The 144,179-nt window shown below is 36.7% G+C and overlaps 7 protein-coding genes and 2 pseudogenes across 10 annotated transcripts; 5 read left to right on the top strand and 4 right to left on the bottom strand.

The window, feature by feature from the left end:
* The first annotated feature begins 14,676 nt into the window (after positions 1 to 14,676).
* Positions 14,677 to 23,798, top strand: LOC117919229 (annotated as a pseudogene).
* Positions 23,799 to 26,661: 2,863 nt separating this feature from the next.
* On the top strand, positions 26,662 to 28,728 carry LOC117919228 (UDP-glycosyltransferase 74E2-like). Its single transcript, XM_034836361.1, has 2 exons — positions 26,662 to 27,446; positions 27,871 to 28,728. The coding sequence occupies exons 1-2, from the start codon at positions 26,799 to 26,801 to the stop codon at positions 28,591 to 28,593; spliced, it is 1,371 nt and encodes a 456-aa protein (XP_034692252.1). The 5' UTR covers positions 26,662 to 26,798; the 3' UTR covers positions 28,594 to 28,728.
* Positions 28,729 to 31,715: 2,987 nt separating this feature from the next.
* On the top strand, positions 31,716 to 43,825 carry LOC117917864 (annotated as a pseudogene).
* Positions 43,826 to 58,045: 14,220 nt separating this feature from the next.
* Positions 58,046 to 64,762, top strand: LOC117918364 (UDP-glycosyltransferase 74G1-like). Its single transcript, XM_034834955.1, has 3 exons — positions 58,046 to 58,121; positions 62,705 to 63,456; positions 63,768 to 64,762. Exons 2-3 carry the CDS (start codon positions 62,809 to 62,811, stop codon positions 64,488 to 64,490), a joined length of 1,371 nt encoding a protein of 456 aa, XP_034690846.1. The 5' UTR covers positions 58,046 to 58,121; positions 62,705 to 62,808; the 3' UTR covers positions 64,491 to 64,762.
* A 201-nt stretch (positions 64,763 to 64,963) lies between these two features.
* On the bottom strand, positions 64,964 to 65,776 carry LOC117918365 (calmodulin-like protein 3). The gene has a single exon (XM_034834956.1). The coding sequence runs from the start codon at positions 65,545 to 65,547 to the stop codon at positions 65,083 to 65,085; it is 465 nt and encodes a 154-aa protein (XP_034690847.1). The 5' UTR covers positions 65,548 to 65,776; the 3' UTR covers positions 64,964 to 65,082.
* A 7,702-nt stretch (positions 65,777 to 73,478) lies between these two features.
* On the bottom strand, positions 73,479 to 74,236 carry LOC117917556 (putidaredoxin). Its single transcript, XM_034833871.1, has one exon. It carries the CDS (start codon positions 74,155 to 74,157, stop codon positions 73,666 to 73,668), a length of 492 nt encoding a protein of 163 aa, XP_034689762.1. The 5' UTR covers positions 74,158 to 74,236; the 3' UTR covers positions 73,479 to 73,665.
* Positions 74,237 to 79,145: 4,909 nt separating this feature from the next.
* On the bottom strand, positions 79,146 to 124,147 carry LOC117917727 (glycine oxidase). Of its 4 annotated transcripts, none has more exons than XR_004651749.1 (11): positions 123,468 to 124,147; positions 110,955 to 111,104; positions 97,407 to 97,621; positions 97,225 to 97,295; positions 96,945 to 97,107; positions 96,039 to 96,222; positions 89,079 to 89,237; positions 88,848 to 88,936; positions 88,389 to 88,591; positions 80,462 to 80,618; positions 79,146 to 79,530 (listed from the first exon to the last, which is right to left on the bottom strand). XR_004651749.1 is itself a non-coding variant. In XM_034834096.1 (9 exons), exons 1-9 carry the CDS (start codon positions 123,814 to 123,816, stop codon positions 88,496 to 88,498), a joined length of 1,476 nt encoding a protein of 491 aa, XP_034689987.1. In that variant the 5' UTR covers positions 123,817 to 124,147; the 3' UTR covers positions 88,202 to 88,495. The 4 variants fall into 4 exon arrangements, 1 of the variants encoding a protein (XP_034689987.1); XR_004651750.1 differs by having other exon boundaries at positions 79,146 to 79,375; XR_004651748.1 differs by lacking the exon at positions 79,146 to 79,530 and having other exon boundaries at positions 80,147 to 80,618.
* LOC117917725 (linoleate 9S-lipoxygenase 6-like) lies at positions 79,300 to 88,201 on the top strand. Its single transcript, XM_034834094.1, has 9 exons — positions 79,300 to 79,493; positions 80,427 to 80,707; positions 80,791 to 81,031; positions 82,049 to 82,390; positions 82,485 to 82,570; positions 84,286 to 84,375; positions 84,830 to 85,128; positions 85,463 to 85,726; positions 87,205 to 88,201. Exons 1-9 carry the CDS (start codon positions 79,319 to 79,321, stop codon positions 87,971 to 87,973), a joined length of 2,547 nt encoding a protein of 848 aa, XP_034689985.1. The 5' UTR covers positions 79,300 to 79,318; the 3' UTR covers positions 87,974 to 88,201.
* A 421-nt stretch (positions 124,148 to 124,568) lies between the features above and the next one.
* Positions 124,569 to 139,361, bottom strand: LOC117917726 (poly(A)-specific ribonuclease PARN-like). The gene is made up of 8 exons (XM_034834095.1): positions 139,050 to 139,361; positions 129,556 to 129,686; positions 127,424 to 127,612; positions 127,229 to 127,341; positions 126,434 to 126,550; positions 126,239 to 126,353; positions 125,892 to 126,107; positions 124,569 to 125,528 (listed from the first exon to the last, which is right to left on the bottom strand). Exons 1-8 carry the CDS (start codon positions 139,343 to 139,345, stop codon positions 124,873 to 124,875), a joined length of 1,833 nt encoding a protein of 610 aa, XP_034689986.1. The 5' UTR covers positions 139,346 to 139,361; the 3' UTR covers positions 124,569 to 124,872.
* Between the last annotated feature and the right edge of the window lie 4,818 nt (positions 139,362 to 144,179).

The raw sequence follows: 144,179 nt of genomic DNA, 5'->3' as shown, positions 1-144,179 counted from the left end.
TTGTAGACCCCCGGTTTGCTGGCCACCTTGAAGGAGCTGTCACCATATGGAGAAGTGGGGGGACCTATTTTCTTCAAGCTAGCTACATGAAACACGTGTTGGAGCAGCTGACCGGGGCCATGGCGTTAGTTGGGATGGTGACCAGCTGAGTAAGGCAGAGGACAGAGCAGAGGCTGGTTTTTGGACGACAGAGTGAGGGTTTTTGAAAAGGAGAGCATTTTCTGGAAAGAGAAAATCAGAGAGAAGGGAAAGAGAGACATTAGAGGGAGGGCGTTTTTTTTAGAGAGATAACCAGAGAGAAGCTAAGAGGAAACAGAAGAGATTCCAGGAGCTAAAGAAAAAAAACTACAGGAGGAGCTTTTCATCAGAGAGAAAGAGAGGAAGGCTTTTCATGGTTGTTTTGGTAGAAACATTGGAGGTTTGAGGAGAGCATTGTGGGCAGCAGCTGGGAGCTGAGAGATAGGTTTTTTTTGGGAAAGGAAAAAGAGAGAGACAGAGAGCAGCTGAGGAGAAAAATCTGAGGAAGAGGGGGGAACACGCGGGAGAAAAGGATTTATTTTTAGAGTGGTTGGCAAAAAAAAAAAATAAAAAAATAAAATCTGGAGAGTTGAAGTGAAAACGGGCAGCAGCTGGGCGGTATTTTGGAAGCGGATCGGTTCATGTTGGAAGGAGCATTTCCGGAAGAATCAATCTCCTGAAGCATTTGCCTCCAACAAAGATCTGGTTTGTTTTTTTTTTTTTCTTCACTTAATCTTTTAGGGCTTTGATATCTTTGGGCATCAGAAAACATTTGTGCTGCCTAGTTCTTATTTGTGCTTTGCATAGTGGTGATTTTTCATGATATTGATGTTGGGTTTTTGTCTTGTTTCTCCATGAATGGTTTGGTTTGGATTTGCTGAATGAAATATTACCCTTCAGTGCATTTTATGTGGCCACGTGCCATCTTTTTTTATTTTATTTTTATTATTTTATTATTTTAATGTTAAAAGTTTTGTTTCTTTGATTATTTTATTTATTCTTTTTTTACATATATATTCTCCAATAACTCTTTAAAATTTCCTAAAATTTCAAAGTTTCAAATTTATTTATTTTAAAAATACCATTCTCGAAATAGTTTTCTAAAATTCGATTTTAAATTTAGTTTTCAAAACTTTAATTCTCGAAATCCACTCTTCCAAAACTCTATTTTTTAAAAGATTTAATCCTTTAAAATTCAATTCTCGAAATAATTTTCTAAAATTCTAATTTTAAATTTAATTCCTCAATATTCAAATTTTTAAAATTTAATTTTTTGAAAATTCCACAACTCCGAAAATTCCAAAATCCAGAATTTAATTTTAATTTTAATTTTTTACTTTATTTTATTTTATTTTATTTTATTATTATTATTATTTTTTTCTTTTTTTTTTTATGCCACCTTCAAATAAATCTTTGAAACTCCAATTCCTTTCTATTCATTTACTTATTAATTTTTTTTTTAAAAAAAAATTCCATTTTTTAGATAATTCTTCAAATTTTCGATTTTCGAATTTAATTCTCAATTTCTGAAATTCCAATTTTCTAATTTCCGAACGTAATTTCTAATTTTTAAAATTCCAAATTCTCAAATAATTTTTAAAGTTCCGATTTCTTTCAAAATTTAATTTCCAAAGTCCCAATTTTCATGATTTGTTTTTTTTTATAAATTAACTTTCATAGTTTCTACTTCCCAAATAATTTCAAAATTATGTTTTCTTTCGAATTCAATCCACTAAAAATCCCAATTCTTAAATTAAAATTTTCGAAATTCTAATTCCCAAATAATTTGCTAATCTCTATCAAATTTAATTTCCAAGATTCCAATTCTTAAATTTAATTCCCAAGACTCCAATTTTCAAACAAGTTCCAAGAATCCAGTTTTCACTCAAATAATTTTAATTCCACTCCGATTTTTAAATAATGTTCTATTTCTTTTAATTTTTACACAAGCAAGAATGATGAATCTTCATAATTCCGAAATAATGGGATTCGTGAGATTAATTCATGCAATATAAATCGGGTTTTGGTGGAGGCCCTACATACGTGACTTCACGACTGATTGATTGTTTGACTGATTTATTTGTCATGTATGATTGATTTATTATGTTCCTTGATATGCGCATAATTATATCTATCCATTGTTCACTAACCTCGCTTCTTGATAGCGCTTTATGGATCACTGCCCAGGTACGCATCCACACCCGCTCGGGTCATTTTCTGTATGCATGTTTCGATTCTCACATGTGCATAATCACTCCGAGTATTCATTGATTCCCTCATCAATTGCCATGATTGCTTCATTTTATTAGTAGAGACCCAACTTTAGGGACTTAGAGGGGTGCTACGGTTTTTACCGTACCTTCCCGATAAGTAACCTGACCCCCGAACCCGATCCGGTTTTTCACAGACCGCCTTTTCCAAATAAGGAGTCACACTTAGGGTTTTTCTTTCTTATTTTGTTTACCCTTTTTAAAAAAAAAAAAAAAATAAGTGGCGACTCCAAGTCATTTTCTTAATCAATAAAAATCATTTTTTGAAATAAAAATCGAGCTCGCCATCGAGTGGGGAAACGCATGAGCCGAAATGCGGGGTCCACAGCTTGTTTTCTTGATTGGCATAAAAAATGACATTTGGCCCGAGTGTCCTACAATACAAACTATGGTTCAGACTTCAAACCTCAGCTGGGACATTCTTTTGATCTCATTAGTCTGCACTCACTCTATTTAATGGATTTCACTTGTTATTTGATAAATCAACTTAATTTAATTAAGTAGATTAAACATGTTTGATAAAATAATTTTAAGTTTAAAGTTAAAAATAATTTTTAATAAAAAATCTCTTTTACACTGTTTGTTCGAGATTTATTTTTATAGTAAATATTTTGTAGTTATTTTATGTGTTGATAATATTTTTAAAATGGATGTTTAATAATTAAATTTATTGCTTAAGTTTTTTTGTAGTTATTTTATGTGTTGATAATATTTTTAAAATGGATGTTTAGCAATTAAATTTATTGCTTAAGTTTAATAAAGATAAATACTAATTTAAAATTAATGAGGATAACTATTTTAACTTGATAATTTTAAAAAATATTTCAGTAATTTAGCTGTTTGATAATAGAAAGAGGTAATGATTGAAAATGATTTATTTTACAAAATTAAATTTATGCTCGAAATTTTAAATATAAATTCCAAAATCTATATAACTAATATATTAATCATTAAAAAAATAATCGTTTGACATAAAGTACCATATGCATTATTTCCTAAAAGTAACTAAACAGATAGATAATAATAAAAAATCCTAAATAATTAAATAGAAAGTTTAAACTCGACTACTAAGTGCCCATTTGAATACGCTTTTTTAACAACTCCTAATCATATGGATATTATTCGTTTTGAATCCAAACAACCCTTACAACTTTAGAACGTTTCCATAAGATAAAAGAGAGTTTTCATATATAGTGTTAAGAACTTTTTCCCTTAGTAGGATAATACAATTATCTTCCATATAGATATGACGTCCTTATCAGTTTCTCCTAGATCTTTGCACTTGAAAATGATGAAATTCTCTCTTAGGGATACAGGCTAGAGATCCCTCTCTAAAGCACATAATAATTGAAACATCTAACCTTAACTCCTAAGGGGATTCATATAGACCTTCTCATGGGCTTAAATGACTTAAATCATTTTAGGTTTGGATAATTTAATTTAAATCATTGGGTCATAATTAATTAATTAATAAGCCTTATTAGACTTTGATTAATTAATTAGCTTAATCCAAAAAGACCGTTCATAAGCTTTTGTGTAACTATGCATATTTACCAAAATGTCCTTATCTACATATGAATAAAAAACCTAAATATCCCTTAAATAATGTGCTACTAAGGAATATGAGTTTGAGTGGAGACAACTAGAATTTATAGTAAAATATTAACTATCTTAGAATCCAATTTTGAAATTAACTTAATATTCCATTACAAAAAATCAAATACACTTCAGTATCCTATGATATTAAATTGACAAATAAAACTTGAGTCTTTGACCTACTAATAACTATATTGAAACTCCCTATGAATCACTATCTATAATCCAATGAGCTATATGTTATCAACTTCTCAAGATTATCTTTATCATTCTTGAGTTTTAACTTTTTTTTTTTTTTTTAATGTAATCAACAGACATAATCTAACTCTTTAAGAGCATATGTTAAATTCTACTTAAGGAACTATTGTGACCATAGATTTCACGATCACATGTCTTTACTATCACCTAAGGGAATACTTTTTCTCAAACTTATGAGACATTATGGTGCTTATATTGAGAATTCCTATTGTTGTATGCCTTAATCAATAATCATCTAATTTATAGAGAATATATGACCACCTAAAGGTCTCACCCATAGATCAAAGATGTTATAGATCTAAGCCTTAACTTAATATTCTCTTGAGGTTAAGAGCTCATGTGATATAAAAGTTTGATGATATTATGACTACTTGAATAACCAATGTCATGACTCACTGTAGGTCTTATCTAATATTAAGCATATACACTAGTGTACTTACTATGGAAAACCTATCTAGATGATCAAGGAATGTAATTCCTTCATTTAGGAGGTATTGCACTACAATGTAATTCATTACAAGAAATCTATAATTTGGATTTTTTGTGCAACTCCTACTGCCCAAATCATGTACAATAATCATACCCCTCCTCACCATTATAGTTTTCAATAAAGTAAATTGATTGGAATAGCAACACATAAAACACCAAATATCTGCAAATGATAAGTCTAGTTAATTAAACAATGTAACAAGTCTTGGAATTGGAAGACCATTGTGTTTGTTGCCTACTAGTTCCAAGGCCACCATTTTCTATCATTTAAGCATTATAGAGATTGATAACACAGTTTCTTATTAAGAAGACATGAATCATCAAGTAAACTAAGATACTCTCTTGCCAAATAAAGACCTAGACAGTTCTTTAGATGGAACTAAGTTGCATGTTCTTAATACAAAATAATATTAGGTGCATACCAATAAAAGCCACCAAAGGAAATTAAAACACACACACAACAAAGGAGGAGCATGGGCTTGATATTTCAATTAATAACCTCATTGAAGCTCCTATTAGGATTGGTAAAGCACACAATCAGAATGCTCTTTAGGATCCACCCTTGTCTACAATCCAACCTTGAAATAGAGATCCAATTGAGAAGACCATCACAAAAATTTCCTTCAATAAGGTACTCCTAGAGACCCTAAAGAAATATTTTCTTGATTCTTATTGACTACTTTGCATAAGCAAGCCAAAAAAAGTAAAGCAGAGTAGTTGCAGAGAAGTTGTATGATCAAGATTACTAGTTAGGACCCGCATGAAAGCTCAATCACTAATGAAGAAAGACAATTTTGATGATTTCCATGTCACCATCTTTGAACATTGTCACCAAAAGCAATATGCACAAATTGAATATTGAAGATGGGGCCTCCACCATTGAACTCTGATTAATGCCTCATCCAATCACGACTTCACCAGTCATTTCCAAGGTTCAACCATGACATCATCAGAGAATGATTTTGATTATAACATTAAAATATCGGAAAATATAAAAAATGTCGATAACTTTTTTTTTTTATTTTAAATATCATAACATTAAAATTAGATTATGTTTGTTTTTTTTTTTTTTTACTTTTTATTAAAAATAATTTGTTTCAGAATTTATGTTGTTTGTTTTTTTACTTTTTAATGATTTATTATAATTTTTTTATTAAATAGAAAAAATCAAAACATGAAGGTTTTTTTTAAATAGAAAAAATAACACATTGATATTTTTTTAATTTTTTAATAATTAATAGAAATAAAATATTATAAAAACAAATAACCTAATATTCAACACTATTAAGCATTAAAATTCTATTTAGAATTAAATAAAAAAATAAACACCACCTTAATCAAAAGTTATAGAAATATTATAAAAATTAATAACATATATATATATATATATATATATATATATATATATATATATATATATATATATATATATATATATATATAATTTTTATTAGAAAAAATTAGATGAATATATTTGATATAAATAAAATTATTTATGTAATTATTTTTTTATAAAAATGTTTATGACTTATTTATTAATTTATATTTATATACATTTTAGATGAATAGGGTCTCGAATTTTTGTATGTGTGGAGTGGTGATGTCTCTAAGGTCTACATACCATGGGACTGGCTGAAGTTACTATTTTAATGTTTGTGTCTTCTTCCATTTATTATGTTTTAGCCTCTCCATAATCCTAAAATTTTTTTGGAAGACACTTAAGTTTCTTCTCTATTTCTTACAACTCCAAGGTGTACAACACCAAGGAGATAGACAACTATCTTTTTAGCCAACACTTCATTATAGGACAGGTTGTTGGGATCTAGCATTTTAGGTTTGAATAGCGTTGATGGTCTATAGCCTGTGGGTTATCGGGGCTTAGCCTTTAGGGTTCACAACACTAATAATCTCCTTCCCCTTAGCTTTTTCTCCCCACTTTTTTTTTTTCAAGTTTTCATCCTCTATTCATCTCTAAAATCATCTTCAATGTCTTCCCCAATATTTTCATGATAAAAAATTAATGAAAATAACATAAATAATAAGCTTAAATATATTCATGTGGATAGAATATAATATTATTTGTTGATTCCAAATATAAAACATAAATGATGTGAAAATTTTGGCATCAACTCTAAACTTACCTCGATACCTTACTCTTTGTGTCCAAGAAGCTTTAAGAAGATTTTTAACTTAATGCTTTCTTGGGAAGAAGAAGGATGATGAAAGAAGGTAAAATATGGAAGAGGAGATGGTAGTGCAGGTATATTTGGTTTAGTTAGGTGAGGGAATTAATAGGATTTGCTCTTCGTTGGGTGAGTGTATTAATAGGATAGGGTTGTAGAGATTTTAGGCCTGTGTATTTATAAACTATCAAGAAAAAAGGTGACTTTTTTAATTTAGACAAAAGTAAAAGAATTAAGGTGGTATTTTTTTTTTTACTTAATTCTAAATAGAACTTTAATGCTTAATAGTGATAAATATTAGATTGTTTGTTTTTATAGTATTTTATTTCTATTAAGTATTAAAAAGTAAAAAAAATCAATATATTATTTTTTCTATTTAGAAAAAGTTACATATTTTGACTTTTTTTATTTAGTAAAAAGTTTATAATAAGTCATGAAAAAGTAGAAAAATAAACAACCTAAATTCTAAAATTCAATTGTTTTCAGCAAAAAGTAAAAAAAAAACAAACACAACCTAACTTTTTTTTTTCATTAACAAATTACCTTAAAAAGTGATGAGTGAGGAAAACAAACACTTATTTAAGAAAAAAATAAAATAAAATGAAGCTGGTTACTAGTTTCAATAGTGTTAAAGCAATGCTAAATCACCTTAAATCAAATATCATTTATAAAAAAATTGGTTAATCTTTGGATATAAGTAAAGACTTAACAATTTTAACGGTATTCATCTTAATACTTTACATAATAAAAGAATTACTAAAATAAATATCTATTAAATTATAGCTCAAGAATCATTTGAAGTGAGTTTTTAAATTTTAAAAATGATTTTTAGAATTTATAAGAAATTTTTTTCAAATATTAGAAATATTCCCAACCTCATGTAACCACTCCCAAAAACTCCCAAATCATACCCTTGGTCTAATAATAGCTTTCCAATATATGCCCAACTTGCAAAAGCACAAAATGTTAATTAGCCAAAGTACTAGTCATTATACATATCATATAAAGAAAAAGTAACTGGAAAAAGAAGGTATTTAAATGCAAACAACTCAAAAATATGTTTATTCTTATCTTAGGGGGGAAAAAATATAAAGAATATATCCCTCTGAAAATAGTCTACATCTTATATTTTGGGGAAGAATATCCTGTTAGATTAATTTTTTTGTAATTAATCTATAATTTGGGCCACACATGTAAATAATTAAAATGTGTGTGCTATCATTTAATTAAGCCTAAATATAGTGATCTAATTAATAATTGATTAATTGGCTTAAGGGTATAATTGTCATGAGATTATTGTGTAGATACCATTAGATAATTTTTATTTCTATGAGGGGCAGAAATATAATTGTGATAAAATTAAAACTGCCCTAGCAGTTTATAAATAGGGTTATGGTCCCATTCTACCACTACGCATTCCAATTTTCCGAAAATCCTCTCAGAGAGAAATTGACACAAAATCTAGTGGCCAGAATTGGAAGACCATCTCAAAGGGTTTTCTTCCTATAAGGTTTCTCCTTCAATGGATTCAGGTATGTTTCCGCTATTATTTTTCTACTCATTTTTTAATCAGGAGATTCTAGTATATATGAAATTAGGGTATTCATCTTGGTTGATTTTAACAAGACTATTCCAGTATATATGAAATTAGGATATTCATCTTGGTTGAGTTATAACAAGTGGTATCAGAGCCAACTCCTTGATTAATTCTTTGAGTTATTATTTTAATATATATACATATACATATATATATATATATATATGAAATATTGAGTTGATAAATTTTTTTTATTACTATTATTATTATTATTATTATTATTTAATAGCATTTTATGATATTAATATTTAAGTTATTGATCTAGCATTTTAAATAGGCTAATTAAAGCGGAAAATCACCAAAGTGACATCTTTCGTGTAGATTAGTCTGTTCGGGGTGTTAGATATTTGTGTGTATGTGATTCATGCGGGTATTGACTGGCCCAAAGGAAAGTTAATATTTGGTCAAATTGCATACATACCTGTGGTGATAAATATGTGACGATTATAAAGGTAATTTAATGTGAATAATAAATCAATCCAAAGATAGATTTATTATTTGACATAACTTATCATCAATGTTTGATCACTACAACAAGAGTACCACTTACAGTTAATATTACTGTCCAAAGACTTGATATTAATGTTGTGCTAGGTATCTTGAAATGTCATAATTTGCTTTTAAATTTAAAGATTATGTGTTTAATTGCTTATTTTATGTGAGCATGATGGTTTATTTGATTCATTTTATTTTGTTCTCAATTCAGCTTTTATATCAACTACTTCTATATCTGCCAACATCAATAATGTCCTATGTTAAATGAGACTAATTTTAAGGATTGGAAGAGAATATGATGATTCTCTTAGGCTGCATGGATATAGACTTAGCCTTGAGAATGCCCAACCCGATGAACTCAATGAGCAAAGTACTCAAGAGGATGAGGTTTATTGGGGTAAGTGGGAACGTTCAAATAGGCTAAGTCTTATGATCATGAAACTCGAAATTCCAGAAGCTTTCAGGGGTACGGTAACCGATGAGGTTACTAATGCTAGTGACTTCCTTGCGGAAATTCAGAAACGTTTTGCCAAAACGATAAGGCTGAAACGAGCACGCTTTAGCAAGCTTGATTTCAATGAAGTATAAAGGCAGGGTAATATTCGGAGTACATCATGGAGATGTCTCATCTTGCTTCAAACTTAAGGTTTTGAAACTTGAGTTATCTGATGATTACTCGTGCATTTGTTCTCATCTTCTTCCTGCACATTTAATCAATTCAAGGTCAGCTATAACTGTCAAAAGGATAAATGGACTCTTAATGAGCTCATTTCATTCTGTGTGCAAGAGGAAGAGAGATTGAAGCAAGACAAGACTGAAAGTGCTCATCTGGCTAGCCTTCCAAGGATAAGGGCAAACAAAAGAATAAGGATAATAAGGTTGCTGCTTCTAATGGCCTAGAACAAAAGAAACAGAAAGTTGAGTAACATGTTTCTTCTATAATAAGCCTGGACATACTAAGAAGGAATGTACCAAGTATGCTGCTTGGTGTGTTAAGAAAGGTATATTTCTTACTTTGGTCTGTTCTGAAGTTAATTTAGCCTTCAGTATCTAGAAACACATGGTGGTTAGATTCTGGTGCTACTACTCACATTTGTGTTTCTATGCAGGGTTGCCTGAGTTACCGAAAACCAAGTGATGCTGAAAGATGCATCTATGTCGGAGACGGTCAGTCGGTAGAAGTAGAGGTAATAGGGCACTTTAGATTATTATTGAAATCTGGTTATTTTTTGGATTTAATGGATACTTTTGTTGTACCGTCTTTCAGACAGAATTTAATTTCAGTTTCTGTTTGGACAAATCAGGTTATTGTTGTTCATTTGGAAACAATAGATTTGCATTATCTATTAATTCAAATGTTGTAGGAACCGGTTTACTTAATGTTTATGATAATCTATATTGTTGGAAACTGTTCCGTCCTATAATAAAACCTTGCATGTGGAATCACGAGGTACAAAACGTAAATTGAATAAAGATAATTCGGCCTCATTGTGGCACAAACGCCTAGGTCATATCTCTAAATCTAGAGTTGAGCGACTTGTGTCCGGTGGGATTTTAGATTCACTTGACTTTACAGATTTTATATTGTGTTGAGTGTATTAAAGGAAAACAGACCAAAACAAAGAAATTAGGTGCAAATAGAGCTACAGACGTCTTAGAATTAATTCATACAGATATCTGTGGACATACCCTACGACATCTTGGAATGGTCAAAGTACTTTATAACATTCATAGATGACTATTCAAGATATGGCTACCTATTTCTTATACATGAGAAATTACAATCATTGGACGTGTTCAAAACATTTAAAGCAGAAGTTGAGTTACAACTCAACAAAGAATAAAGAGCGTCAGATCTGACCGTGGTGGTGAATATTATGGTAGATATGACGGATCAGGTGAACAATGTCCAAGACCATTTGCTAAATACCTAAAGAATGTGGGATCGTCCCTCAATACACCATGCCAGGATCACCTAGCATGAATGGTGTAGCAGAAAGACGAAACCGAACCCTTAAGGACATGGTAAGGGAGTATGATTAGTCATTCTACTTTACCCGAAAAACTCTGGGGTGAAGCACTCAAAACGGCAGCTTATATCCTAAATCGGGGTGCCAACTAAAGCGGCTGCTAAAACGCTTATGAGCTTTGGACGGGTTGAAAGCCCAGTTTAAAGCATTTTCATATTTGGGGATGTCCAGCTGAAGCGAGACCTTATAAGCCTCATGAAAGAAATTGGACTCTAAAACAGTTAGCAACTATTTTATTGGCTATGCAGAACGATCAAGGGGTTTAAATTTTATGATCCTGCTATTAGGTCAATTTTTGAGACGGGAACTGCAACATTTTTTGAGGATGTTGAGTTTGGGGGGAGAAATCAGGCTAGGAATATTGTCTTTGAGAGGAAGAGGGATCTACTATTGCTTTTGATAATGTACAGGTTCACTACCTATCATTGATCAAGAAGTAATTTGGATCCTCAACCAACAGACAATATTGTTCAACCCTTAATTGCAAATGAGGACTTTGCTCCTGAAGAACAAACTCAACAACCTCAAGAAAATATGCCATTAAGGAGATCCACTAGAGAGAGGAGAAATGCAATTTCGGACGATTATATCGTATATCTCCAGGAACGTGAGGTAGAAAGTGGAATGATGGAAGATGATCCAATCAACTTCCAGCAAGCCATGAAAAGTTCCAACTCTCAAAATGGATTGAAGCCATGAATGAAGAGTACAATCTATGCAAGACAATAAAGTTTGGGAACTTGTCCCATTACCAGTTGGTATGAAGCCCATTGGTTGTAAATGGATATTTAAAACCAAGCGGGATTCAAATGGTAATGTAGAAAGGTATAAAACACGTCTTGTAGCTAAAGGCTTTACTCAAAAAGAAGGAATTGACTTCAAAGAGACCTTATCTCCAGTTTCTACGAAGGACTCTTTCAGGATAATCATGGCACTAGTTGCACATTATGATCTTGAGTTACATCAAATGGATGTTAAAACAGCGTTTCTCGATGGTGACATTGATGAAACAATTTATATGGTACAAACCAGAAATTTTGTGTCCGAAGACTCAAAGAATATGGTTTGTAAATTAACTAAATCCATTTATGGGCTCAAGCAAGCTTCTCGTCAATGGTACTTCAAGTTTCATCAAATTATTGTCTCATATGGTTTTGAGGAAAATCTTATGGATGAATGTGTGTATCACAAATTCAGTGGGAGTAAGTATATTTTCCTGGTTTTATATGTCGATGACATAATGCTAGCCACAAATGATATTAGGATATTGCACGACACCAAGAGATTTTATCCAAAACATTTTGAGATGAAAGATCTTGGTGATGCCTCCTTTGTCTTAGGAATCCAGATACACCGAGATCGTTTTAGGGGTATTTTAGGATTGTCACAAAGGACCTATATTGATAAAGTCCTCCAAAGGTATGACATGCAAAATAGCAAACCAGGTGATACCCCTGTCGCTAAAGGAGACAAATTCAGTCTTAATCAATGCCATAAAAATAGTTTAGAAAGTCAAGAAATGCAGAAGATTCCTTACGCTTCGGCTGTGGGGAGTCTAATGTATGCTCAGGTATGTACACGTCCGGATATTGCGTACATTGTTGGCATGTTAGGCAGATATCTAAGTAACCCTGGAATGGATCATTGGGAGAGCAGCCAAGAGGATTATGAGATATTTACAGAGAACAAAAGAGTACATGCTTACATATGGAGATTGGATCAGTTAGAGTTCATTGGGTATTCCGACTCCGACTTTGCTGGATGCCAAGATAGCAGAAGATCCACATCAGGCTATATATATATCTATTGGTTGGTGGAACAATTTCATGGAGGTCTGCCAAACAGACACTCGTAACTTCATCCACCATGGAAGCAGAGTTTGTAGCATGTTATGAGGCATCCAATCAAGGAATATGGCTACGAAATTTTGTCACTAGGCTGCGTGTTCTGGATGGTATTGAAAGACCACTGAAGATATTTTGTGACAATAAATCAGCAGTTTTATATTCCAATAACAACAGGAGTTCTACAAAATCAAAATACATTGATATCAAGTTCCTAGTTGTAAAAGAAAAAGTACAGAGTGGACAGATATCCATAGAGCATATTGGAACAAACTCCATGATAGCGGATCCGCTTACAAAGGGATTACCACCCAAGGTCTTTCATGAGCACACTGCTCATATGGGTGTTGTCTCATTTGAGGATATCCAAATTTAGTGGGAGTTTATATTATTCATTGTATATTGCTCTATGTTATATTTAGACTTTATCTATAAATTTGGATTGTGTTCTGCAGAAATAAAGTATTCATTTATTGCACTCTGTTAAATTATGCTAAAGATTTGATCTCAATAAAGTTAAGTAGGACCAGTTGGAAATAGGCATGAATAGATCACATTGCATGTAATTTCCATGCTATGCACTCATGATTGATCTATGTCATTTAGCTGTGTAGATATATCTGACCATTGATTGGTCTAGTAATGATTGATGTAACAAAGGCCACCTTGATCCTATGTCAGTATAGTTAATGGACAAGATTGTTCGGATATACCCTAAGGACATGATAGCAAATTTTGAGCTCATAAGGTTAAGCACATTTATTTGATTACATATGCATGTGGCCCAGTGGGAGATTGTTAGATTAATTTTTTTTGTAATTAATCTATAATTTGGGCCACACATGTAAATAATTAAAAATGTGTGTGCTATCATTTAATTAAGCCTAAATATAGTGATCTAATTAATAATTGATTAATTGCTTAAGGGTATAATTGTCATGAGATTATTGTGTAGATACCATTAGATAATTATTATTTCTATGAGGGGCAGGAATATAATTGTGATAAAATTAAAACTGCCCTAGCAGTTTATAAATAGGGTTATGGTCCCCATTCTACCACTACGCATTCCAATTTTCCGAAAATCCTCTCAGAGAGAAATTGACACAGAATCTAGTGGCCAGAATTGGAAGACCATCTCAAAGGGTTTTCTTCCTATAAGGTTTCTCCTTCAATGGATTCAGGTATGTTTCCGCTATTATTTTTCTACTCATTTTTTAATCAGGAGATTCCAGTATATATGAAATTAGGGTATTCATCTTGGTTGATTTTAACAAGACTATTCCAGTATATATGAAATTAGGGTATTCATCTTGGTTGAGTTATAACATATCCCTCTCAAAATAGTATGCATACAAAGGTTGGACATCTTGGAGGATAGAAGCAATGTGCAATCTCACCCTCATATGTCCACTTCTCTACCCACATCATGGATGACAACAATTGCACGTAATGCCTACAACCTATCCATATACTCCAAACTTGTTAATTAATAAAATTGGTAACAAAGTAACAAACATTCTACAACCAGTAACCACAAGTCCCTCCCTCTCACAAGCCACTCGCCATCTCCATATTTGTGTAACAAAGAAGATCTCTTGTCAAAAAAGTTGTCACAAGGTAGTGTTCGTATTGAGAAGGAACACTTTAAATTACATACTTGGAATATAAAATTAGTATACTAAAGATTTATATGTTGTATTTTATGGAGGAGTTATATATATAAAAATTAATAATAACTCAATTAGTGTGGATCTCATTCTATTGTATGCTTATCTTTGATCTTGCATTTTTAACTCTTCTAAGTAGAAAATGAGATTCAAATCTTTTATTAGGGAAAAAAAAACCCTATGGTTGGTGGGATGATTTTCCATTCATAAGTGAAAACAGGAAGAGAGCAAGAGCTCAAGAGTGTGTGAAGATTTGAAGGAATATGGAGAAGGAAAAGAGAGCCCACCAAACTCACTGCATACTCCTCCCATATCCAAGCCAAGGCCACATAAACCCTATGCTCCAATTCTCCAAGCGTTTGGTGCACAAGGGGGCCGAAGTCACACTAGCTGCTACACGCTTCATCTCTAAGTCCCTCTTCGGAGATTCTAGTCCCATCGCAGTCGAGACAATCTCCGATGGCTATGATGAAGGCGACTATCCCAAGTGGAGAGTGAGGGCGCCTCCTTGGAGTAGTTTCGGGTGGTTGGCTTAGAAACCCTAGGCAACCTCATTGAGAAGCTCAAAAGCTCTGGGTGTTCGGTTGATTGTGTTGTGTATGATGCATTCTTGCCTTGGGCTCTTGATGTTGCCAAGAAGTTAGGGCTTGTGGGGGCTGTGTTTTTCACTCAGTCTTGTACAGTTAACAACATATACTACCATGTCCACCAGGGTATGCTCAAGCTCCTTCTTTCAGAGCTTGAAGTTGTGGTTCCTGGATTATTCCCTCTTCAAGCTTGCGACCTGCCATCTTTTGTTTATCTTCACGGCTCCTACCCGACTTTCTTCGACTTGGTTGTGAATCAGTTCTCCAATATTGAGAAGGTAGACTGGGTGTTCTGCAACACCTTCTACAAGTTAGAGGAAAAGGTAAGGTACTTTACCCTAAGTTGGCTCGATATACATTCTCGAGGACTTATTATCTAATAACTTAACCTTTCAGTTAGAAAAGACATAACACTATGTTAGAAAGAAAAAGTCCTACTTGAGTGGGAGCTTTTTAGGTTGAGATATTGATTGATTCATCACTTAATAGTTTCTCTTTTGGGTCAAATAAAATGTTTATCAGGGTTACAAAGTGCCATTTTCCAAGGATAAATCCTAATTGAGTTGACCTGATAGCTAATAACTTAGAACTTGTTTGATACTAATTCTAAGGAGCTTTTTCAATCTTTTTAGCATTTGAAAGTAATCTTTTGATAACAAATTTTAAGTGCTAAAAAAGTTACAAATACTTCATAAAATTACTATCAAATGGATTCTTAATCTTTTGGGTCAAATTAAGCGTATGGTACTCTTTTGTTAATCTAAGTTTGTCATTGAATTCCCAGGTGGTGGATTGGATGATGAAGATCTGTCTGCTCAGGACAATCGACCCAACCCTTCCTTCTGCTTACTTAGATAAACGGCTTGGAGATGACAAAGACTATGGCCTTAACATTCTTAAGCCAGTCACTGGTGCCTGCATGGAATGGCTGGACAACAAGCCTATTGGATCCGTTGTTTACGCCTCTGTGGACTCGCATTTTTCACGTGCGTCTCCACTCAATCGGCGAGACTCGCTTTTATTTGTGAAAAATTAATTTTAGAAAAGTCGGAGTCGCCACTTATCTTATTTTATTTTATTTTCAAACATCAGTGAGGTTCTTCCAAAAAATAAGGCTACCATACCTTCCACCTTCATAGGACTTCACAAGACTCAATATCAAAGGCTCATCAAGCCTTTCTTGGACTCATTTTTCTTTATCAGGACAGGAGCATAGATGCGCATCGAGAACACCCCGCAACAATTTGGCAGGGAACTCAACATTCTGGGAGCTCGATATCCCTTCTAACTCCTTATATTTTGATTCCAATTCGTTTCGGAGATCTTTGGAAAGGAGGGTTGCCAAAACAGCCAAGCACTCTTGCCACTGAAGGAAAAGGAGTTCAGGACTATCAAGACAACTCAACAAGTTTTGCACCACTTCATCAATATTGTGGTCGTAGCCTGTAAGGATCATCCGAGCTGCATTTCTGCTTGCCGCACATCTCTGATGAATTTTCCCAGAAATAACAATGGGAGGCCCTAAAATTGGAAAGCTCCCATGGAAAGGCTCTGCTTTCCTTACAACAGAAGGATCATCTAGATCAAGTCTTGCTATAAGCTCACCAGCCTGCATTGCTTGACCTTCAGACATCTTAAATTGAATAATTCCAGAGGCAGGCGAAAGAAGTGGCATACACATCTTCATAACCTCAACCTCTGCATACGGTGTGTCAACATCAACAAGTGCCGTAGCAGCTTGCATGGTGTCTCTGCGACTAACTTAGATGGATCATGATCATTCTGAAGCAAGCAAGTCCTTCCACCAATGAGAAGGCGAGTTCCAGCTGCTTCTTCCTCGGCATAGATAATATGACTGTTTCCATCCAACTGCATCAATAAACCACCATCACGTAATGTGTGTATCTCTGATTCTATCTCCGACTCATTCATCCTGAGTCTATAGCTTCCTGGTCCTCCCCTTACCATGTCAATTGTGTACTTGCTTCCTTCAATGTTCAAAGAAATTTGAGAGTTGACAAGAGATATATGCTTGGGAGGGATTTGCCCCTTTTCAAGATAACCGACATAATCTGAAACCATTGCTGCACTGCTAGCAGATGCTGTGATGTCCCACATCGGATAGGGGAGAATGTTCCTGCCGCTATATATGTAGAGGTTCCTCTTAACTAAGTAGACGCGTTTTAAAGCCATGAGGACCCTCTTAGGCCCAAAGCGGACAATATCTACATGGTTGGGTGTGGGTCGTTATAAATGGTATTAGAGTCGATCCTCGACCCCGGTGTGGGGGTTTGGCTTCGTAAGGGGTGTTTGTCTGTTTGGCCCCGCAATCCCATGAGACACAACGAGGACGTTATGTCTACATGGAGGGGGGGGGGGTGGTGTTTGTGATGTCCCACATCGGATAAGGGAGCAAGTTCCTGACGCTATATATGTAAATGCTCCTCTTAACCAAGTAAACGCGTTTTAAAGTCGTGAGGGCCCCTTTGGGTCTAAAGCGGACAATATCTACACGATTGGGAGTGGGTCGTTACAGATGCTTTGTGAAGAGCCACTCCAACCACAGAAAGATACCAAGGGGGCCTTTATGCTCTAACCTGCATAGCAATTCTACTGTCCAACCAAAAGCATGTAAAAGATCTATTATGTAATCAACATTTGTACGAATTTCCTTCAATCTAAGAACCATATTTGCAATAGCTAAGGCTCTGGATTCTCCAAATGCAAAAACATGTCCAAATTGAGAATCTGAGAACTCATGAATCCCCTGATAATGTTGCCACCTGTCCTCCATCTCCTCCCCAATCTCCTAGAATACTCCAGAACCCAAAAAATGATGATTTCCTGTGACATCACCCTGCTCATCCTATAAATGCCTGCGTGGTACCCTCTGGAACCAAAGCATGGTAGTCACGTGATGCTGTGACGCACACTAGAAATGGATAGATGGATATAAGTGCCCAACTAATGTTTTACGAAAATATCCTGCAGATGGCTTTCTCATATCCTCCTTGTTGCATGTACGCCTTTGCCTTGCTCATAATCTCCCCAATAAAAAAAATTCCATGCAATTTTTCTCCTCATGCAAGACAGTATAAAATAAAATAAAATAAAATTAAAAAGGTAAAAGAAAAGAGAAGAAACTAATGAAAATTATGAGATTGATAATAAAATATAAAATGATTAAAAGGAAAGAAAAAGAAAAAAAAAAGACTAAATTATATAATTCCATAATTCAATTTGGGGCCGCATGCATATTTAAAGTCTAAACCATTCAAATAATTTTTTATTAAATAAGTAAATGAAAAAAAATAATAATAAAAAATAAGAATAAGTAAATAAACAAAATAAATATGATTATCAAATGCTTGCAATAATAATAAAAAGATTATATAAAAAGTTAAACCCAATGAAATGTCTAAATGGGCCTAAGTGGGGTCGAGTGAACCTAGATGGGCTTAAGGTAATGTCTAATGGGCCAACTATGCCTAAATGGACTTAGGATGAGGCTAGGTGGGCTTAACTAAGTCTAACCCAAAGTGCACTTAAGTGAAGCCTAATATAAACTTGAAGGGCAACCAAGGTCATAATGTGGGGTCGGATAAACCTCTCAACCAAAGTCTCTAAAGTGGCTCATAAAAGGTAAGTTACACGAATACTAATGGGCCATCAAAGGAACACTGTGGAACACTGGAAGTGAATTTAAAGACCGCTAAAGGGACAAAATGGAGGGTCTATAGCCTCATATGGGAACTTTGCGGAGCTAGAACCCGAGCATATGGAGGAAGTAGCTTGGGGTTTGAGGAGGAGCAATGCCTACTTCTTGATGGTGGTCGGGGAATCTCAACAGGCCAAACTGCCTCAAAACTTCAAGGAAGAGACAGTGGAAAAGGGCCTGGTGGTGTCTGTTGGAATTTTTATGTGTGGACTTACATAATCAATTTAATAATGTCATAAATCAGTGTTATTTATTTTTGCATTGTGGTCCATAATGGGACTGGACACATATTGTTGCTTGATTTTTTATGGGCTCACCCTAATTCACTTGACTGGCCCATTAAGTCAAGTGATGGTCCAAATAATGTGTGTGATATATATATGAATATATTTATTTATATTTATATATATATATAAAAGAAAAGGAAGAGTGCTTCTTGCAAGCAGGGGCTCACTGCTCCTTCCTCCTTTGGGCTGAAAGAGAGCACGCACTCTCGTTTTGGACTGAATCCAGGTGTAGAAGGGAAGAGCTCATTAACCCGTAATTCTCGCACCATCAAGCACTGGAGGAGCTTCAAGAACACCAGAAAAGAGGAAGAAATGGCCTTTCACGGAATTAACCAAGGTGAACGTTTCCGTTTTGCCGTTCAATGCATGCTTAAATGTCAACATGTGATCCTATGCAATTTAAATTCTCATCAATTGGTATCAGAGCAAGCATGGATGACATTTGAGCTGCAATTTTGGGTTAATTTTTGGGTTTCCCGTTTCCTGTTGTGGAAGCCATTTTTTTGGAATTTTATTTCTCGTTTGATGTTGATTCTCTGTTTTCAAGCCCGATTGTTGTTGGAAACTTGTAGAGAATAATGTTTGGAGCAAAACCCATCATTTTATTTGATTTTTGGAGCTTATTTGGTGGGATTTCGAGAATTAGGGCTTGCTTTGGTTCTTCCTATTATGCGTTTTTTGTGCAAATTTTGGGATTAGATTGAAGGTTTGATGTTTGAGGATGGAAATCTAAGCATTTTTGTTGGAAAATGCCCAAAATTTTGGCCGAAAAAAGAAAAATTTTTTTTCTCCTGCACCAGCCCGTGTTCAGCTGGAGAAGGAGATGAATAGTGACGTGATGACGTCATCATGACGTCATAAAAAAAAAAAAAAAAAAAAAAAAAAAAAAAAAAAAAAAAAAAAAAAAAAAAAAAAAAACCAAAATTTTTTTTTTGTTTGTTGCCTTGGTATTCTTGGATTTATTATGCATATGTTAGAATTATTATGCAATTGTTAAAATTGACTTTATTGGGACAATTGTTATAATTATTGGTTTTATGGTATAATTTTTTATTTTGTACCAATAATGTTGTCCAAGGTCAATTTTGTTAAATATTTCAATTTATTGAGGCAATGAAGCACACTTGTGTGATTGCCTATCGCAATTCCAAGTGTGTCAAATTGTGAAAATTAAGATATTTTGAATTTTATTCATGACAATTGTGAACATATGTGTGGTTGCCTATCGTGATCCTATATGTGTCAAATTGTCTTTGTTGAAATATTTTATCTCCCTCTTTTGATTGTTTTATTATTGTGATAACCAAGGTCCATACGGGTATTGTGATTGTCCTATCGATGATTATAATATTTGGTAGGATGCTTGGATTGGTGAAGGAAATTAATTTTATATTATGAACCGTACTAATTTTCTTTACCCTTTCGGTAATAAAATTAGTGCATCTTGGTTGTGATATTTAATTGGTTGTCCTTACCGCCGTGGAATTTTCAGAATTCCAAGCTGTTACTAAATTGAGAAATTCTGGAAACTAGCAAATGCATGATTTTGTAGTAACATGCATATTGCTTAATTTTGCTATTTTCCAGTTACTAGCAATCCTGGTATTACTCTGCAATTGTCTGCCATCAAACCTCTTACTGGAATAATTTTGAGGAATGTTTTGAGTATTTCAATGTGCATGTGACTATGCACATTTTGGACTGGGCTTTGAGAGTTGATAAGCCAAGTAAATTTGAGTTCTTCCATATTGTGGCACAAACGCCTAGGTCATATTTCTAGGCAAAGATTAGAGAGATTGGTTAGAGATGGTGAGTATTATGAGAGATATGATGAGACTGGACGGAATTCTGGACCATTCGCTAAGTTTCTGTTGGAATGCGGCATTGATGCTAGATATACAATGTCTGGCACTCCTCAACAGAATGGGGTTGCAGAAAGGAGGAATCGCACATTGTTGGATATGGTAAGGTGCATGTTGTCTAATTCCTCCTTACCAGAATTTTTGTGGGGTGAAGCCTTAAGGACTGCGGCATATATTTTGAATCAAGTGCCCAGTAAGTCTGTGTCTAAGACACCTTATGAGCTATGGTCAGGAAAGAAACCTAGCCTTCACCATTTCCATGTTTGGGGATGTAAGGCTGAGGTTAGGCCATATAATCCATAGTTAAAGAAACTTGATCCTAAAACCATCAGTGGTTTCTTTGTTGGTTATTGCATTGGATCAAGGGGTTCCAGATATCTGAAGTTTGATAGTATTATCACCCAAAATGGCTTTAATGAGAATACAGTTGACAGATGCATATATTTGAGGGTCAGTGGGAGTAGTTACATATTTCTTGTTTTATATGTTGATGATATACTACTCGCATCAAATGATCCTGACTTGTTGATTGAGACAAAGCACATGTTGTCAACACATTTTGACATGAAGGATCTTGGTGAGGCTTCTTATGTCTTGGGCATAAAGATTATTCGTGATAGGGCTAATGGAGTGCTTAAATTGTCTCAAAGAGCCTATATTGAAAAGATATTGAAGAGGTTCAATATGCACAACTGTAAATCTACTAGAGCACCAATTGTGAAGGGTGATAAATTTTCAAAGGCTCAGTGTCCTCAAAATGATGATGAAAGAAAGGAAATGAAGACCATTCGTTATTCATCTGTGGTGGGCAGCCTTATGTATGCTCAAGTATGTACACGCCCTGATATTGCTTTTATTGTGGGCATGTTGGGAAGGTACTTGAGCAATCCTGGGAGTCAACATTGGAAAGCAGCTAAGAAGGTCCTTAGGTATTTGCAAGGAACTAAGGACTTAATGTTGACATATCAGCACACCAGTTTACTTGATGTAGTTGGGTTTTGTGATGCTGATTTTGCTGGCTGCATAGATGATAAGAAATCCACTACGGGCTATATTTTTACGATGGCAGGAGGAGCTGTATCTTGGAAAAGTGTCAAGCAGACACTTACAGCATCCTCAACTATGGAGGCAAAGTATGTGGCATGTTATGAGGCTTGTTGTCATGCTATGTGGATGCGGAATTTCATTTCAGCTTTGGGAGTTGTTGACTCCATTTCTAGACCGCTGAAATTATTTTGTGATAATTCCACAGCTGTTGCTTTCTCCAAGAACACTAGGAGTATTTCTCGCTCCAAACATATTGATGTAAAGTTCTATTTTGTTAAGGAGAAAGTGGCAGAGTCTCTTGTTGATATTGAACACATGTCCACAAAAAGTATGTTGGCGGATCCATTAACAAAAGGCTTACCCATTATTGCGTTTCAGGAACATGTATCTCAAATGGGGTTGTTGGAAGCCTAAGTTGTATTAAGTTAGTGGGAGCCATTTTTTGGTATTATAATATTATGGTATTGTTGGAAGGATTGCTATTATTGTACATTTCCCTATGAATCAAGCAATGAAGCATATATGATTGCTTTTGATTATTTATTTCTGATGAGATTCTATGGGACATTGATTTATGATTATGTGTATGTTGTAATGTTTGATTATGTAGTCCAAGTGGGAGATTGTTGGAATTTTTATGTGTGGACTTACATAATCAATTTAATAATGTCATAAATCAGTGTTATTTATTTTTGCATTGTGGTCCATAATGGGACTGGACACATATTGTTGCTTGATTTTTTATGGGCTCACCCTAATTCACTTGACTGGCCCATTAAGTCAAGTGATGGTCCAAATAATGTGTGTGATATATATATGAATATATTTATTTATATTTATATATATATATAAAAGAAAAGGAAGAGTGCTTCTTGCAAGCAGGGGCTCACTGCTCCTTCCTCCTTTGGGCTGAAAGAGAGCACGCACTCTCGTTTTGGACTGAATCCAGGTGTAGAAGGGAAGAGCTCATTAACCCGTAATTCTCGCACCATCAAGCACTGGAGGAGCTTCAAGAACACCAGAAAAGAGGAAGAAATGGCCTTTCACGGAATTAACCAAGGTGAACGTTTCCGTTTTGCCGTTCAATGCATGCTTAAATGTCAACATGTGATCCTATGCAATTTAAATTCTCATCAGTGTCATGGTGTTCCCAGCTGGAGGTTTTAGCACAGAGGGCGATAGGATGCTTCCTCACTAATGGCGGTTGGAACTCCACTCTGGAGACGCTCAGCCTGGGAGTTCCAATGGTGGTTGCCCCTCTATGGACTGATCAACCCACCAACGCCAAATTTGTTGAAGATGTTTGGGGGATAGGATTAAGGGCTCGAGCGGACGATAAGGAGATTGTGAGAAGAGAAGTCCTGGAGGATTGCATAGGGAAAGTGATGGGAAGTGAAGAATTAAAAGAGATTTAAAACAATGCCATGAAATGGAAGAATTTGGCCAGGGAAGCAGTTGATGAAGGTGGAAGTTCAGATAAATGCATTGATGAGTTTGTTGCCAAACTAGCTGTTTGGTAACTTTGACACTGAATTTGCCTAGTGATTTTCTATCACAATAAAGATCCTTAAAATTTTCAATATGTATCCTTTGATCTATGAAAATGTATCATATTTTCTATTTTTGTCAACTTTGCAACCCTGCCCATGGACATTGATTTTCTCTTACTTGCTGGGAAAATTATGGATATAAATGGTCAGTTATCATCATTAGCCAAAAATTTGGACAAGAGAAGCCATATTATTAAGAACCAATTTCTGGGGTTTATTTAGATTCTGGGAAAATTTGAAGTTCTCCATAGCGCCTAGGAGGAAAATTTTCTAAGAAAGTGGAACCTAAAATTTAAAAATTAATTTTCTATATAAATATCCTCCAAAACTATCAGGAAGAACATGTGATCTCAAAGATTGAGAAGGCTCTCTACTGCATCATGTGATATTCCAAAATTGAAATATGAGGACTCGTTTGTCAAATAAAAATAATTTGATATTAAAAATATTTTATTAAAAAACTATATGTTTGAGATAAAAGAAGGGTCTTCATTATTTTTTAATATGCAAATAAATCTAGTTAAAAATTATGATAGTCATGAGTCAAATTTTTGGTTAATTTTGTTTCATTCACCTTGTATTAAGACTTTACATATTTTCTTGTGAAGACTCAAGATTGTAGAAAATTTATCTTGGGATAGTTTAAATAAATATAGTTATGGTAATTGGGGAATAATTAGGTTACCTAATTGGCATATAATGGAGTGATATGATGATTAATGGACTTGAAATTGGATTTATAAACTAAAATTCGGCCCAAGCATCCTTAAATGATACTTAATTGTTATTTTTGTTTTTTCAATCTCAAATTTAAATATATCAACTGCAATGATTGATTAGTCATATGTAAATGCTATGTTTGTTTTGTTAATGTTTTAAGCATTTAATATGTTTATATATTTAAATATTAATAATATAAATTTTCTTTTTGAAGGTGATTTAGAATGGTAGTTGACAACAATATTGTTCTTGGCTAGACAATGGATCGAAAACTAATGATACAAGAAGAATGCGAGTAGTGGAAAACATAAGTAGCATAAGAAGCACAAAGTGGAAGGGTTTGTATTTGAATATTGCAAATACTTGAGAAGAGAAAAGTATCTCAATTGGGTATGGGAAATATGTGCTTCGAGAAGAGAAAAGTACTAATTGAGAGGAGCAAAATATGAAAAAAAAAAAAAAATAGAGAATTTATAAATGCCCCAACTTAAACGCCCACCCGTCTCAACTATGCTCTTTTTAAGGACCAAAATACCCCTAATACAAAGACTAAAGTACCCTTGCAATTCAGTACACACTCACCTTCCTCCATTTATTCTCTTTTAGTCTCTTTATAACCTTAAAGAAATTTCGAAAGAAGCTTAAGTTCTTCTCTCTGCATACTATTCTTCTCTATTTTTGACAACTCCAAGGGGTGCAGCTCCAAGATGATAAATGACTATAGGACGATCAACACTAAGGAGTTGGATGGCTCCAAGGTGTGCAATGCCAAGGAGCTAGACAACTATCTTTTAGCCAATACTCTATTGTAGGATAGATAGTTGAGGTTTATCGTGTTAGGTCTAAATAGTGTTGATGGTCCCCTAAGGAGTCGATGTTTTATTGCCTATGGGTTGTCAGGATTTTGAATAACGTTAATGACCTCCTCTCCCTTTCCTTCCCCCCAATCATCTCCAAATTCATCCTCATCAATGTCTTCCCAAGTACTTTCATGATAAAAATTTACTAAAAATAACATAAATGATAAGCCTAAATATATTCATGTGCAGAGAACCTAACATTATTTGAAGACTCCCAATATAATACATTGATGATGTGAAAAATTTGGAATTAACTCTGAACTTACCTCAATACTTTAGTCTTTGTGTCTTAGAAGCTTTAAGAAAAAGATTTTTAAGCTAACGTTTTCATCGAAAGAAGAAGAATTATGAAAGAAGGTAAAAAAGGAGATGGTAGTGTAGGTATACTAGGTTTAGTTGGGTGAGGGTATTAATAGGATTTGGTCTTTGGTTTAGTTAGGTAGTATATTAATAGGATTTTTAGGATGAGTGTATTAATAGGATAGGGTTGTAAAGATTTTAGGTCAAGGTATTTACAAACTCTAAAGGAAAAAGGTGACTTTTTAAATTTAGACAGAAGTAAAAGAATTATTATTTTCTTTTTAACTAACAAAATTACGTTAAAAAGTGATAAGTGAAGAAAACAAGCACTTATTTAAGGAAAAAAAATCACCTTAAATTAAATATCATTTATGAAAAATTGGTTAATATTTAGATATAAATAAAAACTAACAATTTTAACGGTATTCCTTGTAACATTTTACATAATAAAAAATTACTAAAATAAATATTCATTAAATCATAGTTTAAGAATCATTTCAAGTGAGTTTTTAAATTTTAAAAATTTATCAAGATATTTATAAGAAAAACTTTTTCAAATATTAGAAAATCTTCCCAACCTCATATAATCACTTTCCATAAATGCCAAATCATACTCTTGGTCTACCAATATTTGTCCAATATATCCTCCATTTGCAAAAAAGGACAAAATAATAAGCCAAATTACTAGTCATTGTGCATATTATATAAAGAAAAAGTAAAAGGAAAAAAAGAAGGAATATAAATGCAATCAACTCAAAAATATGTTTATTCTTATCTTAGGGGGTAAGAAAATAAAAAATAGCCTCTCAAAATAGTATGCATGCATAGATTGGACATCTTGGAGGATAGAAGCTATGAGCAATCTCACCCTCACATGTCCACTTCTTTACACACATCATAGATGACAACAATCACATGTAATGCCAACAGCCCACCTATACAGTCCAAACTTGTTAATTAATAAAATTGGTAATAAACCAACAAACATTCAATAACCAGTAACCACAAGACCCCCCTCACAAGTCACAACCCTTTCTTGGTTTCGCCATCTCCATATTTGTTTAACAAAGAAGATGACATAGTTCACACTTTCTTGTCAAGCAAGTTGTCACAAGGTAGTGTTTGTATTGAATATGAACACTTTAAATTATATAGTTGGAATAGGAAATTAATATACTAAATATTTTTATGTTGTATTTTATGGAAAAGTTGTACCTATAAATTAATAATAACTCTAGTGTGGGTCTCATTCTATTGTATGCTTATCTTTGATATTTCATTTTTAACTCTTCTGAGTGGAAAATGAGATTCAATTCTTTTATTTGGACAAAAACATGCTACGGTTGGAGGGATTTTCCGTTTATAAGTGAAAACAGGAAGAGCGCAAGAGCTCAAGAGTGTGAAGATTTTAAGGAATATGGAGAAGGAAAAGAGAACCCACAAAGCCCACTGCATAGTCCTCCCATATCCAAGCCAAGGCCACATAAACCCTATGCTCCAATTCTCCAAGCGTTTGGTGCACAATGGGGCCAAAGTCACACTAGCTGCTACACGCTTCATCTCCAAGTCCTTGGTTGGAGACTCCGGTCCCATCACCATTGAGACCATCTCTGATGGCTATGATGAAGGCGGCTCCGCCCAAGCGGAGAGTGACGGCGCCTACTTGGAGCGGTTTCTGGTGGTTGGCTCAGAAACCCTGGGCAGCCTCATTGAGAAGCTCAAAAGCTCAGGGTGTCCAGTTGATTGTGTTGTGTATGATGCATTCTTGCCTTGGGCTCTTGATGTCGCCAAGCAGTTAGGGCTTGTGGGGGCTGTGTTTTTCACTCAGTCTTGTACAGTCAACGACATATACTACCATGTCCACCAGGGTATGCTCAAGCTTCCTCTTTCAGAGCCTGAAGTTGTGGTTCCTGGATTGTTCCCTCTTCAAGCCTGCGACCTGCCATCTTTTGTTTATCTTTACGGCTCCTACCCAGCTCTCTTCGACATGGTTGTGAATCAGTTCTCCAATATTGAGAAGGTAGACTGGGTGTTCTGCAACACCTTCTACAAGTTAGAGGAAAAGGTAAGGTACTTCACCCTAATTTGGCTCCATGTACATTGTTGAGTACTTATCATTTAACAACTTGGGTTAAAAAAGACATAGGACTATGTTAGAACTAGGAGCTTTTAGGTTGAGACATTTATTGACTCATCACTTAATAGGTTCTCTTTTGGGTCAAATAAAATGTTTATCAGGGTAACAAAGCACCCTTTTCCAAGGAAAAATTCTGTTTGAATTGAGCTTATAGTTAATGACTTAGAGCTTGTTTTACATTAATTCTAAGAAACGTTTCAATTTTTTCAACACTTAAACAGTAATCTTTTAATAAAAAATTTTAAGTGATAAAAAAGTTACAAATTCTTCCTAAAATCAATTCTTAATCTTTTGGGTCAAATTAAGTATTTGATACTCTTTCGTTGATCTAAGTTTGTCATTGAATTCCCAGGTGGTGGATTGGATGGCGAAGATCTGTCCGCTCAGGACAATCGGCCCAACCCTTCCCTCGGCTTACTTAGATAAACGGCTTGGAGATGACAAAGACTATGGCCTTAACATGCTCAAGCCAGTCACCGGTGCCTGCATGGAATGGCTGGACAGCAAGCCTAATGGATCTGTTGTTTACGCCTCATTCGGGAGCTTCGCGGTGCTAGAACCGGAGCAAATGGAGGAAGTAGCTTGGGGTTTGAGGAGGAGCAATGCCTACTTCTTGATGGTGGTCAGGGAACTTGAGCAGGCCAAACTGCCTCAAAACTTCAAGGAGGAGACAGCGGAAAAGGGCCTGGTGGTGTCATGGTGTCCCCAGCTGGAGGTTTTAGCACACAGGGCGATAGGATGCTTCCTCACCCATGGCGGTTGGAACTCCACTCTGGAGGCGCTCAGCCTGGGAGTTCCAATGGTGGTTGCCCCTCTATGGACTGATCAACCCACCAACGCCAAGTTTGTTGAAGATGTTTGGGGGATAGGATTAAGGGCTCGAGCGGACCACAAGGGGATTGTGAGAAGAGAAGTCCTGGAGGATTGCATAGGGAACGTGATGGGAAGTGATGGATTAAAAGAGATTAAAAACAATGCCATGAAATGGAAGAATTTGGCCAGGGAAGCAGTTGATGAAGGTGGAAGTTCAGATAAATGCATTGATGAATTTGTTGCCAAACTTGCTGTTTGCTAAATTTCACACTGAATTTTCCTAGTGATTTTCTACCACAATATGGATCCTTAGAAACAGCTTCGCTTGTCTTGGAAAAATGGTTTTTCAATATGTATCCTTTGATCTATGAAATGCATCAGTCAACTTTGCATCCCTGCCCATGGACATTAATTTTCTCTTACTTTCTGGGAAAATTATGGATATAAATGGTCAGTTATCATCAGCAACCAAAAATTTGGACAAGAGAGGCCATTTTATTAAGGATCAATTTATGGGGTTTATTTAGATTCTGGGAAAATTTGAAGTGCTCCAAAGCGTCTAGGAAGGAAAATTTTCTAAGAAAGTGGAACCTAAAATTTAAAAATTAATTTTCGATATAAATAACCTCCAAAAATATGTGATCTCAAAGATTGGGAATGTGAATAGTGGAAAACAGTAGCATAAGAAACACAAAGTAGAAGGGTTTGTATTTGAATATTGCAAATACTTGAGAAGAGAAAACGATCACGATTGGGTATTGGAAATATGCATCAAGAAGAGAAAAGTACTAATTGAGAGGAGAAAAATATGAAAAAAATAGAGAATTTATATATGCCCCAACCTAAACTCTTTACACCCACCATCTCAACTATGCTTTTTTTAAGGACTAAAATACCCCTAATACAAAGGCTAAAGTGCCCTTACAACTTAATACACACTCACCTTCCTCCATTTCTTTTCTTTTATTTTACTCTCTTCATATCCTAAAAAATTTTCAGAAGAAACTTAAAGTTCTCTTTGCATACTATTCTTCTCTATTTCTTACGACTCCAAGGGGTGCAACTCCAAGGAGATAGATAACTATGAGATGTTCGACACCAAGAAGTTGGATGGCTCCAAGGTGTGCATTCCCAAAGAGTTAGACGACTATCTTTTAGCCAATACTTTATTATAGGACAGATTGTCAAGGTTTATTATTTTTGGTCTAAATAGCATTCATGGTCCCACAAGGAGTCGATGCTTTACCGCCTGCAAATTGTCAGGGTTTCGAATAATGCCAATGATCTCCTCTCCTTTTGCTTTTTTCTTTCCCCACCCTTTTTAGAATTTTCACCCTCCATTCATCTCCGGATTCATCCTCAATGTCTTCCCAATTATTTTCATGACAAAGATTTTCCAAAAATAACATAAATAATAAGCCTAAATATATTCATTTGGAAAGAACCTAATATTATTTGTAGATTCCAAATATAATACATTAATGATGTGGAAAATTTGAAATTGACTTTGAACTGACCTCAATACCTTACTCTTTGTGTCCAAGAAGCTTGAAGAACGGAAGATTTTTAACCTAATGTTTTCTTGGGAAGAAGAATGATGAAAGAAGTTAAAAAAGGTATGGAAGAGGTGATGGTAGTGTAGGTATATAAGGTTTAGTTGTGTGAGGGTACTAATTGGATTTGGTCTTTAATTGGTTTAGTTGGGTAGTGCATTAATTGAATTTTTGGGGCAGGTGTATTAATAGGATGGGGTTGTAGAGATTTTAGGTCGAGGAATTTACTAACTCTCAAGGGAAAAGTTGACTTTTTAATTTAGACAAAAGTAGAGAATTATTATTTTTTTCAATAGCAAATTACCTTAGAAAGTGATAAGTGAAGAAAACAATCACTTATTTAAGAAAAAAAAAATTAAGAACTAAATCACTTTAAATTAAATGTCATTTATGGAAAATTGCTTAATATTTGGATATAAATAAAAACTAACAATTTTTACCCTATTCATCCTAATATTTTACATAATAAAATAATTATTAAAATAAATATTCATTAAATTATAGCTCAAGAATCAGTTCAAGTGAGTTTAAAAATTTTAAAAATAATTGTTAAAATCTATAAAAATATTTATAAGAATTTTTTTTAAATATTAAAAAATATTCCCAACCTCATATAATCACTCCCCAAAACTCTCAAATCATACCCTTGGTCTAACAATAGTTTTGGAATATATGCTCAAAAGGACAAAATATTAAGCAAAAGTACTAGCTGGTCAATCATGTACAAATTGTATAAAGAAAAAGTAAAAGAAAAAAGAAGGTATATAAATGCAAACAATTTCTTATCTTAGGGGGAAAGAATATAAAGATAGAAGCTATGAGCAATCTCACCCTCACATGTCCACTTCTCTACACACATCATTGATGACAACAATCACATGTCATACCTACAGCCTACCCATATACTCCAAACTTGGAATATGACATTAAACATTCAATAACCAGTAACCACAAGACCCTCTCACAACTCATTCACCATCCCTATATTTGTTTAACAAAAAAGATTACATACTTTAAACTTTCTAGTCAAACAAGTTGTCACGAGCTAGGGTGTGTATTGAAAAGGGACAATGTAAATTATATACTCTGGAATATAAAATTAATAGACTAAATATTTATATATTATATTTTATAGAAAAGTTATATCGGTAAGACTTAAAATTTTACTTAATAATTTAAGTTGAATTTAAGTTAAATTATATTTAATTTATTGATTTAGAACTAATTACTTAATTTTTACTTTAAGGTTATTTGATAAAATTAACTTAAAATTTATTTTAAATCATTAAATTGAGATATTTATTCTCATAAATTATAATTAAAGCAAAGAAGGTTGAATAACAATAAAGATCGTTGAATAACAAAAAGATCATAGAGGTAATTAAAATAAATAAAGGTAAAAAGGTAAAATAAATATATTGATTTAAGAATAAGTTAATTATTTTTAGTTATTATTTAAAGTTATTTTTTTATATGAAATTATATCATTAAATTATTTTATCAAATATACTTAATTTATTTAATGACTTAAATTAATTTATTAAATCACTTTTAAGTTTTTAAGTTGATTTATCAAACACCCACGTAAATTAATAATAACTCAAGTAGAATCGCATTCTATTGCATGCTTATCTTTAATCTTACATTTTTTAACTCTTCTACATAGAAAATGAGATTCAATTCTTTTATCTGATCTGACGTAGATTAAATAATAAGAAAATTGGAGAGTAATCGTCTACGTACGTAATATAAAAAGCTATGTTTGGAGGGATGATTTTCCATTTTTAAGTGTAAACAGGAAGAAAGTAAGAGCTCAAGAGTGTGTGGAGATTTGAAGGAACATGGAAAAGGAAAAGAGAACCCACAAAGCTCACTGCCTAGTCCTCCCATTTCCAAGCCAAGGCCACATAAACCCTATGCTCCAATTCTCCAAGCGTTTGGTGCACAATGGGGCCAAAGTCACACTGGTTGCTACACGCTTCATCTCCAAGTCCTTGCTTGGAGACTCCGGTCCCATCGCCGTCGAGACCATCTCCGATGGCTATGATGACGGCGGCTTCGCCCAAGCGGGGAGTGGCGGCACCTACTTGGAGCGGTTCCAGGTGGTTGGCTCAGAAACCCTGGGCAGCCTCATTGAGAAGCTCAAAAGCTCAGGGTGTCCAGTTGATTGTGTTGTGTATGATGCATTCTTGCCTTGGGCTCTTGATGTTGCCAAGAAGTTAGGGCTTGTGGGGGCTGTGTTTTTCACTCAGTCTTGTACGGTCAACAACATATACTACCATGTCCACCAGGGTATGCTCAAGCTTCTTCTTTCAGAGCCTGAAGTTGTGGTTCCTGGATTGTTCCCTCTTCAAGCCTGCGACCTGCCATCTCTTGTTTATCTTTACGGCTCCTACCCCGGTTTCTGCGACATGCTTGTGAATCAGTTCTCCAATATTGAGAAGGTAGACTGGGTGTTCTGCAACACCTTTTATAAGTTAGAGGAAAAGGTAAGGTACTTTATGTTGAGGCCTCGTATTCTCAGCGATCCACGTAGTTGCCTAATGGATGGACATACGATCTCAACCAATATAAATCCCTGATTCAGATGTTCCTGCAAAAGGCGTCCGGACAGGGTGTCCGGACATACCCTCCGATGGTTTTGTCAGCCATGGAAAGAGAGATAAAAGCAGATGACACAGTTGGCCTTTTACTAGGTATTGAGAAGCTTACCTCCTTCTTTGCGCGAAGGTTCATATATATATATATATATATATATATATATATATATATCATTTAGAAACTCTCTCTCCTCCATAAATGATGGAAGGCTTTTTGGTTTACCATGATGCCACTAGGTGGTGGCAGGGACATCCTCATCCTACGAACGACTGTCAAAGATCGTGGGAAGTGACTTGCTGTCACTTCTGTCTTTTCACTCTGCAGGCATCGGAATATGATTTGTGACAGGATGTCAGAATGACGTAGTGAGGAATGCTTGGTTTGGCCAGTGATCCGGATGAACATATCCGGGTGGAATATGAAAGGTCGTCGGATGAGTAATGGCGGTGGTCCGGATAGGAAAGCGCGCCACGTGTACTCTTGGGAAAATCCGGATGTGGATACTCCGGATAGGATCACGTGCCACGTATCGTCAGGGGACGTGTGCCACGTGTCACCAGGGATGGGTCCCTACAATGCCCCCCTTTTTAACTTATCGATTTTGCCTCAGCAAAATAGGCGGGTTAAAAAAGAATGATTGCCTTTTTGAAATCGAAGTTTGCTTTTTGTGTTCATTGGGCCACGTGGGGAGCGGGGGCGAAGAGACAGGAGAGCATTTACGGCGAGCCGCCGTCTCTGGGTATTCACTAGGCGATGTGTCGGTCTAATGATAGCGTTTGTTGAACGTTTGGAATACCGAGGGGCTGTCTCCTATAAATAGCAGCCTGTGGCCTCCCGTTTGCAGTTTTCTTACTGCATTTTTTGCTATTGCTTCATCTGCCTTCTGTGTGTCTTTGCTTGTGAGTGTTTCCGGCAGCATTCAGGTCGTGACGGTGACTGCATTTGCGTTTTTCGACCCTGTTTTCCAGTTTGCACTTGGTACGCATCTCTATTCTGGTTTCTCTCCTTCTTGTATCCTCTTTTCTTGGTTTGCTTTTGATTTGCTTGGGGAAGCTGTTTGGGCGACTGACTGTTGATGTCAGGCTCTAGGGCTTCTTTCTGCGTTTTGGTTGTATTCGGGGTTTCTATTGCCCCCCTACGCTTTTTGGTGGGGTATTGAATCTTTTGTGGGGTAGAGTTTAAGGTTTTGTGGGGTCGATTTTGTTTGTTTGACTTGTTGGATTCTTTTCATGCAGATTCTGCTTCATCTTTAGGTTAAAAAATGTCTGTTACCAAGGAAGTTACTTCAGGTCGCCCGTCTGGTGACGCTCGTGCTGAGAAATCTATGGAGAAATTGAACGTGAAGGAATTTTGCGACCGGTTCTGTATTCCCAATGGTGTGTCTGTGGAACTTTTTGATGGAGAGGGCGTGCTTCCTGAGAATCCGGAAGAAAACGCGATGTTTTTTACCAAGGAGCAGTTCAATGCTGGTCTCCGGTTCCCTCTCCCGTCTCTGGTCAAGGAATTTCTGCATTTCACCCAGATTCCTCCAGTGTGTGCACATCCCAACATGATCCGGGTGCTGATGGGGTGTAGCATCCTGAGTATGCTGTTTAATTTGGACCTCTCACTACTGGAGGTTCTCTTTGTTTACTCGATCAAGAAGGCGAAGAGTAATATTTTTAGCTTCGTCGCTAGCCTTCCGTCTCTGCAACTGGTGACCAACCTACCGGATTCGACTAAAAGAGCCGCCAAGGGGCAGGTGCTGGTCAAGGGCATATGGGCAGGTTTGGCGGAGCATCCGGATAGGCCCTTTGTTCCCAATCAGTCACTGAAGATTCCAGGTATAACTTAGGCTACTTCCTGTTTCTGCGTGGTTTGTGAGTCAGCATTGTTTAGGTGGCTGACACATTTTGCTTGCGTGGGTGCAGGCTAGAATAAAAGGGGAAAACTGGTGGACTGGGTGGAGAAGGCTTCGTTCGACCGCTTGAAAAAACTTTTCGAAATTACTTCGACTGAGCGGAGTTGCGAGCTGCTGCTTTCTGCGCAGAACCTCCGTTTGGTAGTCCAGGGGCCTCAGACATACGTTCTGAACATACTCCCTAGGCGGCTGCCTGAGGAAGTGGTGGCTGGGGAGCATTTCACTCTTGAAGACCTTCCTTTCTATGAGGGGGTGCGGAAGGCAGATGCCCGGACACGCAAGGCCCGTCTCAACAAGCGGGAGAAGAAAAGACAAGAAGGGCTTCTGCGGAAGGCTCCGGGTGGGAAACGGTCCGCGTCCTCTCCACCTGCTGGTGCTCCAGCGAAGAAGAAGAAGAAGCTGAGTAAGAAAAATAAGGGAAAGGCAGTGAAAATCCTAACTCCTCCGAAGGAGTTTGTACTGCCTCCCATTGGCTATGAAAAGGAATGCACAATACAAGAGCCGGAAAATCCACTCCCGCTTTCTATCTTGAGCACTTTTGAGTTTATTAGGGGCCTAAATCTTTCGGGTCCTTCAGTGGCGCCAGACGTTCGGATGGCTCTTCTGACTGAGGAAGCGACCTCAATAAACCAACCCGGATCTACTCACCCGGTTGAGGGTGTGGCCCGAGCCTCTGGTGTTGCCAACTTGCCTCCTGTGACACCCCCAACAGGAGAAATGGGGGCAGACAGCCAGGAGTTGCCTTTACCTGGGCCAAGCCCTCGTGCCTCTGTGCCTGTGAGGGGGCCAACTAGAAGAAAGTTGCGTCTGGTACGCGACTTGAAGTCTGGCCTTGCTGGGCGTCTTCAGGATCGGTTCTTAGAAGGCATCGAAGTCAGCTGTTCATTCGTCCCGGAGGGTCACCCGGAAGGCGGAGAGGCGGAGATGGCGGAAGAGAGCCCAGCCGTCCCAGTGCTGGTGTCGGCTGAGGTTCCACCCAAAGAGGCCCAAGCGGTTGAGAATGTTGAAGGTGTGGTTCCGGAGGAGGAATCACTCTCCAACGCCTCCTTGGGAGAGGGTCCTTTTGATGATGCCACTTTCATCCCTGCTGGCCTTTTCAGCTATGCGGAGATGGAAGAGAAGCTAAAACAGATTCCATCTGGCGCAGACGTTGGAGTACCTTCAGCGCAGATGTTCGAGACAGTGGAGATGGTATAATTTGTGCCTTGATTTCTTTTGTCATGCTGATGGGCTTGTGACATGATTTGTAACTTTGCCTTTCTTTGTTTGAATATTATTTTGCAACTGGTGAGTGGCCTTCGCGGTATGGCTCATCAACGCAATCTTCTTTCTGACCTGCTAGAGACTGCTGAGTATACGAAATCCTTCGTGTCTCAGCGAAAGAGCGATGAAGAGAAGCTGCGTTTGAGACTGGAGCAGGCTGAAGCCAGTTCATCTACTGCTCGAGAGGAGAATGAGGTTCTTCAAGAGGAGCTTGCTGAGGCAAAGAGCCGAGAGGATTTTATGGAAGCTCACCTTTTTGAGGCGGAGGATGAGATGGCTCTTTTGAGGAAGGAGGTGAGGCACCTCCGGACAGAGGTGTCTATTGAGAAGAGGCGGAGAGAAGAGTTGCAGTTGCGCTTATCAGCGCAAAAAGAAGAACTGGAGGGTGAGTTTGCTGCGGAAAGGGAGGAACTTGAAGCGGAGTACCAGAAGCAAGTTGATGAGATGTACTTATTTGGCTACCGCTGCTGTATGAAGAAACATGGCATCAAACAGGACGTTCCTTCAATTCCTCCGGGCGAAGAGGAGAAGCTGCGCAGCAAACCTACTCAATGAGAGTCTTTTCTTTTTGTAAAAGAAAATCTGCTATCTTCTTTCTGTACTTTTGTGGTCCGGAGGTGTTTCCATATATGATTTGTTTCATAAGTATCAATAAAATATATTTTGTTCACTTTGTATTTCTATCTCATGCCTCTTCTTTCATTGGTAATACTGCTTTAGATTAGATACATTCCATGGTCGCTGCAATGGGGTTCCATCTAACTTCTGTAGATGATAGGCTCCACTTTCACTTGTTTTAGATACTATGTAGGGGCCTTCCCAATTGGCTTGGAACTTTCCTGCCCCTATGTCAGCAGTATTTTCAAAAACTTTTCTAAGGACTAGCGTACCATTTTTGAAGCTTCTGGGCTTTATTTTGCGATTGTAGTGAGCCGATGCCCTTTGCTGATAGTCTGCCATCCGGATGGCTGCAGTTTCTCTTATTTCGTCCGCCCAGTCCAAGTTCCTTCCTAGGTCTGTATTTGCGTCCTCCTGCCTTCTTGCTTCGGTCCGGATAGTGGGCAGCCCAATTTCAGTAGGAATGATTGCGTCCATTCCGTATGCGAGGGCGAAGGGGGTATTCCCTGTTGGACGTCCGGGTGTGGTTCGGTAAGCCCATAGGACGCCGGGTAGCTCCTCCACCCATTTTCCTTTGGCTTGCTCTAGTCTTTTCTTCAAGGCAGTGACTAGAGTCTTGTTTGTGGCCTCTGCTTGCCCATTACTTTGAGGATAGCGTGGTGTAGAATATGAGTTCCTGATATTGAGTTCTGAATAGAAATTTCGGAAAATCTTGCTGTCAAATTGTGGACCGTTGTCTGCTATGATTGTTTGGGGAATTCCGAAGCGACAAATGATGTTTTTCCATACGAATTTGGTGACATCTTTGTCTTTGATGCTAGCATATGCTTCAGCTTCTACCCATTTACTGAAGTAGTCCGTGGCAACGAGCAGGAATTTCTTCTGGGCCGGTGCGGCTGGTAAAGGTCCTACTATGTCCATGCCCCACTGTGCAAAGGGCCAGGGTCCTGAGATTGTTTTCAATTCTCCCGCTGGCATATGTGATATGGGGGCGTGCCTTTGACATTTGTCGCATTTTTGACGTATGCCGCCGCGTCTTTTTTCATCGTAGGCCAGTAATAACCTTGCGAATGGGCTCTATGTGCCAGTGATCGCCCTCCAGCATGATTTCCACATACTCCCTCGTGCAATTCAGCTAGTACATACAGTGCCTCTGAATGTTTGAGACATCTGAGGTAGGGGCCTGTGAAGGATCGCTTGTACAGGTGCCTTTCAACCAGGGTGAAGCGGGCGGCTTGCACCCGGATCTTGTGCGCTTGCTTAGGTTCTTCAGGCAGGGTGCCTGTCCGGAGGTATTCAATGATATCCTTCATCCAACCCTCGTCATCCATTTCGCTTGTCATAATGGCGTTGCAAGTGGAGGCTTCCGTGATGGAAGGTTTGGCTTGCACATATATAGGCAATAGTATTGCTTCCTTGGTGGGGAGGGAAGCAGCTATACCTGCCAGGGCGTCGGCACGCGAATTTTCGGTCCGCCTGATTTTTTCAATTGTCCACTCGGTGAATCGCTGCAAGGTATCTTTTACTTTGTTTAAGTATTGTGCCATGCGCTCATCCTTGGCTTCGTATTCGTTTTGAACGTGTCTTACCACAAGTTGGGAATCACTATAGACTCGAAGCCTAGAGACGGATAGAGCCAGGGCGAGATCCAATCCGGATAAGATGGCTTCATACTCCGCTTCATTGTTAGAAGCGTGGAACTCCAACCGGATGGCTTGCTCCAACTGTTCCCCGGTTGGGGATTGCAACAGGAGCCCTACTCCGGAGCCGGATGATCGTGAGGCTCCATCAACCCGCAATGTCCACCATTGTTTTTCACTTGTTTCGTTATTTTGGATGGGCCTTCGTGAGTATTCCAACACGAAGTCAGCCATTACTTGGCCTTTTACGGACAATCTGGGTTGGTACTCGATTCCAAATTCACTCAATTCTATGGACCATTGAAGCATTCTCCCGGTTAGGTCCGGCTTGTGTAAGATATTGCGAAGGGGTTGGTCAGTTAATACGACCACCGGGTGTGCTTGGAAATAGGGGCGAAGCTTCTGGGCGGCACTTCGAAGAGCTAAGGCCGTTAATTCCATCTTTGAATATCTGGTTTCTACATCTGCTAACGCTCTGCTGATGTAGTAGATGGGTTTTTGCTCCTTGGGCGATGGGCAGCGGAATAAGACAGCGCTAATTGCCCACTCTGAGACAGCCAGGTACATATACAATTTTTCTTTGGGGATGGGGCTGCTTAGGATGGGTGGTTGCATGAGGCGCTGCTTGATCTTTTCAAAAGCGTTTTGGCAGCTGTCTGTCCATCCACTTGGTCCTGCTTTGCGGATTGCCAAGAAGAAGGGTTGTAGCTCATCGGTGAAACGGGCTATAAAACGCCCTAGGGCGACGAGCTTGCCTGTGAGGCGCTGTAATTCCTTTTTGTTCCTGGGGGGTGATGTTTCTATGACTGCCTTGACTTGATCTGGGCTCACCTCTATTCCCCTTTGACTGACCATAAAGCCCAGGAATTTTCCAGCACTTACGCCAAAGGCGCATTTGGAAGGGTTCAACTTCATGTCGAACTTCCTCAAGAGGTGAAAAACCTCTTGTAAGTGGAGAACATGCTCCTCACGAGTTTTGCTTTTAACCACGATGTCATCAATATATACCTCTACTGTGCGGCCGATTAGAGGTTTGAATATCTTTGTCATCAGCCTTTGATAAGTGGCGCCAGCGTTTTTGAGACCAAATGGCATGACTTTGTAACAGTACAGTCCGTGTGGCGTTATGAAGGCTGTTTTTTCTTGATCATCTGGGGCCATGGGGATTTGGTGATACCCGGAGAAAGCGTCCAGGAAGGAGAGCATCCCTTGTCCAGCGGTGGAATCCACAATCTGATCTATTCGTGGCAAAGGAAAACTGTCTTTTGGACATGCTTTATTGAGGTTGGTATAGTCAACACAAACCCGCCACTTGCCTTCTTTTTTGGGTACCACTACTACATTTGCCAACCAATCCGGATACTCTACTTCTTTGATGAATCCGGCTTCTAGCAGTTTGTCAACCTCCGTCCGGATGATTTTTTGTCTATCCGGGTGAAAACGTCTAACCCTTTGTCGGATAGGTTTTGCCGTTGGTAAAACGTTGAGCTTATGCGAGACTATCGAGGGGTGAATTCCCTTCATATCAGAGTGTGCCCATGCAAAAACGTCACGGTTTTGCCGGAGGACGTCTTGGATGTTCTGGGTTTCTTCGGGCGTTAAAAGGGAACTAATGTGAGTAAGATGAGAATCTTCCTCTGAAATTTGGATTGTTTGCAAGGGATCTGCTACCGGGGGATCTCTATCCACCGGACACAGTGACTGCTATTGGTCGAGTGCATGGGCGGACTCGGGGAGGGGTTCATTCTCCCGACTAGTCCCTGCTTCTCTTGCTATCTGGTAGCATTGGCGAGCGGCTAGCTGACTGCCATACAGGTTGATTTGCCCATCTTCAGTAAGAAAACTTACCATCTGATGATACGTGGAGGGGATGACTTTCATGCAGTGCAGCCATGTACGCCCCAAGATAACATTGAAGGGCGATAGGTCCTGTACTACCGAAAATTGAACGTTGAGAGTGACTGGGCCAGCTTGGACTGGCAGCACAATGTCTCTCAACGAGATAGTCGATGCCCCGTTGAATCCGGATAAAATCCTTCCAGGGTTTTCGAGACCGACTAAGTTGTGTCCCATGTGGCTTATGACTGATGCTTGCACCAGATCGGCTGAGCTGCCTGGGTCAATTAGGATGCGCCTTACGTCGAATTTGTCTATCCCCAAGGATAGAATGAGGGCATCATGGTGCGGACGTAATATCCGCGTAGGATCTACTGGAGGAAAAGTGATTGTCTCGTCTATGGGGCGAGAGCCCCCTTCTGTTATCCCAGGCCGAATGGAATTGATACGCTCACGCACCATTGCTTCCCGTAACAACTTCTGCCTTTTTCGCTTGGATTTGAGCTCTTCATCCGACGGGCCTCCATTAATGTAGTTTATGACGGCTTTGGGGGCGGTTGGAGCCGCGGGGTTCCCAGAGTTGCGGCCCTGGGAGGTATCTCCATCTCTGGCATTTGAGCGGAGGTATTGCCTTAAATGTCCCGCTTTTATAAGCCTTTCCACCAAATACTGAAGGCTTCTGCACGTCTCCGTTGTATGGCCGTGCTCCTTGTGGTAAGCGCACTTTTTACTGTGGTCTCTCCTGGATGGATCCGACCCGAGGGGCCTGGGCCACCTGAAATCGGACATGCTTTGGATCATAGGGAGAAGCTTCTCATAAGTTATAGAAAGTGGTGTGAGGGGTGGCATTTCCGAGCGGCCCGGCCCTTCTTGCCTTCGATCAGGTGGCCTTGGCCTGTCCGGAAGTTTAGTGCTTCCCTCTGTACTTCCCTTGGGCGATTGTCCGGCAACCAACACTTGCTGGGTGGCTGCCCGTACGTCATCTTCAAGCATTGAGTACTTGTTCGCACGTCGAAATAAGTCGTCCATCGTCATGGGAGGCTTTTTAGCTAGTGACTCAAAAAATGGAGTGCCTGGACAGATGCTGCGCTTGAAGATCTGTAGGACAGCGTCCATGCTGCAAGCTTCCACTTGTAGGACAGCCTGGCCAAATCGTTTCACGAACTCCCTTAATGACTCATTATCCTTCATCTTTATATTTTGCAAGGTGCTGATGTTTTGCTTATGCCGGGCGGAGCATAGGTATTGTCCCACGAAAGCTTTTGAAAGGTCTCTGAAATTATCCACCGAGTTAGGAGGTAGGCGATGGAACCATGAGAGAGCCTGTCCTTGTAGACTGGCAGGGAATACTTTGCACAGCAGCGGGTCGTTGCCTATGTCGAGGGTCATGAGCTGTCGGTAATGCATGATGTGGTCGAAGGGGTCACTGCACCCATCGTATGTGGAAAACTTTGGTACGAGAAATCCCCTTGGGGGCTCGTAGTGAATGATATGAGAGCAGAAAGGCGTGGAGAGCATGTCATCCAGCCTTTTGCTAATGGAGCCCATGGGTGGCTCGTTCGGGAGATTTTTCCCAATGTTTCGTGCCGCTTGGTGCAGTGGAACGTTCTGCACCATGGGGGTGACCAAGGGGTCACGGTGCGAGAGAACGTTCTGTGGTATGGGGGTGACCGTAGGATCATGGTGCACTCCCCCTGTGGTGGTTATTGGGGGCTTGGGCCTGCCAGGTTGCTGGGGGCCTAGTCTCGCACGCATGGCGCCCGACAACTGGGATCTTCTGTCACGTCGTCTTTTTGACGAGAAATGGGTGGAATCTGAGCTCTCTTCACGGGGAGCTTGAGGCATAGGTGTGTGTGGCTCATGTGGCCTAGCGCTGCGTGTTTCAGGGACTGCTCCCGCTGTTTCGGGGTAAATCGACTCCAGATGAGGCCTTGAGTTGGCCACTTGGCCTCTGGAGCACTGATGACGGGGAAGACCTGTCGACGATGCCTGGATACGTAATATTGCATTTTCTTCTCTTAACCTCGTCGTCTCCTGGAGAAGAGTTTGTAGTTGTCGCTAGCTCGCTAACTGCCTTCTCTCGATGGCTTGGCGCCATTCAGAATTATCTTCCTCTCTTCTACCAGATGAACGGCTTTGGGAAGGCGTGGCCATCCTTGCTAGCTACTGAATCAGCGAAAAAGATTCCCACAGACGGCGCCAATGTTGAGGCCTCGTATTCTCAGCGATCCACGTAGTTGCCTAATGGATGGACATACGATCTCAACCAATATAAATCCCTGATTCAGATGTTCCTGCAAAAGGCGTCCGGACAGGGTGTCCGGACACACCCTCCAATGGTTTTGTCAGCCATGGAAAGAGAGATAAAAGCAGATGGCACAGTTGGCCTTTTACTAGGTATTGAGAAGCTTACCTCCTTCTTTGCGCGAAGGTTCATATATATATATCATTTAGAAACTCTCTCTCCTCCATAAATGATGGAAGGCTTTTTGGTTTACCATGATGCCACTAGGTGGTGGCAGGGACATCCTCATCCTACGAACGGCTGTCAGAGATCGTGGGAAGTGACTTGTTGTCACTTCTGTCTTTTCACTCTACAGGCATCGGAATATGATTTGTGACAGGATGCCAGAATGACGTAGTGAGGAATGCTTGGTTTGGCCAATGATCCGGATGAACATATCCGGGTGGAATATGAAAGGTCGTCGGATGAGTAATGGCGGTGGTCCGGATAAGAAAGCGCGCCACGTGTACTCTTGGGAAAATCCGGATGTGGATACTCCGGATAGGATCACGTGCCACGTATCATCAGGGGACGTGTGCCACGTGTCACCAGGGATGGGTCCCTACACTTTACCCTAAGTTGGGCCGGAGCCTTTAGTTTGAGACATTTATTGGTACTTAATAGTTTCTCTTCTGGGTCAAATAAAATGTTTATGGGGTTAACAAGCGCCCCTTTTCCAAGGAAAAGCCTTACTTGAGTTGACCTGATAGCTAATGACTTAGAATTTATTTGAGAACAATTTTAATAAGTGTTATTTATTTTTCTAACACTTCAAAGTAATTCTTTTGATAAAAAAATTTGAAGTACTAGAAAAAGTTAATTAGAAGCTCTTTCTAGGATCATTACCAAATGGATTCTTAATCTTTTGGGTAAAATTAAGTTTTTGATCAAACTCTTTTGTTAATCTAAGTTTATCATTGAATTCCCAGGTGGTGGAATATTGGATGGCGAAGATCTGTCCTCTCAGGACGATCGGCCCAACCCTTCCCTCTGCTTACTTAGATAAACGGCTTGGAGATGACAAAGACTATGGCCTTAACATGCTCAAGCCAGTCACAGGTGTCTGCATGGAATGGCTTGACAGCAAGCCTAATGGATCCGTTGTTTACGCCTCATACGGGAGCTTCGCGAAGCTAGAACCCGAGCAAATGGAGGAAGTAGCTTGGGGTTTGAGGAGGAGCAATGCCTACTTCTTGATGGTGGTCAGGGAATCTGAACAGGCCAAACTGCCTCAAACTTCAAGGAGGAGACAGCGGAAAAGAGCCTGGTGGTGTCATGGTGTCCTCAGCTAGAGGTTTTAGCGCACAGGGCGTTAGGATGCTTCCTCACCCATGGCGGTTGGAACTCCATTCTGGAGGCACTCAGCCTGGGAGTTCCAATGGTGGTTGCCCCTCTATTTACTGATCAACCCACCAACGCCAAGTTTGTTGAAGATGTTTGGGGGATAGGATTAAGAGCCCGAGCGGACGACAAGGGGATTGTGAGAAGAGAAGTCCTGGAGCATTGCATAGGGGAAGTTATGGGAAGTGATAGATTAAAAGGGATTAAAAGTAATGCCATGAAATGGAAGAATTTGGCCAGGGAAGCAGTTGATGAAGGTGGAAGTTCAGATAAATGCATTGACGAGTTTGTGGCTAAACTAGTTGCATGGTAACTTTCACTCTGAATTTTCCTAGTGATATTCTACCACAATAAAGATTCCTAGAAACAATTCTGTCAAGTTTGCATGCCGACCCATGCACATTAATTTTCTCTTACTTTCTGGGAAAATTATGGATATAAATGTTCAGTTATCATCAGTAGCCAAAAATTTGGACAAGAGAAGCCATATTATTAATTTTCTCTTATTTCAATTTTACTAAGATTGCCAAAAACGTTAATTTTTATTCATTAAGTTAAATTCATGGTGGTAGATTACATCCTCTCAAAGCATTGAGAAGTATATTAAGAAACATTAAAATACTATATCACGGGCATGAAGATATTAATAAAGGTTTTGAAAGTGTAAGTTTAAGGAGAATAGCGAGTGTTTAGATAAATCTAAATATTTATTCAATCAGATGGTTATATTTATCTATTTATGAATGGTTTTTCATGTAAGTTCAGGGAGAATAGCAAGTGTAAGGTTTTTGAGAGATTTTATGAATGGTTTTTCATGTAAATTATTTGTCTATTTATGTAATCAGAAATTCTTAAATTAATTCCTTGTTAGCATCCTAATAAAAGAACTTATAAAAATTTAAAATTTGAATTTTTAGACTAATAATTGAATTGAATACTACTCATTTAGCTTTTAGCTTTTGAAAAACTGTTCCCAACCAACTTTACTCATACTTTCTTAAAGCAAGTTGTTTGAAATTAATCGGTGGGTTACTTCAGGAAACAATAGATTAGTACTTGAGAGAGAGAGAGAGAGAGAGAGAGAGAGAGAGAGAGTTTCTGAATTTACATAAAATATAAAACCATTAAGAGGAGTAACCAAAGTGAAAAGGACATATATCAACACATTCAAGTTGATTCTATCCAAAAACAAATAAATAAAATAAATGATTTGGATGGTGGAGCCAATTATGCTGTTGGGGTAGTAGTACTTGAATATTTGGTACCATCTCTCATTCTTTTTCAATGAGAAATAGACATGCACAACAAAACCAATACTGCAACATTTATCTTCTATATTTTATTTACCAATTAAGATTGAATTAATAATAGCATTATTTTTATGTAATGATTAAGATTGAATCATTATTATTATCATTGAGATTAAGACTTATTTGGAATAAGTTGGTGTGGAGTATAAAAAAAGTATGTTGTGAACATGTGTCATGATCTTAAATATTTATAAAAAAATTCTAATATTTTTTCTTATTTTACTATAAGAAACTAAACTAAGATCAAAATTACTGCATTCTTTTAATAAAATGCTCATAATCAAGAAATTATTGTATTGATATACCTGAAATAAATAAAAATAAAGTGTACATATCTAACAATGAACTTGAATTACTTAAAAACACTTTTTCTTTCATGAAACATAAATGAGTAGTTTTAATTTTTGCATAATTTAATATATATTGTTGACCTTTTTTTATTTTTTTATTTATTTTTGTAAATTAATAATAGACGGTTTGGCATATTAATAACTTGTGATCAAGTGATCAATCTTCCAATTAAATTCAATCAAACACAAGATTATTAATAACGACCTTGAAACTAGAAAAATGAAAAAAAAAATGTATTTTTCGAACAAGCCTTTATTGTTAGACTGAAGTTTAAAACAAAGATTTGATTTAATACTTAATTTTGAGTGTGATAGGTAAGAAGATTTCCTTAGAGCAATGAAAGAAAAGATATATGGAGCAAAAGAAGAAATCAATACAAGATTCTTATAAAAAAAAAATTAAGGAGATCAAAGTGTACTTCAAGAAGGTTTACCAAGATTATTTTTAGGTTATTTTAATGTAAAATTATGAGTACGCCAAATTAGAATTGCATATTATTTATTTAAAACACCAAAACTCATCTAATTGAACTCAAACTTGTCCTTAATCTTTTCAAAATTGGATAAAATGTTTTCTTAATTGAAAACCACCTTTGAGTTATATAATGCATGTTTAAAAGGTTTTCAAAATCATAAGGAGTTTATTTAGTTAGTTTTTCCTAATGTTTTTGAGCAAAAATAAAGTTTTTTTCTTTATTGACAATCTGGCCCAACTATTAACCATACAACTCTAAAAAAGTATTAAGGTTGGTCAAAGTTGTAGAATCTCCCCCTACAAAAGATAAAAGTGTCATTAGTATATTATGTTAGGGGACACCTTCTTGAAATTGAAGTAGGCTTAAGACTTCCTAAGTTGTAAAGGGTAGTCAATCCTTGAGCACTTCTTTAGTAAGACAGAATAAGATAGGGTTCCAAACCTTGCCTTACACCCCGATTATAAGAAAAGAAACCCTGTGGAGAGCCATTGACTAAGATGGGAGAGAGTTTTTCACAAAATCTTAAAAATCGGGTCAACAAATCACCCTATAAGTTGATTAGTCAAGGGATTTTGAACTCCAATATTCTTGGCAATAGCTACCAGTTGAGGCAAACCCTAAACTAGTCGACTGACAGGTTAATGGGAGAATGTTCTAAACATTTGTTGAAAAATCCTTTAAGCCTTTGCAAATATTTTGATTGCACTTTGTTCTTAAACTTATTATATTTAAATTAATTTGATCCTAGTTTCATTTGTATCCTTGAGTCAAAATGTTGTAACTAAGTGCCTTATCTTTTTTTTAAAAAAAAAAATCAAATTCTTTTAAACTTGTGAGGGTGAAATTAACTATGAGACATCACTTAATGGAAAAATCTGTGTGAGACATCACTTAGGGATTATCAAATGTGTGGAATCACTTGAAGGGTTATCTCAAGGGTAAGGTATCAGTGAAGGATCATTTAAGAGTGAGACATTTCTTGAGTTTTGTTAAAGGTCCCTTAGGATTCATCACTTTGAATTTTAGGTTGCTGAAAGGACCTACATCCTCTTAGAGGCTGAGGTAAATCCACTGGAGTATTAGAGGTATTGCGTCACAAACATGGGTGAAGGTATAAGTGTTGAAGAGTAAGTATTTAGGGTAAAGCTGCCAAATAAATCTATTTACCTTGTTCTTATATGGTGGACTAGTGAATTAAAGGTCTTAGACCTTATAGTTTTTTTATTTCCATAATTAGTGTGTGGGTTTTCCACGTAAAAATCCTTTGTCCATTATGTGATTGTATTTGTATTGATTTTTCATATTATCTCACAAGATTAGATTAATTTAAAATGGGATAAATTCATCTCACAAAACTTATTTAGGTTAAGTTTGTTAATCATTATATTATAATCTTTAAAAGATCACCCATTTAACCGCCTTTGGTTGTTACCCTATTCGACATAAGTTTTTTCATGACCAACATGAGCTTCATGACAATTGAAAAAAAATGGATGAGGTAAATTTTAAGTTAAACTATTATGCAATAAGGCCAATTAATTCATTCAAACACCCAAAAGGAAGGAGTGGGGTGGGATGAATTGGGTGATAAAAAACTTTTCAAAATTGAAAAACTAAAATAGTAAACAAGCAACAATTAAAGCCAATAAATAAAGAATTAAAGGAAGAGAGATGCAAATGGATTTATTGTGGTTCAACAATCTTGCCTACATCCACTCTTCTTAATCTCCTTTCTGAGTGAGGGTTCTACTAACTAAGGTTTCAAAACCAAACCTTTAATCATGTTCACTTAGATTCATAGCTCTAATGGGCACTACACTTCCTTAAAGTTCTTCACCAACTTAAAGTCTATCTCACTCAAGAATAAATTGCTAGAAGGATTTTTAATGCTTACAATCCTAATTCAAAGATGTCTTATAATATAAAGCTAAACTAGGATGGAATTCAATTGTACACTAAAGGATTTGCAAGTTTGGATTCAATGCACTTCAATGAAGAACTTTTAAAAGAGATAAAATGAGTAGTAAGCAATTAAGTATAGGTGGTCTTTTCTCATTAAATGCAATGATGCTTTTCAATTTATAGAAAATAATCTTAGACACCTGAAACAACAAAATTTGCTCTTGACCAGCTAAGTTCTAGTTTGACCAGTTGGTTAGCCATTGACGCATTTAATGCACAATAGGTGATCATTGGTTCTTTAAAAGTTTGATCAACCTTTAACCAAACCTCAATCGGGAAAACCAAAGGCTCTATTGGTATCACCAAGCTTCTGGAAGAGAAAAAATATTTTTGAGCAAAGTTGAGTGATTGGGCAAAAACTAGCCCAAAAAGCCTCTAAACTCACTCCTAATTTTCCAATAGCTTGAGCAATTCCTTTTAAAACATTTATAGGTTTCTAAAAGAATTTAGCTTAAGGTTTTGAAATAAGAAACAAATTCCTTCATTTTGAAGATAAAAACCTTTTGAAGCTTAGGTAGAGATGATGTAAAGACTTTTTGAAGTGCATGAATAAAGAGTTTAATCCTAAGTGCACCAATGGAAACCATCTTATAATATTTTTCTAAACACTTGAGTCTTCAAGGGATCCAAAACTTCATGTTTTGGAGTATTTCCTTGGTGCTTGAGGTTTCTTTGGAAATTTTCATTTAAACTTGAAAACTTCACTTGATTTCAACCATTGGTAAGCTTAACCTTATTTTATAATCATAAAAATTCAATTAGAGGAACCCTTAAGCTAACAACTATGTTGAATAACAAGAGGCTTTTAAAGAATTGTATAATGGTTTAGAGGAACTTGATTTGAAAAATATTTCTTGATTTTTTGTTTTCTTTTTTTCAAAATAACTTGATTATTTAAAAGATAGTTTTAAACATACAGAAAAAAACAAATATTTCTCTTGAGAAGAATGAATGGTTGATCATTTACCTCTTAAAATTTCCAAATGGTTAAAAGACTTTCAAAATGGTGTTAACAGGCTAAAAATATATTATTGATAAGTCTCATCAAAACCAAAAGTACTATAAAACTATTTGGAAAAGAGGCTTCATCGAGTAGTAGTTCATCAACCATTTGCAATTTTTTGGGAGAATATCATATTAGTAATATTGTTTACCCTCTTAGAAAATCTAATTCTTTTATCTCTGTTGGATTCCAAAAGAAAGAAAGGTTAACCCTTAAGGATCCAAGAAGGAATAGATGCCTAAGAAGATTGTCTTAAAGGGAACCATCGAAGGGGAAATGGTGATATAATACCATTTGAGACAAAAGAAAAAGAATGATCACTAGCACTAAATATGTTTGTAATGGTATCTCTCATATAATTAAAAATATTTTGATACTTTGAAATTCTTTGAAGCATTTTTTTGAGCACAAATCTTCTTTGAGTGAAATACTTTAAAATTGTCTTTTGATTTATTATCTATTGTTTCAAAGAATCTGTATACAAATTTTTCATTCTCAAAATAGAAGAAAATTTTTGGGAAAATTTGATTTCAAATCAATGTTGACGCTTCTATTGGTCATGAAAGGCATAGTATTTCATAGAGTCATCCATGGTATTTAATGAATCTAATTCTCATGGTTGAGAATGTATCAAAGTTAATAATAAACTAGGTATTGGAAGAAATTATTGATCATACCTTGGTTCAACAATAGTTAAAAAGTGGTGGAGAAAGATGCAAAACTAAATGAAGTTGAAAAATAAAAACTCATCAACAAAGTGAGCAAACAATTAAAGGATCTTTCAAAAGAATTGAGATAATATTAATTATCATCCACACGATCAAACTGAAAACACTGCAAGAGGAGTAGAATTTTCACTCTTAATTTAGAAATGTTTCAAAGGCATATTCTCTAGCCGAACGTTTGAATCAAGAGAAGGATACAATCTATGAAAAAAAAAAAAAAAACCTTGCTTCTATAATTGGTCTTGAATAAAATATAATGCAAATTTGTGTTTTCATGATTTAAGAATGTTTTTAGAGACGTTATTTTATATCAGACCCAGGTTAGTTTTGACATACATTAGAATTAATAGAGGAGTTTGAGAGGTTAACCTTCAAATCCTACTAACTTGAATCCCAAAAATAATCAAGAATTAACAATTTGTTAGATTTGACACACATTAGAATTGATAGAGGAGTTTCAGAGGTTAACCTTCAAATCCAATTGATTTGAACCGTAAAAATAATCAAGAATTAATATATATTTTTTTTTTTTTGAAGACTCCAAGGCATGACATTAATAGGATAAGTTTTGAATAAATATAAATGAGTTTAGCATTTTTTTTTAAATTAGGTGCCCATATGATTTTGTTCCATTCCATCTAGATTATATATAATATTAAATAAAAAATATTTTAATTTATTTGTTTTAATTATCAATCTTATATATATAATAACATATTTTACTTTTCATATAAATACATTATAAAAATTTATAATATCTATTTATTTATAAATTATATTTATTTTTAGTATAATTTAAAATTTTAAAAGTAAAAAATGACGGATAGGTATGAGAATTTTTTATATTTGTACCATCCAATTAATTTTTTTTAATAAATATGAAAACATATATAAATAAATGATTTATGGGAGAGTCCAACCCAAAACCACCCATTCTCATCCCCACTAGAGAAAAAGTGAAAACCACATTCTTTTCCTTGATGCTATTTAGCATTTTCCACCACCCACAAAAAATCCATGTAGGACAATCTATAATGGAACTCCATATGTCACAAATATAGCTTGTAATCTCAAATTTGGGTCAATACAAGACGTGTTGTGAAAGTTCCATGTGAAGCAAGTAATTCACAAAATGAATTGAAAGTATATTCCCTAGCCAAATCACACCTAAAGCACTCGATAACAATAGAATGTTGAGTTTTGACATAAGCTTCAAATGCATTATAAATATTCAAAAAATTAGAGTGATATTTCGTAAGATGAACCCAACAATAATAAGTATAATCATTAATGAAGGAAATATAATATCAAAACCCTTCTTTTTTAGAAATTGGAGAATATCCCCACACATCAGAATGAACTAAATCAAATTAGACGAAAGAAGAGGAAACCTTTCTATTAAAAGGTAAGGCAGAAAAGTTTGCCAATTTACATCCAACATAATAAAAAATATCTTATGTTTGCAAATTTCCTAATGCTCCTGTAGAAACTAAATACTTTAAACAAGAAGTTGAAACATGTCCTAAATGAGAATGCCATAAATAAAAACTACACGAAAAATGACTCAAATGAAAAGAAGAAAAATCAAGACTAAGAGCTACAACTATTGAGACTTTTAGCTCGTTTAGAATATATAATCCCTTTTTCCTACAACTTGTCCTAATCAACTTCTAGGTTTGAGGATCTTGAACAAAACAAGAAGTAGAAGAAAAATAAACTAAGTAATTAGAGTCACATAACTAACTAACAAAGACAAGATTCCATGTAAGATTAGAAATATGATAGACGTGAGGAATAGATAGATGAGATATGATAACAAAACCAATACCGGTTAAGGGTAAAAGAGTGCCATCAACAATCATGATAGACATAAAAGATGTAGGAGATAAAGAAATAAAAGATAAGGAATTAAGAGACATATGATGAGAAGCTATGGAGTCCAAGATCCATATGAAAGAAGACATACTTAAAGAACTAGTGGTTGGCAAACCTGAAGAGGTAGACATAAAATGTAGTTGTGTGGTGAGGAGTTTTCGGAACTGTTCAACAAGAAAAGCTACTATGGGATTAGAGGATAATGTGGGTCCAGATCCAAACAAGTCAGTTGGAGGAACAACTGTTGTGGCATTAGACTATAGAGACTTGTAAAAACATTATTGGCTAGTATTGAACTGACTCTATTGAGACTATTGAGAAGACTGGTGTTGTATTGTTCCAAGGGGGATCATCGAACATTGAGCCTTTTCAGTGACCTTTTTGCTTACAGTAGCTACATTCATCCGCAACAACCCTCGAGTAATCTTTTGATAAAAAATTATAAGTGTTAAAAAAGTTACAAACACTTCATAAAATCACTATAAAATGGATTCTTAATCTTTAGGGTCAAATTAAGCGTTTGTACTATTTTGTTGATCTAAGGTTGTCATTGAATTCCTAGGTGGTGAATTGGATGGCGAAAATTTGTCTACTCAAGACGATCGGGCCAACCCTTCCCTTTGCTTACTTGAATAAACGACTTGGAGATGACAAAGACTATAGCCTTAACATGCTCAAGCTAGTCACAAGTGCCTGCATGGAATGGTTAGGTAACAAGCCTAATGGATCCATTGTTTACGCCTCATATGGGACCTTCACGAAACTAGAACCCAAGCAAATGGAGGAAGTAACTTAGAGTTTAAGGAGGAGTAATGCCCACTTCTTGATAGTGGTTAGGGAATCTGAGTAGGCTAAATTGCCTCAAAAGTTCAAATAGGAGATAGCGGAAAAAGGCCTGGTGGTGTCATGGTGTCCCCGACTAGATGTTTTAGTCCACAGGGCAATAGGATGCTTCCTTACCCATGGCAGTTAGAACTCCAAGCTGGAGACACTCAACTTGGGAGTTCCAATGGTGTTTGCCCCTCTATGGACTAATCAACCCACCAACGCCAGGTTTGTTGAAGATGTTTGAGGGATAGGATTAAGGGTTCAAGCCGATGACAAAGGGATTGAGAGAAAAAAAGTAGTAGAGCATTGTATAAGGCAAGTGATAAGAAGTGATAGATTAAAAGAGATTAAAAACAATGCTATGAAATTGAAGAATTTGGCCAGGAAAGTAATTAATGAAGGTGGAAGTTTAGATAAACGCATTGATGAATTTATTGCCAAACTAGTTGTTTGGTAACTTTCATTGAATTTTCCTAGTGATATTCTACCACATTAATAAAGATCCTTAGAAACAACTTGGCTAGTCATGGAAAAATGGTTTTTCAATATGTATCCTTCGATCTATGGAAAAGCATCATATTTTTTATTTCTCTTAAATTTGCATCCACTACAATAAATTTCATATTTTGCTAAAATAATTTTAGCTATGAATGTAATTTTAGGGCAAAAATAGAGTATTTGCAATGTTTTTTTTTTTATGGCAATAAGATTACTTTATAAATGAAGTTTATATTCATGGTAAAAAATCATAATTGGACCGAACATGCCGATCTGACCAATCACGGTTCCAGTCCGATCAATCACGGTTTCGAACCTATTGGTCACGATTTCGGTCTGGTCTAGTCAATTGGTCTGAAAATAGGTTGAACATGGATTAGACCGATTGAATCGACAATTTGATCGGTGATGGACGGTTCAATATATATATATATATATATATTACAGCATCAAAACAACACCGTTTTGGAGGATATAAAAACATCTTCCAAACTCTCCCTCAATCCGAATCGCAGCAGTTGCCGCCCCCCAACGCGCCGCGACACCCACGCTAGGACAGCTCCCATCGACGACTTAGAAGCCTTGCAAAACCTCTCTCCACCGACCGTTATAATGCCGCCTCTTCCCCCATCGCCATTGCAAGCACCCCTTACCGGTGTAAACTCCCCACCATCCCGGCTGTAATAGACAAAAAACACTCATCAACTTCCTTATGTATTGTTTTAAAGGAATATCGGTTGTGAAATCTGTTGATGCTTCAAACATTGTTAAGGATGCAACTAATTTGTTTATGTTATTTGATGAGGTAATTGAATGGGTGGGTCCACTCAATGTAGTTCATATAATGATTGATAATGTAACAAATTATGTGGTCGCGGGGAGATTGATTTCTTAAAAGCATAAACACATCAATTAGTCACCTTATGTAGCTCATTGTCTTAATTTGATCTTTAAGGATATTGGTAAGATGGACCATGTTGCTGAACTTGTAAGACGTGCATCAAATGTGACAAATTTTGTGTATAATCATGTTGCTTTGTTAAGTTGGTTGAGAAAAAAAGACGGATGGACAGAGATTCTCCGACCTATTGCAACTTGCTTTGCTATTACATTTATTGCACTCAAAAGTCTTCATGATCATAAACATGACTTGCAAGTTTTGGTGACTAGTAAGTTCTTTGTGGACTCTAGATATTCAAGGGATAATAAAAGCAAAGTTGCAGTTTCCATCATCTTGGATAATAGATTTTGGAATGATTGTTTGATTGTTGTGAATCTTATGTCTTCACTAATGCACTTATTGCATATTGTTGATTATGATGAGAGGCCTTTGATGGAATATGTGTATGAAGGCATGTATAGGGTTCGTTTAAGCATTAGAAATTGTTTAACTACAACAAAAGACTATACAAGCCTTATACAAAGATCATAAAACAACGTTGGGATCAACAACTAAAGAAAAGCATTCATTCAACAGCTTATTGGTTGAATCCATGTTTCCAATATGATCAGGAAAACTTTTATAATAAGCCAACTGTTTTTGGAGGTGTCATGGATATTATTGATCAAAAAGTTTTGAAAGGCAAACTTGATACAATGAATGAAATAAAGTTGTTTCGTGGTCGATTGGGAAGTTTTGGAAGAGACGTTGGTTATTCTTGAGGTGAGTACTTTAACCTGGTAAAGGATAATTTTCATTTATTAGTGTGTTTGTTCTTTTTCATTAGTTACTTACTATTTAATATTTTAAACTTGCAAATATTTTTTTCTTTTTCTTTTTTTTAATGTGAAAATAGTAACTAGATGAATGGTGGAGGCTACATGGATACTGTTAGCCCTTTAGCCTCTTGACCCAATGATGGAGGAAATGGCCTCATGGGTAGGCCTTGCACCTATAAGAGCCTAGACAGAGAGTAAGGATACCTTCGAGATTTGGTGATTTGGTGGTTCAAACCCTAATAGATAAATGAGGAGACCATGTGTGGGCCAGACAAGCACCGCACGCGCCAGACAGGCACCACGCGAGCACTAGACGCACACCACACGCACGCTAGGCAGGCACCACCCGCGCACTAGGTAGGCACCACGTGCGCACCAAGCAGGCACCGGGTGCTCACTACATGCGTGCCAGGTAGGCACTACGCGTGCATCATGTGCGCATCAGAAGGGCACCACGCGCGCACCAAGCCACACCAACGCGCACACCAGGCATATGTGGGCTATGGAGTTGGTGTAGCTGAAGAAGCCATGGGCGCAATGCCATGGTTCAATGGGACACTAGGCGTGCAGCTGGCTTGGACACATGAGGACTATGCATGGCATAGGGGTGCAATGCCCTGTGTACCAGGAAGGAACAACCATGGGCGCAATGCCATGGCTCGTTGCTGTTGAGCCTTGACCTAATAGAGGGAGCTAGACACATGCCCAAGCCATGGACATCTTGACATGGCAGGAGCTCGGACATTAGTGTAAGGAAGGCACACTGATGCACCAAACATCTAGTCAGTTTGTTGGTGCATGCTGCTGGTTTAGATGGCAGCTAGCTAGTGGCAGCAAGTGAGTGATCTGGACAACATTAAGCTACAAGGGACTGACAGATGGTTGTGGTGCTCATGGCGGTGCGAAGAGACACCTTGAACTAAGGGAATGTCTCCATTTGGGTGGTTATGCAAGCAGTTATGGCGGTTGTGGCAGTTGCATAACCACCAGCAGACTCCTTGAGCTTTGAATTTCAAATTGTAACTTGCAAGCTAGGTCATTTAAAAAGGCCCCGACATCTCTGAGACAAAATATGGGATGTTGTCTTTGAATGCTTAGGAGATTAAGCATTGTACTCTGACTCAAGCAAAGGGTTGAGACAGTTTGGAAAGAAAACTTTGTATCTTGTAGTGTTGAATAATACAAGTTGGAAAGGGTGTTCCCGTAATTGTGTGGCATGTTACATTGTTTTTTTGAGGGTTGGAAAGAAAGGTTGGCTAAAGAAGGGTCCTTAGCACCGCACACTCGGTGAAAAAAACTAGGCAAATTATAAGGGTGTGATAGATACAGTGCACCACATTTGCAAAGTTAGTCATTCAAATATTGAGCTAAACTACATCGTCTTCTAGATATGAGAGGAATTGGAGTGTCTTTGAACGTATACATACCAAAAGAAGGAATAGATTGGAACATAAAAAACGTAATGATCTTATATACGTTCATTACAATTTGCGGCTAAAAAATTGGTATAAATGTTTTTTAGTTGTTTTGAATTTAAATTCTTTTATTCACAATTTTCAAAAATTATATGCTTTTCTTTTTTAGGTTCTATAACAAGAAAAAAATCTATGATCCTATTGACTATGCATGCATTGATGAGATCAATTTTTGGATAGTTGATGAAGATCAGCCAACAGAGCTAGATGTTGAAGAATTGGAAAATCTTCTATATGAAGAAGGGTCAATTTCAATAATTATTTTTTTTTCTTCAAAAATGATTTCTTGTTGATATATATTCAATATTTTTGTAAATGATGAGGATAGTGGTGGAATGGCTATAGAAAGGCTTGATGTGGAGAACTTTGGTTTTCCAGATGCTCATTTTCAATCTCCATATTCCAATTTCCAAAATGAATGAAGACATGAAATTTATATTTATTAGTATGCAAAAATCTTCATGAATATTCAAACATTGACATGTTATATTTTGAGTAACTATTTAAGTGTTGTGGTTAACATTTGTATTATCTATTATGGACAATGTGTTAAGTTAATAACTTTTTGATAATTTGGTTATTATATGATAACAATGGTTTGATTATTTGATAAATATTGGGTTTATTGACATTATGAATGTATAACATCTTATGGTGTTATAGATATCATGTATGATGATTGATGACTTCTACAGGTAAAAAAATTTGTGAAAAAAATCAACAAACAAAGTAGTTGCTGTCAAAATTTAGATAGGATTTATTAAATTAGCCAAAAACAAAATCATCCCAATTGGAGAAGTGGAGAAGATTCAAGAGTTGGCAGTTGAGTTAGGTTGCAAGGTGGGATCCTTACCCTCTCAATATTTGGGACTCCCACTAGGGGCTCTTAATAGGGCACATTCTATGTGGGATGGGGTGGAAGAGAGAGTAAGGAGGAGACTTGCGCTTTGGAAAAGGCAGTACATTTCCAAAGGGGGGAGGATCACTCTCATAAAAAGCACCTTGGTTAGCATGCCAATATACCAAATGCCTATTTTCCAAATACCCAAGACTGTTGCTAAAAGAATAGAGAAAGTTCAAAGAGACTTTCTATGGGGGGGAGGAAACTTGGAGGGGAAAATTCATCTAGTTAAATGAGATGTGGTTTGCACAGACAAGAACAAGGGTGGGCTAGGCCTAAGGAAAATAGCCATGCTGAACAAAGCCTTGCTTGGTAAGTGGATTTGGAGGTTTGCTTGTGAAAAAGATAATCTTTGGAAGCAAGTGATCACAACAAAGTATGGGCAAGAGGATCGTGGTTGGATGTCAAAGAAGGCTAATGGAGAGGTTGGAGTAAGGGTTTGGAAGGAGATCTTGAAAGAATCTTATTGGTGTTGGGATAATCTGGTGTTTCTAGTCGGGAAGGGCACCAAAATCAGATTTTGGAAAGATATTTGGTGCACTGATACACCGATGTCCCATTGCTTCACTCACCTCTTTGTTATGGCTGCGCATAGGGATGCAATGATTGAGGAGATGTGGGATCAAAATTGTGGTCAAGGAGGCTGGAACCTGAACTTTTTTAGAGACTTTAATGATTGGGAGGTGGATATGGTTGGGGATTTGCTATATATCTTGAGGGGTCATAGGCTTTCTTTGGAAGAAGATTCAGTTATGTGGAGGCGGGGAAGAAATGGTCAGTTCAAGGTCAAAGAAGCTTATAGTTTGCTGGCCAATCCTAATGACACAGTTTTTTCTTCAAAGTGCATTTAGGTGGGTAGGGTGCCAACTAAAGTTGCTTTTTTCGCTTGGGAAGCAACGTGGGGGAAGGTGCTCACTCTGGATAAGCTCCAAATAAGAGGGGTGCAACTTCCTAATTGTTGTTTTTTGTGTGGTTGTGAAGAAGAAAATGTAAATCATATTCTTATACACTGTATAGTGGTTAGAGCTTTGTGGGATATTATTCTTGGGTTAGTAGATGTTAAATTGGTCTTTCTAGAAACTGTAAAGGAGATCTTAACTATCTGGAGGTGCCCCTTTGTGGGGAAGAAAAGGAAAAATGTTTGAAAATTCATACCGTTGTACATTTTTTGAATGGTTTGGAAGGAAAGGAATAGACTAGCTTTTAGGGGGGTGTTGAATATCCATAAATTAAAGAATTTTTTTATTTGTAACTTATGGAGTTAGACCAAATTATATTTAGGCGAGGAGTCTCTCTCCCTTATAGGCTTTTTGGAGTGGGTAGCATCCACTTAAGGGGAGGTGAATCTTTTCTGGTCTTGTTGCTCTTTTTTGAGGCCTTAGCCTCCTTGTATACTCATTGTATGCTTTGTGACTTTTAGCCTCTTTTTAATGCATATCTTGTTTACTTATTAAAAAAAATAATAATAACATATAAATAATAAAATATATATTTATGATGTGATGTTGGACCGTGGGTCCAGTAAACCGGTAAGTTTTCCGGTTTCGAAAACATTGGTTTTCTCTCTCTATGTCTCCTAGCTTTTTTCCTCAACAACCTCATGTTTCATCATCCTCTTCTCGATCCCCCACTGTAAGTCCCTAACCTCACTCTTCAAACCCTAATTTCTTCTCCGCATCTCTCGATCCTACCCGCTTCTCCAAGATTCCCAATTTTTTATTTGTTTATTTCTTATTTTATTTCGGTTTTTTTTTTTGGTAATCCGTGCATGTGTTGATTTCGATTCGCAGTCTGGTTCTGATTTTGTGTGTTTTATTTATTGGAATAATTTGATGATTTTTGGTTCTCGACTTTGTGCTCTTCTTTGTGCAAATTGGTTTGGTTTGATTTGATCTGCGATGTTTTTGGGGGATGGTTTCTCGATCTGCTTCTGAATTTTGGATTTTTATTCGTTTTTATGATCTGTGTGATGCGTAATGGTGATGTCGAAAAATTATGGTTTAATTTTGGATTTATAGAAACTTACTGGTGTTCAATTTGATTCCTGAAATATATGGCGTTGCCGCGCTTTTTGTGTATTGATGATGGTTCAGTCTGGTTATTGCATTCTGAGGTCATGTTAGGCATCTTTGATAATACCCTATTTGAGTTACATGTTATTATTTGCAGAGTTAGGTTCATCTGTATCTTAGATGAACATGTTGAAGAAAAAAAAATGCTATAAAAGGGTTAACATTTAATTTGAAAACTTGAGCTTCCATGGACAACGAGCTGATTGCAGACCTTTGGAAGAGATATATCATGCTCTGTGTGGGTGGAAAGAAGGAAAAAAAAAGGATATACTGTATGATTCATATCTCTATCTCCCTCATGCAGAATTCTGACTACAGTTTCATCTATCATCCCTGACTCATCTGTAGGGACTCTTTCTCCATTTCTAGCTGAATTAATTACTTGGGTTTCGTTGTTCATGTTTGTTCTATCATAATTGATGTTGGAATGCCCTTTTTCTAGCCAGGATGAAGGCACTCTCTCTGTCCATCTTTCTAATCTTTCTTTCTCTCTCTCTCTCTCTCTCTCTCTCTCTCTCTCTCTCATATGTGGGAGAGATGCTTTTATTGATATTTTCCTATTGTCATGAATGAATAGGTCATTTGTGATAAAGAAAATTAGTTATGCTGACTGTGATGGGTACCATTGGTAAATTCTTATTTCAACCAGGACTTACCTATGTCCTTTACTAGATAACTTTAGCATTAACTCTGAAATCAAGGGCAATTTAGCTGAAAATGAATTCATATGACTGTAATGGTAAAAGTTGGAGGAAAAGAGGGGAATGACATGAGGATTAAAATGAGTTGATATGAAATTAAGCTTAGCAAACAATAAACATGCAGAGCCTAACTGTAATGAGCTGATAAAGCAGTTGTTGGGTGGGTTCTCCGATATTAAAAAATAAAAATTAAGAAAAATGAGAAAACAAAAAGCCATAAAACTAAAATCCCAACAACAACAACAGAAACAAAAACAAGCAAACAAATGAGGTGGTATAGCTACTGTGCCATTTTAAACAGCTGAGTTTCCTGTCAGTTTGTTAAATAGAGTATGTTAATGGTTAGATAGATGTCTGTCTTACACCCAAGTTTTGGTTTTCATGTGGTTGGAAGCTGAAACATGCTACAAAAATGAATTTGCAATTAGAATTCACATAATGCTACAAACCTTAACCCAAATATAATTTTGCATTCCCAATTCCTCAGCTGTATCCTACAGGGTAGTCTCCAAAAGGCAGCCAAAAATTATGGATATAATAAATGTTCAGTTACCATCAGTAGCCAAAAATTTGGACAAGAGAAGCCATATTATTAAGGACCAATTTCTAGGGTTTATTTGGATTCTGGGAAAATTTGAAGTGTTCCAAAGCAGTTAGGAGGAAAATTTTCTAAGAAAGTGGAACCTAAAATTTAAAAATTAACTTTCTATATAAATATCCTCCAAAAATATCAGGGAGAACATGTGATCTCAAAGATTGAGAAGGCTCTCTGCTGCATCAGTTATTTCTTGGTAATTTTGAAAAGCTTAATGGCGTGGATATGAGTTGATAAATGTATATTAAATAATTAGTTAATGCTTTTCCAAGATTGAAATATGAGGACTTGTTTTTCTATTAAAAAAGTAAAGTAGAAGTGAAGGTTGATGTGAAGTTATATTTGTTAAAAAATAAAAATGATTTGATATTAAAAATATATTTTTTTTAAAATATATGTTTGAGAAAAAAGAAGGGTCTTCATTATTTTTTAATATGCAAATAAATCTAGTTAAAAATTATGATATTCATGCGTCAAATTTTTTTATTAGCTTTGTTCCATTCATCCTGTATTAAGACTCGACATATTTTCTTGTGAAGACTTAACATCGTAGAAAATTTATCTTGGGATAGTTTAAATAAATATAGTTAAGGTAATTGAGGAATAACTAGGTTACCTAATTGGCATCTAATGGAGTAATATGATGATTGGACTTGAAATTGGATTTAAAAAGTAAAATTTGGCCCAAGCATCCTTGAATGATATTTGATTGTTATTTTTGTTTTTTCAATCTCAAATTTGAATATATCAACTATAATGATTAATTAGTCATATGTAAATGATATGTTTGTTTTGTTAATGTTTTAAGCATTTAATATATTTATATATTTAAACATTAATAATATAAATTTTCTCTTTTAAGGTGATTTAGAATGGTAGTTGACAACAATATTGTCCTTGGTTAATGAGAGCAATGACAATGGATTGAAAACTAATGATATAAAACGAATGTGAGTAGTGGAAAATGGTAAGCGGCATAAGAAGCACAAAGTGGAAGGGTTTGTATTTGAATATTGCAAATACTTGAGAAGAGAAAAGTATCTTGATTGGGTATTGGAAATATGTGCATTGAGAAGAGAAAAGTACTAATTGAGAGGAGAAAAATATGAAAAAAAAATAGAGAATTTATAAATGCCCTAACCTAAACTCTTTACACCCACCATCTCAACTATGCTCTTTTTAAGGACCAAAAATACCCTTAATACAAAGACTAAAGTGCCCTTACAACTTAGTACACACTCACCTTCCTCCATTTCTTCTCTCTTAGTCTCTTCATAATTCTAAAATATTTTGAAAGAAACTTAAGTTCTCTCAACATATAATTCTTCTCTGTTTCTTACAACTCCAAGGGGTGCAGCTCTAAGGAGATAGATGACTATAAGACGTTCGACAACAAGGATTTGGATGGCTCCAAGGTGTGCAATGCCAAGGAGCTAGACAACTATCTTTTAGCCAATACTCTATTGTAGGATAGATTGTCGAGGTTTATCATTTTAGGTCTAAATAGTGTTGATGGTCCCCCAAGGAGTCGATGCTCTATCGCCTATGGGTTGTCGGGGTTTTGAACAATGCCAACAATCTCCTCCTCCTTTGCCTTATTCTTTCCCCACCCTTTTTCGAGTTTTCATCCTCCATTCATCTCCAAATTCATCCTCAATGTCTTCCCAAGTATTTTCATGATAAAAATTTACCAAAAATAACATAAATAATAAGCCTAAATATATTCATGTGGAGAGAACCAAATATTATTTGTAGATTCCAAATATAATACATTAATGGTGTGGAAAATTTGGAATTAACTCTAAACTTCCCTCAATAAAAAACTTTTTCAAATATTAGAAAATATTCCCAACCTCATATAATCACTCCCCAAAACTCCCAAATCATACCCTTGGTCTAACAATAGTTTTGCAGTATATGCTCAACTTGCAAAAGGATAAAATATTAAGCCAAAGTGCTAGCTAGTCATTCATGTACAAATTATATAAAGAAGAAGGAAAAGAAAAAAGAAGGTATATAAATGCAAACAACTCAAAAATATGTATATTCTTATCTTAGGGGGAAAGAATATAAAGAATATCCCTCTCAAAATAGTATGCATACATAGTTGGACATCTTGGAGGATAGAAGCTATGAACAATCTCACCCTCACATGTCCACTTCTCTACACACATCATTGATGACAACAATCACATGTCATGCCTACAGCCTACCCATATACTACAAACTTGTTAATTAATAAAATTGGTAACAAATTAGCAAACATTCAATAACTAGTTGTTGAAATCCAAAAAAAGATTCAAAAAAAAGAGAGAGAAAAGAAAATCTAGGATTTCTCATTATGAATTCTCTTGAAAAAAAAAAAAAAAGATACAACTCTATTAGGATTTAAATAGACCTAATAAAACCTAAAAAGAAAGAGAATAATTCTAATATAGTAATTAAATAAGAAAGAAAAATAGTAACTAAATAAAGCTACTTGATATTACTAAATAAATAACTCTAACACTGATAGCCACAAGACCCCCCTCACAAGTCACAACCCTTTTTTAGTTTCACCATCTCCATATTTATTTAACAAAGAAGATGACATACTTTTAACTTTCTTGTCAAACAAGTTGTCAGTTGTCATAAGGTAGCGTTTGTATTGAAAAGGAACACTTTAAATCATATAGCTGGAATATAAAATTAATATACTAAATATTTATATGTTGTATTTTATGGAAAAGTTATATATATATAAATTAGTAATAACTCAAGTTTGGATCTCATTCAATTGTATGCTTATCTTTGATCTTGCATTTTTAGCTCTTCTAAGTAGAAAATGAGATTCAATTCTTTGATTAGGAAAACAAAAAAAAAAACCCATGGTTGGAGTGATGATTTTCCATTTACAAGTGAAAACAAGAAGAGAGCAAGAGCTCAAGAGTGTGTGAAAGATTTGAAGGAATATGGAGAAGGAAAAGAGAACCCACAAATCTCACTGCATAGTCCTCCCGTATCCAAGCCAAGGCCACATAAACCCTATGCTCCAATTCTCCAAGCGTTTGGTACACAATGGGGCCAAAGTCACGCTGGCTGTTACGTGCTTCATCTCCAAGTCCTTGCTCGGAGACTCCGGTCCCATCACCATTGAGACCATCTCTGATGGATATGATGAAGGTGGCTTCGCCCAAGCGGAGAGTGGTGCTGCCTACATGGAGCGGTTTCGGGTGGTTGGCTCAGAAACCCTAGGCAGCCTCATTGAGAAGCTCAAAAGCTCAGGGTGTCCAGTTGATTGTGTTGTGTATGATGCATTTTTGCCTTGGGCTCTTGATGTTGCCAAGAAGTTAGGGCTTGTGGGGGCTGTGTTTTTCACTCAGTCTTGTACGGTCAACAACATACACTACCATGTCCACCAGGGTATGCTCACGCTTCCTCTTTCAGAGCCTGAAGTTGTGGTTCCTGGATTGTTCCCTCTTCAAGCCTGCGACCTGCCATCTCTTGTTTATCTTTATGGCTCCTACCCGGATTTCTTCAACATGATTGTGAATCAGTTCTCCAATATTGAGAAGGTAGACTGGGTGTTCTGCAACACCTTCTACAAGTTAGAGGAAAAGGTAAGGTACTTCATCTAAGTTGGCTACATGTACATTCTTGGGTACTTATTATCTAACAGTTTAAGCTTTTCCTATTAAAAAGGAGGACGTTGTTAGAAGGAAAAGTCCCTGCTGGAGCTTAAGCTTTTAGGTTGAGAAATTTATTGACTCATTACTCCATAGTTTCTCTTTTGGGTCAAATAAAAGGTTTATCAGGGTAAGGAAAAGTCCTGTTTGAGATGATCGACCCAATAGCTAATGGCTTAATCTTTTGGGTCAAATTAAGCATTTGATACTCTTTTGTTAATCTAAGTTTGCCATTGAATTCCCAGGTGGTGGATTGGATGGCGAAGATCTGTCCACTCAGGACAATCGGCCCAACCCTTCCCTCTGCTTACTTAGATAAACGGCTTGGAGATGACAAAGACTATGGCCTTAACATGCTCATGCCAGTCACAGGTGTCTGCATGGAATGGCTTGACAGCAAGCCTAATGGATCCGTTGTTTACGCCTCATACGGGAGCTTCGCGAAGCTAGAACCCGAGCAAATGGAGGAAGTAGCTTGGGGTTTGAGGAGGAGCAATGCCTACTTCTTGATGGTGGTCAGGGAATCTGAGCAGGCCAAACTGCCTCAAAACTTCAAGGAGGAGACAGCAGAAAAGGGCCTGGTGGTGTCATGGTGTCCTCAGCTAGAGGTTTTAGCACACAGGGCGTTAGGATGCTTCCTCACCCATGGCGGTTGGAACTCCACTCTGGAGGCACTCAGCCTGGGAGTTCCAATGGTGGTTGCCCCTCTATGGATTGATCAACCCACCAACGCCAAGTGTGTTGAAGATGTTTGGGGGATAGGATTAAGAGCTCGAGCAGATGACAAGGGGATTGTGAGAAGAGAAGTCCTGGAGGATTGCATAGGGAAAGTGATGGGAAGTGATGGGTTAAAAGAGATTAAAAACAATGCCCTGAAATGGAAGAATTTGGCCAGGGAAGCAGTTGATGAAGGTGGAAGTTCAGATAAATGCATTGATGAGTTTGTTGCCAAACTAACTGCTTCGTAACTTTCATACTGAATTTTCCTAGTGATTTCTACCACAATAAAGATCTTAGAAACAGCTTCGCTTGCCATGTAAAAATGGTTTTCAATATGTATCCATATTTTCGATTCTTCTCAACTTTGCAGCCCTACCCATGGACGTCAACTTTCTCGTACTTTCTGGGAAAATTATGGATATAAATGTTTGGTTATCATCAGTAGCTAAAAATTTGGACAAGGGAAGTTTATTTGTATTCTGGGAAAATTTGAAGTGTTCCAAAGAGGTTAGGAGGAAAATTGTCCAAGAAAGTGGAGCCTCTAGTTAAAAAATCATCTTTCTATGCAAGTATCCTCAAAAGATATGAGGAGAACATGTAATCTGGAAGATTGAGAAGGCTCTCTGCTGCATCAGTGATTTCTTTGTAATTTTGTAAGGTTTAATGGTGTAAATATGAGTTGATAAATGTATCTTAAATAATTAGTTAATACTTTGAAATATGAGGACTTGTTTTCATATTAAAAGTAAAAGCAGGAATAAAAGCTAGTGTAAAATCATACAAGGGAGCTCCTATTAATTCCCAAAATCAAATAAAAATGAAATGATACATGCAACGTAACTATGAACCTGAACTACTCAAGGCAGCAAAGCCACCACCCTTCATCATCTGCTTGAACTCCTTGTAGTTCACTCTTCCATCTCCATCAACATCCACCTTCTGTATCATCTTCTTGCAGTCCTCTATCGTCCTCCCTTGCTTCAACCCCAACGACGACAACACCGATCTCAGCTCCTCCACCGTGATGAACCCATCCCCATTCTGATCAAACACGTTGAAGGCTTCTCTCATGTCCTCCTCCTCGTCCCTCTCGTCCATTATCGTCTGGTACAGCGCCCCGAACTCCTCCATGTCCACGTACCCGTCCCGGTTCACGTCGATCTTCTCTATCATCTGGACAAGGTCTTTGTCCGGGATGTAGATGCCCAGGTTCCGTAAGGAGTCGCTGAGCTCCTTCTTCGTTATTCGCCCGTCTCCGTTGCGGTCGAACATCTGGAAAACCCGGCACAGCTCTGCCGGATCCATGATCAATGAAACTGTAAAAAAGATAACAAGAAAAGTGGCTGACCAAAAGGGTTGGTTTTGGAAGGAGACTGAGAGAGTGGAATGGGGTTGCGCTGAGCACAAGAGGGAGAGATCATGGGATTGAGAGATGGGAATAAGAAGGGGAAATTGTTGAGGAAAACGGTTGGGGAAGAGGGGTGAGCCAGTAAGGGTTTGTGGTGGATGTTGTTTGGATTTGTTGAGTAGAAGGTGGCGGTAACTGATGGTTCATGTCTCCTTTTAGGGTTTTGGTGGTTTTAGATCGTTCTTAAAATTGAATGTGGATTATATTAGGGCAACATTTGAGGTGGTGGTTTTTTTTGAGAAATGAATGGTTTTTTTCTTTTCTCCCTTTCAAATTCCTTTATTGAACCGATTTATACACGATCATAATTTAAAGTTTCGTTTGACAATAGTTATATAAAATGTTTTTACAATAAAAAGTGTTTTGGAAAACAAATGATCACTAAAAAGTATTTTTGAAAGCAAATGAATTGTTTGACAAATTTTAAGAAACATTATTCAAATTTTGATATTTAAATTATGTATTATCTCATTATATTGTAAAGAAGTTCAGTTATTTTTTTATTATGTCACATTTAATATTTAAATTTTCTATAAACATTTAATAAAATAAACATTGATTCTTTTACATCAATTTGAGATAGTCTCTTACAAATATTGTTAGTTATTCTCTTGATATTTTTTAATTGTTTTGATTTTTTTTAAAACTTTATTAACAAACAAGTAAAAGTATAGCAAGAATAGATGCACTCGTACTCTCCCAATAAAATAGCCAATGCAATTTACATGTAAATAAGTCAATACTTCCCAACCAAGATACACAAACATGCGACATTTCAACTATTCAAAACACATTTTTTCATATTCATTAACATTAAAACAAGTTAGAAATTATTTCACATTATTTCAAACATTAAATAATTTAATTTCAAGTCATTACCTCAATCAACCAACATATTAAATCAATAAAAATTTAATAAATTAGGATAAACAACTAAAAAGATTTAATGTGGAAAACCTTGGAAAAATAAAAATTTATAGACCTAAATGCAATAAAAAGCACCACTATGAAGAAATAATTGAGTACAAGGATTTATTTAGATTAAGCCTTCAATCTTCTCTTAGACCATTTAATTAAAACCTTCAAACTTCAATTAACCATTTTCATATTTAGAGCCCATGCCAAGTTTAATCTCGATCTCTTCTTGAATCCGCAAAAGGAGAAATTTGAGTTTTACCCTAAACATGATGAATATGAGAATGGAGATAAAACCCACACCAAATCAACCCATTTTGAAAGAAATTTTCTCACTCAAAAGATGATTTTCTTATGGCCCAAGAAGAATATGCAAAATTGAGAAAATTGAGAGAACAATTTTTTTCTTATTAAGAATAATTCATCGCAGCTTTTATCTCATTACATTCCCCCTATTTATATAGGCTATAAAATAGAAATAGAAACCAATAGAAACTAGAAACTTATTAAAAATAGAACTCTTCTTAATAAAACTAGTAATCCTAAGATTTGTTATTCCTTATACTAAATAGAAACCAAAGATTGAGAGATTCTAGAGATCCTTTATTTGGGTCGTAACATTCCCTCCCCCATCAAAAGAAGTCTTATCCTCAAGGCTAAAATTGTGGAAGCTTTTGTTGAATCTTGTAAGCATTTTTCCATGTTGTGTCTCTTGGAAACAAGTTGGACAACTGTCTTATTATTCCTTTTCAACTTCATATGTTGCTTCCACTTCACTTTCATGACCATCTAATAAAAAAATTTGCTTTCTTTTGCATTTACGACCAGGTTCATACTTCTCATCACAATAATAACAAAGTCTTTTTTTCTCGTCTCTCTTACATCTCTATGGCTTAAATCCTCTTAATGGATGGTAATTGGTTATTCTAATTCATTTTGATTCCCATAGAGTTCACTGTACTCTCCCCACTTTCGTTAGAGTCCTTGACCTTTTTGAGGATTGCCTCCATTGTCTCTTCTTGTAGCAAGGCTAACCAATGGCTTAGGATAGTATGTTTGGGTGAAACATGGTGACTTGATTTTTATTGCTTCTTCCAAGCTACTAATGAAACATTGAACAAAAAAATTCCTCCGATAACCCACTAGTTCTGGCCATCAACACCTCAAATTGCTTTTGATATACCCTAATCTTAGCAACCTATTTTAGTTTGGTTATTTGTCCAATTTGACTATCATAAGCACTAGGGTCAAATTTAGAAACCACACCTATAGAAAATTGTTGCCAATGGATCTCCTTGTCACTAGCTTCATACCCTTGAAACTATTTTAAGGCTCTTCCTTCTAAATGTAAGGAAGTCAATCCTACCTTCTCATGATCTCCAATTCCATTAATTTTAAAAATCTATCACATTTGTAAATCCACTTACTTGGATTCTCACCTTCAAAAGTTGGAAATTTGAGTTTGGAAAACTTGGTTTGAAGGAAATTTGTCCCTTATGAGTGGTAGTCAATCCGATTAATTGAAGCGCTACCCCCATTACCTAACTCCTCCTTTCTAGAAGTCATATGTTCAAATTTCAGGTTTATTGCTGCTACCATTCTTGATAATTCTTATAAAGTAGTTGCTTGTTTATTTGATGTTTAACAAGAAGTCTTCATGTCCTTGCAATCTACTCTCTTCAACCACGATTGGTATCAAGAATGTGTCACGAAGATGCAAAATGGAGAGAACAATTTTTCCTTATTAATTCATCATTGCTTTTTTCTCATTACATTCCCCTATTTATATAACCTACAAAATAAACTCTTCCTAATAGAGTCTAGAAACCTATTAAAAATAGAACTCTTCCTAATAAACTATTAATCCTAAGATTCGATATTCTTTATACTAAATAGAAACCAAAGATTGAGAGATTATAGGGATCTGTTATTCGAATTGTAACAGATTTTCTATCTAAAACCCATGAATTCTTTCAAACCAAATAATCCTTAAACAGGTGATAAAATTAATTGAAATTCATAAAAGAATTGAAATTAATTGAATCTTGATCGATCACATGAGATTATGATATTTTGGGTACGACAAAAACTATTACTCTTTAGTTTGATCAATTGGTAATTTGATATATCATAAGTGAGCAAGTAATTCAAATGGTTAACCATCCTCATGTGCACTTTGGACACTTTCGAGCCCAAAAATCATTCAGAATGTTGATAAAATCCCCAAAATCGTTCAAAATTCTGATAAAACGCCCAAAATTGTTCAAAATCCCAATTCTATTGGGATAAAATTGAAATCCAAAATTTTTTGGAAAAATGTTGTTATTTCATCCTTGATGGTACTTACATTGAAAATTAGAATGAAACTTGTGTTCTTTTATTCCCTCTTTTATAAATAGGAAACACACGCTTGCTAGCTTTGACAACTTCAATGTTTTCATTATTTATTTTTTCTTTTTTTGGTAAAATATACTTTTAAAGATTTTTGGGCATGATAATTTATTGAAAATAGTAGGGTTATGGATTTTATTGAATATGGTACTTATACTAAAAAATCCAAACACACCATTTATGGATTGGATTGGTGGGCTGGTCAGATCATCACCTTGATTTATTTTCAAAATCAATTTTAAATGAAATGTTTCACAAACATGATTTGGCAAAAAAGGAAAGGCAAATGGCTAAATGTGTCTTTTACGCTAATTTTCAAGCTGGTGACTAGGGTTTCAGAGTGATTTCCAATCAGCAAAAGAATTGAAACGACGAAACACGATCATCTTCCTGGTCAACATCGAATTTTCACCCGTTCTTTCTCACCAAAACCATTAAAAATGAAAGAAAAATCAATCCAAGATCAAACCAAAATTTCAATGTAAAAAATGCTCTGAAAAACAGAGAAAATGTAATGGAATGTGATCCAACCATGTGTCCAAAGAGACCACCATAAAGAAGATCAAATGGACGAGTAAATTGGAAACTGAAACGCATATTTCCATTGATATCGCAAACGTAGAAATTGCCTCAAAACATCGCAGAGGGTTATGGGACAGAGTGCGTTTGCTATTATCACCGTTAGGAAATGAAAAAGAAAATGCGAGAAATTAAGATTTGTACCAGTTATTAAAGGGCCTGGAAAATCATGAGAAAGTTCAGATCCAGGCGAGTGAAACTGGAGCCTCCATTTCGCAAGTTTTTTCAATTTAATTGGCTTCGGATCATCATGTTCTGATCCAGCCAAGAAGCTGACTTGCTTTCGAAACCAGAAATAATAAAGCAAAAAATTAAATAAATAGATAAGGAAGAAGAAAGTATGGAAAATCTAATCTCGTGATGATGGAGGAGGCAGGGCTTCGGAAGGGCTTCTTCTGGGTTCTTATAGAGAGAGAGAGAGGTGCGATTAGGGTTTTGAAATTGTATATTCAGGGCTTATGGACAGTAGTTCAAGTCCGAGTCTTTTACATACTGTAACACGGTATAACCTCTCGGATTAGGGCGTGTTTGGATTGACCATACTGATTCAAACATCACTGACAAAAGATGGGAAATGGCATCGCCCCTCTAGGATTAACTTTTAGGAGGAAAAAAGGAAAAATCTCTTCTTATTAAGCACAATAAAAATTTCAATTTTTATATATATTTGATTAATTTTATTAAAAACACTTTTTAAAAAAAATTTAATAAAAATTTATTTCACTTATTTTATAAAAGCGTATATATATTTCAAGAACAAATTTTTATTCTTCAAAATAAAAAAATCGAAAATCAAAAATTATTTTTTATGTTCTATTCCTAAAAACAAAAAATATAATGTTTTTTAAAAACATCTTTTAGTTATTTTTACTTGTCTTTTTATAAATATTTTAAAAAATTCTTATAAAAACATGTAAATTAATTAAAAATAAAGCATTAAATATAAAAATTATTTGCTCCAAACCCATTTATTTCAATCAAATGGAATTTAATAAATTCAGCTAATTTTTCTCAAAAAACAAAAATATATATATAATCACCCACAACCTCCAAACTTTCCAGAGGCATTACCACAGTTTCTGTCACCATCTTCCTTGTATTATGAGGAATCAATCAAGTGGTCTGAACAGGCCCATTTGCCTTGGTATCTCACTCTCCCACTCTTTCCCTACATCTCAACAGTTTGCTTTCCTTTTTCATGCATTTGCCTTTCTTTTTCCTCCTCATCTTCCTCTCCTGCCTGCATTGCATAAAAACAAAACAAACCCTCCCAAACAGTAATCACACAGTTACCGTTTCACCAAAATATGAATCCAAATAATCAATCCCCCCTTAAGGCCTCACAGCATCAAGACCTGATTTAAACAAGCAAGTGGCCTAAAGAGACATTTGATCATCTATTTCAAAATCCAGGCCCCCAACCCAGGAACTGCTTCAAACCAATTCCATTTGGCTCGGAAAACCATTAACCCAGACAGACCCACCCGCCCCCACACTACACTTCTGTAAGATACTCCTGTTCATCGCACTGGAATCTTCCTGCATGGATGGGTCAGGGATAACACAAGTGTGCATTCCCCTGATGAAGCTAACTCAGGATCATATTCTAGACATCAGTGTCTCCACCACTACAAGGTTTCTAGCTGAGGTGCTTGCTCCCAGTCAATTACAGACGTATCTCTCTTCTGGCACCATATTCTGAACCAATTTGTATCTCAGAGCTACTAGTTGATGGAGGGGCTTTTGTTCTCCTCAACATAGTCTCAGTTCACCATGGTTACTCTCTTCAATTTGAAATGTCCAAGTTGCCACCTTAACATCCAAACTAGCAGCCACTACAGATGGCATAACATTCTATCTAAAACATTATCCTCAACATGAATTTAAGTCCTAGACAATCTAGATCAGAATTGCTATTTCTGAGCAATTTAACTCCACCACAGTTCCAAAACTCCCTTCCTCCCTCCTTTCTCAAATCCCCATCCCAACCCCTTGCCACTTGGGCCAAGCCTCAAAGGCACGCCCCCCATTTCTTCCAAATTGTAAAGGCAACTGTCTGACTCCTCTCCCACTCATAATGATTGAATAACCAGTGAGAGACAAATCCCAGTACCAGTAATGAACTTTTTCACTTCCAAATCAAATTCAAGGACCGAGTCCCAAATCCCAATCAATGCCTTCCCATCAAAGCCTTTTTTACTTCCAGGCCAGTACCAGTAAAACACAACCTAGAAAACATAAAAACCATGCTAGAAGTCTGAAAATTGGAGATAGTTTGTCAACTATTCCTACATTTTTTGGCAACCCAAGGTTCAAACTTGAGCTTCTTTTCTTTTCCTACAATTTTCAGTAAACAAAAGCAGCACAAGGGCATTAGAGATCACAACAAAAATAAAAATAAATAAAGAGGAAGAATCGAAGAAGTATAGAATCCTTGGTAATTTCCCTTCCCAAAAGACAATATGAGAACAAAAAAGAATGCACCAAAAAAACCTTATCAACATAATTGACTGTAATTTGAACCAATCTCTCTTTCACGCACAAAAAAAAAAAAAAAAGCGACATCAAACACAGCATAAAACTGCAAAAACAGACCCAAAAGGTCATTGTAAATCTAAACATCACAGATCAAAACACAAATTTTAGAAAACAAAGGCAATCCAATTTTTAGTGCACATTCTCAAAGCAATAAAAATCTACACGTTCAGGCTTTCTTTGTTTCTGGTCAACTAGGCCCAAAATGTAAGCTAAAGAAAAACTTAAATAGACTTGAACACCACATTCAGTGTAGGAAAGCTTAACAGAGTTGCCAACAATTTCCCACGTTTTTGCAGCAATGAAATGTCCAAATGTGAGTTTCGTTCCTTTCTTTTCCTACATTTTCTCAGCAATCAAGTGCAGCACAGGGGCATGATCAATCACGATGCACTCAAGCCAAAAAACTGAACAATAAAATGAACTAAAACTTAAATAAATCTTATTAAAAAAAAAACCCACATCAAACTCAACATATATTCAAACTAATCCAAGAATGCCTATTATAGTCCAGACACCACATATCCAAATGTGAAATTTGTAAGGAAGCAATAATAATCTAAATATCAAGTGCATTTGAATGAGCTGAAAAAGCAAAACAAAACTACCAGTGAGTAGAATGTATGCCTTCTTGAGCAGTGAATCATGACATGACCCAAGATTTGGGCTTGTGCACAACAACCTTGAACCAAAATTTCAGCAATCTCACACAAAGAACCACATTACACCCAGCATAAAACTGCAATAATGGATCTCAAATTGCCTATTACAAATCCCAACCTCCTTATCCAAACATGAAACTTCTAGAAGACAAAGGTAACCTTGTATGATAGTATCTAGTGAATATTATTGAACTGAAAAACAAACTATTCAGGCATCCTTTGTACTGGAAACTACCAGTAGAGTAAAAGCTAAGTAAAAACTTGGCCAACTAAAAAGCCATGCTAGGAGCACCAAAGCTGAAGATAGTTATCAACAGTTTCCCACATTTGCTAAGCAACCAAAAATTCAAATTTAAGCTCCGTTTCTTTTCCCAAATTTTCTCAGCTACCAAGAGCAAACTTCTCTTCCCAAAGGATAAATCAATCCAATAGGAACTAACCAGTCTCACACAAGTCACAGTGTATAACCACCAATTCAAATCTGACAACGCCCATTATAGATCTAAACACTTCATAACAATTGGAATCTGAAACAACTAATCGTGTGGCATAAAAGGAATTCAAACATGAAAGTTCTTGACCTGTCAACAATTCCCTACAATTTTTTCCACAACAAAAAGTTCAAATTTGAGCTTCCCTTCTTTTCCTACATTTTCTCTGCAACCAAAAGTAGGCAAAATAAACTATTTTCACACCCAAAAGCATCCAGCATAAATCCATTACACCCACGTTAAAAACAGCAGACGTATACGAAACTGAATCGGAAAATACCCATTAAAAATCCGAACAATACATATCCAAATACGAGATTTTGAATAAGGCAACAAGAACCCAATGTTTAGAGCACATTATTGAACCAAAAAACGAAACATAACCACTAGTGGTTAGAGCAACTGACTTCTCAACCACCAAATTCCGGGAAATCACAGCCAATTACGCAGTATCCCAGGGCCTGGGCTCCGGCACAGCAACAACCATTCCATCCATGTCCTGGGTGAGCAACACCTGACACCCCAACCTGGAGTGCTTGTTCAAAACCCTAGACCTAGAACTTCTCTTCAGAATAAACTGCTCGTCGTGCGTCCGCGGAGGCAGCCTCTCGAGCCACTCCTGGGCGATGTTGATCTCGCACTCGGCGCCGCAGGCCTCGATATCATCCAGGCGGTGCGATTCAGGGTCGATGAGGCCGCTGTTGCAAAGGGCTCTGAGCAGAGTCTGGCCCGAGAGGCCCAAGACCTCGCGCTTCTTCCCTTCGTGATCGATGGCTGAGAACTTCACGATTCGATCGGCGACTTTCTTGGAGGATGATGAAGATGAAGACAAAGACGAAGATGATTTGGAGATTGTGGCTCTCGAGAGAAGGGGGAGGGAGGAAATGCGGTGGATTTGGGATGATAACAGCCTCTTCGTGCCGACCATCGCCATTGTTGATTGTGGGTTTTCCTTCTCTCTTTCTCTCTTCTTATGTTTGGAATGAGGGAAACGGCAAGAAAACTACTTTCCGGAGAAATAAAATTTGGAAATTATGTTCGATTAGAGGGATCGAGCAAAAATGGAATAAAATTTTAAAAAAAATAAAAAATAAAATTATTAGGAGGAAAATATATTGTTATATTTTAATATGAAATGAAAATTATATAATTTATTGTTAGCTTGGGTATATTTTTTTTCTGAAAATAGTTTTTAAGAATCACTTTTAAAAATTGTTATTTGATTTTTATAAAACAAAAATATGTTTAAAAATCTAAAATATTTTAATCTGTTTTTAATATTTTTAAATATATTTAAAAATATCTAATGTTTTACTTTTAACCATTTTATATATTTATATAATTATTTTTTAAACTAATCTTGAAAAAATGAGTGAAAACAATTAAAATATATTTTATGAAAACTTCATATTCTTTATTTTTTTTAAATATTGAATAAAAAATAATTTTTAATTATTATATATGTTTTTTATTTTAGAGTACAAAAAACTATCCTTATAAACGGTTCCAAGCATTAAAAATAGCTTACATATACAAAATATATCAACTCTTCTCGTTCTTATCATTCTATACCCGCATTTTTCTTCTTTTCCATGCTTACCTTTTTTATTTCTTTTTCTTCCCAAATTTCCAATATATCTAAAATATTATTTTCATTCTTCGTTCTCACGCTCATCTTCTTCTTCTTTTTTGAGTTTTTTTTTTTCTCTCAACCATAAACCAAAAAAAATATCTTTTAGGATTTATTCTTTATATAAAATTTAACGGAAAAAACTTATTGTAAAAATAATGAAAAACAAATAGGAAAAAATTAGAAATGATGTAGAAGTAAAATAAAAATCATAAGAAATTAAAAGAGAAGAAAAAAAAACACTCATCCATGATGTCTAAACCTTAAAAAGTTGGGGGTTGTGCAAATATTAGACTTAATGTATCATGTATAAAGGAGGGGAGGGAAATAAATGTGTGTTTCTCTTATTTTATCATGGGGAATTTTTGTTGTAAAAATGTTCATTATTCATATGGATGCAAATATAGGTCTTGTTTGGTAACGGTTTTAAAAACAGTTTTGTATTCTTCAAACAAAAAATAGAAAAATACAATTGACAATAAAAAATAAAAAAAAACAAGGTGTTTTTAAATAATCCATAATGTCTTAACCTTAAAAGTCAAACACAATACAAATATTTAGGCTTAATGTGTCAAACATCGATGGGAGGGAGATAATGTGTATTTCTCCTTAAAATTAATTTGATTATTCTATGGAGGGGTATTTTTATTCTAAAATATTCATTATTCATATGGACGCAAACATAAGCCTTATTTGGTAATTGTTTTGAAAACAATTTTTTCTATTCTCCAAAACCCAAACATAGGAAAATACTTTTGAGTACTAGAAAATGTGGTGTTTTCATTTAACACATTTTAATTGTTTTTATTTGTTTTTAAATGATTATCTTAAAAATTAAATATATCTATATAAGGAATGATTAAAAATAAACCACTGCATGTAAAATCTATTTTTAAATATAAAAGTTATTTTTCAAACATCTTTAAAAATATTAAAAACGAGTAAAAAGTATTTCAAGTTTTCAAACAAACTTTTATTTTATAAAACATCATTAAATAATTTTCAAAAATAGTTTTTTAAAATAGTTTTTGAAAACACTCCCCAAACATAATCATAATTTCTCAATAAAAAAAATGTGTATATATAATTTGAGGCCGTAAAATTTTTCTAATATTTTAATTCTTTTAAATAGTTTTTAAGTTCCAATGAATTCTTAAATATTACTTTTAAAATCTAAGGTAGTAATTTTTTTTAATATTTTAATTCTTTTTAAACACCAAAAATTCTTATATTTATGTAGGAGTTCCTATTATTATTTTATTTTATAAAGGAAAAATAAAAAAAATATGTCCAAAACAATACCTTAGTATTTCATATTTTATAATAAATATGTTGGAATAAAAATTAATAAATAAAAAAATATCAAGCAATACTTTTAAAATAAACATCTAATCATATAATTTAGTTTTTGATACGAGTGGCATGTTGAATATTAGTTGGATGTTAAAAAGTTAGTTAGGTCAAGTGTAAGGCTTGAGTTTTTTCCACGTCAGCATTTGGTAGAATTGGAAAACGAATTGTAGATGAAATATTTGAATTGATTAAATTAAGAAAATTGTAGGAACAAAATTTAGTGGATTTAATATTTTTGGGCATGTTAAATTGATTAAATTAATAGATGGAATTAAATTTTCAAAAATTGCTTAAATTTATGTTGATAAATAAATATTAGTAAAATTAGTATATTAAAGGTTAATGCTTAAGACATTTTCTTTAGAGTATGGTATGTTATACTTGTGATTTGGATGTTCCTAAATCAGTTCCTATTGGTAGAGAGGTGATGTAAATCTTGAAATCTAAGAAATCTTCTACTTGACAACTCTCTTTCTTGGATCTTGACATGCAAGGATGATAGAATCCTTTGAATGGATGAAGGCTAAAATTCCTAGGTGGTGTTTGTTTTTTGGCTAAATAGAAAAAGCTAAAATATTTAGTTTTTTATATTCAGCTAAAAGTAATCTGTTGACATCATGTTGACATCATTCAACATAACTAAATTGAACCTATTGATAATAAATTCACTTTAGCTATGTTAGATGATGTTAACAGATTACTTTTAGCTGAATAGAAAAAGTCAAATATTTTATCTTTTTCTATTCAGCCAAAAAACAAACACCACCTTATGGGCTTAAGTGACTTGAACTTATCTTGGATTTAAGTCACTTAATCTAGCCCATTAGACCCTAACTAATTAATTAGTTCTATTGGACTTTGATTAATTAATTAACCTAATTCAAAAAACCATTCATAAGCTCGTGTGCATATTACATTTTTACCAAAACACCCTTATGTATACATATGAATAAAAAAACTCAACTATACCTTAAAAAATGTGTCACCAAAGAATATGAGTTCAAGTGAGAACCAATGAGATCCATAAGAAAATATTGACTTTCTCATCATTCAATTTTAAAGTTTACTTAACATCCTATTAGGGAAAAACAATTACACTCCAATATTCTATGAAATTAACTCAAGATATTAAACTCAAGTTCGTGACCTACTGACCATTATATGCAAATTCCCAATGAATTAGTGTATGTAATTTAACGAGATGAATGTTATCAATCTCTCAAAATTACTTCTATAATCTTTGAGTCTCAGATTCTTCTATTATGTGATCAACTAATATATTTAAGTTCTCTAAAAGTATATATCAAATTCCACTTAAGAAAATATTACAACTATAGTTTCTTTATCACATATCCTTAAAATCACCCAAGAGGATACATTATTTCAAACTGATGAGATATCATGACCCTTATCTTGACTTACCTCAATCAATAGTGACTTAGTCTAACCAAATAGAGGATATTGATTTAATTGTGTATTTATTTTTTAAAGAACATCTACCCTTCAAGAGCCAAGAAGATCAAAATGGGAATCATTAAAAACTCATCAAGGTCATTTTTGGTCAATTTCATGTAAGCATTAAGTTAGGAATACATATGATCATGTTTTAGGGCACCAAAATTCATCCAGGAGAAGTTAAATCTATTTAATTATTTCAAAAAAATTGGATAAAGCATGTTCTTAAATAAAAATATATTAAAATTAGGTTATTTATATCTAAAAAGGTTTTCAAAATCATAAGAGCTTTTTCCAACTGGTTTTCCTAATATTTTTAAGCTAAAAGTGAAAATTGTCACAAATAAAAAAAGTAAGGAACCGATCGATTAATTGAGGAGATTTTGGTAAAGAGAGAAGTTAGTAGCTACTAGTTGAGGAAAAAAAAATTCCAACATATTTATTCATAAATGACTCCTTTACTTTCCATCTATGGTATTCAATTTCTCTAATTGGACATTTATTCCAATTTATTTTACATATTCTTATTGAAAGAATTGGGTAATTATTATTCCAAGGCTTCCAAAATCCATTTCCATAGAATCTTCTACCTTTCCGTTGAGTGCTTTTGGTACATCTAATAGAAATTAAAATAAGATAATAATATATTAAAAAAGGGAATCAAAATATTCACAAAGATGGGTTTTGGTTTTCGTAAGAATTCTGAACTCTATTTCTGAAATACATCCTAAACCCATTCCAACAATTCAAACAAGCAAGGTAAGTGAGAAATTTATGGACTAATCAATTTCCTTATTCTTATTTTTCTCTATATTAAAAGAGTGCCAAGATTCATTACTTCAAACTTAGGACCTCTAATTTACCGTAGCGGGCAACCACTAGATACTGGATTGGATCCAATCTTCCAATATTAGCTCTTTTTAAAAGTGATTGATATTAAAAACCCGTTTGATAGTGATTGAAAAATTTTATCATTCAATTATTAGAAACATTAAAAACGTTTTTTAGAAACAGTATCAAATGCACCCTAAAACTTTATTAAACAATATTTCTAAGTTTTAAAAAACAATTCTAACCCTCCAAGAATAACTCTTTATGGAACTTTTGGCGGTATTCATAACTTGGAGAAATGACTTTTCAAGTAATCTTGAAAGTGAATATGTTAAACATTACTATAAGATCAAGAAAGTGTTTGTCCTATTGTTAAAAATGTGAATAGATCAATTTTTTCTTTTCTTTTCTTTTTTTAATCCAAATAAAAATCAATGTAAAAATGCCACTCAAAGTTTATATTGCAAATAAAAATTAAAATTTTTGACATTTTACATTCAAAGAAAATATTTAAAAATAAAACTTAAGAAAAATAAATAGCCCTAAGACAACCGAACCAGTGCCAAAAGAACAAAAAATAAAATAAAATAAAAAAGGAAGAAAGGAAAGAAAAGAGAAAAACCCAGTTGCAAGAAATGGATCAGATCCATAGCTAGAGATAGAAGCAACCACATTTGTTTCTTTTATAGACCTAAATAGAATGAAAATCTACGTTTCTCTTCCACATTCTTCATTCCATCAACCCTTCTATTGTCTATAGCAGGTCATTCTGGCATGCATCTAGCAGATAAAAGGGGCAAAATCATAAACAAAAAGGAGGAAAACTATGGCACACCAGACCCTGCAACAGTGTTTTAATGTTGTCCCAGGCAAAATCACTTGCCTGCAAACAAGAAAAGAGATTATTACAGGGGAAGTTTTCATTGCTCAGAGCCATGGGCAATCAAGTTGTTGGATATCAGCATCAGTTCAGCTCTACAGCAGCACCAGGCTGGACCCAAGTAAGTTTATTTCAAGCCAGTTTCTAGTTTGTAGATACTGTGTTTATCAAAGTCAAAAAACCCCTCCTCCATCAACTAATGTGGTAAGCACATTTCAAAATCGATGAAACAACAATGATCATTAACATTAACAAGAGAAATGATGCTACTTCGGCTAAAGACAATTGACGATTTCAAATGAAACGATATGGAGAAAGTCTTATGATATAGGCATGGAATCAAATGTACATTATTACTCTACATCCTTCCCATTTTCTCATGGGTAGCCTAGATTTGAATGAGTTCCATCTTAATGTGTTGAGGCCTTGAAAATTAAGACCAATTTTTCTTCTGCCTACTTGGACCTACCATAGTTTCAGGGAAACTTTGCTTTCACATAAAGTATTTATAGACCACAACTAATTTCTTGTAGTTCTCCAATTTGAAATGTTTTATGATTTTAACATGATTCTTCTTCTAATCATTTTCAATTTGTTACACCATTGTTTTAAGTCAGTGGCTGTGTCAACCAACAGGTGAAACAGGAACACCTTTTATGGTTCAAATTCTAGATTTGATTTCGCAACACACATGAAGTAGGATCGAGGACTCAAACATAGGTGTAGGATTCAAACTACCAACATAAAAATCGTAGTATGATTGTATTCTTATCATGCACAAAATGATTTCATATTGAGAAGTTTGGAGTTCAAAAGAAAGGTTTTATCAACTCGGTCTAGACTCATTTCCAGAGTCTTATATGAAGGCTGGCAGGTTTTTATAGTTGCACTTCATACAAAAGCAGTCACTGGTAGGTCATGTAGCAAAACTGCATAAATTGTTCTGTTTGATACCAACTTGCTTGAAAAACAGATGAGAAAACCTTAAAACATTATTTTCAATTTGATACATAACATCAAACTGCTGCTGACAACCTTTTGTATTTCATCCAAGATACTGGAAAAGGGAAGCTAAGCGAGAAAGCATACCTCAAGCATGGAAAGAGTAGTGAACACAACGGTACCAAAATCACTAAATATAAAGTCAAGTTCAGAGTGGAGCCAGACTTTGGAATTCCAGGTGCTTTTCTGATTAAAAATGAGCATAAACACAAGTTCTTCCTTCAATCTGCAACACTTGAAGTTCCTGCAAATCAAAGGATTCAGTTTAACTGCAAATCTTGGATATATCCATTTACAAAGACAAAAACCAATCGACTTTTCTTCTCAAACACTGTAAGTAAGCATATTAAATTTGGTTATTGGCAGAATCCTTTTAAATGCAATAAAAAAACCAGAGCTCATGTTGCTGTGTTTAGGTTTATCTGCCAAACGAAACGCCAGAAACTTTGGATGAACTGAGAAAAGAAGAGCTTGAAAGCTTGAGAGGACATGGAACTGGGGAGCGGAAGGAGTGGGATCGAGTGTATGAATACGACTACTACAATGACCTTGGCAATCCTGATAAAGGTCAAGAACATGTGAGACCCATTTTGGGTGGGTCAGATTCATACCCATATCCTCGCAGGGGAAGAACTGGCCGACCTCGTTGCAACAAAGGTATTTGGCTTGTTTGGGAACTATTTTTGAAAACAGTTTTTGTTATTTAGAATAGAAAATAATTTTCTAACTCAAGAAACACATTTGACAAACAATTTTTTAAGAATATATTCTGAAAACAGGTTTTTTTAACAAATTTTAGATGTTTTCAATTGTTTTATATAGATTGTTTTAAACAACAACTGAAAATATGAACAATACTTTAGAAACTTTTATATCACGCATAAATGTGCAGTGCCTTTACAGAGAATAAGTCAAGAAAACTGTTTCATATTTGAGTTTCCAAATATAATTTTGTTCCTAAAAATAATTGAGAGGTTTTTTCAAGAACTGTTCTCAAAAACTGTTTTTGAAAATGTTCCTAAATAGGCTCTCAGTCTATATTTGGTTCTCAAAAAATTTGAAGGAAAACATGAGGAAAAAAAAAAAGTAAAAGGAAAGAAAAAAATGAAGTAAAATAAAAAATAAACTTAAAGTCAATAAATTATTTTATATCTTACTTTACACTCATTTAATTTATTTTAACTCTTTATATAAAGATCAAATATGAAAATGCATAAGGTTTTAATTAATTTCATTTATATTTGATTTTTTTTTCATAGTACAACAAAATATGAGAAATTATTTTCCTCAACATTTTTTTTCGTTCCTTAGTACTTTCAGGAACCTAGGATAGTCTTAGTTTCATCTTATACTTCCTAGGGTTGGTAAAAGAAATGGGTTCTGGTCAGGCAAAGGACCAGCATAAAGCCTAGTCATCCATTTCAAACATAATCCCACTTTTATTTCCATGCCCAAAATTGTCTCTTTTCCTCTCTTCTTATTTGAACCACAATGAACAACCATTCCAGTTTTTGGATGACATGCTGGCATAGATTGTTTTCATGTCTAGACCCAGATTTCAAAAGTGCTATTTTGCCTGAACCCGGTTTGCAACTTCTAATTTATTTTCTTTCTAGTCCTTTAGTTTTACACCTATAATAAATAACTTACTGCTACATGATCACTAATGTTTAGATCCTCTAACTGAGAGTCGGCCAACAAAATTCAACCTGGATATATATGTTCCTCCAGATGAGCGATTCAGTCCCAAGAAACTATCAGAGTTGATAGAGAATTCGGTCCAGGCTATTGTACATTTCCCTCTCCCTGAGGCACAATCCATCGACGAGCAAGAATCCAATAGTTTTGAGTCATTGGAGGAGATAAAAGACATTTTCTCTAGACACAAAAGGCAAGGAGTAGAGGGATGGATTGCAGAGAAACTGAAGAGTTTAGTATCAGATGATCTTTTCAAAGAAATTAAGGAAGCAAGCAAAAAAGATCCCATGAAATTTCCATTACCAAAAATAATAGAAGGTGGGATCAGCTTATAATCTATTGCTAGGATTGCATTGGTGTATTCTGTAGAGTAGGTTATTTTATTTCTTTTACTGGTTATTTTATTTTTCAGAAAACGAACTGGCATGGAAGGATGACGAGGAGTTCGCACGCCAAATGCTGTCCGGAGTCAATCCAACAGTAATCAAAGGCTTGGAGGTATGTCCAAATATTTATGGACTGAGTTTGATTCATTGTAGGCTTAGCTCATAGCCTGGATAGGCATAGAGATTCCTAAAATAAAGTAACACTCAGTTGTAAATAAAAGGGCATGAAATGAATGGAGTGGATATGTGACATCCAACTAGGAAGGTAACCATGTCATCTTGGTCCTAGCTAAAATTTTTATGACATGCAGGAGACAAATGGGAAAAAAGATATAAGAAAACAGGTTGCAGACAAAAGAAAAATCTAACTATAGCCCATTTTCAAGTACTATGATCCAAATAAGCCCTAAATGAAATTATTTAAGTATAACCAGTTATTCATGGGCAGTCACTACCAAAATTTTGCCCTAGTGAAACCATCTTCATACCTGCCAAGCCATATCAGCTTTGTGAGTTATCTTTTCTTTTCTTTTTCCCAAATTCCCAATAATATTCCCAAATTAATTTTGTTTGTTACTTTGACTATTCTTGCATTTATTTGTCTGTTGATTCAAAGTGGAACATTTTTACTTGTGGTTTGAGAATAATGAATATAACTAATACTATACCACTAGAACCCAAGTTTACTCGTACAACCAAAATTAATGTTCATTTTAAAGATCCATGCCTAGATATTTGGACTTGGATAAGAATAAATATCTCAAGTTGTATTTTTCCATGCTTCTACATATCACACCCCCTATATCCAAAATCAAGACCAAAAAAATACAGAAAAAGGAAGTGTAGGTGATTCGCCTACCTGGAAACAAGACAACAGCATTTCTTGTGATATAGATATGGGGCAAATAGGCAGTCTAATTTTCAAGATTTTCATATCAAAGTTCAAGCTAAATTAGGAACATCAATGGAGCCGCTATGGGACAGGGTGCCCCTCCCCAACACCACCCCTATAGAATAACAGTCCACCTTAATAACCAGATAACATAAACCATGTAAATAAAATTTGAGAGAGATGAGTAAATGGTAGCAGAGAGAAAAGGGGAAAGGAGACTCCTTACTCTGTTGCCTTACTAGTTTTTCAAAAATCTTAAATTGTTAGGATTTGGACCCACATGTATACCATACTCTAACAAGTTAGTGACTCCACAATAGCAGCCTCCACTACTACAGGAAGGGAGACAACAATTGCAGAACAGTCCACAATCATAACTGGAAGGAGAAGAAAATATAAGAAATAAAAGCTTTAGACGAAGATGAGATGCCAGGGGAAGATGAACTTGGTTTGAAGACATTTAAGAGAAGAAAATGTTAGGCTGGGAAGAAAGTTGAAAGAGAGAACTAGAGTTAGAAAAGCCCACTTTGCGGGTGTCTATAGGTGTATTTTCTGTAGTTATTTGAAAAAAAAAAGAAAGGAAAATAAGTAATGATCACTACCCAACCTGTTTAAAAATCACCCAAGCCTTTCTAGGTCACATCAAAAGTCTGCCCCATTGGCAGCCTAAGCTAAATCCTTACCATTGTATTCAGCTAAGAAACAGGTAATGATCACTGCCCAGTACTTAAGCTTTATCTAAATTGCCATATTCATGGCCAAACTAACACCTCACATGTAGCTAGGGACACCTTTCTAATCTTTTTGCAAGCTACACTATTTAGAAAAATGTTTTATGATTGTTGCATGATGTTTCTGGTTTTCCATCCATTCTTTTCTTTTGCCTCTAAATGTTCACATTATCAAGCTGAATGTTTAAATTTTATAATTCACAGGTGTTCCCCCCACAAAGCAGAAATGGAGTCTGGAGTTCAATAAAGGCATCACACATACAGCACAATCTTGATGGTCTCACTATTACAGAGGTTACCACACAAACACAACCCCTAACCATTATCTCTCTCACACACAAACATGCATGTGCAAATACCTAAGCCTGCACTTTTAACTTTAGAAGCTGGAACCTTGTATAAATGGCCCAGTTCTCTCTTCTTTATATTTCATGGGCTGAGTGGAGGTAATCCTCCAATGCTCATCCCTTGTGGTTAGGTTGGAAGTTCTCATTCAGGACCTTGTATATCTAATTCCAGAAAAATGTTCAGAATAGAGAACTTACAACACTATGATACGAATTCACATTCTCAGATGCTCCCCATGACTCCAGTCCATCCTATTAAAATGGAAAGGGAAACAAAAGAAGCACATGCACACATGTATTTTGTTTCCAGAGCAAATGATTTTGCAAAATGAAAAACTCAACATAACTTTATCTCAATTGAACATGATAAATTGCTCTTTAACATCTAAGTTTCATTGCAGGCAATGAACCAATGGAGGATCCTCATCCTGGATCACCATGACTATCTCTTGCCATTTTTAAACAGAATAAACACAAAGGGCATTTGTGTTTATGCATCCCGGACTCTGTTGTTCCTAAGGGATGATCATACACTAAAACTATTGGCAATAGAACTAAGTTTGCCTGGCTCCTCTGCTGACATGGAGATCAATAGGGTGTTTCTACCAACAACTCAGGGGACAGAAGCAGCACTTTGGCTTCTTGCTAAAGCTCATGTTGCAGTTAATGACTCTGCCTATCATCAATTAATCAGTCATTGGTGAGCTATTTGAACAATTTTGCACACTCATTCTAGCAAAATTTTTAAATTATTCATGACTTTTCCTATTTATGCCTAACAATTTTTCTAAGGCACCATGCCTACACAAACATATTGAAACTCCATGTACTGCAAACATCTCAACTATTTCAAGTAATTCTAAATTATGATATCTGCTTACTTATTAATAATATGCACTGTTATTTGTTAAAATTCTTACAAACAATTTGTATACAATGCTGATTAATGCCAAAGTTTGTAACCATCTTAGCCAAAGAGTTCCAAATTGTCACTACAAGAATTCTGAGTAGATGCTATGTCATGTATTTTATAGGTTAAACACTCATGCAGTAGTTGAGCCATTCATTATCGCCACCAGAAGGCAGTTAAGTGTGATGCACCCAGTCCACCGGCTACTGGATCCTCATTTTAAAGACACCATGCACATAAATGCATTGAGCCGGAGTATCATCATAAACTCTGGTGGGATCCTTGAGAAAATATTGTTTACTCAAGAAATCTCAATGGAGTTATCTTCAGCAATTTACAGAGACTGGAGATTTGATGAACAAGGCCTTCCTGCTGACTTAATCAAAAGGTATTTTTCTCTTTCCAATTAACTAGAAACTGCATTCTTCCAGTGTAGCTGCAATATTCTCACACACCCATAAACCAAGATGTATACATAAAGCCATGAACAAGGCCTTCCTGCCTATCTAGCCAACTTGCCCATTTTCATTTTTCTAAGAATTTCTAATTGAATTATTCCAAAAGCAATGTTACCTTGTCTTTACTAAATCCCAGGAATGTATTTTTCTAAAGGCAGAAATATCTTACAGGGTATACCAACCAATTGTGGCCATCCTAAAAATCTTTTGCCAAAAATCATTGGGCAATGCCAGAAAAGGGGGCACAAGATTCACTACTCTTCCAACACAACACACACATTTGGAAGCATACTCTGGGCATCAACTTTCCCATGGAGTCGGATTACCAGCCGACCAAATGCCTTCACCTGAGAAGGCAGCATAGAACTCTAAATGGGAGATGAGGAAAATAATGGGAGAGCAATATTAGGACCAGAAACTATAGAAGAAAAGAACTCAGCAAAGAAGTTGCCATTAGATCCAAGAATACAAGATGTAGTGCGTAATAAGGAAAGGCAAGGGTATTTTTGAGGAGATAAAGGGGAGGGGAAAGCTCCTCAGTTTTGAGTTTGGAAAGATTCTGTTAAAAATTGAAGTGTCAAGAAAAGGAGGTTTTGATAATAATAAAATATTAACAATAGGTAAAAGTAGCTAAGGAAAGAAGTTTTTTATTTATTAATTTTTATTTATTTTCAAGTAAATTTTTTGACGTTTTTGGAAAGGTAAAGGTAGCTAATGAAAGAAGTTCATTATTACTACTATTTATTTATTTTCAAGTAAATTATTTTCCTATTATACAATTTTGTGTGTTTTAAATATGGTAATGCCAGCAAAATAAGAAAATGAGGTTAATGATTAGCAAGGGTTAGAAATTTTGAGAGGTGCATCATCAACCTCCCACAATAGGGAAGCTAAGTCATCATCAACCACTAGTTTGATGTGTTTGACAAACTTATATAAACTTTTGGCGACATTTCAAGGGGCACTTACAGTTGGTCCCCTGAGCCACGTTGGAATTCCAACCATTAGGGTGCAAGCAATATTTGATTAAGATCACCATATGCCAAAGAGCCTTGTGTCACCTAGGCCACTTACTAGTGGTCATGGAATTTTTTTATTTTTTTTATTTTTTATTTTTTATGTTTTTTTGGCCATCCTATGGTTGTGCATAGATACAGATATAAATGTGAATAAGATAATATGTGCATGTATACATGACACATAAAATAGAATAGGCATGATATAGTTACAAACATGTATAACATAATCAAAGCAGTATCAGTCTTTCACTCATATGTCATATTTACTCTGACAAGATCAAGGTTAAATATGAATTTCTACAACACAATCTGACAAATCCTGGAATAATAGACAACTTTTTTATACTTCCATTTTCCAAAATAATTCCCTCATGCCACAATATTTGCAGAGGCCTGGCTCTAAAAGATCCAGATAATCCCACCGGGGTTTATCCACTCTTAGAAGACTACCCTTATGGTGCAGATGGACTTGAGATATGGACTGCCATCAAGACATGGGTCACAGATTTTTGTTCACTCTTCTACACTGATGACGATTCTGTCAGGTCTGATGTGGAAATACAAGCATGGTGGTCAGAGATTAAAAATGTGGGTCATGGTGATAAGTGCAATGAGACATGGTGGTATCCACTGACAACTTTAATGGACCTAATAGAGGCTCTGACCACTCTGATATGGATTGCTTCAGCTCTTCACGCTTCAGTCAACTTTGGCCAATATGCATATGCTGGTTACCCACCAAATCGTCCCACACTATGTCGACAATTCATTCCAAATGAAGGAACACATGAATTTGCTGCTTTCCTTAAAGATCCAGATGGATACTATCTTAAAATGCTGCCTGCAAGATTTGAGATGACCATTGGTGTAGCATTGATAGAGGTACTCTCTCAGCACACATCAGACGAAGTGTATATAGGTCAGAAGCCATCACCAGAGTGGACAGACAACGAAGAGGTTCGACAAAGATTTGAAAAGTTTCGTGAGAATCTTCAGAAGGTAGAGAGAAAAATTTTGGTAAGGAACAGGGATCCCAAGCTGAAGAACAGAAAAGGACCTGCCAAGATACCATACAAACTTTTGTACCCCGATACATCAAATATAGGAATTGGAAGAGGTATCACAGGAAAGGGGATTCCTAACAGCATATCCATCTAGCTTATTCCAATGTAATGTATTATGGAACATTCAAGATCAATACTTATGCCATGAAGGCTTCAGGAAGTGTTACCTTGTATAATCAAGTGAGACAAGCAATAACCTGATGACATGATCATCAAACATTTGACAGCCCTAGAACACTTCAAATTAGATGCCCAATCTCATCCTTAGATTGAACATTTATATGTAGACATGGAACTCAGTATTCATCTCCATTAAATTAAATTAAATAATCCAAAAAGTTCAATATTTTCAGTGTGGATGCTTGTATACATATGCATATTGCATCATAAGAATTGACACATATGTTTAGGACATTTCTTTTGAGATATGTGGGTAACATAAGTATAGGAAATAAAAAAGAAAGAAGTAAATTAATTTGGAAAGATGGCAACTATGAGCAAAAACGTACCAATTTGAGAGTGTGTGTTCAAGCTGCTGGTACAAGATGCATTTGCATCCATGAAATGATCATAGAGTATGCACCTGCATTATTTGTCTTGGCTGACCTAAATTTAATCAAACACATCGACCTTGAACAGCAAAAGGAGCATAATCAACTTTCCCCGGATTGCCTAACACCATATCAACAACCATTTCAGCAGTTCCCAAAGCCTGAAATTTGGCCAAGATGACGAATGCTTGTTTAGTTACTTTTTCAAACAGATAACATAATTAGCAATTATTATGCCATTAGCCAGATCCAGATAAAGTCCCATAATATGACAAGATCAATCATTCTGCACATTAGTTTAAGACAGCAATAACACAGACAAATAAAACACATAAGGTGATGAGGTAAATTAATCTTAGATTTTTATTGTTGTCTTGTTCCCTAAGCATATAAAGAATATGAGAGTAGTACAGTTACCATTGAAAGTCCCCCTCCTTCATGTCCAGTAGCAAGGAATAGATTTGAGAAGCCAGGAACAGGTCCAATCAATGGTTTGCCATCAGGCACTGAGCAGATAACATATATGATTTAATCAGTTTTCCTAGCTGATGAGTCAAATTTTCAATATTAGTGCAATTAAAATCTCTCACAATCCAACAAGTCAGGCAAAACTTTGTTTTACAAGATCTAAAGGATATTGAGACTCACTGTAAGGGCGTAATCCTACTCTCACTTCTCTGCTTCTAGTGAAATCATTCAGAGGCAGCTCTTTTAAAGAGGGGAAGAACACCCTAGCCCGTTCCCATATATGATCAAGTATGTACTCATCTACATTTGTATCAAATCCAGAAAACTGGCGGCTGCTCCCTGAAAAGATAGAATAGATGGAAGGAAAAACAAGCTTGTTATTGGTTAACAAACATAATCTATTAAGAGACATATTAATGATAGGCATGATCAGGAACCACACTGTCACCCAATTTAAGTGCATTAAATGCTTACTAGTTGAATCATCATCTAGCGAGAAATCTGGGAGCAGTTAAGAGAATAGAATAACTCAAAATTAGATAAAATATGTAACCACATTGATTTGGAAGATTGGAAAAAGGCGAACAGTTTTTATTGAAAGAATAAAAAATAAAAAATAAAAAATAGAAAAGAATCTGTGAAAATGGCTTAGGTAAATGTTACTTCAATTAAGTTACCAACATACTGATCTGCTAGGAAACTCAAAAGTCCCTTTCTGGAACCAGGGAGTAGATTCTAGATTTCTGTGCATGAAAAACAGGGGAGACCCTTTTTTTTGGTTTCTGGTTTGATTCAGATACCAAAAAATAGTCTACATTAGGAAACTAAAAGCAAAAGATTTTGATGTAGGACAAACCTAGAATGATTCTCCACAATCAAATAGGTAGGATAGGACTTCACTAGTTTAGGTTTAAGGAGAGGAATGAGGAACTAAAAACTATGGCAGCATGTAAAAGAAAATAAAAGTGAGAGAAGCAAAAAGATGAAGAAAAGATAGGAAATCTAAGAGTGTCACTAAAGCCTTCTACAAGTTTCACCCACAAGAAAAACAAAGAGTCTCAAATTATGGGCAGAAAAAATGGTATTGTTCATCACCATCACCAATCTCATTTTACAGCAAATTATCTTAACTTATAGGCTTTCAGAAAACCCGAAAAACTTAATAAAACCATTAAAAAAAAGAAAAAAAGAAACTTAACTTATATAGTAACTTATTAGGACTCTTAATCCTTTTCTAAAACTCCAAAATCTTCCAAATAATGAAATAAAAAAGAAACTAAAAACTTTCTTTTTAGAATTAAAAAATTTTAAACTTTATAGAAACTTACTTTAATAAGAGTTTCTAATAATGAAGACTTTCTAGAATCTAAAAGGGACACACATGAAAATTTTAGAAAAAGAGAATTTCAGAAAATAAAAATTTTTAAAATATAGAAATTTTTTTTAAGGAGAAATTTCCAATGAAAAAAGATCTCAAATTCTAAATGGGATTCAAACAACCAACTACTTAATAATTATGACTCAAAAGAACCTAAAATCGGCAAAATTTTTCTTTTCTTCCTTTTCTTGAGTAGATCTTGAAGGATTCATCCCAATCAGACATATAGGCAAGCAAAACAAATATATATATATATATATATCAAGATAGCATCTAGGATTGAGAACATCCAGAATGATTTCAAATTGAGACAGGAAGAGAAGATTTAGTGAGCAGGATGCAGGTATGCAGATCCAAGAATTAAAGGGGCTAGGATCTCAAGGGGATCTCTGCTTGAAATAGAGCCTCCTTTGCTAAATGTTTGTGGAGGTTCCAGGAGAAAGTAACTTCTTATAGCATGGCATCATTAGTGCAAGAAATCGATAGAATATACAGAAAAGGAGACTTGGGATGCTGTTACACATAACTATTCAAAGAAGGGAGATGTTGCTCAAGTTTTTGGGTTGAAGAACAAGATTCATGGAACCAAACAAGGAGAATTGACCATCACAGCCTACTATAATACATTGAAGGTGTTATGGCACGAGATGGACATCTATCAACATATTAAAACGGAATCACCAAAGGATGCTGCAAAGCTTGCCAATTTATTTGAAAGACGGAGGATCTTCGAATTCCTTACTGGCTTGAATCCAAAGTTAGATCAAGAGTCAAATCCTTGGAAATTCCCACATATGTAGTGAAGAATCTAGAATTGGTATTATGATGAAAACATCATCTCATGATAATTCTGCTGTCAATGTGGCTGTGGAGAACAATCTAAACACAAACAAGGGAGGGGAGAAAGATCTGAGATGGTGCAACAATTGCAAAAGACTCAAACACACCAGAGAGGCATGCTGGAAAGTGAATAAAAGGCCACAACAAGGGAACAAGACTTCCCAAGCTGAGACAGTACCAAGTCTAACCTCTGCTGCTAATAGACCCACTTCAAGTGATGAAAATCTGCCTTTTACGAAGGAACAGATTGATCTGCTATATAAGATCATGGGAAAATTAGAGATTACTCCTACTTCCACTTCTTGTTCTTTTGCGCAATTAGATACACCCGTAGAGCCCTTACAACCACTATAGAGTCTAATAAGGACATTGGGCCGTCAATTACATACAAATATGTCCAAGACAACAAGTTACAAAGAAACAAGTTTTTCAGTCTTTGGTCAAAAAGCTCCTCGTTTCAAATGATCTTCTATTTCTCTCCTTCCAAATTGTCCAAAAGAGGTACAAAGGAGTTACTCCCTACACCTTTTTTTGTTTCCTCCCAACAAAGGAGTCACGCCATCCTAACAAGGTCTCCCTTTTAGAGGAAGATAACACACACATACCTTGACGATGAAATTTCCGCTCTTTGTCTCCAACCAAATCACCTTATCTTCTTCTCCCCTAATCATCACCTTTTCTTGAAGCCTCGAAAAGAAATGCTCCACAATCTTAATTTCCTAATCGTTTAGATCCTTAGAAAAGCTAAGAGTTCAAATACCCCTTTCATTGGATTGATTCCACACATCCGCCACCTATCCAGATGCAACACCTTTTCCTTATACCTTCTTAAGCCCCTTAAGAGCACCCTCTCAACATCAAAGTTTTCCTCAAAGTCAAACAAAATAAGGGCACCTCATAACAAGGAAATCTTCACTCCCCCACTCAGAGGCCAATTAAGGGTCACCCACCTATTCAACAAACATAACTCTAGACCTAGATCTGAACACTCACCCCATCTCCCAACCAAACAACACCTCAATTGTTCCTTCCTACTTTGAACCTCATCAATCCCAACCTGAATCCAAACAGCTTCACCTATCCTACCATGAACTTTCCATATAGAGTTTGCATACAACCTTTTCCCACCTCCATTAAATTGCCCCCTTTCTCCACTTGCCTTGAGGTCACTAAGATTGGGAGCATCCTTACCTCTCAAGAAGAAACTACACTTAGACAATAAAGCTTCTCAGCCAAACTAGACCACCCCCAAGTAGACCCCTTCCTTCAAGGAAAAACCAAGAAAATCTCTTAGCCTCCACCGAACTAACCAAATAGATAATACACCTCCTTCTCGCTCCAACTTGAACTCTACCATTTTCAACCCAAACTTTGCTATGCCGCTTCCCATCTTTATCCTTGCAACAAGCTTCCACACCTTCCAATAGACGAATAGCTCCCCAAACCTTATCCACAAAGAAAAACTTTTGCTTCTCTCCAAGGCTTTTCCTATTAGTTTCCCTCCAGCCTCCTCCATTGAGATTTCAAAGGATTTGGATCCCACTACAAACCAACTCTTACCTCCCTCTCATCCTTTTTAACCACATTCCTAAGCTTAAGCTCCCCCAAGGGCCAAGACTACCAAAGTCCTCACAAAAACCTATGAAGCACAAGGGAAAATCTAGGGAAGAATGGCCAAATTTTAGAGAAAATGAAAAGGGAAGAACAGACCCAAAGACTCAACTCTTATGACATGAAATTTAATTTCTTGTTAATATTTCCTTAATGTTGTAGTTGCACAGTTAAAAGGGGAATATATGTCTCAAAGAAAGTACATTCTTGATCTTCTAAAAGAAACTAGAATGTTAAGGTGCAAACTTGGACAGAGTACCAATTGATAAAAGAACATATCAAAAGGCTTGTTGGCAAGTTGATATATCTGTCTCATACAAGGCCAAACATTACATATGTTATAAGTTTGTGAGTCACTGCACGCACACTTCCTTAGAAGATCACTTGGAAACTGCAATGAGGGTTAAGATATCAAAAGACCACTCCAGACATGAGATTGTTATTCTCTAAAAATAGTCACATGCAAATAGAGGCTTACATAATGTGGACTATATTGGATCTATAACCAACAAGAGATGTCCTACAGGGTATCACACATTTGTAAGGGGCAATTTAGTGACTTGGAGGAGTAAAAAACAACCATTGACTACTAGATCAAGTGTTAAGGTTAAATACTGAGCTATGGCCCTAGTATTTGTGAACTCAGGTGGATCAAATCTCTATTAAAAGAAATTACAATCAGAAGTTGAAAAACCTATGAGGCTATATTGTGATAATAAAGCAATAAGAAGCATCGTACATAACCCAATTTAGCATGACCAAACTAAACACAACGAAGTAGATTGACACTTCATTAAAGAAAAGATTGATAGGGTCTCATTTGCACTACTTTTGTTTTATATAAACTATAGCTGACTAATATATTCATTAAAAGGCATGCCTAATTCAAGCTTCAACTCAATGACATGCAAGTTGGGAATAAAGAATATCGTTGAACTAGCATGAGGGGGAGTGTGTGAAATCAACAAAATCTCTTAATCTTAGTCCTAATTAACTCTAAATGAACAATTTTGGGTGTATATTAGCTGTTAATATTAGCCAGTAAAATTAGTCAACTACAGATAAGGACAACTATTATAGTTAACTATTAATTGGGATGGTTGTAAATTAGCGATTAGGACAACTGTAAATTAGGCGTTACTATCAGACGTTATTATACATATGTGTATTATTTTCTGATTAAGTGAATGGATTGATTTTTCCAACCAATAGTTAGAAACATCTAATTGGACACAACATGGTAATTAGGTGGTCACACTGATGACCATGGAAACCTATCTCCAAGGCTTCTGTTATTCACTTTGCCCACTTCTCAGTCAATTATGGTTCAAAACTCAAGGTTTAGGAGAATTTATGCTGGTGAGATCAGCCTCTTTCTAGAAAACTCCTAAACTCTATAGTGGTCTAGGAATTCTGATTTTTGGCAGACCCAGAAAGGCAAGGAAATGGTTAATCTCTACTCCCGTATGCATCCCTTGAATTGTTTTATACAATTATGCACCTTCATCTCCTAATTTGAGGATTTAGGCCTACTCTCCTTCAGTTTGTTCCCCTCAATGTCCATTTTTCTTGCCTTGTCTAAGGGCTCATCTGGTTATATTGCCTCAGCTGATTTCATCTGGCACTCTAATGTTTTTTTTAAACCACCCTAACACTCAAAGAGACCCTACCTAATCTACAAAATCAAACAAAGGCATCGAGCCTTCTCTTATGGGCATGCTAATCCAAGCTGAAAGATTTGTAAGGAATGAAAGTTTTAACATTTGGTCAGTCTTTTCCTCGTTTTTGATGCTCTTCAATTTTGTTTCCATCAAATTATCCAAAAAAATGCAGAGAGGAGTGGCTCTCCACACTTTCTTTCTTTTCCTCCCCACAAAGGAACTATACTAACTTAATAGAGTTTCTTTCATTCAAGAAAGATCACCCAAACTACACCAAATAAGGAGAACAGAAGATGCCATAGAATCGTTGTCTTAATACAATGAAATAGAATATGATCAATAGATTTCTTCTCAAGTTTACAAAGGAAACATCTATTCATTAATGTCCACAACTCTATTCTAACGCTAATCAGATGTCAGAACTTTCCTCCAACTGGCTTTCCAAGCAAAAAAGCCCAGTTTGGATGAGACCCATGGATTCCAAATAATGTCCATTGGAAAGGGGATTGACTTCCAGGGTTCCAAGACCAAAAATAGAAGGGATTGGTCTCTCTTCTAGCTCATGTCAAAGCTTTTGCTGGGTTAGCAGCCAATAAAAAGGCCAACACTAACACCAGACCAGGACATTACAAATAAAGAGGCTGTATAGCCCTTTTTCCATCCTGTTTCTTTGGGATTAAGACATGGTTTATTTCAGAGGTTCATTTCATTCCCTAGCAATGTTGCAAATTCAATTGATCATTTCCTTTAATGGTCTAGCAAAAAACCCTAGGGACAGAGTTCTCTGGTAGGGGGAGATGGTTGCAATCATTTGTGTGATCTAGCCAAAGAGAAACACCATAATTTTTTAGGACAAGAGCAACACTCCATAGGTGCAATAGGATTTCAGTGCACTCCCATGAGTTTGATGATGTTGGATTGGAGGGAAGTGCACAGGGTAGCAGGATCTCTGCTCCCTTCTTCCCCCTTCCTCAGGTTGCTTTAAGCTTAATTTTTTGTGGGTGCTTGGGAATCCAAGACAAATGGGGATAGGTACTGTCATTGGCGATCAGTGTAGCATCATGATCAGAGTTTATGATAGACCAGTTAGTTTTCATTTAGCCACTGATTTGAGATTTTAAAAGGTTGAGAGGAAGTGATTTTTGGACATTAATGATCTTTTGGTGGAAGGTTGTTCAGCAATTTTGATATCTTATGTTTCTCAGGGCAGGGAAGAGCCTTGAAGATGGGATGGTTGGATTTGAAAATTCTTGGTCTTTTAGAGTTTTGGTTTATTCCTTCACTAGGATCTTCCAACCAAATGGCACTGGCAAGAGAATGTCTTGAGGATCTATTTTGGCCCCACTCCCACCCAAGGTGGTTTTTCTCAAAGGATTCCCCTGTTAATGTTTTAATCCTGCCTCCTCTTTCATAATCCTTGCTGTTTGGTAGGACATGTCATCTTTCCTCATACCATATTTCATTACCACTAGAAGTTTATGTTTCTTATCTAAAATAAAAAAAGAAAGAAAGAAAAATAGAAAGAAAAATAATTCTTCTATCTGATAATTGCAAAAAATTAAATAATTAATAACAGAGAACAGTGAACTAAAAAATATACAATTTAAATGGGAATATAGGGAAATCAGAATAGAGGGAATGAAAACTGACCCAGAACAAGGTTTCCCATTGTGTCCATGGTGGCTGTCATTGAAATAGACAAGGCTTGCCCTTGATCTCCTGATGCTGAACTGGTGGTATGCTGAGCTGTAACTTCATGGTTAGCATATCCCACCTCCATCAGACCATGTTTCAGTTGGAGGAAATTGAAATTCTCTAGCACAAGCAGGTGACCCTGTCATTCAGATCATGCAAGTTAGGTCTTGCATATGTAAAACTTGAGGTCATCTAAGGAGCTCATTGTAAAGGAAAATTTCATTAAAAATGTACCATAGGACTAAGAAAAAAAAAAAAACAAAATCCAACATATTCCTTCTGAAAATTTTCCCCAGGAGATGTGGTAATGTAGAACATGTAATGTATTTTCCACAAGATTGCAATTTATAGCAACAAATGTGAAGCAAAATCACAAAGGGTGTTAGAAAATAGTCTAGAAGAGAGTGGTTTAAAAGATCATCTTAAAGCAATTAAAGTTATTCTGTTCTTAAGGTCCACTTTGACACAGAGGAAAAAGCAATAAAAGAATAAGCATTACATTTTGACTAAAATTAAGGAATTTCAAACAAGGTCCTCATTCTATTGATGGGATTAAACACACCAAAATGTTTTGGGAGTCATTCTCATAAAAGTATTTTTAGTCTATAGCACTTCTATTAAAAACACTTAAATTAGAATGTGCTTTTAACCTTCCAAGAATCACTCCTAAATGGACTCTTAAGTCCCTCTGACCAACATGTTTCAAAATTTAAACCATGCCTCAAGGTAAAACTAAGGTCATGGGGTGTAGATACTCCAATTAGCCATTGAAATCTTGAAACCTTGAAGAGGATACATTTACCACAACCAACTAAAAAACTTACTACACACAAATAAGTGATTCACATTCTAGATTCTAACCTTCCGGGGCTTTACAGGGACATCCAACACAATGTCTGAATTTCTAAGCAAATCATGTATTAAAGACCCACTCCAACAGCCAGCTGCCACAATAATGGCCTTCTTACGGTACAAGATATTCTTGGAAGTTTGAACAGCTTCAATCTCCCCAGTATTACCAGATCTGAATATATAAGGATTGCACAAGTTACTAATCTATATCACTAGTACATAAAATTCCATTTGAATCCCATAGTTTTAGCATTACTTTCAGCATGGCACAATAAGGATCACAACAAACCTTAACAACAAAGTAGCTGGATCATTAAAGAACTCTGCATATCTGCCTTCCGATGCAAAAACCTCATTAGCCTACAAAAGCCATAATTACATTGATTAACTATAAATGAATGGCACATAATCAGACTTGATTGAAGTACAAGCAAACAAGGTAGTTGCCAACAGAGAAAACGTTGAAGGAACCTTTCTAATAAATGCAACAGTACGGCGAGCATCCAATTGGCAGTCATCAGGAAGAAAAGCGGCCCCACCTTCTTTCTCAACCATAACTGCCGGTTCCTTTAATAGCAGATCGCTGCCACACAAATATTCTGCACTCAAACCAGCTTCAACAAGTTGATTCACCCTTCTTTTTAACATGTCAGACTCTTTAAGGGTTCTCCCAATTAACAAACTTCCTGTAAATGAGAATACCACAAAATAATTTGTGTCAATCTTCCATCAGAATGGAATACAAGAAACACACTAATCATTACACAGCAATCAAGACCTTTTTTCTTTTTTTGGTGAATTAGGCAAATTGGAGATATATATCAACAGGCACCTAACAAAAGTGGGGATGCAACTGAAGCATCCAGGAGGAATACAATGATCGCCGGACATCAGTAGCAAAAGCAAATGACAAAAGCACCTAATCAGCCTGCACTCTTGCCAAACATTAAATGAATTCTGGAAAAGAAATGTATTCCACCTCTGAAATACAAAGTCTTTAGGAAAGACTCTTTGAAGCCTTATCAAGACACTTAACACAATGAAAAATCCTGTTGCTTCATTATTTCCACAGGCATCAGAACAACTACAAAGGAGTAATCCTCTATGCCTTAGTAAGCTTCGTTACCACAAAGCAGTAATGCCAACCAAGCAATAAATCCTTACCTGACATCAAGAATACAATATCAAAAAGAAAACAGATGCCACAGGTTCTAGGTCTTTCTATAGTGAAGTAAATATGGTTGGTTGGCTCCTCCATGACCTTGCACAAAGGTCACTTTTTTGTTCACTATTTCTACTCATAGAAATGCCATGGCCATTTTATATAGGAGAAGGCAAAGAGTTTCACGATTTGGAGTTGCAGACCGTTTAGCTGTTTCTGCAGCTCATTTAGGGAGTCATGTGTGTGGGTTTGAGGATAGTTTGGTTTGGAGGTGTGCTTAGAACCTCAGAGTGAGTGGTTTTCCATCCATAAATCTATATTTCATCTAACAAATATGACTACAAAGCAATTTAATAAATCGGTGTAAGCCACACCAGCTTTGATCCATAGCATCACCAAGCAATTTATGTCAAATGCAATTGGTAGTAGATTTCAGCTCTCAACTTTTCGCCATTTGGTTATTTCAGCTCTTATCATGTCTCCTTTTGCCATCCCAAGAAAGAGACACTAGACTAGAAAAGATCCAAAGGGATTTCTTTTAGGGGGGAGGTGCCTTGGAGAGAAAGTCGCATCTAGTGAATTGGTTAATCATTTGCATTTTGCATGGATAAGAGAAGTTAGAGTTCGGGTATTAGAAACCTATCCACTCTAAACAAGCCTTTTCTTGGAAAATGGTGATGGAAATTTGTGAATGAAAGTAATTTTCCTTGGAAACGGGTGATAATTGGAAAGAATGGGGTGGAAGAGGGAGGTTGGTGCTCTAGAGGAGCGAGGGAATACTAAGGAGTTGGAGTATGGAAGGCAATTAGGAGTAAGTGAGAAGTTTTCAAGGGTAGAAGTGGTTTCAGGTTAGGTAGTGAGAATAAGGTGAAATTTTGAAAGGATAAATGGTGTGGTGACATTTCCATTAAGGAGTTATTTCTGAAGCTCTTCTCAATAGCATCCTCTTAAGGATGCATGGGTTGCTAAGGTGTGGAAGGGGGGGCAGTTGGAAGGTCAGGTTTATAACAATTTTTATGATTATGAATTAGAGGAGGTGGAAGCCTTCTTTAAGAGACTGTACAAGCAGACCATTAGGAAGGACACGGAAAATAAACTGGTTTGGTTGACTTCAAAGAGTGGCATTTTTTCAATTAAGCCTTTCTACTCCTCTTTGTCAAATGGAAGGGTGGAGGCATTTTCTTTTGGCTCTGTGTGGAATTCTTGGACACCATCAAGGATTAGCTTTTTTTTTTTTTTTTTTTTTTTTTGCATGAGAAGCAACATGGGATAGGGATTCTTATTTTGGATAAGCTCAAAAATAAGGGTTGGAGGATCCCAAATGGATACTACACATGCAAAGAATAATAAACAACTGACCACATCCTCCCCCACTACTCGAAAACAGCTATATTGTGGCAGCTGATCTATGCCCTTTTTTGGCATTCAATGGGTGATGAATTCTACAGAGAGTGGTGCCTTTTTGACCTGTTTTGGGTCTTTCATCAAAAAGAAGAGAAAAAAGGGCTTGAAAAGCTGCTCCTTTATGCTTGTTGTGGATACCATGGAGGGAGAGAAATAGCAAAGCTTTCAAGAATATTGAGGATGGCCACCAAGCTATTAAATAGTCTTTCATGTCTTCTTGTTGGATTGGGTTAGGGTGTCTATAGGAGACTGCTCCTTGTCCATCTTGGACCTTGTGGAGTGGCTAGGCCCTAAGTAAAGCATGGTTGCTATTTTTTGTGTTCCCATCATCTTGTTTTGGCCTTTTTGGCATCTCTATGTATATACGATACCTAATAATATAACACTGCTGCTTTGAATACCATTCAGCCATTTCTCTGCCAATGTCACCAGCATAACACTGAGTTCTTTAAAAAGGATGGTGGGGAGGAAGACGTTGAAGGTCTTGGTGGAGAGGAAGACCTTCTTGGTTAGGTTGGAAGGCGAGCACGGAGGAGAGTGGTGCTCGATTACAGAGCTAAGTAGAGGCTCTGTTTTTGTATTAGGTTTTGAAAAGGATGCAGTCGGGTGGATGATTGAATATCTGACGAAAGCCATCGAAATGAAGAGCCACCTAGGTTTCAACAGAAAATTCAGGGGAAAAAGCAGGGTCCATCTGATGGAAGTTGGCTTCAACAACCATGAAAGGTTCATAAGGATCTCGGAGTTTGTTACCAATAGAAAATCTTCTGTTCTGATTATTCCAGAGGACAACAAGGGTAGAGGTTAGGAGAATATCAAAAATGCGTTGTCTTCAATGTTGGTGGTCCCCTCTTCGAATGCAGTCGAAAAAGGAAGGAAATTTAGAGGGCAAAGTTGTTCTCACAATCACGTGGGCTCTCTGCACCGGTCCTACGCGAAGGCAGTCAGTGGTGAAGGACCAAGAGGAGGTGGTCTAGTTCCAGTTGGGAGGTGGGCGCGAGCCGTGGTATGTGAAAGCAATGATGACAGTGCGAATTGGGCTGAGGTTGGAAGATCGGTGGCGAGAAGCTTAGGGAAGAAAGGCGTTGTAACGATTGTACCCATTTCAGGTGGAAAAGGTGTATTTTTCGTTGAAACAACTGAGGAAGCTATCTTTCTCCATGATATGAGGAATTTAAGGGTTGAGGAAAGGAATATAATCCAGTTGCGAAGGTGGTCGCCGAAGGAAAATTCGGAAATAGTTGGGAAGTTCATAGGAGGCTGGATCGAATTACTGGGGTTGCCATTTCATCTATGGTCTGAGGTACATCTGAAGAAAATTGTGGAGCAATGGGGGACGGTAACTGAAATTGATTGGCGAACGTTGAAGTTGTTCGATCTTAGCAGGGCGAGGTTAAAAATCGCAATGAAGGATAGGGCAGTCCTTCCAGCTTTGTTAAAGATGACTGACGGGGATTGGGTGTTTACAGTTGTCGTCATAGTGGTCGGAGATGAAGAAGGCTGGAGAGGTAGTGAAAAGGGTGAGCCGACTCGGGAGGCTGTCGCATCTCACTCGGGGACAGGTGGAGGAAGACGAGGGGAGAGAGGCAGATCAACGACGAGGGGAAGATACCGTGTCAGGGAAGACAGCAGACTGAGGAAGAGAGGAGAAAGGGGCAAACCTGTGCTTCTCTCAACGGGAACACGTGGCAAAGGCTGCCAGCTTCCATCGCTATCTTGTTTGAATTCAAATAAGACGATCGATGGGCTGGACGGGATTGAAGAAGCGGTAGAAGATAGGGCCGGAGGAGACGAGGCCATCGCCGATGTGGGTTGTTGGGCCTATGAGAGGAAAGCCCAGTCACTGTCTAAGACTGGTCCAAAAGTTTATATAATGGGCTGCAAGTCCAAAGGCCCGCCAGAATTGGGCCTAAGCCCAGAAGAAAATAATAAAGTGGAGACGACGGTGTCGTTAAGTAAGGAAGAAGACCCTTCTACAGCCGGAAAGGGGAAAACAGCTCCTAGACTCCTTGAGGTTCAGTCAAGTAGTTCCGCAATGAAAAAGGGGTTGTTCGGTTCAAAGAAGTTGTGGTCAACCCTCTTTCCCCCAAGCTCTGAGCGCTGACAGGGAATCCGGTGTTGCAGCGAGCCCATATTGCGCGGAAAGAACCAAGCTGACAGCGAAGAGGACCCAAAGGAAGAAGCTTCAGGGGTTGATTTTCAGGTGAAAAGAGGATTTAGTGCAAGTCCTCTCTTTTCTTGTCGATTTCCAAGGTTTCGTAAGAAGAGTTTAGGGGAAGGGGTTTGTCGTCGAGAAACGAGGCGGATCTGAACAATTTTTCCTCTGATGAAGACATGGAAGAATTTTCGGGCCGAGTGGGGTCCGATCCTTGTGGCTCAACAGTCATGGTTCTGCCTTTTTCACCAGAAACCAGAGGTAAAGGGCCTAGCTTTTTGGGGAATTGTGGATTGATGGTTGTGGAAAATCATTCTTCCTGGTTCAGCCTTTCAATCTCAGGTTCCTATGGAAAATCGAGTAAATTCTAATTTTTTTTTTTCAAAAAAGACAACGTTGCTTATGAAGGTCAAACTTCTGTTGATATCCCTACTTTAGAAATAGAGATGATCCAACCTGCTTTTCCATACCAAATGTTCGAGAATGTCAACCCTCTTTCGCCTAAACCAATTTCACCTATTAAGGACTCCAACATGGTTATAGTTAACCAGGGAGTTAATGCGGGCTCTCCTTCGGGTGAGTTCCAAATAGAAGGACCGTCCCCTAGGAAAATGGCAAAAGTGCGTGAGGTTTTAAAGTCTCTGGATATTAAGGTATACTCCAGGAGAAAGAGCAGATGCTCCACAGGTTTGTGAGACCTGTTGGATTTGGTTTGGAGTTCAGGCTCAATGAGTTTTACACGTGAAGATAATCAGTTGGAATACTAGGGGTTTGGGTTCAAAGAAAAAGAGAAGGGTGGTAAAAGATTTTCTGAGATCAGAAAAGCCGGATGTAGTGATGATTCAGGAAACAAAAAAGGCGGAGTGTGATAGAAGGTTCGTGGGTAGTGTTTGGACAGCCAGAAATAAGGATTGGGCAGCCCTTCCGGCGAGTGGGGCTTCAGGTGGGATTTTGATCATCTGGGACTCTAAAAAATTGCATAGGAAGGAGGTAGTATTAGGTTCCTTTTCTGTCTCAATCAAGTTCGCATTGGATGGATGCGAATCATAATGACTATCTGCAATTTATGGCCCAAACAACTCAGCTCTTAGGAAGGATTTTTGGGTGGAGCTTTCAGACATTTTTGGGCTTTCTTCTCCGCATTGGTGTGTAGGTGGCGATTGTAATGTCATAAAGAGAAGATCAGAAAAATTGGGAGGTTCTAGATTAACCCCAAGCATGAAGGACTTTGATGATTTCATAAGAGATTGTGAATTGATAGATTCACCTTTAAGGAACGCACCATTCACTTGGTCAAACATGCAAGAGCATCCTGTATGCAAGAGATTAAATCGTTTCCTGTACTCAAATGAGTGGGAACAATTATTTCCTCAAAGTCTTCAAGAAGTTCTTCCAAGATGGACATCGGATCATTGGCCAATAGTCTTGGAAACCAATCCGTTCAAGTGGGGCCCAACGCCGTTCAGGTTTGAGAATATGTGGTTGCAACATCCTAGTTTTAAGGAGAGCTTTGGAAGTTGGTGGAGAGAGTTTCAAGGAAATGGGTGGGAAGGGCACAAGTTCATGAGGAAATTACAGTTCGTTAAAGCCAATTTGAAAGAGTGGAATAAGGCTTCTTTTGGAGAGCTAAGTAAAAGGAAAAAAAACATCTTGTCTGATTTAGCTAACTTTGATACCTTGGAGCAAGAAGGGGGTCTATCCCTTGAACTTTTAGTCCAGAGAGCTTTAAGAAAAGGGGAGCTAGAGGAGTTGATTTTGAGAGAAGAAATTCATTGAAGACAAAAAGCTAGGGTGAAATGGGTTAAGGAAGGGGATTGTAACTCAAAAAAATTTCATAAAGTGGCTAATGGCAAGCGAAATAGGAAATTTATCAAGGAGTTAGAGAATGAAAGTGGCCTAATGTTGAATAATTCAGAGAGCATCAAAGAGGAGATATTAAGGTATTTTGAAAAGCTCTACGCGACTCCTCCTGGAGAGTCTTGGAGAGTGGAAGGCTTAGATTGGTCCCCTATATCTGGTGAGAGTGCATCTAGGTTGGAATCCCCCTTTACTGAAGAAGATTTCTAAGGCCATTTTTCAGTTGGATAGGGATAAGGCCCCGGGGCCGGATGGCTTTACCATTGCAGTGTTTCAAGACTGTTGGGAAGTGATAAAGAAGGATCTAGTGAGAGTGTTTGTAGAGTTTCACAAGAGCGGGATTATCAATCAAAGCACTAACGCTTCCTTTATAGTTCTGTTACCCAAAAAAAGCATGTCAAAGAGAATCTCAAACTATAGACCTATTAGCTTGATCACTAGTCTTTACAAGATAATAGCCAAAGTGTTAGCAGGGCGTCTAAGAGGGGTACTTCACGAAACCATCCATTCTACTCAAGGAGCTTTTGTTCAAGGGAGACAAATTTTGGATGCAGTTCTCATAGCCAATGAACTAGTGGATGAGAAAAGACGATCAGGGGAGGAAGGAGTTGTCTTCAAAATTGACTTTGAAAAGGCCTATGACCATGTGAGTTGGGGTTTTTTGGATCATGTGTTGGAGATGAAGGGGTTTAGTCCTAGATGGAGGAAATGGATGAAAGGCTGTTTGTCCTCGGTTTCTTATGCAGTTCTAGTGAACGGTAACGCGAAATGGTGGGTTAAGGCTTCTAGAGGTTTAAGACAAGGTGACCCTTTATCCCCTTTTTTGTTCACTATAGTTGCAGATGTATTGAGTAGGATGTTATTGAGAGCTGAGGAGAGAAACGTCTTGGAGGGTTTCAGGGTGGGTAGGAATAGAACAAGGGTATCCCATTTACAATTTGCAGATGATACCATTTTCTTTTCTAGTACTAAAGAAGAGGATATGATGACCCTTAGGAGTGTTTTGCTAGTGTTTGGGCATATTTCTGGGTTGAAAGTTAACCTTGAAAAAAGTAATATCTTCGGCATTAATCTTGAACATAATCATCTTTCTAGGTTGGCCGAGATGCTTGACTGCAAGGTTTCTGAGTGGCCTATACTTTACCTTAGTCTTCCTCTGGGAGGGAATCCTAAGGCGTGTGGTTTTTGGAATCCCGTGATTGAGAGGATATCAAGGAGATTAGATGGGTGGCCAAAGGTGTATTTGTCTTTTGGAGGCAGGATAACTCTCATTCAATCTTGTCTCACCCACATGTCATGTTACTTTCTCTCCTTGTTTAAGATTCTCGTCTCAGTGGCAATAAAAATTGAGAGATTGCAAAGAGATTTTTTATGGTCAGGCGTTAGGGAAGGCAAAAGAGATCGTCTAGTTAGTTGGGACGTAGTGTATAAGCCGAAGACGAAAGGGGGATTGGGATTTGGAAAGATTTCTGTAAGGAATGTCGCTCTCTTAAGGAAGTGGTTGTGGAGATATCATAGGGAGGGTTCAGCTCTGTGGCATCAGGTTATTTTAAGCATTTATGGATCACACTCCAATGGTTGGGATGCCAACAATATAGTCAGATGGTCACATCGTTGTCCTCGGAAGGCCATTGCACAAGTCTCCCAAGAGTTTTCCAAGTTTACTCGGTTTGTGGTAGGAAATGGGGATAGAATTCAGTTCTGGGAAGATTTGTGGTGGGGGGACCAACCTTTGGGGGTCCAATATCCAAGACTACTTAGCGTAGTCATGAATAAAAATACTCCTATTTCTTCAATTCTTGGATCTACTCGCCCATTCTCTTGGAACTTCAACTTTCGTCGAAATCTTTTAGCTTCTGAGATAGTAGATTTAGAAGGCCTTATGCGGTCTCTTGATCATCTACACATATCACCTTCGGTTCCAGATATGAGATCCTGGTCTTTATCTCCTTCAGGACTTTTCACAGTCAAACCTTTCTTTCTTGCCTTATCTCAATTTTCTGATTCGCCTCCAGTTTTCCTACTAAGTTCTTCTGAAATTCTCAAGTCCCCTTCAAAGTCAAGTCCTTTGTCTGGTTGATGGCTCACAAGAAGGTCAATACTAATGACTTGCTATAGTTGAGAAGACCCTACAAAGCACTTAGTCCCGACATTTGTAAGTTGTGCGTGAAGCATGGAGAAACAGTAGATCACCTTTTTCTCCATTGCTCTTTGACGATGGGATTGTAGCACAGATTATTTCAATTAGCAAAGACGGATTGGATTCCCCCAAGGAGCATTTCTGACATGTTATCTACTAATTTTAATGGTTTTGGATCTTCTAAGAGAGTGATAGTTTTATGGCAAGACGCGTGCATCGCTTTAATGTGGGTGGTGTGGCGGGAAAGAAATGCAAGGATTTTTTAGGATAAAGTAAGGAATTCAGAGTATCTTTGGGATTCTATTCGTTTCCTAGCTTCTCTTTGGGCTTTTTGTTCTAAGGTTTTTAAGGGGATACATTTTAACGTGTTACAACTTGATTGGTTAGCGGTGTGCAATCCTAATGGGTTGGTCTAACTAGAGAGTTCGCTTGTTTTTTCTTTGTATTTTCTTACATTTGATTACTTGTAGTTTTGTTTTTCTCTGTAAGACGATTCCTCATCCTTTTCTTATACTTCCTTTTTATCAATATATTCCTTTGTCGTTTCCTATCAAAAAAATATATATACGATACCTATACACCTACTGCCAAACCGGCCAAAAAAGTACAAATAAACAAGCACCCAGCTAGGTCAAAAAACAACCTTAGCTAGAGCTCAACCAATCAATAAAACTGACTAAAGTTAGAGGGTGATCAGTTATAAACAACTTGGCCTCTGATCAAAAGGAAAAAACAAAAAAGTATTTGAGTCTCTGGATTGACAACACATCATCATAAAAGGTCAATCTATTTCTCGCCTTTCAAACCATCTAAAATATGTAAAGAGGAGCTGCTCTCCACACCTTCTTGCGCTTTTTGCCCACAAATGAACCATGTCAACTAAGGAGAGTCTCTCTAACTGAGGAAGGCAACACCCATGACACCTCAAACAAAGTAAAGAGCAAATTTCATAAGACCTTTGTTTTTGTACAATGAAGAAGAAGATGGTCTATAGTTTTTTCCTTTTCATGGCACAAAAAGCATCTATTTGCCAAGGCCCCCCCTCTTTTTTGAATTAAATCCAAGGTTAAAGCTTTGCCCCACGTAGCCTCCCAAGCAAAGAAGCTAATCTTGAGCTGCACCCACATGTTCCAAATGCAACTTGAAGGAAAAAAAGAAGGGTTACCCGGCTCTAGAGCATAATAGAGGGATATGATCGAGAACTTTCCACTCTTTGTTTTGGTCCAAAACACCATGTCTTCCACATCTCCGTGCACACTCTCTTCCCATGCAACCGCTCCAAGAAGCTTTTCGCTTCCTCCACCTCCCAATCATTAAAGGCTCTTGAGAAACAAGGGTTCCATCCCCCCCAACCCCCATCGGCCAAGGGGTCCCAAATATCTGCCACTCACACTTCCTTATCATCAGTTAAAGCAAACAAGGAAGGGAAGGATACACACAAAGGAGAATCCCCGCACCACCTATCCCTCCAAAATCTCACCCTCCTCCCGTTACCTACAAGGAAGGAAATCCTAGAACCCACAAAGTCCCAGTCCATCCTTATCCCTTTCCATAGCCCAACACCATACGCCTCTCTCACTTCCCGTGAACACCATCCCCCTCTTTCTTCATCGTACTTCCCTCTAATCACTTGATTCCACAAAGCCTCTCTCTCATTTGCAAAACGTCAATTCCATTTACAAAGAAGAGCCTTGTTGAAAGTGGAAAGACATTTGACCCCCAAACCCCCTTTCTTCTTGCTTAAGCACACTAACTCCCATATTACTAAATGAGGTTTTCGCTTCATATTTCCACCTCCCCAAAGGAAATCCCTTTGAATTTGCTCTAGTCTCTATCTAACTGAGCTTGGCATGCGCAACAAAGACATAAAATAAATGGGTAAATTCGACAACGTGCTTCGAATTAGGGTCGCCCTCTCTCCTTTGGATATGTATTGTCTCTTCCACATAGCCAACCTTCTACGGAACCACTCTTCCACTCCATGTCACTGACTTAAACGGTGCACCCAAAGGAAGGCCCAAATAAGTGGACGGAAGGCTACCCGCTCTTTTCCAAGTTTATTCTCAACCCCAACACGGTCTCAAACCACATAAGCAACCAACTAAGATAGGTCAATTGATCTTAGGAAGCTTGGCAAAACACCAAGGTATCGTTAGCAAACAACAAATGGGAAATCTAAACCCCCTCTTCACTCCTACCCTTCACCCTACAACCCGATAAAAAACCTCCATCCACTGCCTTCTTAAGGAGACAACTAAACACCTCCATAGCAATCACAAATAAATAAGGCGAAAGCGGATCCCCCTACCTCAAACCCTTGGAGCTTTGAAAGAAACTCGTAAAAGTACCATTAACTAGCACAGAGAAACTTGCAATGGAAATGCACCACTTGATCCACCCAACCCATTTCTCCCTAAAACCCATTTTCTGCATAACTGTGAGAAGAAATGATTAGTCCACATGGTCATATGCCTTCTCTATGTCAAGTTTGCACAAAATACCATATTCATTTTTCTTCAAGATCGAATCAATGGCTTCAATAGCTATCAGCACTGCATCTAGGATTTGTCTTCCCTCCACAAAAGCCCCTTGGGCCTTAGAAACCACCTTTCTTAGCCTATTGGCTAAAACCTTGGTCAGCCACTTGTATAGACCCCCCATCAAACTTATAGGCCTAAAATCCCTTAAATCTTTAGCACCCGCTTTTTTTGGGATTAAAATTAGAAAGGTTGCATTTAGGCTTTTGACAAAGTTACCATGTTCATAGAATTCCCAGAAAAATTTCATCACATCATCCTTCACATAGTCTTAAGGAAACTGCTAGAATGCCATAGAGAAACCGTCAGGCCTTAGAGCTTTGTCCCCACTACACCCCAATAGAGCACCAAACACCTCCTCTTCCGTGAACGGCACCTCTAAAGCTAGAGCATCCCAAAGTCTCCAGAGTCTCAAACTGCAACCTAGAAAAAGAAAGACGCTAGTCCCCGGATCAGATAGTAAAGACCGAAAGGCTCTAACCACCCCTTCCTTGATTTCATTCTCCTCCGAAAGCCAAACACCATTAATCTTAATTTTGTCCACATTATTCCTCCTTCTGTGTGCATTGGCCATCTTGTGAAAGAATCTCATATTTCTGTCACCCTTTTTCAGCCACACTTCCTTAGATTTATGCCGTTAAGAGATCTCTTCTAGCAAAACCCATTTTTTATAATCTTCCCTCACTTCTTTTCTAGTTTCCAACTCCTCCAAAGAGAGTCTTTTTCTTAGCATCCCAATAGTCTTCCTTATTCAGAGCCAAATCCTTCCTAGCTTCAACCCTGCCAAAAACATCTATGTTCCACTCCTTCAGTTTAGACTTCAAGGCCTTTAATTTTGCCGCCAAAATAAAACTTGAAGGGCCACTAAAGTTGTCCTCCTCCCGCCATGACTTCAAAAAATCCTTAAAGTCCTCCACCTTTAACCACATATTCTCAAATCTAAAAGGGAAGGGGCCTCTTCTCAAATGTCCTCCATCTAAAAGAATCGGGAAATGATCAAACACGGGTCTAGGAAGGACACACTATGTCGACCCGCTAAACCGACAGTCCTACCCCTCATTCACTAAAAAATGATCCAACCTTGACATTGATTGATTGTTCACCCCTCCACTCCAGGTAAAAGGCCCCCCCAACAACAACAATTCCTGTAACTCTAAGTCTTCTATTACCTCAGAGAACCTTCTCATGTCTACCTTCAAACTCCCTCCCCTGCTACGCTCTTCAAGGCATTTAATCCAGTTAAAATCCCCAGCAACACACCACAGGCCACACCAAAGTCCCTTTTTGGCGTCTTTGTATACATCATGTACACTTTTTCCTCTTCAAGTGTTGCTAATATAATTGATATTTTACCTATCAAAAAAGAATAGATTAGATGCAATTGACAAGAAGAGAAGAAGGAATCAACAGGCTATTAAAAAAGAATAAATTAAAGAACAACGAAAAAAATATTAACATTGTTTTGCTATTAGTTAAACATAAATAAAATAGTTACTTCCATTTAATATAAATAGACGATGTTAAAACATGACAACCAAAAGGCTTCAATCTTAAAGTATGATTCTAACTAAATACAATTAACAAAGTTTACAATAACTAGCACACTGTAGTCTATGAGCTCTAATAACTAAAATTAAAGCACCAAAAAGACAATTTTACCATTTCCATTAATAGGATGCAAAGACTGTTGCTGCTGCTTAAACATGCTTGTGAAGTATGCTGTAAACAAACATCCTTTCTTCTAAATCCATCTAGGAAATTTTCAAAAAAACCTGTTGAAAGTTTTACTATGGATGCAAGGGAGAACATGATAACTAGAATAGAAAAGATGATCACAGATTTGTTCCTAGTGGAAGATGATCTTGTTTATAAAGCCAGAAAGCTATTTATACTTCTATTACCTTAGTTATTCATATTCTTATCAGCAATTAACCAACAAATTAAGGAAAAGATGAAAAAAATTCTATTAATTTTACTCTCACAATTGTATACATGATTGCTGTTAAATATATGCATGTGTAAGGCTAGGATCAAGGCTGAAAACTAGTAAGAAATCTGGGAAGAATCTGTAAAACTCCTGTATATAATTTACAGCTATAGAATAATCTAAATATAGGAACAAATCAGGCTAATCAGGCCCCAAATTTTAGGCTTGACAGCAAACTCCTCCAAGCTGTATGATCTGATTTTATTTCGGATTCTCAGCAGAGAGATTTAACTTTTTAGGGCATTTGCTTTCAAAACAATTAAAGAAAATAGAAAATTGAGGGTGTCAAGATCTTGAAGAAACTGAAAGAAGGATCTGGTTATGAAACTGCCACCACACTCAAGGCACCAACATCTCTTGGATAGGTAGGACTTGAAAGTTGCAAAAAAATGGTAGCTTAAAATTTTCTTGATAATTGAGATTCCCCAAGAAACTAAGTTGCAATGAACTGAAGTGGGCTGTGGTAATTGGTTTTTCTGTCTCACTTATATGATAATTAAAAAAGAGAAGTTGATAAGACTTACAACATACCAATATGATTACCAAAAACATCAAGAGAATGCATACAGAGACACATTTAAAGCTGGTGGTCTTGGGCATAGTGACCTTTGGACAAGAGCTAAACATTAATCAATAATGCTAGAAGATCATTTATAGAAGAGACAATATGTAATGTTATAGAATCCTGAAATTGCACATAATGTGATGAATTATTTAAAATTCACCTCATGTTCAAGGTCATCTTTTTATAAAATAACAAAAAAAGAAAATCAATACCTGTCTTCTTCCAGCCCAATACTTCCAAAGGATTCATGCCTTGCTCCTGTATGCTCTCAGCCAATAGCTCCCACAGTTTGTGGCTTCTTATTGACAGCTCCCATATATCACTCCCAGGTGTTTTATGTACCATCCATAAGTAGCCCTGCCCTAGAATCATCTCAAACGCCAAACAAAAGAAGATATCCAACAACCAATCAGAGCTCGGGGGAATTTTAAAATAAAAATTCTTAATGCTAGTATATTGCTTAAACATTTCTTAGTTATCTAGAACACAAAATCAACCAAAAAAATTATTTTTCCTAGCAACACTGTAGCTTCAAGATTTCACCATATCCTACATTACAAATAGTAGAGCAGTATGATGTTCAAGCATTTTTGCTATATATCAAGCATTATCTACAAATTTGCATATCTAAACATCAAGGAGGTTCCAGAAAAGGAAGGGTGGGATTCTTGAATTCCATTAAAAGTTGTCTTATCCGTTTGGGAGGCATTTTGGAGGAAGACACTTACAACCAATCAGCTTATTGAAGAGGAAAGGACACTTGTTAACTTGCATTTTTTGTGTAAGCAAAGGGGAGGTGGTGGCCAATCATACTCTCCTTCATTTTGGATGGGCTCGAACTTTGTCATCTCTGTTGCTCTCTCTATTTGGGCTGTCTTGGGAATTTCCATTCAGTCGTGGGATGATGCATGCATTGTATGTTTTCTGCAGAAGAGTAGCAGGAGGGGTTGGAGGATGGTCGCTCTATTTTTTTATTATTATTAAAAGTGCAATTGTATTAATTAACAAAGAATAAAACATGAGAAGGATAAGAAATCCTCCCCATGATATACAAACCTAATCAAAAGACCCGAAGAAACCTCCATTATACAAGGAGGGCTCTACAAAAGGAACAAAAAAACTTATACAAGTATAACATCTCCTGAAGCTCATCTAGGAACCTGACCCTGTAGGGCCAACCCCAGGATGGTCATTCTATGTCTTTTGTTGTGTAGGGAAAGAGCATTTGAGGATCTTTTTTTACAGCTTAGAGCAAAATTATTTGGCATTAGAAAACCTTCTAAATAGATTCTTGTTCGTTTGGTCTATGGGTTCCTTTATAGCAAAATTATTCGGCATTAGAAAACCTTTGAACTTCTGTTGTCTTCTTGTTTTTAAACATTCATCTAGAAAACTAATATTGAAAAAAACTACGACTTGCCCAGTTTTAAGAGATTAGGTCTGTTATTTATATCAAGGTAACATATATTATAGGACAAAGATGAGTAGGTTGTGCAGTGTCAAAAGTAAATCCTTCCAAGAAAGATTTGAAGATGAGCCTGGAGGAACTTGGATTTCAGTGTCAAAGCAAAGCAGAGGTGTTGTCTTCTCTTTGGGTTTTGAGAAGGAAGAGGTTGGATGGTTACTCGAGCACCTAGGGAAGGTGGTTGAGTTAAAGAGTTTCATGGGTTTCAACAAAAAATACAAAGGAAAGACCAGGGTTCATCTATTGGAGGTGAGTTTCAACAAAAATGGCGGGTTCATCAGGTTGTCAGAGTTCACTTCTAATAAGAAGTCGATTTCTCTGGTAATCCCTAAGGACAACAAAGGTAAAGGATGGGAGAAGTTGAAACAAGTGATTTCTTCAATGATGCCATCCCACCCAAGACGTTGGTTGTTAACGAGAGGCAGTATAGTTCTGATAGCTCCTTCTACAGCAAAGTGGGCCTGTTAAACCATTCATTTGTGAGCGTGGTCAAACAGGAAGGGCCAAGGAGAGGAGGTGTTGTTCCAGTTGGGAGATAGGCAAGAGTAGTGGTGTGCAAATGCCTTTTTTTTTAATGTTAACTGGACCGAGGTGGGTCATGTTGTAGCTAGATTTTGGGTCAAAAAGGCATGGTGTGTTCCCTTCACAGCTAGAAAAGTTCTATTTTTTGTAGAAAAACTTGAGGAAGCTTCCCTTTTACAAGATCTAGGGTTCTTCAGGGTTAAGGGTGGGTACATAGCTCTTGTGAGAAGATGGTCTCCTAGGGCAAATATGATGGCATTGTGTAAGTTCAGAAGAGGGTAGGTTGAAATGTGGGGTTTGCCTTTTCATTTATGGTATGAGGAACATTTGAAGAGAGTTGTGGAGTCTTGGGGGACTATGGTAGAGATAGATTGACAAACACTAAAGTTGTATGATTTATCAAAGGTGAGGGTGAGAGTAGAAATGAAGGAGCACATTGTTTTGCCCGCTTTGATTGAGGTGAAAGATGAGGGATGGGTGTTTACCATTTTAGTTGCAGTAGTCGGAGATGATAAGGAAAGGTGGGCTGGAATGGTTGAGTTGACTCAAGGGAGGAATGAGTCGTTCTCAAGAACAGTTGGAAGGTTTCAGTGTGTGGAGGTTGATCTCACGACTAAGATTGGGTCTAAGAGGGGAACATGGGCAGAAATCAAGGTGGTTAAGTTTCACAAATGGCTAAGGAGGAGTCTTTTAAGGGGACACGTGACAAGAGGGGAATGTTAGTGGAGCACAATTGTTATCCACACTCTCCTTATTTGAATTTGAATTCAAACAAAGCTACAGATGTGGTCCGTTTCCAAGAGTGCCATATCATAAGAAGGCCATTTGGGGACAAGACCCATTTAAGTCTTGAGGAGAGGTCTCAGGCTTCAACAACTAAGGATTAGGTGACTTCTTTCAAGATTCCAAGCCTGTGGTGGTAGCAGAAGCGGGTGGGTCAATCTAATAAGGAAATTAAAACCAAAGGGGGCTTTGTCCCTGAAGTGGGGCAAGTGATGGATGGAGACTTGCCCGAAGCTAGCATGGGCTCAAATTGCAGTTTGGGCAGTGCAAAAGGTTCTTCTTCTCAGCCAAGGGATTGCGTTCCTAAACTTCGTTCATAGAAGATGCTTAGTTGAAGGACAAATTCCAGTCATTCTAAGTCTGGATGACAACAAGGGTTTCAAAGTAGAAATTTGCCTTCAACGATTGAAGGTTCATTTCCAGTCCAAGAACCTTGCAATAAGGCTCAAAAGCTTCTACGAGAAGTTGGGTTTGTGTTGACAAATGGCATCATGGATTTGAGTGAAAGCCCCATTTAGCGGAAATCTAAAGCTAAGGAAATTATTCCATTTTTTTTTTTTTTGAGGGGGTGGGGTGGAAGGGGAAGCAGTTTGTAGCCTAGATTCCAATGCCGCAAATAGAGGAGAGTTCAAGAGGTGGAGGATTCAATCACTGTGGTCCTTCTGTCATAGTTTCTCCTTCTAGTCCAGTGTTCAAAGCAAAAGGGTAGATTTTGGTTGTGGCTTATGGTTTGGTTCCCTTCTCTCATTCCTCTGTTTCAATTCTCCCCCCTGTCTTGGTATATCATTCTTTGCTTTGTTCTGTTGTGACTCAACCTAACTCAATACAAATGTAACAACCTGTACCTAACCGTGCAGATATTATTTGCTTTAAGCCCAAAGAGGTCCTCACGGTTTTAAAACGCGTCTACAAGGTGACATCTACATCAATTAAATATGAAGAATGTATTCTTGTATCATGATTGAAGTAAGGAAGTCTATATGGAGCAACCACCTAGGTTTCTCACTCAAGAGGAGTCAAGAATTAAGTGTTTGCAAACTAAATAAGGCTATGTATAGACTAAAGCAATGCCCTCGAGCTTGGTTTAATAAATTGAGAATATTCTTCTATCATTTGATTTTAAAAATGTAATTTTGACCACTCAATATTTGTTCTCAAGAGGGAAACTAACATAGTAATACTTATTCTATTGTATCTGTGAAAAGAGAGAGAGAAAAGGGAGAATCCCTAATTATTGTTATTGAAAAACTGTGAAGAATACACATTGGACTTGGGTATATATATACATGTTAGTGGGACCCACAATACAATAAGGAAAGAAAAGGAAAAAGGAAAAGTAAATAACCTAAATAATTATACACTATCTAACACTCCCCCTCAAGCTGGAGCATATATGTTATATGCACCAAGTTTGTTACAAATGTATTTAATTCTAGGACCTCTGAGAAATTTAGTAAAAATATCTGCTAGTTGATCATTTGAATTGACAAAACTAGTCGCCACACATCCTGATGTGATCTTCTCTCTAATGAAGTGACAGTCAACTTCAATGTGTTTGGTCCTTTCATGGAAGGCTGGATTGGATGTAATATGCAAAGCAGCTTGGTTGTCACAGATGAGCTTCATCTGTTCATCCTTTCCAAATCTCAACTCCCGAAGAAGATGTTTCAGCCATATGAGTTCACATGTTGCCAGAGCCATAGCTCGATACTCGGCTTCAGCACTAGATCTGGCCACTACATCTTGTTTCTTACTCTTCCAAGATATTAGGTTACCTCCAATAAAAACACAATACCCGGAAGTGGAACGTCTATCTGTGGGTGAGCCAGCCCAATCTGCATTTGTGTAACCAACAACTTAGGTATGACCTCTGTTCTCGTACAACACACCTTGGCCTGGTGTGCTTTTGATATATCGAATAATGCGGATTACAGCATCCCAATGGCTATCACATGGTGACTGTAGGAATTGACTAACGACACTTACAGGAAAAGAAATGTCTGGACAAGTAATGGTGAGGTAGTTCAGTTTACCTACAAGTCACCGATATCTCCCAGGATCTCCTAAAGGCTCCCCCTGTCCTGGTATAAATTTGATATTTGGATTCATAGGAGTGTCTACCGGTTTACAGTCTAACATACCGGTTTCTTCCAAGATGTCTAAAGCATACTTCCTTTGGGAAAGAACCACACCGGAACTGGATTGAGCTATCTCAATCCCTAAGAAATACTTGAGTTTCCCCAAGTCTTTAGTCTGAAAGTGGGTGAAAAGGTGTTGCTTTAGTTTCTAAATACCATTCTGATCACTGTCTGTAATGACGATGTCGTCCACATAAACTACCAGATAAATACACTGCCCCGAAGAGTTATGATGATAGAAAACGGAATGGTCTGCTGTACTGCGGAACATGCCAAACTCCTGAACAACAGAACTAAAACGGCTAAACCATGCTCGAGGAGATTGTTTCAAGCCATATAGAGAACGGCGTAACCTGCACACTAAACCAGACCACCCCTGAGCAACAAAACCAGGTGGTTGCTCCATATAAACTTCCTCAGCAAGATCCCCATGAAGGAAAGCATTTTTAAAATCTAACTGATAAAGAGGCCAAGAACGCATAGCGGCCATGGAGAGCAATAGACGAACAGAAGCTATCTTGGCAACAGGAGAGAGTGTCACCATAATTAGAACCATAAACCTAAGTATAGCCTTTAGCAACCAAGTGGGCATTAAGGCGATCAACCTGACCATCAGGGCCAACCTTAACTGTGTAGACCCAACGACAACCAACTGTAGATTTACCAGAGGGTAAAACAACAAGATCCCAAGTGCCATTGGAGTGTAAAGCAGCCATTTCATCTACCATTGTCTGTCGCCAGCCTGGATGGGAAAGAGCCTCAGGGTGCTCTTGGGAAGAGAAACAGAAGATATAGCAGAAACAAATGTAGAATAGGGTGAAGATAATCGATGGTAACTCAAAAAATTGTAAATAGGATGAGGATTACGAGTAGATCGATTACCTTTCCGAAGAGCAATGGGTAAGTCAGCAGAAGGAGACAGAGTCGGGGCAGGAGAAGCCGAAGGGATAGGAAGTGAGTCAGCAGGTACCTCGGCCAAAGAAGGAGGAACAGCGACACGATGACGGCGATGATAAACCTGAAGTGGGCGAGAAGGCACTGCATCAGGTGGGGAGATAATGGGAAGGGGTAAGACTTCAGAAACAGGAAGAGACTCAGAGGTGGAGAAGAACGGTGAGTCCTCAAAGAAAGTGACATTAGCGGAGAGAAAGTAGCGATGAGTCTCAGAGGAATAACAACGATAACCCTTTTGAAGTCTGGAATATCCCAAGAAGATGCATTTTGTGGCTCTAGCAGAAAGTTTGTCCTGTCCAGGAGTGAGAATATGAACAAAGCAAGTACAACCAAAAACACGATGAGGAAGGAAATAAAGTGGTTGGTCAGGGAAAAGAAGGGAATGAGGAATCTGATCGTGTAATACAGATGATGGCATACGATTAATCAAATAACATGCTATAAGAACAGCGTCTCCCCAAAAACGAAAAGGAACATGACTATGGAGAAGGAGAGTACAAGTTGTCTCAACAAGATGTCGATTCTTACGTTCAGCTACCCCATTTTGTTGAGGAGTATGAGCACAAGAAGACGGATGAATGATCCCATGTTGGGACATAAATGAAGTAAATGGTGTAAAAAAATATTCCCTGGCATTGTCACTGCGCAACACACGAATAGAAATATTGAACTGGGCTTGGATTTCAGCATAAAATTTCTGAAAAATAGAGAATAACTCAACTTGATTTTTCATTAAAAATAACCAAGTACATCGAGAATAGTCATCAATGAAAGTGACAAAATACTGAAATCCTAAAATAGACGCGGTCCGACAAGGACCCCAAACATCAATGTGGACAAGTTCAAAAGGAGACTTTGCCCGATTATTCAGACGCTTTGGGAACGAGACACGAGTATGTTTCCCAAGCTGACAGGACTCACACGCAAGCGACGACAAAGATGAAAAACTAGGGACCATTTTCTGGAACTTGGATAGACTAGGGTGGCCCAGGCGACTGTGGATGAGAAGGGGAGCATCAGTGGAAATGCAAACTGCAGGAGTTGAAGGCGCGGTGAGGTGATAGAGGCCTTGAGACTCACGTCCTATGCCAATCGTCTTCCCCGTACTCCGGTCCTACAAGGTCACAAATTTATCAGAGAAAGTGATAGAACAGTCAAGAGTGCGAGTTATTTTGCTGATGGAAATAAGATTAAAAGGACACTCAGGGGCATAAAGGACAGAATGGAGAGGTAAGGAAGGGAGAGGATGAGCGAAACCAAAACCTTTAGCCATAGTTTGGGAACCATTAGCTAAAGTAACAGTAGGTAAGGTAGAGGTAGTAGTAATAGAAGAGAAAAGATTCTTATTACCAGATATGTGATCAGAAGCGCCAGAATCTAGAATCCAAGGTCCAAGAGAAGATGTGTGGGTAAGACAAGCAGAAGCATTACCAGTCTGGGCAACAAAAGTAATAGAAGCTGACTTGGTGGCTTGATAGCGGAGATAGTCATCATACTCACTATCAGTGAGGGAAATACCCTGAGATGTGGAGGAACTGGGAGGCTGAGGCGACTGAGGATCAGATGACTGGGCCATGTGGGCAGTGCGGGGAGGCCACCCATGTAACTGATAACACCGATCACGAGTGTGGCCAAGCTTATTGCAATAGGTGCAATGAGGACGTTGGCCTCTACCTCAGTTACCACTGCGTCCTCCTCGAGAGCTAGTTTGAGAAACTAACACAGAAGAATCTGAAGTGTTATCAGATGGCAAAGTCTGAGTGGAGGAGATACGGAGGAGGCGAGCAAACACATCATCCAAGGATGGAACGGAGGAACTGCCAAGAATCTGATCGCGAACAGTCTAGAGATCTGGACGGAGGCCAATAAGCGTAAGAACCATGAAGAACTTGTGAATATGTATTCGTTGATCCCCAACATCAGTAGAAAGAGGCATCACGGTCAAGAATTCCTCCTTAAGAGAGGCAATCTGGCCAATATAAGTAGATAAATCCATGTCTTGTTGTCTGACATTGACAATAGAAGAAGTCACCTTATAAAGACGTTGGATATCATTCGTGTATAGCCCTTTCGCCTGATTCCAAAATTTAAAGCATGTTTTGTAAGCCCGAAGATGAAGCAGAATCTTAGGATCAACTAATTGCCATAACACACTACATAACTGTGCATCTATCTTCCTCCATTGTACTCTGTCAACCTAAGGGATATCCGCCTCCTGCGTAACAAGGTGATCCTCATAACCTTGACCCATAAACCAAAGCTCTACAGAGGCAGACCAGGACAAATAATTTTCACTCCCAATCAATTTCTCCGAAGTAATCATAGGAGATCCAGATATGACAGAGGAAAAAGTGAAACTTTTAGTAGTCATATCTACTTATCTGGTGAACGAAATACGTTTGGATCAAAGAGAGCCCTAATACGGCTTATCGCAGACTTCCTAAGACATGTGCAGGGCTCGGGGTGGAGAGGAAGTCACCGGAGGTCGCCGGAAAGGCGGTTTAGAGGGCCAGTGGAGACAAAAAAACCCCAAAAAATGCACTTTTAGGGCTCAGATGACACAAGCGGAGATGGAGGGTGGCTAGACGGCGTCAGGCGAGGCTGGAGGTGGAAGCGCGTGGCCGGAAAGTGCCCCACGTGCCGGCGCGTGAGATTCAGGCCGTCGGATAAGAGACACGCGTGGCCGGCGCGTGGCAGGGATTCTTCCTCCGGTGCTTTGAGAAAAGTTGAAGATCTCCTCCTTGCGCACCTGATGGTATGGTCGGTGTCGGAAAAGGACTTCGTCGGGAAAGTCGTCAGAAAAGGTCGCCGGAAAAGTCGTCGGTGGTGAGGGTTTTCTGACGGCGATACGGTTGATCGGAAGCTTTAGGAGATGGGAAGGGTGACCGGAATGAAACACGGTCACTGAAAGATTTCCCAGAATGGATTCACGGATAAACCAGAAATAATTAGGGTTTTTTTCTCCCTAGGCTCTGATACCATGTGAAGAGAGAGAGAGAAAAGAGAAAATCCCTAATTATTGTTATTGAAAAAATGTGAAGAATATACATTGGACTTGGGAATATATATACATGTTAGTGGGACCCACAATACAATAAGGAACGAAAAGAAAAAAAGAAAAGTAAATAACCTAAATAACTATACACTATCTAACAGTTTCTAATTGTGATGTTACAAGTATTAAAGAAGTGAAAGATTACTTTAAAAAAAAAAATCCTTTTGCATAGAGTAGAGGTGATTGTTTTAGCAAAAGAAAGTATGTATCAGTTGCTTGTTGAAACCGAGATGTTAAGAATAAAGCCAGTTGACACTCTTATAGAGTAAAATGTGAATCTTATTGGAAATGAAAGCTCTGCATTTTCAAATAAAAAAGAAAAATATCTATATAGTAGAGTTTAGTAGCAAGCTCAATTATTTGTCAATCACCATACAAGCATTACTTTTCCTGTTACTACAACTTTTCTTTTCTTTTTTTTGATAGATAAAAAGAAAAACATATTAAAAAGGGCCACTAAAATAGCAGCCCAAGGTATACAAAATGTATACAGCTACCAACAACCACTACCACAATAAACCAAAGTTACAAAATAAAATGAACAAAACCAACCCACCCTAACCAAGGGCACAACCAATCTAGAAAGCTAAAAAGAGTTAAGAGGAACATCATCTATACACTCCTTTGCTTCCAACCAAAGACAACAAACAAAAGAACTTTTTAGCCTTTGGATTGAGAGTTCTTCCCCCTCAAAGGCAATTCTATTTCTTGTCTTCCAAACTATCCAAAACAAGCATAATGGTCCCACTTTCCACACCTTCCTATGCTTCTTGTCCACAAACAACCCATGCCACCCTAATAGAGTTTCTCTAACCGACAATGATAGCACCTAAGACACCCTAAAAAGGTCAAAAAGCAACTCCCACAAGACTCTTGTCCTTACACAATGGACAAGGAGATGGTCCATGGATTATTCCTCGATATGACATAAAAAACATCTATTCGCCAAAAACCACCCCCTTTTTTGGACTTGATCTAAAGTTAAGACTTTTCCCCAAGTCGCCTCATAAGCGAAGAAACTGACTCTAGGATGCACCTACGCCTTCCATATGTTGCTTCAAGGAAAAGAAATCCAAATCCCCAGCTCCAAAGCCATATAAAGCGACTTCATAGTATATTTCCCATTCTTAGTCTTTGTCCAACCCACCCTATCTTCCTTGTCCCTATCAAGATAATTAGTCAACTCATGAAAGCAGCCAAACAAATTCATTGGGAAGCAATGTGCGGAATCCTAAGGTATCTCAAAGGTACTATAGGCATGGGAGGACTCTGCAGATGGAACAGATCTTCAACTGACAGAAGGTCTACTAGTGGGTATTGTACCTTTGTTTGTGGTAATTTGGATACTTGGAAGAGTAAAAAAACAAAATGTAATAGCTAGATCTAGTGCTGAAACAAAATACAAAGTTATGCTAAATACAGTGTGTGAATTAATGTGGATTGAAAACCTACTACAAGAAAGATTTTCTCTTGAAAAGCCCATGACCATATAATGCAATAATCAGGCTACTATTCACATTACTAGTAACCCAATCTTTCATGAAAGAATCAGACATACTGAAGTGGATTATAATTTTGTTAGAGAAATTATGATGAGCAAGAAAGCGATAACTCATTACATCACGTTTGAAGATTGGTTGGATAATGCGTTTACTAAAGCTTTAACGTGAAATCCTTATTCTATTATGTGTTCCAAACTGGGTCTTAGTAATTTATGTCTTTGCTTAAGGGGGAATGTTAAAGAGTTATTAGTAGTTACAAGCAAGAGTTAGTCTAGTCTAGTCTCCTTGCTTTTTTATAGAAGTCCATATACATGTTCTAGGAGAAAGGTGAGAACTAGTATGTTTTTGCCACACAGAAGAAAGGTGATAAAGTGACAAATGCTATGTCACTACCATTTAAGGGACTACTGTCAGCCCCTTAGCCTCTTGACCCAATGACGGAGGAAAGGTCATGGGAAGGCCTTGCACCCATGGGGATCCTAGGCGGAGAGCAAAGATAGCCTGGAAGTTTGGTCGTTCAAGCCCTAGGAAGCAAAAATGAGGGAATGGGCAGGTCAGGCGTAGGCCATGCGCGCACCAGGCGCAGGCCACATGCACACCAAGCTTGCACCAAACAAGCACTGTACACGCACCAAGCAGGCACAGTGCGCGTAGCAATCCCACACCCGCGCACCATGTCGCACCGTGCGCATAGCAATCTCGCTCCCACGCACCATGTCGCACCAGGCCGCGCCCATGCGCACATCAGGCCACACCCTCGAGCACATCATGCACACTTGGGGCTATGGAGATGGTGCATATGAAGGGTGAGGTTTCTTACGGAATATAATTATTATTTATTTAAATACTCCATATATCTCCTCAAGGGGGTCTGATGTCTCCTCTAGACATCTTGAGAATGGTCTGTATTGCTCTTTAAGGGGGGGAAGGTAGGTGACTCAAGGGGGCACCAAGGCCAAGCCTTGGCCGCATCAAGGAGGCACCACGGCATGGCCTTAGGCGTGCCTAGAACACACGAATGGCACACAAGCACGTACACATGGGCTCCATGACATGTATGGCATGCACCCCATGGCCACAACGGCACGGGGCCTAGTACAGCCTACCTCCTCCTCACACTAGCACAAGGGTGCCTAAAGACTTGTGCAGTGAGCCCGTTAGAACAGCCATGGGCGCAATGCCATGGCTCGATGTTGTGAATCAGTGGCTAGAGCAAGGCAATGATGGAGCCTTGACTAACCAAAGGGAGCTTGACACATGCCCAAGCCATGGCCACCTTGACATGACAAGGGCTCAGCCATTAGTGTAAGGAAGGCACACTGATGCACTAGACACCTGGTCAACTAGTTGATGCATATTGTTGGTTCAAAGGGCCTTGATCAGATACACCTTGGTGGGCACCCGTTCACAAGAGGCACCTTACAGGGAGGAGGCAGCTTGTTAAGGGACTCATCAGCAACTCGATGACAAAGGGCTTGAGGGGCAACAACTAACTAGTGGCAACAGGTTGATCAGTGCAGCACTCAACAACAGGGAAATGGTGGCTGGTGCCAAGAGACAAGTCGGTTCAGAGGGGTGTCTCAACAGGCTCCTTGATTTGAAATTTGAAAGGGAAAACCACAAGCTGGGTGATATAAAAGCCCCCTACATCTCTGAGATAGAGTAATGTATGGTATTTTGAATGCTTAGAGATTTAAGCATTGTAGTCTCTGACTTTGGCAAACTGTTGAGACACTTTGGAGGCAATTTTGTATTCTTGTAGTGATTGGAATAATACAAGTTGGAAAGCTGTAATTGTTTTAGCCCATTACTCTGCTTTTTATAAGGATTGAAGGGAAAGGTTGGCTAAGAAAGGGTTCTTAGCGCCGCACACTTAATGAAAAATTTGGGGTGGATATCAGGGGTGTGACAACTACCATGGTCATTACATTAAGTTTAAAACCCCTAAGTCAATAACGTTTATAAGATTTAAGGGGATAAAAGCCTAAAAACATTAACAGCATTAGCGTTTTTAACATTCTAACAACGTCTTAACACAATAATATATAAAGGGTGGCAAGTGTACGTCATGTTATGACCACTATTGAAAATTAATGCTAGCACATTATTTCTTCCATTTTTTAAAAACAAAAATCTTAATTGCTATTGAAAATTAAAATATTTGTAAGTAAAAAAATCATTTTTACAATGCTTTGATTCATAATAAGCACTTAAAAAAACAACTTCTAGAAAAAAGCACCGCGACGACTTCTTTTCCTTTATTTTCTACATTTTCTAAGCAACCGAATGGGCCAGAAAGATCTTACCTGCACCGGTAGAGCCGGAGCAGGGGACGTCCTTATCAACCACGGCGACAGAGAGGTCCGAGTGCAGCAGGAACTGCCGGGCAATGCTCAACCCGATTATTCCGGCTCCAATGATCACCACATCGAACGAATGAGACGCACGAGTCGGGTCCATAGCTGAACCACGAGCGGGTCCAGATCGTTCTGCTCTGATTTTCTTAGTGGAAAAGGAGAGAATTCTCTGGGGAAATTTGGAGCCAAAGAAGTTTGATTCTCCGACGAAACCACACGAAAACAGTCTCCTTGGAGGTGAAGCGAAGCTGGTTCGGTTAGCACTGGGGTTTGGAGAAAGCATCGGGATCGCCGCCATGGATTATTAAATCCGGCTTTTAATTAAAAAAAATTGAAAGGAAGAAGAATAGAAAATGAGTTAGGGTTAGGGTTTTTTCTTTTTCTATTATTTTCTGCAGGCCATGGAAGTCTTTCTTCTTTAATTACTCAGAGTGAAACAGAAGCCTCACTCAGAGTCGTTCGACTGCACTATAAGAATGGTCAGGTTCAGCCACATTCTGATTGTTTTGATTACATAAAAACAAAGTTGGGAGGTGAATCACAGAGGGAAAATTTTTGACGGGATTCATCAGTGTTTTGACACACGGGGATAGGAATAGTATCATAAAGATACAACCGAAGCCCCCAAACACTTCCCCTTGTAAAATAAGTCAATTTGATGAATTAAATAGATTAAACGAGTTAAGGCATGTTTGGTTTGCGAATAACAAATTCCCAAGTAGCCAAGCTTTAAAATTTGTTCTCCTCTATACCATTCTCCCCTTAAAACTTTACCCAAAACTATTCAATCCATGCTCCCCTGAACGTTCTTGAACTTCAAGATGAATATATTTAGGAAGACGTCTATTTTAAGATATTCCCTAGTGGAAAGAACTCCTCTTGCTCTGGGGTTTTCTAAGTCAAGGTATTCCATAGGCCAATAACACACCATTAGTGGATGTTCCAAATCATCACTAACCTCACCAAAGAAGGTGAAAATCAGTGACCATTGTTCCAGTTGTGGACCAAACTCTAACGAAGCAAGTAAAGACACCAACATTGTTGTACACATCTTTCCAATGTAAGTTCCATTTCTATTAATGTAAGCCCTTGAAGCTTTCTGACAACGAAGTAATTGTACAAGAATATCTCGATCCAGTAGCATAAAGCACCCTCTGGACTGCAATTACAAATGAAACATAAATATAAGACATGCCTAGCACATTAGCCTTGATCTCACACAAAGCACAGTGCCATTCATCAACTAATCCCTTTCATGAACTGGGCTTTCCAAAAAGTTAAGAGAGTTCGAAGCATATCACTACAAGCACATCTCCAGATCTGGGTTACTGCCAGATTGCCCTCAAGTTATATCTCAAAGTTCATCCAAGTTTATGATAGAGTCTCTACTCCAGTAAATTTGTGAGGGGCCTGTTGGCTTTGTTTCAGAATCAGCTTCTGAGTTGTGATCAGGTTCTGCCAAGGCCTTGTCCAAGGAATCTGCTAAATCTGCCTCCCAGAAACCCAGACTGCAGGTTTTTTTGTAAGTCTCATAACCTGCTGCTCTTAGGCCTTCTGAGACCATCTCCCTTAAAAGTCCGGAAATCCCATTGGAACTGATGGCTTCTAGAAAAGTTTGAGACAAACCAGACTGCCAGAAAACTACAATTGCACAGCTACCATCCACCATTCGAACATCGAATTCTTCAGAGAAAACAGAGTGAGAACCCTGGAGCAGCCTCTTAAGGCCTCCAGCAGACATCCTACCCCTGAATCCCCAGATGAAAACCAAATCCTCACTGCTCACTTTTCTTGTGTCATCTGTCCAAACTTTGATATCCCCATCAATTGGGTCTTCAGTGTTGGTAGAATGTGGATGGAAGATGTTTGCATAGCCTTCCAGGGCTGAAGCCAGATGGCCGCCATCAGATTGGATCATTTCAGGAGTGATTTTAAGTATGGAGCAGAGGTTTGCAAGCAAATGACTTATTTTCAAAACATTATGCCCATGGATCTTGTCTTCATTTGAAGCTGTTAAACCCAAAAGAAAGGAACATAAAGAAGTCAGATATGCTCTTAGGTCATCAATCATCAATTCATGATGCGGTTTACCCACTCTACCATTTAAAACCCATGCTACAAAGGTCAAGCGGTATAGCATGTAAGTCAAAAGTAACATTTTTCAGCTTGTCTGTATAGATTTGCATGGGTCACAGGTTTCCTCATCATAGATACCATGACTTGTCCTCAGTCTAATGAAAATCTATGAAGGACTGATCAAGGATTAATCTGTCCCACTATCCAATGCAGATGCACACATGAACACATAAATAGTGTCTGTCCGTCTGCATGTGATCGTTGTTAGATTGAGAAGATTAGTAAAGAGTGACTGACCTTGGTGAGGAATTTCCATATCAATGGGCACAAAGAACCGTCTCTTCAAGCATGAAGCAGCTGCTGATAAATTGGTGACCTTTTTCAGAGGGCCAATCTCCTTCATCAAATGGTTGACATCAAGTACATGGGGAAAAACCATGCGCAAGGAGCACATGAACTCATCCATGTTAGGAGGAAGAGGAGAAAGGAATTTTGAATGAATAAATGCAAACTCTGCACACAAAAAAAAAAAAAAAACCAGAAGTACAATAAACAATCAAAAAAAAAAAAAAAAGAAAAACAAGTAGACAGGTTAGCAATTCTGGAGTTTAAAATGATTCTAAAATTTTCATTTAGATATACACCATTAAGGGAGTTGTGAGAGACAACGGGTTTCTGGGAAGCAGAAATCAAATCGATCACCTCTCGAAAGCCACAAACTCTCTTGTTTTGTTCCTCTTCAAGATCTTGAAGTTCCCTCTGCCAAATAAAACCACAATAATACTATTTACATGAAGCTAGACATCTATTATCACCAAAGATGGAATTTTGCTTGCTACCTTCAGAAGATCCTTGTCTTCTTCTGAACTTGTCAAGATAACTCGAACTGCCTGGGTTCCCCCACCCTTTGCTGGGATTAGTAACGGGACAAGGTCATCAAAGAACTCCCCCAGCACCTGCAGCCAACCAGGAGAATCCAGTGAGACTACTAAGATTGTATTGATATCTTTGAAGGGTTAATTTCACTCACCTCCCTTGAGGCTTGGGCTAAATACACCTATGCACCATTAGTTTGAAATTTCATAAAAAAATTCCCTTACCCTTCTTATTGATTAATTTCATTCACTTTCCCTTCAACTCAAAGGGACATTTTTGACAAAATTTCAAACTAATGGGTGCTAGATGTATTTAGTCAAAACCTCAGTAGACGTAAGTGAAATTGACCCTATCTTTGAATAGTGGAGATTCCATACCCTAGGATGGGCTTGTGGCTTTTCACCTAGTAAGAGGTTTTCCATTAAATTCTTGGTCCCTATAGTGATTTGTGTTGTTGCTCATTTCAGCACATTATATGGATTGACTTGCCAATTGTTGTGAAGATTAAAACAGACCATTCTTGGTGATTGGATAAAAACATAATGGAATCTGGTAGAATAAGTGCCTTAACCGGTGTTCATTGCAATAACATCTAAGTACCTTACATGATGCATTCAATTGAGGAATCAAAGGCATTTTTCAATATGAATGCACACAGAAAAACAGGAACATAGCAATAATTAATTATAAAAACACCAAGACAGATTGTTTGCATCACTTCCAACTAAAGGATCTAATTCTTAAGCAGTTCAATCTACCTCTAGGACAAGCTGCACTTGATGTTCACTACAAACATCCAAATTGACGCATGGTCTTGATCTGTACTCTTCGCTCCCCAAAATAAGTTTTCTCAGGGACTTCACTAGAGCCTCTGTAAATGACAGATAACAGATTATCCCAATGAAATGACATTTTCACATTAGATTATAAGAAAGTAATAACATTTTCCATACCATCTGCTCTTGTGCTCGAGTCTCTACATGCACTTTTCCAATGTTTAACCCGTGATTTAATCCTTTCTATAAAAACAGCGTCAGCAACTGAAGGGGTAGAAGACGATGTCTTCACATTGTTACTGGGTATTGGATTCCCAATTCGAGCATTTGCCACAGACTCTTGCGCTCTGGATAAGTATGATATGCCTGCGGCAAGGAAAAGACCCCCTTTTCCTATTTAGCATATAGATCTCATAACAACATAGATAGTTGATCACACTCCTGAGTGGTATAACTGTCTTCGGTTAAAATTTTTATGTTAAATTGAATAATAATCACAAGGAAAATAGTTCCTTTTCTATTCAGCATATACATCCTCACGCCAGCAGATGCAGTCTACAAATATATAAAATTCACTTCGATTGCAGTTCCTACGTCAAACTAGAAAAATAGCAGGCAATAAATTTCAGAGAAAGAGAGTGAAAAAGAGGTGTGTGTGTGTGTGTGTGTGTGTGTGTGTGTGTGTGTGTGTGACAGAGAGAGAAAGAAAGAGAGGAGACTTGTGTTCTGGAAAAGGTGAGTATTCTTTATAGTTCCTTTTCTATTCAGCATATACATCCTCACGCCAGCAGATGCAGTCTACAAATATATAAAATTCACTTTGACTGCAGTTCCTATGTCAAACTAGAAAAATAGCAGGCGATAAATTTCAGAGAAAGAGAGTGAAAAAGAGGTGTGTGTGTGTGTGTGTGACAGAGAGAAAGAGAGAGAGAGGAGACTTGTGTTCTGGAAAAGGTGAGTATTCTTTATTTTATAAAATTCACTTTGATTGCAGTTCCTATGTCAAACTAGAAAAATAGCAGGTGATAAATTTCAGAGAAAGAGAGTGAAAAAGAGGTGTGTGTGTGTGTGTGTGTGTGTGAGAGAGAGAGAGAGAGAGGAGACTTGTGTTCTGGAAAAGGTGAGTATTCTTTATTTTACCACCACAAGATTAACATATAAAAGGATTTTTTATTTAACCATCACGAAAGGGAATAAAATTTTTTATAATATGGGAATTAATAAGGAAAAAAGGCTCCTCCCTCCTTTGTTTTTATGGGAGGAATTAAACGTGCACTCTGAATCCTCACCTATCAATATGCTGTTAGTTTTAGAAAGATAGAACTAAAATCTAAATATAGTAAATTCTTCCTGCTATGGTTCAAGTTGAGTGGCCCCCTCAACCAGTAGTGGTGTGTAATGTGAAAGGAGAGTGGAGAATGAATTGATCATCTATTCCTTCACTACCAACTGGCTTTAGGTTTATAGCATAACCATGCTAAGATTGATTGGGTTACTCTCAAAAGTGTGAATAGGCATGGTGATCATTTCCTTTAGGCTAAGTTTAATCCAAAAAATTATAAATTTATTTTTCTCATCCATTTTCTTCATTTGTTTTTCAAATATTTATACAACACATTTCCCAAAAAAAAAAAAGATTAAAAAATTAAATTTGTACTTTAAAAAAAAGAACTAAAAAATATGTATAAAATATATCATAAAATAATATACTAATATATATTTCATTTAATATAATCATAAAAGAATTTCACATTCTTTCTTTTGGGAAGGGAGGATTAGGAAAATCCTATTGATTGTAGCTTTCTCTAGACCTCCGGGAAAAGCATGAAAAAAAAAAAGAAAAAGGCTCGAGGTGTCCTTTCTAAGGGAATTTTTCCCTCCCTAAAGCATGATTAGTAAATCTTTCATTTGTTGTTTACAGTTTTTACTCTTCCTCAAATGCGCAGCTTGTATTAGTTCACTATGTGGAGCTTCTCTTCTTACTTTTTTAATTAGATTTTGTATGCTATTATGGAAGGATATCTCATCTTTCTTGACCTTTTTAATAGAAACGAATCAGATGCGTTTCTGTTTAAAAAAATTACAATATTGAGATACTTCACAAGACATTATGTTTACAACTGACTGGAGATATCCAATGTTCATGATATAAGACCAATAATGCCACTCTATTTATACTATAATTTCACTTATTACTATTCTTTGATTTAGCTTTTCATATGGAGACTGCTTTTGTTGAAGAATTTAGCAAATAGGATCAGGACTTGTAATTCTATCAGTGATTTTACTGATTCAACTGATTAACTCACCATCATATATGCAGACATTAAAATCAAAACCTTCCCGAGCCATGGACGCCAAATACGATGTTTGACATGAAAAACTGTAAGATGGCATCCCTATTTTTAACTCATCCCTAGGGAACAAATGAAAGTTATATCTGCACCAAGAGTAAGAAATCACTGTCACAAATCAATGCTTGTACATGCTAGAAATAAATCTGCACTCTACATAACTTCAGCCTGCAGTAGCCATATTGCACTAAAGCCTAAAAGCACAAATTGAAATAAGCCCTGAGGAGGAACTTAGAAAAAATAATGCTATTAAAACGGTAAGAACGGTTTTTATTACACTAGTTATCATGAATCAAATTTTCAGAAGTCTCTGAATTTTTCCAATATGAAACAGAAAAAAAAAAGGCCTACATATGATATATAATTACGAACAAATTATTTTGCAAGTCACTAGCACCATAAAAATGGTGCAAGGCCCACAACTTAACGGTGTCCATGACAACAGTGTTACCAAAATTTTAAGATAATAATCAATTTGTCCCCATGCTTTCCCCTTTTATTGGTGAAAATATGGCCTAGCCACCTAGTTTGTCCAAAAATTTAATATTTTGTTTTCTTTTATTGGTAATTTTTTTTTTTTTTTTAATAAATAAGAGAATGTATTAAATAGTGCACAAGGGTACACAAGTCATATACAATGAGCACCAAAAGGCTAAACAAAAAAAAGGAGAAATAAAAAAAAATATCCCCTCCCTTAACAAAAGTCCAACCAATCTATAAAATCAACCAAAGGCATAGAGTCTCCACCTCTACACCTTAACCCATAGAGATAGATTATTAAGGAAATTGTTTTTGAGTCTTTGGTCTAACATTTCCTCACCTTCAAAACATCTTTCGTTTCTTTCCTTCCAAATAGTCCAAAAAATATATAAAGGAGTGGCTCTCTAAACCTTCATGCACCTTCTATCTACAAAAATGTGGTGCCACCCTAGGAAAATCTCCCTAATCAATGCAGAGATAACCTACCGAATACCGAAAATAGGAAACACTAATTGCCATAATATCTTTGCCTTATCACAATGAAGGAGAATGTGATCAACAGATTCTGACTCCTCTTTGCACAAGGCACACTTGTTGCCCAACGTCCACCTTCTTCTTTGGAGCTATCGAAATGTTAGGAGTTAGCTAGAGCTGAAAGTTAGGAGTTTCTAGTTTCCTTTTTCTGTTTGATAAAATTCAAAGTATTTAAGATAGGGATAATTGTTTGTTTTCATATTTTTAGGAGTTAGTTGTTTTGTTTTGTTAGCTAATGTAGTTGAAAATTTTGTGGCAGATCTCAACTCTTGTTTAGTCTATTTATTTGATGTAATCAATTTCAAATTTCAATTTTTCAAAAAAATGAGAAATCTTTCCCTTTCAAAATTTTCATGGTATCAGAGTTTTGGTGTAATCAAAGTTTCTGATGGTGAAAATTGTTATGGCTGGAGCAGGCAGAGGCTTGGCGACTATAGGGGATGCAATAGAGAGCATTCAAAACGACTCTGCTGCATTATCAAATGAAGCAGAACACTTGTCTGATGTTTCATCAAATTCCCTTCAATTGACTGTGAATAAGTTGAATGGAAAAAACTACTTGGAATGAGCTCAAACGGTGAAGCTCATAATTGATAGAAAGGGGAAACTTGGTTACTTAACTCTTGAGGTGAAAAAACCAGCAAACAATGATCTACGCTTGAAGAGTTGGAGATCTAAAAACTCCATGGTAATAGCATGGCTCATCAACTTGATGGAGTCGAGTATTGGAATGTCATTTCTGTTCATTCCAACAACAAAAGAAGTATGGGATGTTGTTCATGACACTTATTCGGATCTGGAGAATTCATCTCAAATATTAGAATTGAAGACTCAGTTGTGGCAATCCAGACAAGGAGATAGAGAAGTTACTATGTACTTTAATGAAATGGTAACTTTGTGGCAGGAGTTGGATCAATGTTATGAAGAGGAATGGGATTCTCCCACTAATAGTATGTGATATATGAAGAGGAAGGAAGATGACAAGGTGTACCTATTCCTAGCAGGTCTTAACAGAGAATTAGATGAAGTATGGAGCCGAATTCTAGGATGAAAACCTCTCCCCAGTCTTCGAGAAGTATTCTCAAAGATCAAGAGAGAAGAGCCTCACTGGAGAGTCATGATACAAAAGCAAGAACCAAAGACCAATCCTGAAACTAAGAGTTCAACTCTCATAACAAAAGGACCAAAGGCAGATGTGGACAAAAGAAACTTCAAGCAATGAGAAAAACCATGGTGTGATCATTGTAAGAAGTCATGGCATACATGTGAGACATGTTAGAAGCTACATGGGAAGCCTCTGAATTGGAAAAAGAAGAATGGGGGAGATGGTCATGAGTTCCAAGTCTCAAATGAAGATCAAGGGAACCAAGTTTTTTCAAATCAGCTTCCATTCACAAAGGAGCAAATAGACAACCTGTGTAAATTGCTCCAGTCCTCAAGGCCCACCGTAAATCCTTCTTCCTCGTGTTCTTTAGCCTAGAAAGGTAACTACCTTACCACTTCTCTCTATAATGTCAAACCCAATTTTAATTGTCCATGGATTATAGACTCGGGAGCAACTGACCATATGACCGGATCTTCTAAATTATTTTCCTCATATAGTCCTTGTGTGAGGAACCAAAAAATAAAAATAGCAGATGGATCTTTCTCAGCCATAGCTGGGAAAGACTCAATTGTTATTTCTCCTTCCATTACTTTGAATGATGTCCTTCATGTTCCTAACTTGTCATGTAATCTTCTGTCTGTTAGTAAAATAATTCATGATCTAAAACGCCAGGCTCATTTTTTTCATTATTCTTATGTGTTTCAAGATTTGGACTCAGAGAAGATGATTGGCAATGCTAAGCAAAGTGGAGGACTCTATTTCTTTGAAGATGGATCTAAATTGGAGGGACAAGATCCTAGTACTTGTTTCAAATCTCTTTCTGTTGTTAGTACGAATAAGATTATGTTATGCCAGTTTAGGTTAGGACATCCAAACTTTCAGTATCTAAAGTACTTGTTTCTGAATCTATTCCTAAATAAAAATCCATCTTCATTTCAATGTGAAATTTGTGAATTGGCAAAACACCACTGTTCTCCTTTTCCTCTACAACCATCTGAACCCTCTAAACCTTTTTCTATCATTCATAGCAATGTTTGGGACCCTTCTATAGTTACTACTCTTTCAAGAAAAAAATGGTTCATTACATTCATTGATGATCACACAAGGATAACATGGGTGTATTTGTTAAGAGAAAAATCCGATGTTGAACAAGTTTTCAAAAAAATATTTCAATATGGTACAAACACAATTCCAAGAAAAAATTCAAGTGTTTAGAAGTGACAATGGAAAGGAATACTTCAATAAAATATTAGGGAAATTTTTTAAGGAAAAAGGAATTGTTCATCAAAGTTCTTGTAATGACACTCCACAAAAAAATGGAGTAGTTGAAAGAAAAAATCGGCATCTTCTTGAAATTGCTAGAGCCTTGCTTTTTTCAACTAAGACACCTAAATATTTATGGGGTGAAGTTGTTCTTAGAGCTGCATTTTTTATTAATCGAATGCCAACAAAAGTTTTGCATTTTAAAAAACCTGTGGATGTTTTTAAAAATTGTTTTCCCACATCATGTCTTGTCACTGATATTTCACTAAAAAATTTTGGATGCACTGCATTTGTCCATACTCACAGCCACAATCATGGGAAACTTGATCATAAAGCTAGGAAATGTGTCTTTGTTGGCTACTCATCAACACAAAAAGGATATAAGTGTTTTCACCCTGTTTCAAGAAAATTGTTTGTGTCTATGGATGTGACTTTCTTTGAGACAACCCCATATTTTGATAATAATCATCTTCAGGGGGAGAGTGAGAGTGAAGATTCTTGTGTTGGGGATGTTTTCCAAATAGAGCCAGAACCACCAGTTTTAGTTGAATTTACCCCTGATCAACCTATTCCTTCAGCTCTAGAAAATCATGACACTACAACCATTCCTTCAGCTCCAGAAAATCAAGACACTGCAGCCATAGATCAGCACTTGAATCGAGACACTGCAGCCACAGATCAGCACTTGAACCAAAACACTACAGCCATAGATCAAGACTCGGGTAGTTTAGGAGATGAAATTAGTGGAACCAATCCTTTAATGTTGTTACATAAGCATGAAAAAGCGAAGATGAGAGAAAAAACAAGTAAAACAGAACATGAGCTTCATGTCTATTCAAGGAAGAGACATCTTCAAAGAAAAGAAGATTCAACTTCGCAACAACTCCATGAGTCCAACCCAAGTACAAATCAAAACTTTACTAGTTCCTCGGATGAGTTGTCAAGTAAACTTCCTTTGGTGTCAAACCCTTCTAAGTCCAAGTTTGAGTCGATAAAAAAATTTAGATGTTCCTATTGCTTGTCGTAAAGGTGTAAGAACTTGCACAAAGCATCCTATGTCTAACTTCATATCTAATGAAAATTTGTCACCCTCGTTTTATGCCTTTACCACTCAACTCTCTTGTGTAGAAATTCCAAAAAATGTGCAAGATGCTCTTAAGGGTTCCAGAATGGAAGGAAGTTATTCTTGAAGAAAAGAGGGCTCCTGAAAAAAATGAGACTTGGGAAGTAGTTGATCTGCCCAAAGGGAATAAAACATTTGGCTGCAAATGGGTTTTTACAATCAAGTACAATGTAGATGGCACCTTGGAAAGATACAAACCTTGACTAGTGGCAAAAGGGTTTACCCAAACCTATGGTGTGGACTACTCCGAACTTTTGCATCCAAGTTGAATATGGTACGAGTACTCCTATCAATTGCAGTAAATTTAGATTGGACACACCAACAATTAGACATGAAGAACACATTCCTAAACGGAGATTTGGAAGAAGAGGTGTACATGGACTCTCCTCTAGGATTTGATGGAAACTACGATTCAAAGGTGTGCAAACTAAGAAAGTCTTTATACGGCCTTAAACAATCACCGAAGGCTTGGTTTGATAAATTTACTCAATCAGTCAAGAAGCAAGGCTATAAACAAGGACAAACAGATCACACCTTATTTGTAAAGTTTTCATCAGGAGGTAAAATTGCAATTTTAATTGTTTATGTGGATGATATCATTCTCCCTAGAGATGATTTAATAGAGATGGACAGGTTGAAAAGGAGCTTAGCCACTAAGTTCGAAATTAAAGATTTGGGTTCCTTAAAGTACTTCTTAGGCATGGAGGTTGCAAGATAAAAAAAAAAGGGATTGTGGTTTCACAAATGAAGTATATCCTTGATCTCTTAAAAGAAACTGGTATAAGTGGTTGCAAACCATCAAAAACACCTATGGAACCGAACTTTAGGCTTGGAGATAGTGACAAAAAGGTTCCAGTTGATACCACAAGATACCAAAGGTTAGTTGGTAAGCTAATCTACTTGTCTCATACTCGGCTAGATATAGCTTTTGCAGTGAGTGTAGTGAGTCAATTCATGCACTCTCCATATGAAAAGCACCTTTAAGTCGTCTACCGAATCTTGAGATACCTTAAGAGCACACCAGGAAAGAGACTATTTTTCATGAAGAACGAACAACATGGTGTTGAAGCCTATACTGATGTTGATTGGTTCGGTTCAGTTACTGATAGGAGGTCCACCACAGGTTACTGCACATTTGTTTGGGGTAATTTGGTTACATGGAGGAGTAAGAAACAAAGCGTAATGGCTAGAAGTAGTGCTGAGGCAGAATTTAGCGCTATGTCACATGGAATTTGTGAGATGTTGTGGCTAAAGCGTGTCCTAGAAGAGTTAAGGCAGCCAATTGAAGGAACAATGAAGCTATATTGCGATAATAAAGCTGCAATCAGCATTGCACATAACCCAGTTCAACATGACAAGACTAAGCATGTGGAGATTGATAGACACTCTATCAAGGAGAAATTGGAAACCGGTGTTCTATGCATGCCATTTGTTCCAACAACTCAACAAATAGCTAATATCCTTACAAAAGGACTCATCAAGCCGAACTTTGAATTTCTAACAAGCAAGTTGGGCATGATAGACATCTATGCACCAACTTAAGGGGGAGTGTCGAAATGTTAGGAGTTAGCTGGAGCTGAAAGTTAAGAGTTTGTAGTTTCTTTTTTCTATTTAATAAAATTTGAATTTTGAACTCGAATTATTTAAGATAGGGAAATTTCTTTGTTTTCGTATTTTTAGGAGTTAGTTGTTTTGTTTTGTTAGCTAATGTAGTTGAGAAATTTGCGGCAGATCTCAACGCTTGCTGAGTCTATTTATTTGATGTAATCAGTTTCAAATTTTAATTGTTCAAAAAAATGAGAAATTTTTCCCTTTCAAAATTTTCAGGGGCTAATCCAAGGTCAACACCTTACCCCCAATAAGCCTCCCAAGTTAAAAGACTCACCTTATAAGGAATCCAAGAGCTCCAAATAATTTCCAATGGGAAGGGGATGACATAATTCAACTCCAAAAGAAAACAGAGCTCTTTTACAAAGAACCTCCTTTTGCCATCGCCCTTCCACACTAATCTATCCTCCTCCTTCCTATTTACTAACTGAACTTGGAGTTTACATAAGAACCACTCCATGACAACCAACTCCTGCTTAAGGCTTTGTTTGGATTAAAGGTTAAAAATGTTAAGAACTAATTAAAGTAGATCCCATTTCCAAGAAACTTTCACTCATTTCCAAAATCCCAACAGAACCCAAAGATTGTTTGGTAGTGGATTGATTTTGTTTCTTTTTATTTTCCAAAAACAAAAAGGAAAAAAAAGCGATAATGACACTAAAAAATGAGTTTGATACCATGTTATTGAAAACTGCTTACAATAACATTACTCAACCTATGAAAAGTTAAAATTCCCAAAATTGATTCTCTAATAGAAACTATTAAATGTTTTTCTTTTACACTTTTGAAAAATGCAAACAATTCAATTAAAATCAATCAAAACACTCATGTATTTATTGTTCTTATTTTTTAAAATAAAACTCATTTGATTTCCTCTAAAACAAACACTAAATACTTCATCATTTCTTACCCAACAAGAACTCCCTCCAAACCTTACCATCATACTCACAAAACAAATCCAACACAAAAATTTCCCATTTCCTACATTTTCCTAGCAACAAGATAAATCATCATAAGAGAATGTTTAGCCGAATATATTAAGCTAGCCAATAGCTAACACCTTATTTCTCGTGGGCTCAATAGGAATATACAAACAAATAGGCCCAAAGTTAAGTGCTTCATGGACTAACACTCAGGCCATGTTGAACCACTAATGAAACCAAAATTTCAAACTTGTATGAAATAAGCCAATAGTGTATATGAAGCTCGCTAGTCGCTACCAACACTTTGCCTAATAGAGACAAGTGATGCCTCATCTTAAATGGTTTTCAATAAATGGTTAAATAAACAAGAGAAGTTCAAACCAAAGAACCTCCAACAACCGATATTCACATGTGATATTAAGCTACCAAACAAAATCAAAAGCCTAAAAATGTCCATCATGTCCAACAAGTTGAATAACAGACTAACAGTTAACATCCACTATCTCAAACCAATTCCAATAAATAGCATAATTAACACACTAATTAGTCTAAACTATCAAATTATCCCAAAAGCTTAAAAATTCAGCAAATGAGCTAACAATGTAAATCAAAGGATGGAATGGCAGTGAAATTATGGAAGGACACTGGGTGCAGCGATATGGCTTTGAGCATCTCTTTCCCTTCATTGTTTGCCATAGCCACCTCAAAGGATGCATGTGTATGCAAGGAATTAGGGAAGGGAGTGCATTGGAGTCTTTGTTTCTCAGGACGGTTCAATGATTGAGAGCTAGGAAGTGTTGAGGCCTTTTTATCAAAGTTGCAAAAGTATTTAGATAACAAGGACATGAAAGACAAATCAGTAAGTCTTCCACTCTTTCTTGGAGCTCGAAAGAGAAGGAACTCTTCTAGTAAATGTAGTTTGGAACCCATGGGTGTCAACAAAAATAGGATTCTTCACTTGTGAAGCAATTTGGGGGAGAATTTTTTTTACTTTAAATCAGCTAAAAAGAAGGTGATAGACTTTGGTGAATAGGAGTAATCTTTGTAAAATTGAGGAGGAATCAGCTGACCATGTCTTTCATTGTGCTAAAATGAGAATTTTGTGGCACTTATTATTCTTGTTGTTTAAAGTTGAGTGGATGGTTCCACAATTAGAGAGACTTTATCAAGTTGGCAAGGGACCTTTATGAGGAAGAAGCATAGTAAAGTATGAAAGGGCCCCCTTTATGCCTACCATTTGAAAGGAGAAGAAACTAGAGTATTTGATAATACATAACAAATGGATCAAATTCTCAAAACTCGCTACCAACACTCTGCCTAATAGAGACAAGTGATGCCTCGTCTTAAACAGGCTTCAATAAATGTTTAAATAAACAAGAGAAGTCCAAACGAAAGAACCTCCAACAACCAATATTCGCATGAGATATTAAGCTACCAAATAAACCCAAAATCTTAAAAATGTCCATCATGTCTAACAAGCTGAATAACAGTTAACACCCACTGCCTGAAACTGGTTCCAATAAATAGCAGAATTAACACTCTAATGTGGTCAAAAATATCAAATTAACCCAAAAGCTTAAAAATTTAGCAAATGAGCCAACAATGTAAATCAAAGCCACTAACATCTAAAAGAAATCATCGCTAATATCAGATAAATTTTGAAAGCCGAATCTTTTGCATTTTTGTTTTATATTCTTTGGTGTCGGTGCCTAATCCAATTTATATTATCTTGATTTACATCTAAAAAAACAAAAAGGTACAAATATTAGGGAACTCACAGGTGGGTAATGGCCACTATAGAATTATGTAGAACTCAGAAATCAACTCAAAAACCAAAACTTGTAGAAAACTAGTCAACAATGTATATTAAGCTGACTATCCATTAACACTCTGATCTGGGCCTCAACTCATGCCTCACCAGGACGATTTCAATTCTGACCTTAAGGCCCCCAACAATCAATGCCCATATACCATGTAAAACTACTCATTAACCCAAGAATCTTAAACTTTGTTTTGATAGGTCAACCTAAGAATCTTAAACTTGTAAGGAACGAGCCAACAATGTATATTAATATTAAGATAGTTAAAAGCTAACAAAAATATTCAACATTGCCCAACTCATGAGTGGGCTACGGCATTGGAAGTCAAATAGAGCATCAACATACCATGTTAAATTTACAAATTAACCTGAAAAAACTTAAACTCGCACAGAATGGGCTGACAATGTATGTGAAGCCGACCAACAACTGACAAAAAGATTCAAGATTGGTTCTCGAGATTGGACATACCATGTTCAACTCCCACATTAACAGAAAAGCTTAAACTTGCACAGAATGAGCCAAGAATGTACATCAAATGGACTAACAACAACGAAAAAAAGAGAAAAAACACGATTGAAGTTTGATGAACTCACGGGTGGGCGACGACCTTGGAAGCCCTAACGGAGAACGGGCAGACGGCGAATTGAAAGACCTGGAATTTGTCGGCGGCGAACCTGGCCTTGGAGTAGGCGGTTTGGGGGGTGTCGAAGGGCAAAACGCGGTGCCACGGGGCGGAGAAGGAGCCCGTTTTCTGGAGAGAGACGGCCACGAAGTCGGATTGGGAGATTTGGGGTTTGAGAGATTCTAGGGTTTGGGAGAAGTTGGATTTGGTCACCTGTTTGACTCTCCATTCCCGCTTCGTGCACAGCCCTCGTCTCTGCAACCACATTTGGAGGCGTTTTGGAGTGAAGCCAGTGGCATATGCTCCCCGCTTATACCGGTGTTTTCTTTTCTTTTGTTTTTTTTTTTTTTTATTAATATCACTAAAATAAATTTTAATTAGATAAAATCTGAGAAAAAAATCTGTTTATTGTTGTAAAATTATAAAGTGAAATGAGAAAAAAAAATAATAAAGAGAAAATAGAATGTAGGAAGAGAATATAATAGATTTTCATTAAAGGTATCTCGGAGTCACAAAGAGATATACATCAATATGGATGATCATCCACAAGTTCCCATAATCCGATAAATTCTCATATTTTTTAAAACTCCCCCTTGGATAATCATAAGAATATGGTAACTACCTCATTAAAAACCTTGTCAGTAAAACCCAGTGGGACAAAACTTGGATGAAGGAAAATATAGTGCAATATATCCATGTTAGCATTCTCCCCCTCATGTAAACATGATTATGATTTCTTCAACATTTCAAATGGTAGATCTCTCAATCTTCTCATTCCAATGTCATACCTTAACTTTTTCAATGTGGTCGAAGGTAACGCCTTTGTGAATAGATCTGCTAAATTATTATATGATTGAATTTGTTGAACATCAATTTCACCTTTCTTTTGGAGCTTATGAGTATAGAAGAATTTAGAGGAGATATGCTCAGTTCTGTCACCTTTTATGAATCCTCCTTTAATTTGTGCAATACAAGCAGCATTATCTTCATGTAATACGGTTGCATTGCTTCTAATTGAAGGTAGTCCACATGTTTCTTGTATTTGTTGGATCATTAACCTTAACCATACACATTCACAACTTGCTTCATGAATTGCAAGAATTTCTTAATGATTTAAAGATGTGGCTACCATTGTTTGTTTGACTGATCTCCAGGATATTTTCGTTCCACCATAAGTAAAGACATATCCCCTTTGAGATCGAGCTTTATGAGGATCTAAAAGATATCCTGCATCTACATACCCAATCAATTGTGATTTTGATTCTTTTGAATAATATAAACTCATGTCACTTGTTCCACGAAGGTATCGCAATATATGTTTAATCCCATTCCAATGTCTTTTAGTTGGGGTAGAACTCTATCTTGCTAGTAAGTTGACAGAGAATGCTATGTCTGATCTAGTACAATTTGCAAGATACATTAGTGCACCAATTGCACTGAGATATGGTACTTTTGGACCAAACAATTCTTCATTTTCTTCTTTAGGACGAAATGGGTCTTTGTTCACTTCAAGTGAACGAACAACCATAGGGAAATTGACTGGATGTGATTTGTCTATATGAAATCGTTTTAATACTTTCTCTATATATGTCGATTTATGGACTAATATGCCATTTGAATAATGCTCGATTTGCAGGCTAAGGCAATATCTTGTTTTCCCCAAGTTTTTCATTTCAAATTCCTTTTTTAAATAATTAGCTGCTTTTGTGAGCTCTTTAGGAGTTCCTATAAGGTTTAAATCATCCACATACACTGCAATTATTGTAAGGCCAAATTTTGATTTCTTGATAAAAACATATGGGCAAATTGAATTATTCACATATCCTTCTTTTAACAAATACTCGCTCAAACGATTATACCACATACGTCCAGATTACTTTAATCCGTACAAAGATCTTTGTAGTTTGATTAAGTACATGTTTTGAGGTTTTGGATTAGTTGCTTTAGGCAATTTGAATCATTTAGGGATTTTCATATATATGTCAGTATCTATAAACTCATATAAATAGGTTGTAACAACATCTATAAGACATATATCTAGTCCTTCAGAGACTGTTAAACTTATCAAGTGTCGAAGTGTGATTGCATCCATTATAGGGGAATAAGTTTCCTCATAATCTATACCAAGTCTTTGAGAGAAACCTTGAGCAACAAGTCGTGCTTTATATCTTATGATTTCATCATTCTCATTTCGTTTTTTCACAAAGACCCATTTATATCCAACAGGCTTTATGTTTCCAAATGTTTGAACTACAGATCCAAATACCTCTCGTTTTGGTAACGAGTTTAGTTTTGTTTGGATTGTTTCTTTCCATTTTGGCCAATCATTCATTTTTCGACATTCATTCACAGTTTGTGGTTATTGATATTCATCATTTCTCATGATGTCCATAGCGACTTGGAATGAGAATATATTATCTATGATAATGTCGCTACGGTCCTTTGTTTCTCCTGTGTGACTCATTGAGATCTCTTCAATTCTAGATACTAGTATTTGATCAATTTGTGCCTCTTCATGAGCTAACTATTTGTCAAGTTGGGTTTCATCATTTGACTCTTTCATATTTGTGAACTCTTCAGGAGTACTAAGTTTTTCATATGTTGTTCCTTTTCTTTTTCTAGAAATTAAATCCTTTGAGCCAATAAGTCTACCACGCTTCAGGCGTGTCTTAGATTCATTTGCTATGACATTCTCCAATTGTCCTTCAAGGACATTAATATGTGTTGGGGCGTTCATAGTTGACACGTGTGATCTTTATATCAATAAATACATTTTGTAATTAATTTGCAAGATTTTGAAAATAAATAATCTTTAAAACTTCTAGTTTATATTGATTGGTATGAGGATCAAGATAAGTCAAAGTCAATGCATTCCAAATAATTTCACGTCGTTCTTCTCGAATTGGCTCTTCTCCTCTTAATAGTGAGAAAATTGTCTCATTAAAATGATAATATGCACAACATGTCATTCTACATTTTAAATGTATAGGTAGACTAATTACTAAATAAAAACTTCTGGTTTTATAATGTACATCCATACGACCTTTTACCCCGAGGGACCAAGTTGGTCTTAAAAGATTCTTCTGGATCTATCATTGTATAAAGTAGCATTCACATGGAATCAAATACTACTAGTGACATAGTATAAGCCCTTCTGGAGCCTTTAATCAGGTTTCTATCACCTAATATAGTATTAACATTGTTTGTCATCAATGTTGTGCAATTAATGAGACAAGAGTTTTATCAAAGTAACAAGTCATAAGGCCTCTTCTTTATAGAGTTGAAGAAATATTATCACAGAGAAAAAGTTAAAATCAATGAAAAATATTAGTCATTGATGATGACTTAACTTAATAACTTGTGTAAAAGCAATGAAAACATATATAATACAATAAAGCAAATATGAAAAGATAATTTAAAGTTATATATTTCTTAAATAATCTCACACATTTGATTTTGTAAGTGTTGAATAATTTATACATGAAATAACAAAGTAGTATTTCAATAATCAAACTGTAGTGATAGATCAATAATTTTATTCAAACTATTATTATGATTTAAATCAATGTGCAAAAATTAATTCATAAATCAAAATTTCAAGAGAACATATCATGATTTAAAGTATCTTGTTGTCTCAAAACTTTAATTAAAATACTACAAATCCATCTGAACATATATGTAAAGATATAACATAATATATTAAAAATAATAGTTGAACCTATTGTAATTTCAATTTTTTTTTTAATAATGAAATTATTGCATTAATAAAAATACCATATGTGGCAACATGCAATAATATATATATATATATATATATATATATATATATATATATATATATATATAACTCAAAAATTTTTAATCATAAAAACATGTCTTAAAGAAAACTGACATGCAAAATCAATTTATTAATCATATAACCAAGTCATATATTTCACATGTATCCAAAGAATCTCAATTTTCTAAATGAAAAGATTATTGCGTATTAAATAACTAGAATAAAAAAAATATTCCAGACTATCACCTTTAATACAAAAATATTATGCAATTCGAAATTCCACATCTATATGTAAATTTTTCTACTAATGACATTATAACTTCTAATAATAGAAATTTATAAAAACTATCAAACACTTACCTATTTGTATAACTTGATATACAAAATATTAATCCTTTGATAACATATAAATATTATCTATATACTTGTTATCATAGTTTCAGGCTATAATATATTTCATTATAACTTTTGGTTATATAAATTTTATAATACAAAATTGTTAGTTAACAATTTTGCTCTCTATAGTTTTTAGCTATAAGAAAGTACACATTAACAACTTGGGCATAACCTTTTATTAGTACAAAGAATATTAATTTTCTTATTTTCATAACTTCGGGTTATAAATAATAATATTTATATAACTTCAACTATAAGAAAGTACATATTAACAACTTTGACATAACCTTTTACTAACATAAAGAATATTAATTTTCTTATTTTCATAACTTCGGGTTATGGATAATAATATTTATATAACTTCTGGTTATATAACAAAATTTTAAAAATTTATGTATCTTCTAGGTACATAGTTGTTTATTGACAATTTTGTTTTGTATAACTTCTAGTTATACAAGAAAATTAGAAATTGCATGCATAGCTTCTGGCTATGAAACAATTGTTAATAAAAATTGTTTTCCATAATTCATGTTGTGAAAAATAAGTAAGTACGAAATAAAAATTAAAAGCCACTATTTTCATAACTTTGAGTTATGATTATTTTGTTTAAACAAGAAAATATTCAAATTTGTACATAGCTTCAGGATATGAACTATTTATATATAACTTCTAGTTACACAATATAATTAAAAGAAATTAAAGAAATTAAAAGTTAATAATTTTCATAACTTCAGGTCATGATTATTTTGTCAGAACAAGAAATATTTAAATTTGTACATAACTTCAAGCTATGGACTGTTTTTATATAAATTTGTACATATCTTTAAGCTATAAACTTTCATTATGTAAATTTGTATATAGCTTTGGGCTATGAACATTTATATATTTATTTATTTTATAGCTTCTGGCTATATAATATTGTTTGGT

Source organism: Vitis riparia, chromosome 7 (assembly GCF_004353265.1).
Source record: "Vitis riparia cultivar Riparia Gloire de Montpellier isolate 1030 chromosome 7, EGFV_Vit.rip_1.0, whole genome shotgun sequence".
Taxonomy (NCBI): domain Eukaryota; kingdom Viridiplantae; phylum Streptophyta; class Magnoliopsida; order Vitales; family Vitaceae; genus Vitis; species Vitis riparia.
Note: the sequence above shows the minus strand (reverse complement) of the source record. Positions and strands in the feature narration are given on the sequence as shown.

Bases quoted from the DNA above. Each gene is read 5' to 3' on its own strand.
- LOC117917727 (XM_034834096.1), bottom strand. From the start codon at position 123,816: ATGGCGGCGATCCCGATGCTTTCTCCAAACCCCAGTGCTAACCGAACC. The intron at 97,108-97,224 runs GTTTGTTGTGAT...TTATATATTCAG, and splicing joins CCAGCTACTTTGTTGTTAAG to ATCTGGTAATACTGGGGAGA. The intron at 88,937-89,078 runs GTGAGTCTCAAT...TTATCTGCTCAG, and splicing joins AGTAGGATTACGCCCTTACA to TGCCTGATGGCAAACCATTG.
- LOC117919228 (XM_034836361.1), top strand. From the start codon at position 26,799: ATGGAGAAGGAAAAGAGAACCCACAAAGCCCACTGCATAGTCCTCCCA. The intron at 27,447-27,870 runs GTAAGGTACTTC...TTGAATTCCCAG, and splicing joins TCTACAAGTTAGAGGAAAAG to GTGGTGGATTGGATGGCGAA.
- LOC117918365 (XM_034834956.1), bottom strand. From the start codon at position 65,547: ATGGATCCGGCAGAGCTGTGCCGGGTTTTCCAGATGTTCGACCGCAAC.
- LOC117917725 (XM_034834094.1), top strand. From the start codon at position 79,319: ATGGCACACCAGACCCTGCAACAGTGTTTTAATGTTGTCCCAGGCAAA. The intron at 84,376-84,829 runs GTTACCACACAA...GTTTCATTGCAG, and splicing joins ATGGTCTCACTATTACAGAG to GCAATGAACCAATGGAGGAT. The intron at 85,727-87,204 runs GTATTTTTCTCT...CAATATTTGCAG, and splicing joins CCTGCTGACTTAATCAAAAG to AGGCCTGGCTCTAAAAGATC.
- LOC117917726 (XM_034834095.1), bottom strand. From the start codon at position 139,345: ATGTGGTTGCAGAGACGAGGGCTGTGCACGAAGCGGGAATGGAGAGTC. The intron at 127,613-129,555 runs GTGAGTTAATCA...TCCTTGCCGCAG, and splicing joins TAATGTCTGCATATATGATG to GCATATCATACTTATCCAGA. The intron at 126,108-126,238 runs GTGTATATCTAA...TTTTGTGTGCAG, and splicing joins CTCTCACAACTCCCTTAATG to AGTTTGCATTTATTCATTCA.
- LOC117917556 (XM_034833871.1), bottom strand. From the start codon at position 74,157: ATGGCGATGGTCGGCACGAAGAGGCTGTTATCATCCCAAATCCACCGC.
- LOC117918364 (XM_034834955.1), top strand. From the start codon at position 62,809: ATGGAGAAGGAAAAGAGAACCCACAAATCTCACTGCATAGTCCTCCCG. The intron at 63,457-63,767 runs GTAAGGTACTTC...TTGAATTCCCAG, and splicing joins TCTACAAGTTAGAGGAAAAG to GTGGTGGATTGGATGGCGAA.